General features: G+C 36.8%; 4 protein-coding genes across 9 annotated transcripts; 3 read left to right on the forward strand and 1 right to left on the reverse strand.

Annotated features, from left to right (window-relative positions):
- The first annotated feature begins 23,520 nt into the window (after nt 1-23,520).
- Nucleotides 23,521-33,191, forward strand: LOC149830397 (uncharacterized). Of its 4 annotated transcripts, none has more exons than XR_016433868.1 (9): nt 23,521-23,694; nt 24,572-25,149; nt 26,193-26,358; nt 26,433-26,483; nt 26,592-26,774; nt 26,927-27,044; nt 27,243-28,072; nt 28,181-28,274; nt 32,644-32,767. XR_016433868.1 is itself a non-coding variant. In XM_090016489.1 (9 exons), exons 2-9 carry the CDS (start codon nt 24,689-24,691, stop codon nt 33,007-33,009), a joined length of 2,106 nt encoding a protein of 701 aa, XP_089872615.1. In that variant the 5' UTR covers nt 23,521-23,694; nt 24,572-24,688; the 3' UTR covers nt 33,010-33,191. The 4 variants fall into 4 exon arrangements, 3 of the variants coding, with proteins under 3 accessions (XP_089872615.1, XP_089872614.1, XP_089872616.1); XM_090016489.1 differs by lacking the exon at nt 28,181-28,274 and having other exon boundaries at nt 27,243-27,698; nt 27,768-28,072; nt 32,644-33,191; XM_090016488.1 differs by lacking the exon at nt 28,181-28,274 and having other exon boundaries at nt 32,644-33,191.
- Nucleotides 33,192-36,053: 2,862 nt separating this feature from the next.
- Nucleotides 36,054-81,433, forward strand: LOC149830398 (protein EMSY-LIKE 3-like). 2 transcript variants are annotated; one of them, XM_090016491.1, is made up of 10 exons: nt 36,054-36,354; nt 74,238-74,443; nt 74,523-74,632; nt 74,960-75,212; nt 75,294-75,515; nt 75,600-75,668; nt 78,221-78,460; nt 78,531-78,599; nt 78,677-78,749; nt 80,893-81,433. In XM_090016491.1, exons 1-10 carry the CDS (start codon nt 36,327-36,329, stop codon nt 81,105-81,107), a joined length of 1,485 nt encoding a protein of 494 aa, XP_089872617.1. In that variant the 5' UTR covers nt 36,054-36,326; the 3' UTR covers nt 81,108-81,433. The 2 variants fall into 2 exon arrangements, with proteins under 2 accessions (XP_089872617.1, XP_089872618.1); XM_090016492.1 differs by having other exon boundaries at nt 74,960-75,182.
- A 1,160-nt stretch (nt 81,434-82,593) lies between these two features.
- Nucleotides 82,594-96,373, reverse strand: LOC149830399 (uncharacterized). 2 transcript variants are annotated; one of them, XM_090016493.1, is made up of 2 exons: nt 95,852-96,373; nt 82,594-83,078 (listed from the first exon to the last, which is right to left on the reverse strand). In XM_090016493.1, exons 1-2 carry the CDS (start codon nt 96,201-96,203, stop codon nt 82,756-82,758), a joined length of 675 nt encoding a protein of 224 aa, XP_089872619.1. In that variant the 5' UTR covers nt 96,204-96,373; the 3' UTR covers nt 82,594-82,755. The 2 variants fall into 2 exon arrangements, 1 of the variants encoding a protein (XP_089872619.1); XR_016433870.1 differs by lacking the exon at nt 82,594-83,078 and adding an exon at nt 83,115-83,534 and having other exon boundaries at nt 95,852-95,969.
- Nucleotides 96,374-121,706: 25,333 nt separating this feature from the next.
- On the forward strand, nt 121,707-140,243 carry LOC149830400 (zeaxanthin epoxidase, chloroplastic-like). Its single transcript, XM_090015452.1, has 11 exons — nt 121,707-122,176; nt 124,659-124,821; nt 124,973-125,047; nt 125,129-125,229; nt 125,421-125,536; nt 127,821-128,032; nt 128,156-128,247; nt 128,367-128,481; nt 128,711-128,814; nt 139,929-139,974; nt 140,129-140,243. The coding sequence occupies exons 1-11, from the start codon at nt 121,707-121,709 to the stop codon at nt 140,156-140,158; spliced, it is 1,524 nt and encodes a 507-aa protein (XP_089871578.1). The 3' UTR covers nt 140,159-140,243.
- The last annotated feature ends 3,936 nt before the right edge of the window (nt 140,244-144,179 follow it).

Genomic DNA, 144,179 nt, shown 5'->3' on the forward strand with positions numbered 1-144,179 from the left:
TCTGGCAAGCTTGTCTGCCTTATCAAGCTAATTATTTTTCAATTTGTTACAGTTTGCACTGTTTCTTGCCCTGTGGAATCTCGATTCGACTGACTAGATAGTGTGATTTGCTAAATATGCTTCTTTTTTGAATTTTGTGTTGGTACTTGTTTTCAAAATTATGTTTGGCATATAAGTTGGTCGCTGCAGCTGCTTTACATTTACTAAGATGAATATTCAATGCCTTTGTTGATTTTTTCTTTTTTCATTTCCTGGTATTTTATGACAGGATAATAAAAAAATATCCAGAAAACAGAGTCAAGAATTTCTTGGAAAGATGAGATAGTGAAGGCAATTGAAAATAAATTGAATCATTATAAAAAAAAAATTTATTTTTGTAGGTTTAAGGCCTATAACAATGACATTCATGTGTCACCGTTATCGACCTTAACCATATGTCATCATTGCAACCTATAACGATGACTTAATTATCACTGTTATAGCTTATAACGGTGACTTACTTCTTGCCGTTATATAATTCTCCCTGCTATAGGTTATAACGGTGACACAAAAATGTCGTTGTTATTGGGTGGGTCACCGCTATTGGTGTTTCCAGTTCCTGTGAGATTCTTTGCCAGTGTTAGGTCATACATTAACGGCGACATATAAACACCATCGTTATTACTAAACTAAGGCAAAAAATTGGCAATCATTTTTTGTCGCTGTTATAGACCTATAGTGGCGATAAATAGGGCAATAGTGGCGAGAAAAGTCTCTGCAATTGACCCTCATCCTTATAGCGATTATTTGAAAATTAATGTAATTTAAAAAAAATTAATAAGAAAGACATTTATAATATCAAGTGAATTTATTTTCACAGTTGGGAGAAGCACATTTTTTTATTTTCAGAACACAGGTTTCATATAAAGTTTTTGAAGCATGAACGAAGTGTGTAATTTTTGAGGTTTCAAGAAGCTTTTGGTAATTATGGGATTAGTACTTGAATCTCAAAGCTAAGAGATTGGATTGAGATGAGGTTCATATCAAATATGAAGCATCTCAAACACTAAATTTTAGATTTGCGATTCATTTTTCAAACTAAGTGTTGTGGGTGTCTTAAATTATGGACTAGCTCTAATGTACAAATGACAATCTAAAAAAATATTTTAGAGAATAACAATGAGAATTTTCAATAAGGTTTGTGGTGATAGCATGCCCAAAGGTTGGAGCCTATCACAAACCTTTCTAGGGCTTGTAATTTTTCCTTATGTACTGTGTAGGATTTTATTCCGTTTTTTTTCTTTCTTTTTCTATTGAGAAAGCTGAGATTAGGCAGACCCCTATGAGTTATATAACCATATATCATTTAATGTACATAACAATCGCCTTTTAAAGTTGGTGTATGAGAGATTGGGGTGTATTGGGAGATTATGATTTTCTGTCGATATGTATCGATTGATGAGTCTAGAGCTGGGGTTAATGCTAAGTTAGAATTATAGAGACAGACATTGGAAGCAAGAGGTTTTAAGTTGAGTAAGAGTAAGACAAAATATATGGAATGTCGGTTTAATACGCAACGAAGTAGTGATGGGAGTGTAGTGAAGCTTGATGAGCAAGAAATATCGGTGGATGACTGTTTCAAATATTTGGGATCTATCATTCAAAAGTATAGATAAATTGATGGAGATGTAAATCATAGGATAAAAGTTGGGTGGATGAAATGAAAAAGTGCAACTGGAGTGTTGTGCGATCGTAGAATGCCATTGTGGTTGAAGGAAAAGTTTGATAGGACGACTATTAGGCCTGCTTTACTATATGGTACGGAATGTTGGGCTGCCAAGTGACATCATATTCAAAAAATGAGTGTAGCTGAGATGCATATGCTTAGATGGATGTGTGGAAATACAATAAAAGATAAGATTCGGAACGAGGAGATACGTACGAAGGTAGGCGTTGCACCCATTGAAAATAAGATGAGAGAGAATCGTTTACGGTGGTTTGGACATATTCGGTGAAGGCCTAATGATGCTCCAGATAGAAGGATGGAGAAATGAGAAAATATATTAGTTAAAAGAGGTTGGGGTAGGCCTAAGAAGACTTGGATGGAGATGATAGGAAAGGATATGAATGCTTTGAACCTCACCGAGGACATGGCATTGGATAGGAATGATTGGAGGAGAAGGATTCATGTGAAAGACACAGAATGATTTTCTTTGTTGGTTCATATCGCCAACCTCAATTGTTTTGGGATGAAGGCATAGTTGTTGTTGTTGTTGTTGTATGTATCGGCCGATACACACCGATGGTGACAACACTGATGCAGACAATGAAAAGATTGTTCTTATAGACTCAGTACCAAAGCCAATGTTAAATCAATTTCAAGAGCAAATCATTTTTATAATGACTGATAAATTAAACAAGATTCATTCAAGCCAAATAGTTTTCAAGCCAATCTAACAAATGGCATTTTTAATAAATTGTAAAATATGTCAATTTGTAAAAATTGTAAAAAGTTGAAAAATAAAATAACTCGCGCTTTTAACAAAAATATCAAAGAAGTGTTCGGATTGACTTAAAAGGATACTCTTGATGCACCAAATTTGTTTCCATTCTATTGTTGTGTTTCATTTGCAGGAAATGATGAATGCTGGAAGTGGTTTAGATCGGAACTAAGTCACCATTGCCCTTTATCTGCAGCCAACTAAGATGGAGTAGATACAAACACATATTGAGCACAAGGTTGGTATACCTAAAACAAATAGTTGCATATACTCACTAGAATATGAGAACTAAAAATATGAGCATTTTCAATACTGTTTTGCAAATTAATCCAACCACGTGGATGTGCTTGGCATGGTGAATTTGCTGGGAATCAACCATTAGATTGTATATTTTTGATAAAAAAAGGTGATTTTTGAATGGTTAATGAATATTTATGAAGATCACAAGCCATTGATTTTAAAGATTTAAAAAAATCTCATTTATGCCTCAAAGTTTTTATAAAACCTATCATGTAGATCACATCCATATGGTTAGATTCAAGAGAAAAAAACAAAAAATGCATGAAAATTGCAGTTCACACTTTAGTTTTCATATTTTTAGTTCTCTATGCAACGAGTCACTAGAATATGAGAACTAGAAATATGGGCATTTCCAGCGCTAGGAATCAACCATGTGGATGTGCTTGGCATGGTGGATTTGCTAGGAATCAACCATTGGATTGTGTATTTTGGATAAAAAAATGTAATTTTTGAACGTTAAAATATTTATAAAGATTATGAGCCATTGATTTTAAAGCCTTAAAAAATCTCGTTTATGCATCAAAATCAGATGATTTAAGAGCGGTTTCTTATAAAACCAAGCATGCATATCACATCCGTACAGTTAGATTAAAAAAAAAAGAATAAAAAAACCATAAAAATCGTGGTTCACATATTAGTTCCTATATTTTCAGTTCTCATATTATAGTGATTCATATATATAATCACTAGAACATGAGAACCAAAAGAACCAAAATATGAGAACTGAAAATCTGAACATTTTCAACACTTTTTTTGTAAATCCAACCATGTGGATGTGTGATGAATTTGCTAAGAATGAACCATTGGATGGTGTATTTTCTATGAAAAAATATGATTTTTTAATGCTTGAATATTTACGAAGAATATGAGCCATTGATTTTAAAGCCTTAAAAAACCCATTTATGCATCAAGATGATTCAAAAACATGTTCTTATGAAATCAAGCATGTACATCACATCCATGCCATTAGATTCAAGAGAAAAGGATAAAAAGTTCATAAAATTTGTGGTTCACACATTAGTTCTCATATTTTCAGTTTTCATATTCTAGTGACTATATATATGTCTTTGTTCATTTATTAAGTTTCTCAAAAAAAAAAAAGTATTGAGAGGATTCTAGTAGAATCCTATCCAAGGAGATTTGCTAGCATTTTTATGATCCACGTCCATCAAGTACCAAGTACTAAGACCTATAACTGAGACTAGGAACCATCCAGAGGGATGAGGCAAATTTTTGGTTTAGAGAGAGAGTGAGAGTTTGTGTTCATGGGCCTACCTCTATGGGACTAGAAATGCATCATGCAGATCATTCATATTAAGGAAAGACTTGGATACGAGCGTGGATAAAGTATCAATACTTTGAAATGAGCAATTTTTTCATGCTGTTTTGAGCGAGTCTAACCTATAGATATGTACATGGTTCATTCAGCGCAAAATTTTAAATTATTGGAATTCATGTGTATGATGTTTTTGATGATTCAAAAACTAACATTTATAAAATACAATAATTCTTTTGCAATTTCAAAAAAAAATTTGTTAAAAATCACGACCTAAGAACTGATCACTAATAATTCAAGCATGTTAAACACATCTATAAGATAGGGAAGGCAGTGGACCCGGGGAAAATGGCACCCCGCCTCGCCCCGTTTAGACTGGGGATGGAGGACATGAAACATGGATGGAGGTTAAAATCAAAACTCGTGTTGAGATGTAGGCGGGGATAGACTTACGCTTTTTCCTGCCCCGCCTCGATCCCCAATTCATTAGGAATGGCAATGGACCGGGGATGGAGGACATAAAACTAAGATGAAGGCAGAGATGAAGGTTAAAATCAAAATCTGTGTGGGAAGGAAGGCAGGATTTTGAGATGGAGAGGGGTAGAGACCTTGTCCCCTGCCCCGGTCCACTGTCATCCCTACTATACTATAAGAACTGATCGAATTAAAAACCGGGCAAAGGGTTGCGTGCACGACCACAATAACCATGAGCCTCGGAAATGGTAAGAGCTGCTTTGACATAGACTGAACTTTTTTTTTAAGCTTTTCGTTTGGCGTGCCTTCACGTGAAAGGTGAAGGCCACTAATTTGGTTTGGCAGGTTTCCCTTTTTTTTAACACTACAAAGTTGAAGGCCTAGAACATAGGTGATGCCATCAATCAATGCTTCAAATCGGTGCAATGTATTGGGATATGTTTAGCTTTTCGGTGCTGCACTCACATTTGTTTAGTAGGTATGGATTGTGAAGTTGGTAGGCAACCAAATTTAGAATGATTTACTGTCTCAACTAATTTAGAACTAGCAACATCATGACCTTTTCACAAGGACTCAGCTCATCTGGTAGAGGCGACTTATGGATGTCACTAAGTTGACACGACGTTACAAGTTCGAAACTCATAGGTAGTGTTCATTGTTGTTAGATCGATGCTGAGTATACTCTCCTGTAGGCAAGGAGAGGTCAAAGGTTTTTATCAACTGGAGGCCAGACAATCGATGATAAATATGCTCAACTCATGGGCAGATGAGAGTATGCCGTGAAGAATCAGATTTTTTTTTTAATGAAAGGCAAGCTGGGGTTAGGTAGGAGCAGGGATCCGAAGCAAGGTTGTTAAATGCGATGAGGCTAAGCTGAGGCATTGAGCCTGCGCTTCGCCTCTGAGGCGTACGCCTCGGGCTGAGGCGTACGCCTCTCACAACTGGTATGGAAGTGAAGCGGTGGGAGGAGAGGCAGGGAGCGGCGGAGGAGCAATTGGCCGGCACGTGGCGGTGGATCCACCGGCACGTGGCGGTGGATCCACCGGCACTTGGGGTTAGCACAGCCGACGAATCGGGCGGAGGAGGAAGACTTGGGGATGAAGGAGGGGGTTCTGGAGGTTGATGAGGGGCGATTTGCGCATCACAGCACGCCTCAGTACCTTGAGCGTGCACCTCGCCTCTGAGGCGTATGCTTCAGGTACTAAGACATACGCCTCTCACAACACTGATCCGAAGAGCAGCTAGGTGCCATGGCTATTTGACACAGTCAGTCACATGACAGCATTTGGTGGTGGGGGGGGGCTGCACACTCCATAGCTGTGGGTCTCGTGCAATGCTGTCATGTGATTGGTTAATGTCACCTACCTATGGCACTTAATTGCTCCTTTGATCTCAACTCGGTTAGGTAGACCCTGCTAGTTATTATTCAACGTACCACTGGGTTTTGAACCTGCAACGTCCCAAGGAGACGTTCAAAGCATGAAAAAAAAACAAAGCCAACCACAAAGAAATAGAGAAGAAAAAGAAAAAGAAAAAGAGGACACCAAATAAATACGCGAAACTCAGTCTCAGGCCGACGTCGACAGGCGAAAGAGGAGTAAAAATCAGCTAGCAAAAGTAAGTGATACAACGCCCATACAAGAACTCTCAAAGCCCCAAAAATCCAATGTACAGGAAGCTCTTTTCCTATCTCAGGCAGAGGAGTTTCTCCATATAAGAGTAAGAAACCCTAAAAAAATTGTTGTATCAAGTCATGTATCGGGGCAGGTCAAGAATTCGAAACACCCATAACAAGAATCAAGTGAGATTGAAATACCAATTCCTTGTTAATTATATATACATTCTTTCTTGCATCTAAATAAGATCAAAGAATGGTTTAATTAGACAATTTGGCTGTGTCATGCATTCCCATAAGGACCTAGAGTTGAGTCAGATAGGGGTGTCAATGGGTAGGTTTGGGTTCAATGTTGTCAGTATCGGTATCAGCCCTGTATCATTGGGCCATCAATTCATCTTATCAGCAGATACCGATACTCAGCGGAATCGTTCTGTATCGATCCAAAAATAATAGAAATTTTATTACATGTCAATCATAATGTGACGTGTTAGAACCATTAAAATAATAAAAAAATATTTTTTGGTATTTTTTTACATTTTATTAAAAATTAGCCAAATCAGCCCTGCAGTGTATTGAAATTCTGCCAAATCAAGTGAAACCAGACCTAAACTTGATTTGAGATGATGGTACGGGGTTCAGACCCGGGTCTAATGGAACCCACCATAAGAAAAACCATACTTGGATCCTATAAAGATTATATGAACCCAGAGCCGTACCTGTGTTTTATGGTTCCTGAGGCATAGGGAAAAAATGGGCCCCCTATTAATAATAGGAGTTCGGGGCAGCGCCTCCGATTTTTTTTTTTAAAGAATCAAAATAACAATAAAATTTGCATTCACATTAAACAAATATAATATTTCAAATATTTATATTATATTAAATAAAAATGTATAAAATATTTATATAAACTACCTAAACAGTGGACCCCTAAAATGTTTTTGGGTCCAAGGGCCCTGAGGCCCAAGCCTCATTGGCCTCTTTACAGGTCCGGCTCTGTATGAACCAAACCCGGATCATATTCGGTAAAATAATACTTTTTATATTTTTACATTGAAAAATTATGGATCTTAGGCGGAACTCGGGTTGGGTCCGAGTCTGGTATAAAATTTCACAAACCATACACGACTCCGTGTATTAATCGGATCCTTCGAATCCGACTCAGATTCTAATGGAACCTTCTTATTTATCACCAAACCCTGACCCTATAGGGTTTGTTTCAGGTCGGGTTTAGGTCAAACCAGACCCATTAACATTCCTAAAGTCGCATATATCGCTAACCACCTCCAAAGAGTAGACTTTGTGACAACTAAGTTGCTTGAAAGTTTAACAATGAAGTACTGCTCACATTTGTAAATCCCAACGAGCCATCATAATTACTTTACCATGGTGAACAATAGAAATGCTACCCTAAAACTATACACCGAATAAATGAAAGTTAAAGAAATCATTAAAAATATGACATGCTTTCTGCAAAATTCCTGCTAGTCACCACATCCCAACTTCTCTTTTCAGGGAAACTGTTCACTAAATCATTGCACCATGATAAAGGAACAATACTACCTGACAACAAATATTTGCAAATCTTCCTCTATCAAGCAAAATCTACAAAGAATGACCCTACTTTCACGTCTCATTGTCATAAAATTGCTAAACTTGAAGATGAATTTCGCTAACTTCAAATATTTGGCAATCGAAAGCATCAAATTGATATGTTATCACCTTCAAGGAAGTTTCAAGCTTGTGATCCATATTGCAAAATTCACATATTTCTGCAAAAGACAAATGCAACAAAAGATCTGTTGGGGAAGAGTTGCAGGAGACCGGATCAAACAGGGCAGAACATTTTCTGTACAAACTTTTAACATAAAAATGACATCTGTTTCACAGGGACATGCCATTTGGGTAGAATGTTTTTGGAAGCATGACTGGACACGCTCAGACATGTTGACATGGACACTGACATGTATGGACGTTATTTCAATGTTTTTTATAATATTTTAATAAAAATACATTTTAGTGTAGTAAAGTCCGCATGGCCTTTTTTAGGAAAAGCTTGTGGAACTCTCATCGTATGTCAGGTAGTATCAGTTTCATCATATAATACGGTATGTTTGGTTGCATCTGATATGATTTTGAAATCACATGAAATTTAGAAAGTGAATCTCATTTGAACAGTACCCCAAAATTAGTTAAAGTTTTTTTTTTTTGCATAGATTTATATAGTGAATCTTTCTCATGAGATTTGAAATCTCATGAAATTTTGAAAGTAGTTCTCTTTTGAATAGTATCTTCACTTTTAAAAAACACAACCAAATAGACCCATAGAGTGACACTTGTTTTGGCTTTGGAATCCAATGCTACTTTGCCTACCAAACGCATTATCTTGGCATTTTACATCAACTTTGTAAGACACCATTGTACCTGATTTCATCGGCCCCCCTTCTCCTCCCTTAGGTGGAGTTGCATTGACCACCTTTTTTTTATCTTTTTCTTAATTAATGATGGTGCTCTTTAATCACAGGACCTTTTGTAATGCCTGTGAATTTTTAGAGATAATGATTTTTTTTTATAGCTTTCGAATATACGGTTGCGTTCGTACCAAAATTTTGAAGAGAATGGTCGTTGTTTCATCAAAATCCGAGTTAAAATGGGTTCGAAGCGTGCCCGACATGTTGCAGGGAACCTTTGATCAAGAAGATTTGACCCTCATTTCCTGAGAGTTGACCCCTGCTAGGTAATGAGACCCATGAGAGTTGACCCTCTAGAAAGGGAGAGTCAACCCTTCCTGACACTTTGTGTTAAGAAGCCTAGCCAGCCCACAAGGGTCGACCCCAGTGGCTCGAGGGTCAACCCCCTTATTCTGTGAGTGTGTATGTGTGCTCATTTGACACCTCACCCCCTCCTCAACCGTTTTGGACCAAACCTCAGGTGGTTTATGTTTTTATGATCACCCCTCCCATCAGCCCCCTACTTACTTCTGCCTCCTCCCTACTATACGCAAGCCCCCTTGCATTTACAATCCCTCCCTCACTGAGTTCTCTCTTACCCCCCACCCTCGGTTGCCTATAAAAGGAACACACCCCCTCCCTCTTTCAGTAGCACTCCCTTTGACTCTCACTGTTCCATGAAAAATAGTGGCCATTCGACCACTGATTCCCTCTTTCTTTTGCTATCTTTTAAATTAAAAATAGGCCGAAGGAGGGTCGCCCTCCTACTTTCTGTTTCTCTCAGTTTAGAGGTTGCTTGAGGTCTCGTTGCACAACCACGACATTTTGTTTGCCTTTTTCTTCATTTTGTTTATAGTTTTTAAGGTAGGAGTAATGCGAGAAACCCATACATGTTTCTAACATTATTTCATGCAAGGTTTTTTTGTAGTTTTATGTATATGGGTGTGTGTTACCGTGATTTGTTTGAAGATTTACACAGGCTTTGAGAATTATGTTTTTCTTATTTGATGAAAATATGATATATTGTGAAAGCATGCTCTGGAATTCTATTTTGAAACAAATTAGGAAGGGTTTACGCATGATTTCTGGATGTAGCATGCTTCTGAAGAGGATTGTTTAAAAAAAAAAATCCGCTGATGTATATATTCTTGCCAAGAACAATCAAATATGTTGTTTCAGAGTAACATGAACTAAGTTCTCGCAAAAGATCCATGTTAGAGCTTTCTTCCTGAATGTTTTTCTTCATGTGTACAGTGGCAAAGATTTTCAGAGATTGAGAACAAAGATTTTTTGTGTTTCGATCTACCAAAAGTAGTGAAATTGGATTCAGTTTGATGGAGAGTCGACTCCTGCAGTTCAGTAGTTGACCCTTCCTGTGATGGTTCACTCGGTTGGCTAGACCCATGTAAGGATGAGTCGACCATTTCTATCTGAAGAGTCGACTCTTGCTATTGAAGAGTCGACCCTTCCAGTGGGTTGGTTGACCCCTACAACACTGTATCGATCCCGACTGATTATGGATCAACTCCTACAGCACCTGAGTTGACGCTTGAGTAATCTAGGTCGACTCTTTTGCTTCTGAAAGGTTTCTTCATGGGATTCTAAGTTAAAAATATGATAAATCTTTATGAGGATGATCAAATTATATGAAATACACGAATGTAATCTTTGACCTCTTAGTGGGCTAGGTTGACTCTTTGCTTGTGAAAGATTCTTCTATAATTGATCATTGTAATTAAGATTGAGACCTGAGAGATCCAACACAGTTATCAAGTGTCATAGGTTGTGGAACGTTCTCTAGTTAGTGTAGTTTAGGATTATGTTTGGAGTGACCCTAAAATCAGAGGGTCGACTTCGTCTATTTATTATATTAAATGATCCTCCTTCTTTATGCTTTTGTTCTGGAATCAATCCTCCTATAGCTATGAGCTTTCGGCAATTTTGTTGTGCCACTGAATTCTAGTGAACCTGTGTTGGGTGGTTTTGTCTTAGACTATAATGATTTACACTCACGTTATGATTGTGTGAATTTGAAAGACTATCATAGTATGATCCTTAGAATTGAAGTTTTGTCCATGAGAGGTTTTTCAACCAAATCAACTTGAGGAAAGGTCAGAAGATCTGTGTATACCATGTTTTCGACATGTGATGAACTGCTATGTGCTCAGTGGTCCAAATGAGACCCAGTTTTCGTTAATATGCACAAGTAAGCGAACATGCATGTATGATATGATGAATCATCAAGTGTTGATTATGGTATGCATGTTATATTACTTGTTTGACATGTATGTTATAAAGCTTGCAACCGCTTGAGGTATTCATACCTACCAGACTGCGAGTCAAACAAATTATATTTTAACATGTTTAGGTGATGAATGATGCTAAATGCGAAGGGCGGAAGGGGCAGTGACCTGAACCAGTTTTTCTTTTTTGCTTTCCTAGAATTTTGTAATTCGTCTATACAAACTTTCAAGTTGTACTTTTTGTAAATGGATTGAGAATCTGGTGAAGGTTTTCAATCAAACACTTTGTTAAAAAATGAATGTTTTGGAATGATACGGTATTTTCATCAAGATAGTTGTTGGATCTTTTGAAATGTAACCCGCTCCAGGTTTTGAAACTGAGTCGAAATTGTTTTCGCTATCGATTTTAAATAAAGAAAGAAAAGTTTCAATTTTCACGTATTTTTCAAAGATTAGAAATCTCGGAGTGTTACACCTTTACCAATAGCTAATTACTCAGAATTTGCTTTGCAAGTCATGGATGCCATGACAATTATGTTCTCGCTAATATAATATATGCTAGCCTATCAACGAACATAGTTTTATATTCTCATAAATACACATTCTCGACTTGAGATCTAATTCACAAAAAGTTATATAAAAAGTGTACTTTGTGGGCTTGTTTGATGGCATGTCAAGGATTGAACGAAATGAATGAACAAAATGAACAGGAGACTGGTTCAGTTCGTTCTATAACAATTGTACCAAGTCCAACATTTATTTCGACTTTACAAGAAGTTGTGCTCCTTATGTCCAATGTTTGTTTTACGTTGTGTGCAGACAACATGAACACACATGAATAATGGGTCGAATAACTTCATTTTGGATCATACAACTCGATCTCCCCAACCATATAAGTACTCTAACATGTTTATTATAGATTTTAACCCCGAATATAGATCTTGAATTAGATCAATAACAAAAAATATATAATTTGAGTAATTTGAGAAAAAATAAGAATTGGCATTTTAATATAAATGATTTAATCAATATCATATCACATCTAATTATAAAAGTTTATCATAAAAATATCAAACCACAAAAGCAAATTAACTATGAAAATTAAATCAAGTTATCAAACCTTATTAAATCATAAAACCTTAAAATATAATAAAATAAATCATAAATAAACCAAAAGCCCTAAACTATAAGAAAAAACCTATAAAATTAAATAAAAAACCCTAATTCAAACCCTAACAAAAATAAATAAAAAAAATTCTCTAAGCAAATACAAGAAAAACCCTTATCAAATTAACTATAAGAAACCTTAAATAAAAAAATTTAATTAAAAATCTTAATCAATGAAAATCAAAGGAAAAATCCTAATCAAATTAACAATGAAAAGCCCTAATTTAAGAATTTTGATTCAAATCCCCAATCAATGAGAACCAAAGAAAAAACCTTAATCAAATTAACTACAAAAAGTCCTAATTTAAGAAATTTGATTCAAAGCTTTAATCAAATAAAATTAAAAAATCCCTAATCAATGAAAAAAAAATGAAAATAAAAAAAACAAAGAAAAGGAAGAAGAAACACGAATAAGAAGAAGGTCATCGGTGGCATGGTCGATCGTCGATCGCCGACCACTGGTGGCCACACTCGGCCTACACATGGGTGTGAGAGAGAGAGAGTGTGTAACACCCCAGAATTTCTAACTTATGAAATTTAGAAAAAAATTAAAATTTTTATAGTTAATCCTTTTTTAGAGTTAAAATGATAGTTCAGCGGAATAACATTTTGAAAAGACCATGTCAGCGATGCGCCTAAGTAGGTTACAGGAAAAAAAATTAGCAAATAAATTATGTCCCCAAATGTGTCAGATTTGAGCCCGCATTTCCATGAAATCATTCAAATCCATAAATATTCAAAGCAAGGATTTGGATAAAAATAGTTTTATACAAAAGTCCTTATACAAAATGTCAAAATGTGATCAAGAGCGAACACCACAGAGAATGGATCCTTGATATCATCATGTCATCGCCTTAAGTAGTTGTCTACTTGTCACGTGCATCCCATGAAATAAGTCAAACTCATGACAACCTGGTAGATATGATGATGTTATATAGTTGTATACAACTAATACAAGTATCAATCATGGTTCATACATATTGTATTACATGCAACTGAATGATCCACAAATTGGTGTAAGTAGGGTATCCTTTCTATTTTGAATAAGCAGTGTGTGCAACATGTTTTTTTCGATATTATCTACTTGTGAGTACTCACAGAAAAAAAATATAGAAACAACTGAGATCATTCAAGGGTTTATTATTTTGAGTAAATTTGTAACTCAAATGACTAGTTGTGTTCGATCCAATGGAGATGGTATAGCTATCGAGAGAGAATTCTTTCGAGACAGAAATAAACGAGGATACATTATAACTTCTACAAAAGTTTTGAGATTTACCACTTAGGCTAATTAGTAGCTCTATACCCTAACTCTGATGACCAGAGATGTCGAGCCATTGTCACTCGAGGAGCATAGTTGTTAACAACATTATAGATCAAAGCTTGTATCTCTTATCCTCTTCTTTGATAGAAATTGAGGATACATGAGTTTATCGAGACTTCTTTTATTAAGGCAACCATTCACCAAGCTCTGGTCTTTTAAACTGAATGGAGCAACTTTCCTGTGAAGGTGATCCTTGTATTTGCATGTAAATTTTTTATAATATTATGTATTACTGTATAAAAGGGTTTGTCATAAACCTCCACCCATTCATTGATGTGCAAGCTTATCTGATAGTACCATTGTGATTATAATCAGCCCAATTTCTTTTTTAAAGAAAATAAACCAGGATGATCTAGGAATTTATAATCTGAACCTCAAGTCAAAAAAATACAGATTATTCCCAAAAGTAGATTGGAATGACTTAACGTAAGTGCAACCAAAGTCTACATAGTCGAAGTCTTGCATTTGCCTCTTAAAGAAACAAACTCAGTTGTGTATATCTGAATCATATCAGTCTTATCCTTTAAATCCCATTTTTAAAGTTTGAACCCCGCAAGAACAATTTTAAAGAAAATCTAATATTTGAGGATGTCTGATGCATGCAGATGTAATATATTTGATGCATGTGATCCCAGGAGTCCTATTTTATTTGCGGGATAGGCAGCGCATATGGTTGTCAAATATCACACGCATAAAAACATAAAATACTTATTTTATTTTACAAAACATCGGAGGCATGAGGACTTAAACTCTCATATATTTACATTTTTTAAAATAAATCAAACCAGAAGTACGCAAAACTATAAACTTTAAATATATGCTCGCATAAATTAAAGTAAGTAGTACACAAAACTATATACACTAAATAAATGTGTGTGTAATTTAAATAAAGTATGAGTATCACAAAACTACATACTCCAAGTAAATCATGCATATACTTGTGTATATATTTACACATAAAATAAAGCATTGTTTGCCAAAAAATCATCGTAAATAAAGTAGAAATATGCAAAACTATGTACTTTAAATAAATGCATGCATAATTTAAACAAAGCATGTGTATCGCAAAACTATGTACTCTAAATAAATCATATGTATATATGTATATATATTTACACATATAACAAAGCAATGTCCGCCAAAAGGCCATCATAAATAAAGTGAAAGTACATAAAATTGTGTTATTTAAATATGCGCATGCAAATTTTAAATAAAGCTTGAGTATCGCAAAAGTGCGTACTCTAAATAAATAGTACTTATAATGTATATAGGTAATATATATATATATATATATATATATATATATATATATATATGACATAAACATAAATACATATATTAGTACACAACTACCAGCATCACATATATTTCCCCCTACATCATAGATAGTTCAAACTTTTGATGATCATGAACGTAGGTGCTAGCTTAAACGTGCCTCGGTATTCATTTTGGAGGTACAAAATCTTGTAAGTTATGCAGATTTAAAGAGCTCAAAACATTTTACCGAACTGTGAAAATAGCAATGGTTAAAACCTATTTTTGGCGGAAGAGATGACTATCACATCGCAGGGGTCAAACCCGAATCCCATTTGAGTTGACAAAACCGAGGCAAGCTTGTAGTGGCTAACCCAAGGCGGCTTGCTTTTGGAACAAACCAAGTTGGCTCGATTTGGAATTAACCGAGTTGGCTTGGTTGCTTGAACGAGCCTGCTCGGTTGAGTTATTCAAGCCTATCTTGGTTTGGTTAAGTTGTGCTAGGCTTGGCTTAAACCAAAAGCATGAGATGGGTGTTGCTCGGCCTTGTTTCAACCGAGTCGGGCTCGGTTGAGCTCGGGCCGAGCCTTACACTTATGGCTTCGATAGGAGCTTTTAACCGAGCCAGGCTTGGCTCGAGTGAACCAAGTCGAGGCTTGGTTTGGATCTAACTAAGCTAGGCTCGGTGTTAACCGAGCTCAACCGATAGTAGGGGCAGCCCTGACCAAGCCAGGCTTGGTTGGTTTTAACTGAGTCAGGCTTGGTTAGAATTACCCGAGGGGGACGACAGTGAAAGTGGCACCGTCGTGGCTTCTCCCTTTGGAGAAAAGCCCCTGCCCACCGCAGGTGGCATAGTAAGGGGGGCTCTAGCCCTGCTCGAGTCAGCCCAGACTCGTAGCAACCATGGCTGCTGCCACTGGGCATTGTAGAAAAGAACAAAAAGAGAGACTATGGAGGGTGGCAAAGGCATTTGAACTAAAGTGGCCTCCGGCAAACCCTCTTGGTCAAACCGTGGTAGCAACATCATTGTTGTTACTCCAGCTGGTCTGCACAAGAAACATAGGGTTGTTGTTGCTATTGCCTCCCAGGGGGGCTGAGGGAAGCAATGATATGAGATACTTCTATCGCTGTTACTCCGGCAAACCCTCTTGGCGGAAGAGATACTTCTATCGCTGGCTCCCAGGGAGTTTGAGGGAGGCGGCGAGAAGAAGAAGAAAAAGAAGAAGATGGAGGAGGAGGTTTCCTATCGAGGGTGGGGACTTCGTCAGGACACCAGAGTGAGTGAGGATGCAAGGGGGGTGGGGGGTGTAAACGTCTGAGAGAAGGAGGGTGAGGGAGAGAAAGTAAATTGAGTGAGAGAGAGAAATGGTGAGGGTAAACCCCCATCGTGAAGTCAGTTGAGGTTGGGTAAGAGAGCATGGCTTTTGGGTTGGATCAACCTAGATTCAGCCCTACACCCAATAAAAAAAAGGTGATTTATTTTGGATTGGGTTGGGTTCATTTGAATCCAACTCAACCCTTATTATATATATATATATAGAGAGAGAGAGAGAGAGAGAGAGAGTAATGAGTTTCTTAGCCCCCCTTTTTAGTTAGGTCTCGTTAGGCCTCTTCAAAAATCATAGTTTTAAGTATTTTTTCTCATGTCTAACACTCTAGATGTGACCTATAGGTTTTGTTTAGTGGGAACCAACTTTTGGATTACCAAAATCTGACCTATGTAGAGGTTTTTTCGGTGATCTAAAATCAATGGCTTTGAAGGTAACCATTTTTCTTGATTGATATATTTTTTCATCAAAAAACATGATCCAAGAGTCGATTCCCCCTAAATCGAGCATGATAAACATGTCTAATGGTTCAGATCTATCATAAAACAATTAAAACCAATGGGACAAAACAAGAAATGGGACCTAATATGTTGAGTTCTCATATATAGAGAGAAATTGGTAGGTGCGAAATTGATTTGAGCTAAATAGGTTTTTCTGCCCTTTTGATGTTTTTTTCGCAGTTTAAACCCAATAAATGTGTTGGGCATGGTCAATTTACGAGGAAACCACACCTGAATCATGTGTTTTTGATAAAAAAATGATATTTGGACCTTCAAAAATTTATAAAGATTTTAGACCATTGATGTTTTGAACCTTATAAAAACCCACCCATGTGTCGGAATCGAATACTTCAAGAGTTGATCCCTATAAAATCAAGTACATAGATCACATATGTATGGTCAGAATTTAAAAATAAAATGAAAAACCATGAAAAACTCATTTAGCACGTATCATTTTACACCTATATATATGTCTTTACAAATTTTGAGAATTGATCCATATCTTTGGATCCAATTTTAGACTCATAGTGTTTATCAATATGGATCTCATTTAGATCTAACTTATTTTGAGAGTGGATTCCTTCTAATGGATCCAGTCTAATGTCTTAAAGGTTTTGAGTGATTTAGATCTATTTAGATATCCGGCTCTAAATTATTCTAAACTTGAACCGGGTTCATTGAATGAATCTGAGTCCTTCTTATGATGTTTTACAAATTTGAATCGGTGTCATTTATGACTTGAATTGAGTTTCATGGGGGTAGATCCAAAGGCGTTTAAAAAAACTTTATAAGTTGAATAACTGTCGATGAATTTTCTCATAAAAATATCAAGAAAAATCTCTTATTATTTCTGAAAAATCCAAAAAAATTGCAGACTTTATATATATAGAAAGAGAAATGGGAGAATGAGAGCGGGATCGGGGGTACAACCACCTCCCCCCTGCATCCCCGTTGTCACTGTAACAAATGGCGGTGGGGTGAAAATCATGATCAAAATAGGATGCTAAGGACCCCTTCCTCTCATCAACCACAGCCAAGGTTGCGGTGTTTCATGGGCATAAACTTTTTCCCATAACCTACTCCATCCCTTCCCATAAATTTTAAAACTGAATTGCACTTGTTCAATTGGAAATATGGCCAACGAGCTTTTCTTGTTCAAGTCTCATGTGGGCCACCTTTTTTGTTTTCTTTGGAGTAGCATGTGAGCTAAATTATTATTTCAAAGAAAAAAAAAACCATGTGAGCAGAATTATTACACCATCATTATGATCAGCATCAAGCGAAATAGTTTCTCACCTGCACTTTTTGCGACCATGTGTCCCGAATCCCGATGTTCAAGTCCAAGTACAAATCATAGCCGTTTTTTATTCAAGGAAATAAACACAAATACTTTTAAAATTTGAAAAATGTCACCATATGATAGCTAGGTACTCATCCCAATATAATATCATTTGACTCTAGGTATTCATCATCTCTTGACAATCCCAATATAATATCGTTTGATTTTCAAATCTCACCAATTTCCTATATATCACTACAGTATATCGTTAATATTGCCATTTTTATAATTTTTATATTCTTAATACTATCCATAATGTTAAGATTTTTAATTCTTTTAAGTGATTTTTTTCTCAGATTTTTTAACTATAAATGCCTCAAGATTTTCTTGATATTCTATTTTTTTTTTTTGAGAAACCCAAAAGTTTTGATACAAGATTTGTGCTATGATTCAAGGGCATATATATTTGTAAAGACACAAATATTTCAATCTAGGGATGGCAGTGGTGGCCCTCACTTAAAATTCTGCCCTCCATTCCCCACCTCAATCTTCACACGGGTTTTAATTTTAACCTTCATCCCCACCTCCATTTAATGTCCTCCATCTCAGGGGCAAAGCGGGGCGGGGCTCCATTTTTTCGCGGTCCAGTGCCATCTCGAAAGCATGAGAGGAAGGTTTACTAGCGGGGAGCGGAGAGGGGGTGAAGAAAAGTGTAAGTCCATCCACACCTCCATCCCTGCACGGGTTTTGACTTTAAACCTCCATTCCCGTTTCATGTCCTCCATCCCCGGTCCAAACGGGGGAGGCCAGGTGGGACCCTGTTTTCCACTGATCCACTGCCATCCCTATTCAAATCTTATCTAACCAATATTGAATTTCTTAAGACATGATCTGTTGGTCTAAAGTTGTGGTCAAACTAGATAGCTGGATTGCGAGGTCACATCGTCATTGAGAGGTCTCAGATTCGAATCCCATATAGGTTATACCCACGTTTGACCATTTAGAAAAGGAAAACTTTCCCAATTTGATTAATATCCCAGTCATTAAGCGATTGGTGAATTAAAACCTATGTCACAAAGACACGACGTGATTTTGACTCGTAAGTTTATTTTTTTTTTGAGAAATAATATTAAAATATTCACCATATGTGTTCATGTCAATATATCCGAGTGCGTCCGCTTGTGTCACTAGGGATATACGGCGTGTCACTGTGACAGAATAAAATCTACATCAGAATGATGCTGGTATAAACCAATGTTGTCAGTATCGGTATCGGCCCTGAATCTTTGGGCTGCCGATTCATCTGTATTGGTCGATACTGATACTCAATTGAATCATTTTTTTTGTATCGACTCAAAAAATAAAAATAAAAAATTACGTGTCAATCATTACGTGACACGTGTTAAAATCATTAAAATAATTTAAAAAATAATATTGCAAATATTTTTTGATACCTTTTTAATTTATTAAAAATTAACGGAAAATTCTGCCTATTAAATGTGTATCAGCCGATACAGGCCGATAGGCACCGATACTGATAACATTGGCATCAACCACAGTTTTTTTTAACCTGCAACGTAGTACGGAGTTGTCAGTGTACGTCTTCCTGGGGTGTGTGGTGGGACGTTGCAGGTTCAAAACCCCAGTGGTACGATTGAACCAACAGCGTGTGATATAATAACCAACAGGCACCGAGCTGTCAGTGCACGTCTTCCTGTGGTGTGTGGTGGGACGTTGCAGGTTCAAAACCCCAGTGGTACTACTGAACCAACAGTTTTTCAAAAAAACAAAAATAATGCAATGGTAGGTTGTTGGTTTTTTAGGGCTCATAAAATCATGCCCTTGTGTTGTAATTGGACGATCCAAGAGCCGTCTCCTGCTAGTTTTCTCTCTCTCTTTCTAGTTTTTTTTGTTAGGTTTCTTTAGACTCTTTTAAAAATCGTAGTTTTAAGTTTTTTTTTCCTCACTTTTAAGATCATAAATGTGATCTATAGGTTTTGTTTATTGAGAACCGGCTTTTGGGTAGCGGAAATCTGACCTCTATAAAGGTTTTTCTGGTGATCCAAAAATCAATGGTCACGAAGGTATCAATTTTTCTCGGCTCATAAAAATACATTTTTTCATCAAAAAACATGATCCAAGAGTCGATTCTTACTAAATTGAGCATGACATCTAACAGATCAGATCTATCATAAAACACTTAAAACTATGAGGTCTAACAAGACCTAAACCAAAAAAGGGGGCCTAATATGTTCACTTCTTAGTCTTAAAATATTTACAAGTATATGGTTTTTTAGGGCTCATAAAATCATGCCCTTGTGTTGTAAATCACATCTGTAAGGTTAGTTTCATAAAAAAAAAAAGTCGTTTCAACATCATGGCGACCTCCCAATATATTAACGGTAGAGAAATGGGCTTTTCAGAAAATATACTTAAAAAATATAATTTATTTTTTTGTTATTTTTCATGAAATTAACCTTACAGATGTGATCTACATGTTTAGGTTAGTGGGAATCAGCTCTTAGACCATTCGAGTGTAGGCATGATTTTATGAGCCATGAAAAATTAATGGCCTACAATTCGCGATATTTCGACTCATGTGGAATCCATCTATGAGGTCCTATTGGGACAACACTACCTGCGCCTGAGTTTAAGCTTATCAAACAATATACAAAAGCAAAGTCAGGGCGTCCATGACAAAAGTTATTCTCTTGTAATATTCTTCAAAACTACGCGACAGTTAAAAAAACTTCCGATGCGGGCTCAGCTTGTATGGTAGGAGCAGCTAGTGCACGTCACCTTCTAGTGGGAAGTTGCAGGTTCAAAACCCAATGGTAGGGTATGCCTAACCCCAACTTGCCTTTAAAAAAACAAATGTTGCTTTGGGGAAAAGCACATTCCCTCACACAGCAACATGTTCCCTTCTTTTGGCAAAAACAAAAAGAAAGTGTTTAACAGATTGGTCACACTTTTTAAGCACAATAAACAAAATTAAAGGGAATCTCTCTCTCTCTTTTGTCACACTTTATATAGAAATGAGTCACTACAAAAGGAAGTCACACAAACGCCCACTCACGCAGGAAAGTGCTTTCTCAGGAGAAGAGCGGATCCTGTAAAACGCAGGGTGAGATTGGCAGTCTCACCCAGCGTTTACAACCACAAACCTCACCCCTCTGTGGGGTCCCACTTGTACTGAGCTACAGTATAAGTGGTGGGATTTGTGGTTGTAATCGCTAATCTCACCCGAGCGTTTTACACGATCCGCTCTCCCTCGGGAGGGAGAAGGTGCGACACGGGTTACATATGAAACTTCATGTTTTGGGTGAAAGGAGACACGCTCCAATGGCTCTTTCTCGCTTAGTTTATGTTTCAGCCGAAAGAACGCCTCTTTCATACGAAAGGCACCCTTTGTATGAAAGAGTGCACCATGAATGAAGCAAAAACAGAATAAGTGACTCTTTATTTCTTTATTTTTTTTCACTAAGTCATTTTTTTATTTGTATTACTAATTATTAATGATAGCCAATCTCCATGGGCTTTAGTTGCTCTATTTGTTTTAGTTTTAAAATTGTGCTACCAACCGTCCGGGGTGGACTGCGTGGCCAACGGGTGCGAGGGTGATGAGACGAAGGCACTGGATCAAATTTCACCAGCGCACAAGTGTGTCCATAGCTTTTAGAGGTGAGTCAGGAAGGCATGGTGCTTGTAGATTGTGTCCATACCATTTAAAGGTGAGTAAGCAAGGCAGGGTGCTTGTAGAGTCCCACCTAGGGTTTTTTTCGTTTCGGCAAGGGTTCCTCATCATTAGTGCTACCAAGGGACCAGCTTGCTTAAAGGTGCCAAAAAGGTTGGGAGTCATTTGGAACATGTGCTAAAAAAGATGGTTATATTAATTAAGATGAAAAAACGAACATTTAAAGCAAAAAAAAATCTCTTACACTTATATATGATATATACAATGCAGAAAATGATGGCTAATTTGATGTATTTTGTAAAAAACTTATATTTTTTTATATTCTTCTCATGTCCAAAAAAAAATTTTTCTTGATTTAAAATGACATTTTCACCTTTCGCATGTAGGGATGGCAGTGGACAGGGGGACAATGGGGCCCCACTCCGCCTCGCCCCGTTTGGATCGGAGATGAAGGACATGAAACAGGGGTGGAGGTTAAAATAAAAACCCGTGCAGGGATGGACTTTCTCCCATCAGGCCCTAATCCCCATTAGGCAAATAACTAAAGTACATTTAGGGATGACAATGGATCGAGAAGAAATAGGGCTCTGCCCTGCCTTGCCTTGTTTGGACTGGAGATGGAGGACATGAAATGGGGATGGAGGCCGAGATAGTGGTTAAAATCAAAACCGATGCAGGAATGGAAGGCAAAATTTCAAGCTGAGGTGTGGGTGGACACCTTGTCCCTCGCCTCCGCCCTGGTCCAGGGCAATTCCTATGCACATGTGAACTTCCTCTTATATACATGTGGACTTTCTCTGAAATATGTGATTGTTTTTGCGTAACAATCTTTATTCTAAGATTTGTATCTCTCCTATATGACATCAAAAACTTGTGTTTTTATAAAAGTTGTAAAGCTGAGACACATGTCTATAACTTTCATATTTTGAGTCAAAATCGAAAACTTATTTACAATTCTTGTTTTCTAGTTTTAAACTAAAAACAAAAACATGTTGCATTCTTGAAAAATCGAATAATCTATCTTTCAAATGATGTTTCAATCTAAAAAATGAAGGATTCTAAAAAAAAAAATTAACAAAAAAAATAGACAAAAATACTTTTTCAATGACATCTGATTTGCTCAAAAACATAGAAGTGGCATTGAGATACAACCCGATAACGTTTCTAAAACAAGAGAGGAACAAGAGTGGTTGTGCTTTTTTCGCCTGTTCTATGTTATTTTCTATCTACCTGCGTCAGAAATCCATTGTCCCCAAGATCACATTGATCTAATGAATGGTTGAGGAAAAATGTTATTTTAAAGATATATTATTTCTCCTAAACATGCCAACAATGAAAATAGGCGAGTATGCTGTCTTTCTTATTTTGTTCAAATTTGATAAGATGTTCGCAAATATTATTATGCAAACTTTGTGAAATCCACAATAAAAAAATGTACATACTTTATTTTAAGTGGGAGTAGGCAACACCTGACCAACAAAGCAACATTAATTTCGCCTGAACTTTATGAGTTTTGCAAATGTAAATGGTATAAAGGATATTTTAAAGTTGACTATTTACTATTTTGGATGTGAGAAGAATATTGAAATTTACAGTGCATTTCAAGAAACATGTTTGATAGGATGTTTACAAATATTATTATACTAACTTTTTAAAGTCCGCAATAAAAATATGCATACCTCATTTTAAGTGAAAGTATGCAGCACTCGAGGAATAGGGCAAAATTTTGTACAAGAATTTCCCACATGCAAAAGATAAAAAGGACTTATTTATGATTTTGGACACAAGAAGAATATCAAAATTACAGGGCTTTTCAACAAACATATAAAATTACGGTAATTAGATTGTACATACAAACGATTATAGATACCAACTATTTATATACACAAACCATTGTAGCAAATATATTCCCGCATTCACAAATCATCCCATAATTTTGCTATAACCGTAACCCGGTTTCGGGTCTACTAAATCCCTGTTCCAGTACTCTCGACCTGGATCCGGATCCCATTAATCGGATCCAATGCATTTGACTGATCGAGAAGTCGCGTGAATAGTAAACCCCGCGTAATTTTTTGCTCCTCCTCCCTCGCTCGCCTATAAATAGTCTCTCTCTCGTTTGCTGCTAATGAACCAGAGACGACGTTCTCTACACTCTGTCTCGCTCTTTCCGTCTCTCTCCCTATTCTTCGATCTCCTTCCAGGACTCTAAACCAAGCTAAGACGATCGCATCGAGGGCGGAAGCTCCGATCTATCTTCCTTGGACGATAATTCGGGCCTGGATTCGTCGATTCTTTAGGGTTTTCGTGGTAAAAACTCGCTATTTTTCTTTTCTTTCTTCTTTTTGGGATCAAGAATTCGAGATCTTGGATGGATTAATGGGGAAATTTGAGTCGTGGATCGATCGGTTGGTCTATTTTTTAGATCGTTGCTAAGATCTCGATGTATCTTTCTTTCTGTCCTTTCTTTTTTCAATTCTTGTTCGTGCGATTTCGTGTTGAATAAAGAGGAAGAGATCAGTAGGTTAGGTTAGGGTTTTGTCTCGTGAACGAGCGACACACTGATTTTGAATTTGATGCTTCATTTGCAAAGAGAAAGCTCAGATCTCGTGAAAAGGGTTCGAGATTCGATGGGCAAAATGATGATTATTCATTTAGCGGTGGATTCTTCATCCATAAATTTGTCTGTTTTTTTTTTTATATTTTTAGTTCTTTTTCTTGTTTGTAATTGTACCCCGCCTGAACTTGTAAGAGACAGTTAACATGTTTTGGAATTTCTTTTTCTGATGCATTTTGATTATCTTTGAGCCAATTTTAGCTTCTTGTTCTTTTACTCACAAGATTTCCCCTTAAATGGGAGGGTCGATGATTTATCTGATGCATGCATTGGTAGAGTGACACTATCTTAACTGAGATCTTGCCTAGGAAAAGAAAAGAAAAAAGATCTGTTATTACCACTTAGAATTTGAAGGGAGTAATAATAATTTTGTGACCCTAGGCAGTATCTAAAAGCAACGAGAGTGCTGCATTGTCAGTTATGTTCTCATCGGTTCCTGGGTTTTCATTTGATTGCAATAATCACTATTTGTTTGATCTGGCTCTGTGTGCTTTGATTTTTTTCTCCTTATTCTGCCATCTTTTATTTGTAGTAACTCTAAGCGACATTGCATGTGTCAAAAATGTGCAGATCTTGTGTGTAGAGAGAGGATTCAAAACTGTAGTCAATCTTTGAGAGTTCATTTGTGGTTTAAGTGTCGGTTGAAATAGGGTCCTTCCCGGCTGAGAAGGCCACTGTGTTCCGACTATGTGGAGATTCAAGCATTTCATGCCCAGAGAGCAGTCTGGTCTTGACGGCCGCACATTAGATATTGAGAATTTGAAGATACAGGTCCGAAATGCCATTGCTGAAGGTGGGTTCTCCTGCGTCTATCTTTCCCGTGATGTTCATTCTGGGAAGCAGTACGCCTTGAAACACATCATCTGCAATGATGCGGAGTCACTTGATCTTGTGAAGAAGGAGATCGATGTTATGAAGTTACTGAAGGGGCATCCAAATGTGGTCACTCTCTATGCTCAGACGATTATGGATTTTGGACGTACAAAGGAGGCATTTCTAGTGATGGAGTTATGCGAGAAGTCACTGGTTAGTGTATTGGAGAATAGAGGAGCTGGTTTCTTTGAGGAGAAGCAAATCCTTTTGATATTTAGGGATGTCTGTAATGCAGTTTTTGCTATGCATTGCCAGTCACCACCAATCGCCCATAGGTAAAATTTTCTTCCATGGTCTCAAATTAAAGGATCTTTCTGGGGCTGTTTGAGATCAGATAGAATACTAGCTTGACATGAGTTGTGATATTTATCTCTTCATTTGTCACTGTTATGACAGGACCATCTGTATAGATGCTTGTGTAGGAAATTTTGATTTCATAATAAGGGCATGTTTACAACCATTAAAGTACATCATTTCTTTAGCAAAGTTAGCGAGAATTTTTTTCCCCAGGAAGAGGAGTGGGAAAACTCCATGTGAAAAAATGTGGTTATTTTGCCATGAGAAAATTAATCACTTGTTCACAACCCCTATGAAAATTTTTTCACCTACAAAAAAAAATGAACTACTTTCTCAGCTACTCCCAGTGGGTGTGATGACTGTATATGTGCCCCAAATGTGGATCCTGAACTTGTGGAATTTCCTATGTATATCTGTAAGCCTGTGTCACAGATGTCTTTCTTGGGAATTTATCTGAAAGTATACCTACATTTTCAAAAAAAGGATAGAGAAAAGCATCAGCTAATTTCAATAAACAAAAGAAAAAGATACATTGCTGAAGGAAAAAGATGGGTGTTACCATTATTTTAAATTCTGGGACCATATCAGGACTCAAAGTTTGGTGGATCTTATTTGCAAATTTTCATTTTAGAGAGCTCAGTGAAAATAGCTTGAGGACATTTGTAACATAAAATTTCTCTACAAGGTGACGTGAATGATTGCATTTTGTATGCAAGACATTATTCAGTTTGGCTGGAAATTAAATGTAAAACTTAAAAAGATAAATTAAAAAGAAAGAAAGATGTTTCTTCTTTTCCTGGTTAGTAATCACTTCCAGCCCATATCAACCCTGACTGTATTGACCATTTTGATAACCAATGGTGTAATGGTCACTTGATGCAATTGGAACAGTTTGGAGCAAAATTTGTGTCCTCTGGAGAAAGGGATCAGAGATTTTAATCCTTATTCTACCACTGCAAATAAGTTGTTAGGCTGAAACGTAGTTGTTCTTTCTTTGAGTGTCCTTATTTCACTTACACAGGGACCTGAAAGCTGAGAATGTTTTACTGGGGTCTGATGGGGCATGGAAATTGTGCGATTTTGGTAGCACCTCAACCCAGCACAAGCGGTATGAAAGGCCTGAAGAGATGGGTATTGAAGAAGACAACATCAGGAAGCATACAACACCAGCGTATAGAGCTCCTGAGGTTAGATCAAGAACTTTGCACGTCTTGCATGAAAGCACTCAAATTGCTAAATTTTGTCTCTTGTTGCTTCTTAGATGTGGGATCTTTTCAGGAGAGAACTCATAAATGAGAAGGTTGATATCTGGGTGAGTTCATTTGCCTCTATCATTTATTTGGCTTTTCAGTTTTCCAATAATTGGGAAATGTGGAAAATTTACCAACTTGTGAACTTTTCTTTCTGTTGTGGATCTCAGGCTCTGGGATGCCTTTTGTACAGAATATGTTACTTTAAATCTGCTTTTGATGGAGAATCCAAGCTGCAAATTTTGAACGGGAACTATCGGATTCCAGAGCTACCCAGATACAGTTCTTTGGTGACGGATTTGATCAAGGACATGCTTCAAGCCACTCCGGATGCCAGACCAGACATCACGCAGGCAAGGGCTTTGCTTGATTGGACATTCATCTCGATGATAGTAGGTTAGTTTCTAGATTGTCGGTCTCTGTACTAGCCTTGGACGGTGAGGTCTGGGGCCAGAAACTTGTTCCATTGGCCTCTGAAATCTTTTGTTTGTGGTTCTTCTGATAGGTATGGTATGGTGTTAATGAGCAGCTACCAATAGATTTGCAGAAAATGACTCCTGATAAGCCAGTGTCTGCAATTTCAACCGATGCACATCAGAATATTGTTGATAGCAAAGATGAGGGTAACAATCCTAGTTTGCTATCTTTTTTTTTGTTGGTTCAGTGTTAGATGCTGTTCAACTTTTTTGTTCAAATTTATAATTGTGGTTTTATGTCTCCTTCTCTTGTCAAAGTGAATATCCAAAATCTAATTCACAAATCTCAATGTTTCTTCTTGGTTGGTTAGAAGATTCTAATCTGCTTTGGAATGACAATGATAGGTATTCCAGTTCCTCCGAAGCGAACAACTCCCAGCAGAACTCCCCCCCCACCACCATCATCTAAGGAACAAGTTCATAGCTCATCATCCATGCAAAGCAGTTCAAAGTCTACTGGAAGCAGTGGCCAGCTGGGTGCTTTCTGGTCCACTTTTCATGCTCAGGAGTCAAGTGCTTCTGATGAAAACGTTCCTAAGTTTGATGAAGAACCCTTTAAAAATAACACCATAAAAAGTAGCCAACAGAGTCCCCCAGAAAATAGACGCCATACTGTAGATAGTATTGCTATTAGCCCTCCAAAGGAACACCACCCAAGAGCAGGAAACCATCTTAGGAGGAGTGCCCCTGGTAATGTACATAAAAAATATGATGATGGGCCTTCAGAGGGATTTGAGATAAGATTTTTCTCGGAGAATGCTGATCATGGTTCTGATACCTCCGACAATTCCTCCTTTCCTGGTAATAAATCAGCAAAATCTGAAAGCATAGGAACTTTTCATAATGAGACATTTGGTTCTTTCTTTGCAGACTTTGATAGCAATAAGTCGAACCCAGAGGGTGACAGATTGAGCACCGAAAAACTGCAGGCAGAAGTGGTGAGGTTGACAGAAGAACTGAAACAGGTGCATGCAGAGAAGGCAGAAATAGCATCCAAATATGAGAAACTGGCAGCTATTTGTCGTTCTCAGAGACAGGAGATCCAGGAGCTAAAACAAGCTGTTGTATCTGGAAGTCACTCACAGAACAAGAACTTTTTAAAGGCTTCTGGAGGATCGCAGGTGCAAGCACAACAAAGCCATAAGTCTTCTGAAAGTTGGCAGTCCAACAGTCAGGTATTAATTGCCTCCTGATTTTTCATTTCAAGCTATATTTTCTGATCACAATCACGATAGTGTAACTTTTTTACTCTTTGCTAATACACACTGTTAATTTCTAACCAGATTTTCACAAAGTAACTTCTATCTTTTTTATCAACTGCTCAAGTGAATTCCTTTGGAGGGGCATCTGTGGATAGAGGACAAATGAACAGTGAACGTATGCCATCACTTTCTTTATATTGTATTTTAAGATATCCATTTGCCTGCAACATTCCCTTTGGCTATAAGGCCAGAGTTGGAAGCAAGACAACTTTTTATAGAAGAATTTTCACATGAAAATCATGCGAAGTACGACTGAGAAAATTTTCTCCACCTTTCTGCACCTTTTTAGGTGGAGAAATATTTTGTATGTATGAACGGAAAATTGTACAAAAATGTGAACATTTTTCATATGAAATCTATTCATTTCATTTGGAATAGCATAGCAAGATTTCAATTTTCAATTTTTGTTGTTTTTTCCCTGCCTTTTTATGAAACCTAAGAGTCAATGGGAACTCAAATTAGTAAAGAAATTTTTTATTTATCATGCATAAACTTGTTTTCTTCGCATTTGCTGGAGTCTATTCTGACCTCTAATGTGCAAACACGTATTGCCAAAAATTTTCAATGTAGTAGTAGGTTTCTAAGTATGTAAAAGTTCTTTTAACTTTTATGTTCAGGTGTCTCTATGTTCTGTTTGTACATGATTTTGGTATTTTGTTGGTGTTCTTTTGTATCTAACCATCTATAGTAGGATGTTGTAGTCACTTGTGTTTTGCTATAAATTTTCAGGTTCTGGAATGGTACGATTAGTTTGCTATCTTTTAATTTGTCTAGTGGTCGAAAGCCTTATTCTTGTGTTTCTCGGGTCATTCATGTATAATTGGCATCAGCAGGTGTGTAACACCTCGATCTAGGATCTCAGGAGTCCGAGTTCGGTTGGTATTACTTCCCAGAGGGAAGAGTGCAAAGTTTACACAGATAAAACGTGGATTAAAAAAAACTTTTTATTTCATTACCATCATCACATTTTTTCTTACAAAGTTCATCATTCATGACAAAAGAAATGCAAATACATTTTTATTCAATGACAAAGAAATGAAATATAACAAATGCTCTACTGAAGAAGGAAAAGCTGATCATGACCCGATTGGTCTAATGCCTGAAACCTACAATTGTAACTAACAAAAAAGGGGGGTTGAGTTTAGAACCCATTAAGAAATAATTATAAGTAAATAAACAATTAACTTACAACTGTAGTGGGCTCTAAGCCTCTAGTCTTAGTTTAATTCTCGATACATCACACATGTTTGTATATTTTAATTACCTCTCATTATCATTCTCAAACACTTTACCACAACAACTATCACTAAGTTGGCTATACCGGTCATAGTCATCTATGGACGTAGCAACCCCGTAGAACACCTCAATTCTACATGTTGGCCAAACAATGAACCATACACTCCCCGTGATCCTCGGACCACCAGACACTATAGTGAACTATCACGGGGACCCACCGGTAGCTAGCCGGATGATCAAGTTCTCAATCTCGGTATGGTTCATGCTACATCCTAACCATGATGGTTATCAACCGTCCATGGTCCTCTAGAGTCCCAACCCGGTCTGAGTGAAACCCTAAGTCATAACTAAGTCCAAACCATTGAACCATATTATCAAACTTGTCATACACTCGTTCTCTCACGAGTGATATTGTGAACTATTCACAACGAATCTCATTCTTAAACTCCATGATGACTTTAGGACTCACACATCCCTCACTAAGAACGCAAAGATGTAGGGTCTCTACATCATTAAATCACCGACGGTTCACTCTCCGTGGTGGCTGCACTTTGGTCGCGAACCAGGTAGCCCTTGCCACTGGTCGCCACTTTCGGGATTTAAGGGGTTATACATGCTAATCTCAACACATCTATTCATACAATATGAATAGACTTTATGAGACTCCAATCTAACAAAATCTCATCACAATGCATGATATTAATAAACATTCAACATGCAATCACAAATACAATCTCTTTCAGTCATGCAAGACACGTCATAACTAACATGGATATCACAATCACATGTATGCAAAATTAACTCATAGTGTCAGGCATGATAATTTTTTATGCATGTCATGTTATCACTCGAACCTATCATGCTACTCATATTAATACTCAGAATCACAATAACAGGTAAAGCAAAATGTTTATTCACTTTTAATATTACTTATAATATCTTTTACCTTAAAGGCGAATATGTGCTCTCCCCGAAATCGAGCCTCACGAAGCTCTAACAATATGGTCTGGTTATACAATATGTTTATATTAATGCACAAAACTTCACACGTTATTATTAAATTACCAAAATACCCTGATTCAGCCAATCGGATCCAGAACAGGTCTGGTTCAGTTCAGCTGGATCTGAACCAAGAACCTTGATCCAGTCAGACCGAACCTATTCAATCAGACCCGATTCGGTCTGAACCAATTCCCATAAACCGGTTTGGCCTGAACCCAGGTTGGTCTAAATAGGTTCAGTTCAGACCGGTTCGGTCTGAACCGACCCATATAACTCGGTTCGGCTAGACCCGGTTCAACCCGAACCGGTCCACCCAAACACACTTTTTTTTTTTTCTGTTTGTTTCGGTTCGGTCTAGGTGCAACCCGGACCAACTCGGTTTGGTCTGGGTCGCACCTAGGCCGAATCGGCCTATTTTTTTTTCAAACTCGGTCCCTTTTTTTTTTTAATTGGTTTAAGTCTGGGTGCGACCCAGACCGACCCGGTTCGGTCTGGGTCACACCCAGACCGACCCTTGGCCTGCTAAAAAAGAACCGAAAGGGGCAAAGCCCCTTTCGTTTACAAATAAGGGGCGACCACCGACCGACCCTCTCCTCTGTACCCAAAAGGGCACAGGTCGGCAGCCGGCGTCGACCGCCCCCGATGACAGAGAGATCGGCCATCGGCGTCGGCCGACTGGCCGATCCTCTCTCTCCTCTTTGTCTCGTTCTCGCACTCTCTGTTTTTTTTCCCTCTGAAAATCACCGGCAACCATGGCTGTTGGCCCTCACTCATCGGAAAAGAAAAGATGAAGAAGATGGAGGAGGGTTACCTTGCCGCCGCCGTTGTCGTTGCCTTCACCGGTAAGCCCTCTCTCACTCTCTCTGTCGCCCTCTTCCTGCTTGAATGCGGGGGAGGGCGCACCGTGAGGGCTACTTATAGCCCTCGCGGTGGGGTAAGGATAACCCTCACCCCCCCCCCCTCCCCCGCCGATCGTGGGGGGTGAGGTTTATCCTCTCCCCCCTCGTCGTAGATCGGGGAAAGGGGTTCCTCGATTTTTGGGGAACCGCCTTTCCCTCTCTTTTTTTTGAATGTTTATCCCCTCCGGCGACTTCGTCGGAGGGGGTTTACAAGGTGATTGTTGGTTGTGGAAATTATGGGAAATCAATTGAATCTTGGTTGATTTTGCTCTTAGATGGAAAAGAAAAATCCCATAATCTTCTTTGAAATCTGTACAGTATGCCCTGCTTTGATTTTGATTTATCTTATTTTGACATCTTTATGATATTTATTGGCGGGGCCTGGTTAGATTGCTCGGCATCGTCATTAGCTCTTGCTAGTTTTTCACGTTCTATGCTTTAAAAGCTTGACGTGTTTTGTTGCCATGACAATTTCTATATGCTGAGTTGTGGAATTTACTACAAAGGAGAAGTTTTGTGTTTTGAAGGTTGATGCCAATTATTATCCATACTTTATGTTTCTAAAAGTCTCAGAAATTTTGTTTCATGGTCCAGGTTCTGCTAGCAAGGGCTACTTTTATAATTTAAGAAAAAGTAAGCAGATATCATACTGATAATATTTTATCTAAAATTATTGTTTCCTTCCTCCCATCCTTCTAGGGTTTTGCATTGCAATCTTTAATCGCAGGTTGATATTTATACCATTTTTTTTCTCGAAACAGAGAATTTTTCTCATCCAGATATATTTCTTTCTTCAAATATTAATCCATTTCTCTAATTGCTATTCCCTGCATGTCAAACCCTGCGTCCTTCTCCAAGTTCTCTACATGTATCAAGTTCTGTAGTCCCTGTACTTGTCTCTTATAGGCACATTATATATATATATATATATATATATATCCTCGTTTTGTTCATTACCTTTGAACAGATCCTGATTAATGTGCTTATATTTCAAAAGCTTGTATGCGAATTTTGGACGAGTCTCTCTCTCTCTCTCTCTTGACTTCTTTGAAATCAACCTGCTTCTTCAGAAAGCCCTTCTGAATATTTTACACCAATAAATGACCGCAAGGCTCTAGTTTTTTTTTCTTTTTCCTACTTTTAAATTGATATCTTCGTTGCTGCAGTTAATGGGAAAGCCACATTTTGTATTTGTTGGACTGCCTTCAATCTGTGCTTTTGCACCAATTATCAGGTTTTAACCTGTAGTGATAGTAAAAAGGTTGAATGCAATGTAGAGGATTATGCTTCTTCTTTCCTTTAAAATGTTTTCAGCCACTCAATGTACATATTTTTGGCGTTTAACAGCCAAGGGATAAGATAGAAGGAGCTCTATGGGACCTTCAGCAAGCCATGATGGCAAACAGTTCGTTGACCACGGCCTCCCCTGAATCCACAGTTTGGCATGCCTTTTCTGACAATCAAGACAATCAGCCTGCACCAAAATTTAATCCCAAAATGTCGGTCCGCACAACAAGCAGAGGCGCAAACGGGAAAACTGTGAAGTCGGCAGATGCATGGGGCTTCAATGAGGATCATTTTATGGCAACCCCTGGATATTCACAGCCATCCAAGACTTCAACACAAGGAAATGCTCAGTGCTTCAGCAGTGCTGGGGCAGCAACAGAAAGTAGCAGCAGCAGCACTCAGCCTGCAGGTTGGGCTGGTTTCTAGATGCATGTTTATTGGTTGTCCCACTGGCCAAATGCAGCTACTCAAATGCTGCTAAATTTTCCAGCAATGATGGACCTGCAAGGAAGCATGCACTCTCAGTTTTTGATATACTTATATATGTTAATAAACAGATCATGGTATTCTTCACTTGGATGAATCTTCATGTGCTCTTGTGGATCCTATGGCTTTGAGTTGTTTGACCACGCAGTCTGCTTTTCCGAGTTTTCCAAGTACTAGTGTTGTAGAAATGGGAGAAAAGTTGGAAGGACGGGCTTCGTTGGAAATATTGATAAATAGGAGGAAAGATGGGCACCTTTTCTTCATGTGCTTTCAGTGGTGGGCCACTTTAGGCAGGATTTTCCATCGGCAAGGCTCAGTTTTTTTTTTTCTAAAATTTCACGAATGGATGTGATTGGTTTTATATATACAGACTTTATCATCCAAGGTTTAGAATTTTCTTAAATATTCAAGCATACAAAATCACATTTCTTGATGGGATTAAGATTATCTAATAGTCGATTCCAAGCAAATGGACCATGCAGGGTTAGATTTGCAAAAGCCTTATGAAAATCTCTATTCATGCTAGTTTACATGTTTTGCTGGTCTGACCCTATAAATGTGTTGGGCAAGGTCAAATTCATACTTAGGATCATGAGTTTTTTTATGAAAAAATGATATTTAGAGCTTTAAAAATTTACAAAGATTTTAGACAATTGATTTTTTGAACCTTATAAAAACCCATTCATGTGTTGAAATTGAACACTTCAAGAGTTGATCCTTATAAAATCAAGTACATAGATCATATTTGTACCATCAAAATTTAAAAATAAAACAAAAAAAACTTGAAAAACCCGTTAAGCATTGATTGCAAACACCTAATGTTCAAGTGCCTTGCTTGTGCAACGTGCTTGATGTGTTTTTTTGCAGTTTTGACCCCAAAAATGTGTTGGGCATGGTGGATTGATGAGGAATTCACACCCGAATCATGTGTTTTTTATGACAAAAATGATATTTGGAGCCTAAAAAATTTACAAAGATTTTGGATGGATGGTTTTTTGAACCTTCTAAAAACCGACACATGAATTAACACTTAAAGAGTTGATCCCTATAAAATCAAGTACATAGATCACATCTTTAAGATCATAATTTAAAAATAAAATGAAAAAACTTAAAAACCTATCAAGCACATATAGCAAGCACCTAATGTTCAAGCACATATGCTCTACTCATGTATAGTGTAGGTGCTTGTGATACGTGATTGATGGGGTTTTCTGCTCTTTCAGTTTTTTTTTGCAGTTTCAACTTCATAAATGTGTTGGGCATGGTCAATTTACAATTTATCTACACTTGGATTATATGTTTTTGATGAAAAAAATAATATTTAGCGCCTAAAAAATATACAAAGGTTTGGACAGTTGATTTTGCTAACCTTATAAAAACCCACCCATTTTCAAGAGCTAATTCTTATAAAATCAAGTACATAGATCACATGGATAGTCAAAATTTTAAAATAAAATAAAAAACCTAAAAAACCCATCAAGCACATATGTCAAGCACTTGATGTTCAAGCACTCTACTCACATATAGAATAGAGCATAGGTGCTTGCAATACGTGCTTGATGGGGTTTTTTTGCTCTTTCAATTTTTCGCAGTTCTAACCTCATAAATATGTTGGGCATGGTCAATTTACAGACCTGGATTATGCATTTTTGATGAAAAAAATGATATTTGGAGCCTCAAAATTTTATAAAGATTTTGGACCATTGATTTTTCAAACCTTATAATAACCCACCCATGTTTCCGAATTGAACACTAAAAGAGCTGATCCTTATAAAATCAAGTACATAGATCACATCTACATGGCCAGAATTTAAAAATAAAATGAAAAAACCATCAAGCATGTTGAGGTGTGATGGACGCTCAGCGTCATCCTACTTTTTGTAGAGCTTCTAATGATTGTGCAGCTACCACCTTATATATATATATATATATATGTTTTTCTATGGTCCTTAAAAAGATGTGTATGAAATGAACTCAATTCATATGAATTGATCTGATTCTAGTCAGACTTGGAACCCCATAAAGGTTGTCCCCATGGATGATTTGGTCGTTTTCAAATCATATCAGTGTGCTTTTGCAGTCATGTGTTGGCTTCTTGAGCCCTTAATACTACAGCACAATGCGCAGATATGGAATCTTACTAAGGCTGTCAATTGGATCTCTCCCAATTCCATATTTTTCAGGTATGATGAACAGGGTACAAAACCTGAATAAAAAACCTGTTAGTGTGGTATACAACTTTTACAAACAAATCTGATATAAAACTGTTTTCTTACTAGTTGAGGTTCAGAGAGAATATCGTGTTTAAAAAAAAGGTCAAGATTTGTACCACGTGATGTATTTTTTTTTTTTTTTTGATATTCAAGTTGGGGTTAGGCAGACCCCCACCAGTTATACAACTGTACCATTGGGTTTTGAACTTGGAACACCCCCAACACAAGGTGACATGAGAGAGAAATTAGGAAGCTATGTCACATAGACACACCAATTTGTCCTAGTGTCCCTGATGACACGAGACATGCCAGTTTGTTTTGTTTGTGTGTCCTCGATGACATGAGTGGACATGATGTTTCGTACATCGATGTACACAGATATTATTTTAGTATATTTTAATCACATTTAATACTTTTTAATTAATATACAAAAGGTACATATTTAAATATTAAAATACCAAAGGAAAACAAATTTGTTGACTAATAACTTAAAGAATTTCCTAACCTCATGTTCTAATTTTCAAAAAAAAATAAAAAATTCTTGGACTTGCGAGCCAAAGATGCGTTTCGTGTCGTCGCTATCTGCGTATCATTGTGACATCGTAGGAAGTACACTGCACAAGCCACGGGTGTGCGTTCAAGCGGGGAGAGGGCCCAAAAGAAGTCCGAACCGAAACCAAACAGATCGGCCCACGACCCGTTTAAATCAACAGACCACTCACACACCAAGCCTCTATAAACACGCCCTTCGAGTCCCTCCTTCGCGCCCGCTCTCTCCCTCTAACGTGAATTCGCTTCCATTCGACCGCCTGAATCGACCCCCCAAGACCCCTCCAGGATCCTTTCTTTCGCTTCTCTCCGCTTCCTCGCTCCCGATTTCTAGGTTTTTCTTTCGTTCGCCTTCTTTCCGCTGTGGAATTCCCGTGATTGTAAGGGGGAATGCGAGCCCCAGGTGCGCTTGATCCCCGAGAGGCTCGTCCCGAGGCGTCTGGAGCTGTTCCTAGGGTTTTTATGCGGCGGAGGAGCTAGGCGGAGGCGAGAACGATGGACTACGGCCCCTCGGATAGCAGCGGTGAGTGCCCCCCCTCGATTCGCATTCTTTCTTTCCCCCTTTATTTTGTTTCGCGGTTCCTGGTTGTTTTTGGGTGTTTTGGCCCTTGAGAACGGCGATTTCTCTTTGTTGTTTTGTTGATTTCTGTTTCTTTTATGGGTTTCGGTGGTGGATTGTTGGCGCTGTTAGTTTTCGGTTTGGTTGGGGAAAGCTAGGGTTTTTGGGGAAGATCTGCTTGTTATGTGATCACGGGAGGTTTTGGGGATGGATTGTAGCTTGTTTTGTTGCTTTCTTCGTTGTGAATGGGTTCGTGGATAGAATATGGAGGATAGTAATGCTTGTTGATTTTGAGCTGAGATTAGGGGCTCTTACACTGGTTTTGATCACTATTAGAGCCTGTGAGGGGTTTTCATGTGAAAAAATCGGGTTTTTGGGTGCTTATTAGTTAGGAGGCAAGTGGTGGAGGCTCGGTGTGTGTATTTCGTCGAGGAAATAAATGGTATCTTGTGCATCTTTCGGTTTATTTGCTCTGCTTGGTTGATGGAGACAACGTGATGACTGTTGTTCTTTAAAATTTCGTATGGTGGTAGTGTTAATTTACGTGCATTTACAGCAAATTTTTTGTCTGGTGGTTTTTATATGAATGCTAAATGGTGCTCGTGGTACTTCTAGTAATGGCGAATTCATGGTTATTAAAAGTATACTAGGAAGCCTGAAAAGCGTAGATGGAACTTGTTGTGGCGTGCTTTTTGTCATGTATGAGGTCAGTACAAACATCATTACCGCCGTAAAAAAAAACTGAAGTTCTGTAGGGAAACTACACATTTGTAGAAGATTATGAGAATTCTTTTCAAAACCAATTTGAATCGAAGAATGAGTTATAACAAAGCAGTATAACAATTAATTAATATATTAATGGCGGGTGGATGACATTACGTCATCCAAGCTGAGAACAAATTATGTGAACAAAATGAAAGCATATAATAATATACTGTAGGGGCCCTCTGCTAAGTCATCTCTCTGCTCCTGAATGCTTTGCAAGATAACTCTACAACTGTGAAGAAGAGCTGCCTTCAAAAGCCACATCCTTTTTGCTGTAGCCAATTCTGCAGCCATGTCCATACACGATCCTTTTGATTTGCATAGCTTGCACGGTAACAATATAAGGAACCCTTAAACATATCAAAATTGGAGCATGAACAAAAAGTGCCTATACCAAACTCACATTTTGCAAAGAAATGTTCATAAAAGCTCAATCTCATGCTTTCACTGGCTATGCCAGATAGTCCAAAGGTGTTTTTATCACCTTCTTTAGTGGGGGCCTTTTTTGCAAGCTAAAAATAAGAACACCTCTACTACTAGCATATAGCTGCAGTCCCCACAAGACCTAGTTGCTGGAAAAGGAACCATGCAACATTGGGTAAACAGAACACTTGTACTCACTGTCTGCCAGGAGGCATTTAGGAGAAGCATATCCATATGTCCAATTGCCCCCCCAGTATGGCTCACAAGGCTTCATTACCCATAGCTGCCTGTGAGATGTGCTTTTCACAATGTTCTATTATTTCAAAAGTGCAAGCTGCCCTACTTCCCAATGAGTCATGCCATAGAAAGTTAATTAGATGAATCTCTAATGACTCTAATCGAGCATCCACCTTCTTGGGAGGATGAAAAGCGACAAGTCAAAAGCATAAAACTTGATCGAAACCAATTTGATCAAGTTTGGCATATGTTATCTATCTATCTATCTATCCATCCATCTGTCCACACATATATCTATCTATGTATACACACACACATCCATGTATCTGTAAAAATTAAGTGTATACAAATACCCGACAAGGGTATTTCTGTCCTTTTTATTTAGAACAGTCCACTAGGGACTGAAATGTAATTTTTTATTTTTTATTTTCTGTTCACTTTTTACTTTTTCTGTTTTTTGTCTGTACATGTCAGAATTTTTTACTGTTGGGAGACAGTCCAACTAGACATTGGACTGCCTCCCAACGGTCATAAAAATGACTGTTGGAAGGCAGTCACGTTGGACTGCCTCCCATTCATTAGGTGAGGCTCTATAAATAGCGCCTCACCTCTCTCTCTTGTATGCAATGCTTTTCAAAAGCATTTTTGTGTTTATAAAACTCTCCTTTGGCTTTAAGCCTTGTGCTATTTTTTGTGAGGGTGATTTTTCGGTATCACCTTTGTGAGATTGTTATTGGTCCATTAGTGATCATTTTATATTCGTGCACTTGTGTAGCCTTTCATTGGCGTTGTAATAGTGCTATCTTGTTTGATTACATGGTATCAGAGCAAGGTCTTTGAAAAGGCTTCCTTAGTAATACTTTGTGTTGTTGTGCCCTTCACGCTTGTGCTAGCCGCTCTATTCAAATTTTTGCAATTCATTATGGGAGAAAGAGATGCCGCCTCGGTCATCACATACAAGCTAAACGAGAACAACTATTTAATGCGGGCGTCGACAATGAAGAATCACATCAAAGGCAAAAAGCTATGGGGCTTTATTAGTGGTTCCACGAGTGAACCCTAACTCAAGTTGACTAAAAGAGAAGGAGATCAAGTCAAAGTGTTGTCCAAAGAAGAAAAGGAAAAGGCTTTACAAGAATACCAAGACAAGTTGGAAGATTGGGAAGCGAGCAATGCTCAAATTCTCTCATGGTTTATGAATACCATGGAATTTAAGATTGCCACTAACATCATCAAGTTCAAGAAGGCATGTGATGCATGGATCTTCTTAAAGAACTCTTTCATTCAAAATGATATGGCTAGACTATATTACCTCCAAGACAAGGTACATAATGCTAAACAAGAAGACAAAAGTGTGAGAGATTTCTATGGGATTCTATCTCCCATTTGGGATGAATTAGCCATGTTAGAACCTAAATGGGAAGGTTCGGCCATTGAAATGAGAAAAGCTAAATTAGAAAGAGAATCTTTTCTCTTTCCTTTATGGCCTTCGACTGGAATTTGAACAAGTTAGGTCATCTTTACTTCATAGGACCTCAATTCCTTCTATAAGTGATGCTCTTGCGCAAATTTGCCAAGAGGAAACAAGACTTGGCATGCACAAGTCAAATGATGAGGTTCTTGCCATGGAAAGACCCCAAAACTTTGTAAAAATATATAAACCCCCTCATCTTGAACGAAAAAACAATGGAGAAGGACATCATGGAGGATACAAGAGCAAAAACATATGTCATCATTGTAAGAAACTGGGACACATAAGACCGGATTGCCCCAAATTCAAGAAGGTAGCCGTTCTAAGTGAAGAAACTCAAGATATCAAGAAAGAAGGAAATTTCAATGATTTGACAATTGCCCAAATAGCGGGGGCCATTTCAAATATCCTTAAGGCTACTCCTTCTACATCGGGTGCCGCCATCTCTTCATTTTTTTTCTCCAGGTAAGTCTAATTGGATTTTGGATTCAAGAGCATCTTTTCATATGACATATAATGAATCCCTACTATCCTATGTCACACGGACTCGGCTAAGGAGGCGCCGCACCCGAGTCGACACGCCTCGACACGGGTGCGGACTCGGGTGCGGCTTCGGACTCGGTCAACGAGTCCAAGTCGAGTCCGTCCACATTTTGGACTCGGTCAACTTTGACCGAGTCCAAAAATGTCCATTTCGACTTTTAAATTACATTTTGGATCTGGGTCGGGTCGGGTCCGGACCCGACCTAGATCCAAATTTCTTTTGCAGCCGAACCCTAAAAGGGGTTTATCGACAGGGGGAGGGGCTTACCCTCTCGATTTTGCTTCTCCCCTTCAGCCCCTGCAGCTTTCTCCTACACCCACGTCGGTGATCCAGACTCTGGCGACGGTACGCACAGGCAGCCACCGTCTCCCCCTCCGTCAACACTCAACAGGTATGTCGATCGACCCTCCCTCTGCTCGCAGCCTCCCTTGCACCCTTTGCTCGCAGAAGAGGTGCTCGACCCCTCTCTGTGCCTCCTATTCACAGAGGAGGGGCTCGCCCCCCGTCTCTGCACCCTCTGCTCGCAGAAGAGGGGCTCGACCCCTCCCTGTGCGTCCGATTCATAGAAGAGGGGCTCAACCCCTCCTCGTTTCCCTTTTATTGCAGCAGTAAGAAGTAGGAGTGGGGGAAGGAGGGGGCTCGGTTGACAGGCCGAGCCTTGCCACGCTGAACAACAGGGAAAACGAGGAGGGGCCGAGCCCCTCCTCGTTTCCCCTGCTGCCTTTGGCTTTTTGGCAAGGGCGAAGCCCCTGGCACAAATAAGGTTCGGCAGGGGCTTGCCCTGCCCCTCCTTTTTTGCGTTAGATAGGGGGTAGTTCCTATTACTATTATTTTGAAGTGTTTATTAACTGTATTTTATTTACTTATTTTCTTTTCAGTTTTCACTTTTCAGATATAATGGCGAGTTCTAGCGGTAGTGTCAATACATTTGGTTCAAGTTCTAACCCTGAATTAGAAGTTTCTCAACCACTTTGGAGGCTTGTGACAAAAGGGGTAAAAGCTAGTAGTGGTGGTGGTGGGAATGTGCAGTTTCATTGTAATCTATGTTAGACTGTTTTCACAAGTTCTTATACGCGTGTGAAAGCACATCTTTTGCATATTTGTGGTCAAGGAATTAGGGCATGTTCTGGGGTTGACAAAGACATGTTAAAGTAATTAAAAAAAGAACAAGAAGAAGCTGAAAAGAAGAAAATTGCAGAGATGAGAAGCGATTCAATTAATTTGTCTTTTCCTACTGCTAGTGATATACAAGAAGAGCTTTTAAAGAAAAGAAAGATGGAAAGCAATAAAACAATACAAGCATCATTCAAAAACATGGCAAGAGCAGAAATTGATAAAAAGATTGGTCGATTCTTTTACTCAAGCTCAATTCCTTTTAATGTAGCTAGAAGTCCATACTGGAAAGATATGATTACATCTTTGGCTAATTGCAATTTGAGTGGTTATGTGCCTTCTAGTTCAGAAAAACTAAGAACAATCATTCTTGCAGAGGAAAAAATAGAATTGAAGACTTGTTAGAGACTCAAAAATTTGCATGGAAACGACACGGAGTGTCGATTGTTTCTGATGGGTGGACTGATATACAAAGGCAACTACTGATAAACTTCATTGCTTACTCACTTAATGGGCCAATCTTTTTGAAGACTGTTGATGCATCTGGAGAGCATAAAGATGCTGAATATTTAAAGAGATTATTTATCGAAGTGATAAAAGAAGTGGGTGAAGAAAGTGTGGTGCAAATCATTACTGACAATGCTTCAATTTGCAGTCGTGCAGGAATGAATTTGGCAAGTGAAGATACATATTCACATATTTTTTGGACTCCTTGTGCAACACACAGTTTAAATTTGGCACTTAAGAGTATATACAATCCATCAAAAGATGCTGCACATGCACATGAAATGTGCTTATGGATTGAGAAAATAGAACATGATGTTCGAAATATTAGAAATTTTGTTGTAAACCATCATCATGCCCTTTCTATATTTAATAGGCATTCTGATCTCAAGTTACTGAAACTCGTTTTGCTTCTCTCATTGTTATGATAAAAAGAATTAAGCAACTCAAGAATGCATTGATGATGATGGTGGCTCATCAAGATTGGGATTTTTATCGTACTGAAGATGATGTCAAGGTTCAAGCTATCAAAAAATGCATCTGTGATTATTTTTGGTGGGATAAAATTACATATTTTGTTGAATTTACAGAGCCTATTTGGGAAATGTTGAGAGAAGTTGACAGAGATGTACCCATGCTTCATAGAATTTATGAAATGTGGGACAATATGATTGAAAAAGTTTAAAGTATCATTTTTAAACATGAGAAGAAAGATATTGCACTTGATGATTCAGAATTTTACAATCATGTACATTAAGTTTTAGTGAGAAGATGGGATAAAAGCAATACACCTTTGCATTGCATGACACACTCTCTCAATCCAAAATACTACGAAAAAAAAATGGTTGACAACAGGTGTTGGTCGTGTTTCTCCAAATGAAGATCCTGAGATATCAAAAAATAGAATGATATATTTGGGAAGACTTTTTAATGATCCTCACATGTTTAAGGTTATAAATAGTGTGTTTGGCAAGTAAGTTTTCTACTGGGAGATTTGATTCTTTAGCAGCACTTGTGGCAAGGGACGAGGAATATCCCCTTAATTGGTGGGCAACATATGGATCAGAGACACCAAATCTGCAACGTCTTACAATGAAGTTGTTATCCCAACCTGCTACATCATCTTGTTGTGAAAGAAATTGGAGTACATATGCTCAAATTCACAACATTAAAAGAAACAAACTCACTAGTAAAAGAGCAGAGAATTTGGTTTATGTTCACTCAAATCTACGATTAATTTCTCACCGCACCAAAGAAGAGTATAGGTACTTTATTTTTTTTGTATTCAAAGTTTGTATTTAAATATTTGCATTCAAAGTTTTAAGTTAGATACTAATATAGTCATTTTTTGATGCAGTTGTGGACCATCTAAGAATTGAGATGTAAATTCAGAAGATTTTGACTTGGAGGGAGAACATAATTTACATACTCTCAACATGGACTACCTCGATCCTGTTCTTCCCTCTAATTCAGACGATGAGGCAGATTTATGATAAGTTTTGTTGTTTATCACACTCACAAGCTTCTTTATGTGTTATATTTTGGTAAGTTTGTGTTGTTAAGAATTGCTTTTTTATTTTTGCTTTAAAATTTACAATCTTTATGTGTTAATTTATTGTTATATATATAATTATATATATATTTAAAAAAAAATATATATATATATATTTATAATATATATTTATTAATATATATATATATATATATATATATATATATATATATATATATATATATATATATATATATATATATATATATATATATATATATATATATATATATATATATATATATATATATATATATATAGCTGAGTCCCCGTGTCCAAATTTTTTGGAATTGCGCCGCACCCGCACCCGCACCCATGTGACATAGCTACTATCCGATTTCACCAATTGATACTTTTTATGTGTGTCAACCGTTGATGTCACTTCTTTAAAAGTCAAAAGCATCGAAAATCTTAACGACACTTAAATTTTTTTGTTCCAAACGTAAGGGTTATTCCAAAATTAGATTTAAATCTTTTTTCAGTTTCTCAAATTTTCGATGATGGGTGTAAAGTCTTCTCATCTAAGGCATGTTGGGTGCAAGATCTTCAGTCAGGGAAGCTGATTGGGCAAGGCCATAGAAGAGAAGATCTCTATTATATGGACTTTTTATGTTAACCCAAAAAATCTTTTTGTAATCATGTCAAAGACATGGATTTAGATCTTTGGCATAAAAGATTAGGACATCCAAGTATATCCAAATTATCTCATTTTTTATTTTTGAATTTTTTTTGTAAAGATAAAGATTTTGTATGTGAATATTGTATACTTGGTAAAATGAAAATGATACCTTTTGGATCAAGAACTTTCTCATCTAGTGAAATCTTTGAATTTGTGCACTTGGATGTATGGGGTTCCGCTCCTGTTATGTCAAAAGGGGGGTATTCATATTATGTTGCATTCATAAATGATTTCAGTAGACATACTTGAATTTTCTTCCTTAAACTTAAATCAGAAGTTTTTTTGTGTTTTAAAATTTTTCATAACCTTGTTGTAAACCAATTTAAAACAAATATTAAAGTCTTCTGCTCCGACTCAGGGGGAGAGTTTCTCTCAAATGAATTTCAATCATATCTAAAAACTCATGAAATTTTACACCAACGATCTTGTCCAAGGACTCCTAAAAAAATGGAATTTTTGAAAGAAAGCATCATCACGTTATTGAGACTACTAGAACTCTTCTTATCTCAAAGAATATTCCAAAACAATTTTGGGCCGAAGCTGCACTTACCGCAGTATACGTAATAAATAGAATGCCTTCTCAAGCCTTGGAAAACAACTCTTCAATTGAAAAACTTTTTAAAATCTCTTCTGACTTGAAAAGACTAAGAGTATTTGGATCTAAGTGTTTTGTACTTCATGAAAAATATAACAAACTCTCTCCCAAAGCCATAAAATGTGTCTTTCTTGGATATGCCGAGAATAAAAAAGGTTATCGATGTTATGATCAAACAAATGATAAACTTTATGTGTCCAGAAATGTCATTTTTCTTGAAAAAGAAAATGAATTGGATTTTGAAAAACCCAAGGAAGAATTAGAGTATGACTTTTTATTTGATTTACTACCTAAATCAAATAATGAAAATGTTAATGACATTGAAAATATCGAGTATATTAATGACTCTAGTGAAGATAGAGAACCATGCCAAAATCTCTTATAGTATTCTAGACGAAGTATTGGGGAGCATTCGTGTGCCTTAGAAAGATATAATCAATTAACAAATATCGAAGAAACTAGTGTTAGGAGATCTGAACAAATCCATAGGTCTCTAGATAGATTTGTATCATATGAATCTTTTACTCCAAATTATCTTCTAGATGTCCATGCATATCATGAACCATCTAACTACAATGAAGCTAAAAACATAGACGAGTGGGTAGAAGCCATGAAGATAGAGTTAGATGCTCTACATAAAGCCTATACCTGGACTATTCAATCTCTTCCAAAGGGTAAGAAGACTATAGGGTGTAGATGGGTCTTTGAAATCAAAACAAAAAGTGATGGGTCCCTAGAAAGGTATAAAGCACGATTAGTTGCAAAATGATACTCCCAAGAATATGGAATAGATTATGAGGAGACATTTGCTCCAATAGCTCGTATGACCACAATTAGGACTGTAGTTGCAGTAGCGTCCATTAAAAAATGACCTATTTATCAAATAAATGTTAAAAATGCATTCTTGAATGAAAATTTAACTGAAGTGTACATGGATCCTCCCCCCGGTTTGACTACTGAAAAGGACATGGTTCTTCGATTTCAAAAGGCTTTGTATGAGCTTAAACAAGCTCCTAAAACATGGTATGATCGGTTTAGTAATACCATATTGAAATTTGGTTTTAAATCCTGTTACACTGACATTGCTTTGTTTATAAGATCTACAAGTACCTCTCTTGTACGTTGATGACATGATCATTACTGGCAATGATCCAAAGGAAATTGAAGAAATTAAAGTTATGCTTAAAAAATCTTTTGATATGACTGATCTTGGTTTTTTGAGATATTTTCTAGGCATTGAAGTAGCTTACTTGCCAAGGGGATACATTTTATCTTAAATCAAGTTTGCAGCAGATATAGTTGCACGTTCGGGAATCACTGATACAAAGTGTGCGGATACACCTGAGATGATAAATGCAAAAATGAGAGCTAAAGATGGAGTACTATTAGATGATCCAACACCTTATAGACAACTTATCAGATCACTAATGTACCTTTTTATTTCTAGACCTGATATTGCACATGCTGTATACAATGCCAGCCAGTTTCAACATGCGCCCACATCAGTTCACATGAGTGCCATATTGAGAGTAGTTCGATACATCCAGAAAACTATTTCTAAAGGGCTATTCCTATCATATTTCTGATCTTTAAATCTTATTGCTTATACTGATTCTGACTGAGGAGGAGATCCCAATAATTGTCACTCAACAACTGGTTTTTGTATTTTTTAGGTGATTCTCATTTCTTGGCGATGCAAGAAACAACAAAAGGTGTCTTTATCCTTCATTGAAGCTGAGTATAGGGCAATGACTACAACAACCACTGAAGTTGTGTGGATGCGAGCATTACTCTCAGATATGAGAGTTGATATTTCAGAGCCTTCAAAATTATGCTGCTACAACAAAAGTGCCATATACATTGCCAGCAATCATACTTTCCATGAGCGAACAAAACACATTGAGATGGATTGTCACTATGTTCGCAAAGAATATTTGAAGGGGACTATTACATTGCCATATGTTCAATCTGAAATCAGATTGCAGACTTCTTCTCCAGAGCTCTTCCTTTGCCTAGATTTTTGTATCTTCTTAGCAAACTTTCGGTGATTTCACCGTAAGTTTGAGGGGGAGTGTAAAAATTAAGTGTATACAAATACCTGACAAGGGTATTTCTGTCTTTTTATTTAGAACAGTCCACTAGAGACTGAAATGTAATTTTTTATTTTTTGTTCACTTTTTACTTTTTCTGTTTTTTGCCTGTACATGTCAGAATTTTTGACTGTTGGGAGACAGTCCAACTAAACGTTAGACTGCCTCCCAACGGTCATAAAAATGACTGTTGGAAGGCAATCCAACGTCTGTTGGATTGCCTCCCATTCATTAGGCGAGGCTCTATAAATAGAGCCTCACCTCTCTCTCTTGTATGCAATGCTTTTCGAAAGCATTTTTGTGTTTATAAAACTCTCCTTTGGCTTTAAGCCTTGTGCTATTTTTTGTGAGTGATTTTTCGGTATCACCTTCGTGAGATTGTTATTGGTCCATTAGTGACCATTTTATATTTGTGCACTTGTGTAGCCTTTCATTGGCATTGTAATAGTGCTATCTTGTTTGATTACAATATCTACGTTTCCACAACAAGTGTACAAACACACATGTAGGGTTGCACAATGAGTTGAACTAGCTCGAGCTCGAGCTCAGGCTCAACTCGTTTAAGCCCAGCTCGGATTCGTCTGAGTAAGTAAACAAATCTAGCTTGAACAAAAGCTTAGGCTTATTAAAAATAAATGAGCCAAGCTTGATCAAGCACTAAAACTCAATTAAGCTCAGCTAATGTTGTTATATAATGATTAGGATTAGAATATGTAGAATTTTTGTTTGCTAAAGTACCACAAAAAGTACTTTTAGCGAGGTGGGTAGTTTGTTCGATGCTCTTGTGTGATACATTGGGATTGGATCCCAGTGTCTACACACTCTCTTTAAAGTGTTTTCTTTAAAGAAAACAACTCAGCTCGAGCTGAGCTGAGTTTGTACACAAGTGTTTAAGGTTGGCTTGAGTTCAAGCTGAGATTGAACATGGTGCTTTTCGAACGAGCCTAGCTTTTTGAGCTTAAGCTCGCTTGAGCCCGGCTCGTGTGCACCCTACACACATGCACACAATAAATTGAATTTATGGTGATCCTATTGGGAAATTTAATTGATTGTGACAATATTATTAATATATTCAATTTACTAGCAAAAGGGATTTTCTTATTTCCATGTTATGTTGCTACAAGGCCTATCATAGTTTTTTTGCTAAATGGTTTTATTGATTTTGATTGTCCCTTTCCGAACTTCTATAAAACTATATGTTTTTTAAATTTTCTTATTATTTTAAAAGCATGGTAGTGTTAAAATCATAAAATTTTTAATGACATCTGGTTGACAATCTCTTACTTCCACAACTTATGATATACCTTCCCAAGCTTTTGTCTAGGGCTGACAATGGGTTGGGTTTGTATGGGTACCTTATTCAACATGAACCCAAATACCAGGGTACGAGTGTATGAAATGCCGACTGAGATAACATTTGGGTCAACCCAAACCCAACTCGAGTAATATTATTGGAGTTGGTTTTGGGTTATGATTTTTATCAGATGGTTGACCTGACCCGACTTGAATTGAGTATTTTATATATGTACTTTTAGTTGAATGTAAGCTCTTTAAATTATATGGGTTTGGGTTTGGGATTTCATTTTCTTGACCCAACAAAATGGAACCCATACCCTAATCCGATGACTAGTTATTTCGGTGGGTTTGGGTACACCCTGTTGGGTTGGATACTTGACTCATTGACAAGTGTACTTCTATCCACACCAATGCACCCCCGGTCCTTATAAGAGCGACTTCGGCCCAAAAATTTTTAGGAACATTCTTTGAAATAAACAAGGTTATTGTAGTTTCAATAATATGTCAATGTTTTCTTTCGGCTAAGCCGTTTTGTTGTGGGGATATTGGGACAAATTTTTTGATGTTTTCATGATGGTTAAGGTAGTTCTTAAAATCATTAGATAAAGATTCTCCCTCGTAGTCTGATAAAAAAAATTTGATGTTTGATTTTTAACAAGTTTGTGAAATTTTTGAAAACAAATAAATACTTCGGATTTGAGTCTAAGAAAGTCTATCCAAGTGTGTTAACTATAATAATCAACAAATATAACATAATATGAAACTCATTCTTTAAATATTACTAGCGCTGGTCTCGATAATCCAAATGTACTAATTCAATTGATTCCTTAGAGGATACAATCTTTACAAAGCAAATCTTTTTTATTATAATTTTCAAGAAATGAAAACAAATATAATTTACATACTTCAATGTCCTAATCTCCTATGCCAATTTTATATCTTTTTTTTCAACATAGTTACAATAAGTTTGATTTGGTAAGTATAGGTTGTCCATAAAGTAAAAATCTCCCCTCTTCTATGGCCTTACCCAATCGGCTTCTCGGGCTGGAGATTCTGCATCAAGCAACCATTAGATGAAAATGTGATCCTACATCCATGGTCAGAGATTTGTGAAACCGATTGACGATTTAAATTCAAGTTTGACATTACTTTAACATTTGGAACATAAAAGTTTTGGTTATTTTTAGAAAAATCATTCAAAATACAAAAAAATTTGATGTGGATACATAGGAATCATTAGGATTATGATAACATTTGGATAGTATGGACTCATTTAGAGTTATATGGAATGATGCATTCGAATCAAGAATCCAATAAGACTTACTAGGATCAATGCATGTGGACACCACAACATTGGAGAGTGAAGATGATTGATTTTTGAAAAGTGGTTGTAGGGCTTCCTTTAGTTGGGAAAGAGACATTGATGCAATGCTTTTAGAGCCTTCATCAACACCACTTTTCTCAAATGAAGGTCTCACAAATCACTCTCCTTTCCTTTCCTCTTTTCTCCTCTTCAGGCAAAACAATTTGATGTGACTTGGTTCGTTGCAATAGTGACACATGATTGTCTTCCTGGCCTCATGATGATTGAAGGACATCCCAAAATGGGGAAGCTTATAAGTATGCATGTTAGATCCGGGCCTAGACATGAATAACACAAAATCTTCATCTTTGGTAGCATGCTTCTTTAGTCTATTTTCATCCATAGTCAATTCTTCAAGCATTTCTACAATAAAGGGAACACTACCTCTACTCGGGCCTAAGTCCATTAATGAATTGATAGAATCATAGAAGTGCTCCGACTTTACTTGCTTCGCGGAGCTCAATGTCCATAGGGCAATGCCACTTAGACTCAAGAAAGGCTAGTTCATCCCAAAGGTGGGATAGAGCATTATAGTATTCACATATGCTCCTCTCCTTGGGTCATAGTCCTTACTTTGTCTTGAAGATTGCACACATATGCAATAGCCTTTAGAGATTACATGTGTTGAAGGTACTTCCATGCATCGCTGGCATAGTCAAATTTTTCATGCTCGCACACTTATTGATGTCCACACTATTTATGAGCTATGACATGATTTTGGAATGGCCTATCTTCCATTCTCTCCACTTCTTTTCATAGTCAACGACTTTGTTCATATCATCTCCTTGTAGTGCCCCTTTTTTCCATTGTCATTTTTTGGTGAGGACAAGCTGTTGTTCCTTTTCGGTACCATCGACCAGTCCCCATAGCCCCTTGCCCCAAATGTCCATAGCCCCTTGCCCCAAATGTGATGCTTCATAATAGAAGCCTACCTTACGTAGTTGGTGTCATTGAGCTTCACGGAAATGACAGAGATAGACTCATGGTTGTCATCCATAATGATGAAGAATGAGAATAAGGAGATAATTGAATGGTGGATGACAACGTTCTTTGAACACCACAATCACATGATCCATGAGCTCACGTCCACACAAGCACTTTGATCACAAGTGTCACACGAATCAAGAGCTCAATGCTCTGATACCATGTAATGGAATAGGGAAAGGGACCCACACACCTCATAAGAGACACAAACACAAGCCACTATGGGCACAAGCACAAGAGCCACTAAGGGCCAAAGAGATAGCACACAGACTCTTAAAAAACATTTTATTAATAAACAAATGCACAAAGAATGCATACCTTTACAACTAAATACACAAGAGAGAGGAGATCTAGCCAAGAGAGAGGAGATTCTACCAATTAATTTCTTGAAACAAATAACGAAATATAAACATATGTAAACAAATATACAATGTACATGCACTGTAGACAGCTGAAGTTTTCTCTCCCCCAATTGTTTTCATGTTTGGATCATTGACATGAAGTCATTTTGAGAAGCACTAGATTTCCTGTGTATATGATCAAAGTGAACAAAAATATACATGCTGACATCTTAGATCAACCAAATCTTTTATGATTTTATCATGCTATTTTTATGTTAAAAGGTCCTCAACTCAGAGTTAGTTTAGGCAATGCTAAAATTTTGATTGTACATGATTGAAACCGTGCATGAGAAGGATGCAACAAAAAGATGATGGATGCTTGTCTCAGTTGCTAGTTGTTTAGTGGTGGGTGAGATTTTACACATACTATAACATTTTGTGTAATGGTACTTGAAATTGAAACTAAGCAATATTTTGTAAGATTAACTGGTTGATTTTCTCAATTTGTCCAACTTCATATGCAGTCTGTTAATAAGTATTTAGAATTATTTGGAGGTGATCACATTTAGTTCTTCCATTTCTTTTCTTTTTGTTTAGAAATTAAGCATACATTGATGGTAATTGGTATGTTAAAATTTTAAATCACGCCATTGGTGGTATCATGCTGTCAAATGTACAAAAGCAAGTGGTGTTTGGGAATTGCTGAAAACATGTGGGTTACTTTGATAAAAGTGCTTTTGCTTCTTCACATTTGACATGATATATTTAATGTGTCAGCCTAGAATGCAAGAATATGCTGAAGAGATCACTTCTATTTAACATATACCCCTGACAATGGAGCCAAATGAGCCCGTTAACTCAATAACCTTAAGACAATTGGCCAAGTCTCATTTTGTCAATGTTTCCTGCTCAACCCTAGCATTTGAGCCCTAGATTAAGCTCAAATGTAGTCCATTTTCAACTTTGACTTTTCTGCCAATGATTATGTTATCTTTTGTTGAGATTCCTGGTTTTGTCACATCATTCATCTGCTTATTTCGGCTTTATGTCTTCGAGTCAACTGCATCATCAGTAAATGCTTATGAACTTGACAATCATGAACTATGTCACACGGACTCTTCTAACAGGGCACCGCTTCGCACCCGCACCCAGGCGGGTGCAACACTTGGACACAGCTTCCTTTGTGTTAGGTGAAGTCAACCACACTGAAGTCCATTTCTATCCAAAAGTTGATTCAGTTAACCCTAATCAAGTCCATTTTTATCTATATTATATATATACATAAATGCACACAAATACAGGTAGTGTTAACTTAAAACTGTTAAAATATATATATATATATATTTATATATTTATATATTTATATCCTCCTGCACCCCTGCGCTCAAGTTTTTTTAAAGTGCCGCATTGCCGCATCCGTACCCGTATCTGCACCCGCATCCGCACCCGCACCCGCACCCGCACCTATGTGACATAGATCATGAAATAATGCCTGACATCTTTTGCCTAATAGTATATGCTGAACAGAAGTGGTTCTTAACAGGTTTTCGGGTTTATACCATTTGATTCCTAACAGGCTTTACGTATCTTATTGTGTACTATGGCAAAGTGCCAGTACTAATGTTTCAGCAGAGCAACATTATCTAAATCCATTAGTTTTCTCAAATGCATCACAACAAGAAAAGCACCTAAAACCTCATGTCGGACCAAACCCGATGCTAGACTTTTCTATGGTTGCCTTTTTTTTTTCAGAATAAATATTGCCTTTTTACTTGGTTTATAAAAGGAACATTGGCAGATCGAAGGAACATTGGCTGATCACTGATATTTTGAAAATGTCGTGATTGTATTGCAATATTTTCAGAAGCCATTATGATATTGAGAAAATGCGATACTTTTTAATGCCACTTATCTTGAAAAGTGTTTATCATGATATTAATGCGATGAAGGTAGATTTCCTAATATTCTTTATATTGCACATTTCTGTATATCTTTATCTATATTTCTTGAAATTTTATATATGCCGATATTTTCTAGAGATTTTCTTCATTAAAATCAGATTTTTAAAAATATAACCAGATTTTCCCTCATGATTTTCCAAGAAATTTTATATATGCCGATATTTTTCTAGAATTTTCTTGATTAAAACCAATATTGTATGTATTGTACGATATGATAAATATCATTACTATTTAGAATATCGATAAGAGAGTGCGTATCGTATGTATTGTACGATACATGCTCGTATCATACGATACATGGTCAACACTTTTAAAAAATCACCAAATCACAAATTTTCAGTTTTGGGTCTTAAAGACCTCTTGAGGGCGGACTCCCTCATTTGTGTAAAAGCCATTAGAAAGGTATCCACTGTAATGAAATGAGTGAAAGCTAAATACAAGCCAACTAAGGGCATACAAAGGCACAATACAATGTGTACAATCACAAGTCCACTAGGAACAACACATAAAGCCAATTAGGGCTTGCAACAAATAAAAATATATGATTTTATTGATAAAATGCTTCACAAGACACTTACCTTGAATGGGGACAGAATGTCCCTATTTATACACAAAAACACAAAGATCAAGGAGCCTTGGGAGCTTCTATAGAGTCGTTGGGAGCTCCCAACAATTATATTTATAGCCGTTGGGAGCTATCCCAATGACTATATGGTTATTTCCCTTAGAGCTCCTCAAGACTAACTAAATTACATATTTAAGAAAAATAAATATAAAACTAACTAATTAGTCCCTAATGAACCGACCTAGTTACATGTTGTGAAATGACCAAAATGCCCGTATTGGGCGTTGTATATATATATTCTTTATATTTGAGAATATATATATATATATAATTACATCATATACTTTTAACACCCCCTCTTCAAGGTGTATACTCCGATGTAAGATATGATAGTTTGATAACTCCTTTCAGATATTCATCTCGTACGTAATGATAGTTCATCTCAATATGCATGGTGTCCTCATGAAAGGTGTGATTGTTGACAATGTATATAACACTTTTGTTGTCGCAACACATCTTTTAAGGTCTGAAAATGTCTATTCCCATATCCCTAAGAAGATTCCTTACCCATACAAGTTTCATTGTTGTTGTAGCCATGACTCGATATTCAGCTTCAATAGAAGATACTGAGACCTTCTGCTGCTTCTTGCACCTTAACGAAATCAAGGAGTCTCTTAGAAAAATACAAAAACCAGTGGTTGAGAACCTATCATTGGGATTTCCTCTTTAATCAGCATCAACATAAGCAAGTAAATCTAAAGACGAGAATGAAGATAAAAAACCCTTTGTGTATAATATTCTTTATATATCTCACAATTCGTAACACAACACTCATGTATACAGTGGTTAGAGCATATTGAAGCTGGCTAGCAGAGTGAACAACATGAGTTGTGTCTGGTCTCGTGATAGTTAAATATGAGATTGATCCACCAATCAATTGTCTATATGGAGTATCTTCCAGAAGTGTTCCATCTTCAAGTCTTAGCTTTGCATTGACAATTTCAGGTGTCTTCACTTTCTTGTTATATGTAATCTTAGACTTAGCACAAACATCAGTAACAAGTTTCATCTGAGAGAGTATAGCCCCTGGGAGAGTAGGGGACTTCAATACCTAAAAAATATCTTAAAATTCCTAAATCAAACATATTAATTTTGTTTTCAATTTTTTTTAATTTCATTAGCTCCTTGTTCACCACTCTCTGTTATTATCATGTCATCCACATATAGTAGAAGAATAGCAATATTGATACCTGTACTTTTGACAAAAAGAGCAGTATTAATATAACATGAATGAAAACTCAAATGAATCATTATATTACTAAATCTATCATACCGTGCTTTAGGAGCTTATTTGAGACTATATAAAGCCTTTTTAAGCCTAAGAATTTAACCTTTAGCAATACTATTGGTGGAGGGTCCATATAAACTTCCTCGTTTAATTCTCCATTGATGATGCAACCTTCACGTGTTCTTGCTGATGGCGGTGAAGGCATGACCACCTTGACGCAGTCTTCATCCCTCACATATCCTTGATGGTGGTTGTGAAAGGCACGACCCACACGGTCGTGCACTGAACAGAATGGAATAACAATGCCCACCACGACGGTGAGGCTTGATTTTTATTTCAATCTCAATGTCAATGAACAATGTGTTGAATATAAATGAAAAAAGACAAACACTCTATAATAATAAGAAAATGAAAAAAACGACTGGGAAATGGAACAATGCTGAAAAGAAAAGGCTGCTATTATTCTTCCAAAAGTGCCTTCATGCAACCCTAGACGTGGATTTTAAAGATGACCACTGGATCCGGGTCTCTGGTCTGAATCCGGACCCGAGACAACTTCAATTTGGAACTGGATCGGTGGCGAGCCGGGCCTTCCCTCTTCTGGAGTAGGCACACATTACATCCCTGCATCGGGTCACCTCACCTGTGATCGGATCCTGCTGCTGGATCCAATCATCCATTCCTTGTGATGGGTCGGGTTCCCTGGCCGTGCCAGGGTCACGCGGTACAACCTGCTCTGCATCATTCTCCTCTGGTTGGGAAGAAGTCGGCTCTGACGACTTGTTGTTCCCACAATAAGCATATAGATGAGACACATTGAAAATCAGAGAAATGTTCCAATCTTCGGGCAATCTTCGGGCAATTCTAGGAGGTAGGCATTCAGACCCAATCGCCGGAGGACCTTGAATGAGCCATATTTCTTAGGGCTCAGTTTACTATAAGTACCCACTGGGAAACACTCAGGACGTAGGTAAACCCAAACTAACTGACCAACTTGAAACTGGATGTCGCGACGACCTTGGTCAACGAAAGCTTTGTACGCTTCGTAACTCTCAACGAGGTTGGCTCGGACTTGCCTATGTATATTACGCATGTATTCAATGGCATCAAAGGCGTCTGGGGCTGGGTCGGGGAGACTAAAGCTAGATCTACGACATGAGTGGGCGACCGACCATAAACCACTTGAAAAGGAGACTTGCCCGTGGACCTGTTGATGAAACTGTTATATGCAAACTCGGCTTGAGGCAAGACTAGGTCTCAGGTTTTGACATTTTCCCCTACTAGACTCCGTAACAAGTTCCCTAAGGTGCGGTTCACAACTTCGGTTTGGCCATCGGTTTGGGGGTGGTATGCACTACTGAACTGAAGCTTGGTCTTTAATAAGGCCCATAACGATTTTCAAAAATGACTCATAAAACACGTGTCACGATCGAAGGTGATCGCGTGGGGTAAACCATGGAAGCGGGCGACGTCCTTGAAGTAATAGGAAGCTACTAATGAGGCGTCAGTAGTTCGCTTACACGGGACAAAAACAGTCATTTTGGAGAATCGGTCAACAACGACTAAAATTGAATCAAAACAACGTGGGGTTCTGGGAAGACCCACGATAAAATCCATGGACACGTGCTCCCACAGTCGCTCAGGGATAGGTAACGATGTATACATACCGCTATTCTGATGATGACCCTTAGACACTTGACAACAAACTTGACAACATCTTTGCGCATTTTGGGCCAAAAGTATCATTCATCTAACAGAGCGAATGTCTTATCATGTCCAAAATGCCCAGCTAATCCTCTCTCATGTAATTCGGAAATCAACTGAAGCCTAAGAGAGAAATCAGGCACACATAACTTGTTCCCACGAAAGAGGTAACCATTATGAATACTAAAACGATGGTCGATGGTGCGATCTGAGGAGAGGCACCCTTCCCAGGCTTGCTGGAAATCAGGGTCCGTCGGGTATAACTCCTTGCACTGCTCGAACCCAATGACCTGCACTGACATAGTCATCAGAAGGCTGTTCTTCCTACTAAGAGCGTCAGCCACCTTGTTAAGGGTACCAGATTGATGGCGAATCGTGAAGGTGTACTCTTGCAAGAAGCTGACCCACTTGGCATGACGAACACTTAGCTTCTTTTGACTATTCAGGTACTTCAATGCCTCATGATTCGTGTACAAGACAAACTCCTTATAAATGAGATAATGTCTCCAATAACGAAGGGCTTGTACAACGGCATAAAACTTAACGTCATAAGTGGAATACTGACACTTGGCTTGAGTCAACTTCTCACTAAAGAAAGCAACAGTTCGACGGTTTTGACTCAAGACGGCGCCAATTCTCACTTTAGAGGCGTCACACTCAACCTCAAATACTGCACTGAAATCAGGAAGGGTTAAGATAGGGGCACTAGTCATTTTTTCTTTGATGATCGTAAAAGCTTTTCCTGCAGCAAACGTCCAATGGAAACTAGTACCCTTTAGGCATTCTGTGATAGGGGCCATGAGGGTACTGAAATTTTGCACACAACGACGGTAGAAAGTGGCTAACCCGTGGAAACTACGGATCTCTCCGATAGTCTTTGGGGTAGGCCAATCTACGGTCGCACGGACTTTCGCAGGATCTGCCTTAACTCCATCGAAAGACATAATAAAACCTAAGAACACGACACTGGACGTCATAAATTCATACTTTTTGGCATTGACGTACAACTATTCGTTCCTTAAGATCTCTAGGACCTGAAGCAGGTGACTCAAATGGTCAGACAAAGACGAGCTATAAATTAAGATATCATCAAAATACACAACGACAAAGTTTTCTATACAGGGACGCAATACTTGGGTCATCATATTCATGAAAGTACTTGGGGCATTAGATAACCCAAATGGCATGACTAACCATTCATACAACCCATCACGTGTCTTGAATGCCGTCTTCCACTCATCCCCCTCCCGGATACGAATATGGTGATACCCGCTTTTTAAATCTATTTTGGAGAAAATGGAGGCACCAGAAAACATATCAAACATATTGTCCAAGCGAGGGATGTGAAAACAATATTTGACCGTGATGCGATTGATCGCACGACTATCAACACACATGCGCATGGACCCATCTTTCTTAGGAGTGAGCAGGGCGGGTACTACGCAAGGGCTCACACTCTCACGAATAAAGCCCTTTTGCAGTAACTCCTGAACCTGCCTCAACAACTCAGCATGCTCAGATGGGTTCATGCGATATGCGGGGAGGTTAGGGAGACTCGATCCCAGCACAAAATCAATGGTGTGCTGGACCACCCTCATCGAAGGCAACCCATTAGGCAGGTTATCTGGCATAATGTCGCAAAACTCTTCGATAAGAGGGGCAACGTCCGCGGGAACAGACAAAGACGTACTCATCAACGACTTAGCCACCAGGGCATAACAATAACCATCTTCCTGACAATGGCTCAAGAAAGACCGGTATGAGAGGCCCGCGAGCCTGGGGACTAGCTCAGGCTTATCCACAGTGGGAAAACTGGTCTCCTTGATAGGTAGGACTATTTTATGACCCTTAGAAAGAAAAGAGTATGTGTTTTTGCGCTCATCATGAATTGTTTTGCGATCAAACTGCCAGGGACGACCCAAAAGAATGTGACACGCACTCATGGGGGCCTACATCACACCACACCTCGTCGTGGTAATGCTCCCTCATGGAGAACCGAACTAAACAACGTTGGGTGATGGGAACCTCGTTTCCTTTCTTGAACCACGCCATCTTGTATGGTTGAGACAATTTCTCGGTTTTCAGGTTCAAGGTAGATATAACACTCTCGGACACCATATTCTCACATGCACCAGTGTCGATAATAACATCACATGCATGACCCTCACAGTTGCACCAGGTTCTAAAAATGCTGTTCCACAACCATTTTGTAGGGGCCGACTCACGGGGTGCGGTCAAAACATGACGGATGGACAATAAATTTTCTATGTTGTCGTCGAACTCTACGACTTCCCTCTCATCCTCGTCCCCAACCAATTACTCACTCTCACTCTCAATCCCACTCTCGGATGCTGACTCCACAATACCCTCGACGAGATGAGTGTTCTTGCTCACAGTGGGACACTTAGACGCGACATGTCTTAACTCCTGACACCTAAAACAACGAATGGTTGACTCACTAGGTTTGGCTTTGGACTTGGTATTGTATGCGGGTCCGGACTGATCAAGTTTGCTAGGGTCTGCTCTTAGGGTGGGTTTTGAGTCCTCCTTCCTAGGAGAGCTTGCTCTCCTTGTTGGGAAACTCGACTTAGGCCGACTGGACTGTTCACTACGGGAGGTCCTAATTTCCTGCCTCCTTTTCAACTTTTTCATAACGTTCATGACGTAGCTGCTTGCCTGATCTAATGTCTCAACTGTGACACAACTGAAATCATCAGAGATAGCAGGACGAAGACCAGAAATGTACCTCGTGACCTGCTGGCGGCCGGTCTCCTCGATCTGCACTCATAGAGAAAGATGATGGAACTCAACAGTGTACTCCGCCACAGTTCGGGTTCCTTGACGCAGGGTCAGGTACTTCTTGTAGGCTCGAACTTTAACTGCATCAACCTCTGCATTTCCTCCCACGACTGTACGCGCTCTAGTCCCTGCCGCTCTCTCGACCTCTGCAGCTCAACCCACCATGTCTATGCTAGGCCTCTCAGCCGAGTGGACGCTAGAGAGACGCGACGATGCTCAGCGACAGTGTGGTAGTCGAAGAAAAACTGTACGACATAAGACCAGTCGAAGAATTGCTCCGCATCGAACCGTCTCGTGAACTCCGGAAGGTTCAGCTTCACCCCGTAGGTGGAGGAATGCTCTGGCGCTCTCTGCTGACGGGTTGCCACTATTCCTGCAGGATACTCGTTTCAGAATGCATCATCATCCATCATTGCTTCATCACCCTTTTCTCGGTACTGCTCACCACGATGCTGGTGGTGACGAACTCCAACGACATGTGGTCTGCGATCGGGTCGCGCCCGTTTCTATTGATGTTGCCTCGGTTTGACTGGCCCGTGGGCGGGAGCCATTGGTGGTTGGCGTTGTGGCACCGATATGAAAAGGGGTCCTGCTAGAGGTGGCCGACGTCGGGTCTCGGGTTCTAGGTGGGTAGGATCCAGATATTGGAAGGGTGGGTTATGGTTTGGGTCAGGGTAGGGGTAGTGAGTCGAGTATGGTACTGGGTTCTGGATCTGAGTTGGGTTACTGGATCGGGTCTGGTGCGGGTATTGGATTTGTTGGGTATAGTAATGGGATGATTCACCCGATTGGATATGGATCGGGTCTAGTCTTAGGGTACTCTTCGGACCCAGATTTGGATAGGCTGGATCAGGGATCAAGTTGTGGGGATAGAAGACTTGGTTTGAACTCGATCCATGATTCATATGGTTATGGGTCTGGTTTTGACCCAGTTTAAATTCAAACTGGAGCTCCGTTCGGGTCCGATATGGGTATGGGTCGGCGTTGGATCCACTTTGGGGTTCAAAAGTGATAGGTTGGATTTGGTTCGGGGCGGTCCGCGAACCGGATCCAACTGGGTAGGTTGGGTAAGGGGGTTCGAGGCCCGGACCCACTCCTTGGGACCCAACGGATGGTCCCCGAGAACCGGACCTAGGCCCTGTTGAGGGGAATCCTGTTCCAGACCCCCTCGGGTTCGGTCCAATCCAAAGGGGCCCACCTGCTCCCGCTCGCGGATATGTTGCCACGGGGCCTCCTTGCGCGGGATCAGGAGGGCAGAGAGGGTCCTTACCGGGTCGGGTTGACAAACCCAGGCTTGGGGTAGGACCCAGCGTGATGCTGGGGTCCTGCAGACTCGGCCCGGTCTGCGGCGCAGTCCCCGCGTATCGCTACCACGAGCCCAAGCCTGCGGCTGGACCCAGCGTGACGCTGGGGCCCTGCAGGCTTGGCCCAACCTGCGACGCAGCCCCCATGAGTCGAAACCACAGACCTAGTGTGACGCTGGGGTCCTGTAGGCCCGGTCCTGTTTGCGGCACAACCCCTGTGACTCGTGGCCAGGGCAGTAATGCACCCGCGACGTGGGATTGTCCTGCCATATTCTCCTGGTTCAGTTGGAGGGTACCAGCCGTGTGCGACGCCGCTGTTGTCGAACCTGGGTGGGTGGGGGGGGGGGAGTGTCGGTTACGAGATGACACAGTCGGGCTAAGGGGGCGTCAGCTGGACTACTTCCGTGAGTACGTCATTCACACCATCACCTGCTACGACATCCAACTCCGCTCCCATTCTTTGCATTGAGGTCGCGCGTTGCTCCACTGGCGACTCAAGGGCGATGACTCGTCCTTCGATTCCATTTAGATGTTTTGACATGCTGGCCACGTCCCGGCTGACAAACAACATGCTTTCTTGCATTTTTGTCATCATTTGCAGCATCAGATCTTCGTTACCTGTTTCTTCCCGTTCTTTTCCACTCGCTGGATCGCTCCTCGCCTCTTGAACCATGTCACTGACGAAGGAGAACACGCTGGGCTTTGATGCAACCTTCACGTGTTCTTGCTGATGGCGGTGAAGGCATGACCACCTTGACACAGTCTTCAGCCCTCACGTATCCTTGATGGTGGATTTGAAAGGCACGGCCCACACGGTCGTGCGCTGAACATAATGGAATAACAATGCCCATCACGACGGTGAGGCTTGATTTTTATTTCAATCTCAATGTCAATGAACAATGTGCTGCTGAATATAAATGAAAAAAGACAAACACTGAACAATAATAAGAAAATGAAAAAAACGACTGGGAAAGGGAACAATGCTGAAAAGAAAAGGCTGTTGTTATTCTTCCAAAAGTGCCTTCATGCAACCCTAGATAGGGCTTTTAAAGATGACCACTGGATCCGGGTCTCAGGTCCGGATTCGGACCCGAGACAACTTCAATTTGGAACCGGATCGGTGGCGAGCCGATTCTTCCCTCTTCTGGAGTAGGTGCACATTACGTCCCTGCATCGGGTCACCTCACCTGTGATTGGATCCTGCTGCTGGATCCGATCGTCGATTCCTTGTGGTGGGTCGGGCTCCCTGGCCGTACAACCTGCTCTGCATCAATTGAGAAAGTCATTAAGTTGATAGATAGACCATTTTTGTATGGAAGCAATGGCTATGAATGTTCTAACACTAGTCATCCTAGCTATATGTGCAAATGTTTCTTCATAGTCAATCTCGTATTCTTGGAAATAACATTTGGCTACTAACCTACTTTTATATTTCTCTAGACTTCCATCATTCTTGTTTCTAACCTTGAACATCCATCTACAACCTATGGTTTTCTTCCCTAGAGGTAAAATGGTTATTTCTCATGTCTTGGCTTTCATAAGGGCGTCTAATTCTATATTCCTAGCCTCAATCCAATAAGAGAGGTTTTTAGCTTCATTATAATTAGATGGTTCATGATAAGAATGTAATGCTATTAAGCATGCTCTATAGTTTGGGGACAAGGAGTCATGAGACACAAACCTATTGGGTGAAATAGAAATACGATCAGATCTTCTAAGACCGAATTCTTCTATATGGGAGTTATCATTAATCTCTAAATTACTATCTAAGATCACTTTTTGGGAGAAGAATACTTTTCCAATGCATCTTGAGGGTTGCTTTCCTCACGCCGGGTATATACACGTAAATCTTTAGTAGATTTTTCATCTACTATATCTATATCTTTGGTATGACTATCACAAGGTTCTATATTCTCATTGCTAGAATGATTATTATTAACATTTTCATTATTCAAGGACTTGTCACAATTATAATCAACATTTCTTTGAGAGAGATCAAATAAAAAAATAGTCTACTTCCTATTTTCTATTGGTTTTATCAAAACCATTCTCATTTTCTAGGAAAGTCACATCTTTAGAAACATAAAATTTGTTATTTTTTAAATCAAAACATCTATATCCTTTTGTTTTTTCCTATATCCAATGAAAACACATTCGATGGCTTTTGGAGATAATTTATCTCTTTTGTGTAGAAGCACAAAATATTTACAACAAAAAATCCGCAATCTTTTGAAGTCAGGTGTAATTTTAAATAATTTTTCACAATGAGAAATATTTTGTAAGGATGATAGTGACATTCAAATCAAATATATTGAAGTTAGGACAACTTCGCAAATGCCATTTTGTTTTAAATAATTTTGGAACTCATTTGATAAATATCTTTCACCCAAATCAGATCTAAGTATGAAAATGTTACTTTGAAATTGGTTTTTGACTATCATGTGAAATTCTTTAATGAAAGAAAATACATTCGATTTGACATTGAAAAAGTAAACCCATACATATACAGTAAAATCATCAATAAATGTAACATAATATGAAAAACCTTCCTTTGATATAACCGGAGAAGGACCTCAAACATCCGAATGTACTAACTCAATGAGTCTTTTAGAAATGAAGGTTCTATTTTGAAAAGGAATAGATTTCATTTTGCTAAGTATGCAATCTTTGCACGTATCTTTTTCATTACAAAATTTTTTCTTAAAAAGAAAACGGTACATCTTAGAATAGGTTGGATGTCAAAGTCTTTTATGCCAAGTTCCAATATCGTTATATTGGACATAGTTACACAATAATTTTGAAGGAAGAGATGAATCCATAAAATAAAGTTCTCCCCTCCTATGGCCTTGCCCAATTTGTTTCTCGGACTGTAGATCCTGCATAAGACAACCTTTAGATGAAAAAGATATTTCATATCTATGGTAAAAAATTTGAGATACAAAAAAGAGATTCAAATTTAGCTTAGGGACAAATCTAATTTGTGGAACAAAAAAAGTTTTGAGAATTTTTAGAATCTAGATTTCCAATACTTTTAATTTTTAAAGATGTTCCATCGGTAGTAGAAACACAAGGTAAATTTGAGTTAGTACAGATATCAGATAAGACATTCTCATGTGTGGTCATATGAAGCAAAGCTTTTGAGTCAAGAATCCATGAACACTCACCGGGATAAGAAGAAGACGCAATCGCGACACCCGATGTTGAGGATGAAGATTTGAGCATTTGTTGAAGTGCCATAGTTAGTTGGCAAAGAGTGCCTTTTAGTTCACCTCCACTTTTGCCTTTTTTCTCCTTCTTTGGTGTAGATTCTTCTATGGAAGCTACTTTGTTTCTAATCTTTGGACATAGTGGTCTAATATGACTTGACTCATTACAAAAATGGCAAATAAGCCTTTTTGATAATTCTTAATTGTTGTTCCAACAACCATTTTCCCTTTCAAATTGTAGAGGTTTATATGCTCTTCCATACATTGTTCTCGGGCCTAGATACAAAAAACATTTTTTTTCTTCTTTTAGCCGTGCCAATACGAGTTTTTTCTTGGCACACTTCGGCAACTGCATCTTGCAAACAAAGTGAAGATGTCCTATGAAGGAGATAAGACCTTGTTCAAACTCCTAGCGTAATCCATACAAAAATTGATAAAAATGCTCTTTTTTCATTTGTCCCCGCCTAAATTCTACGTCCTCGGTGGCCACTCATTTAGGATCTGATAATGTCATTTCATCCCAAAGAGGGGGTAATGCACTAAAAAAATCACGGGCATTCATGTCCCCTTGGTTTTAGTTTTCTCTTGTAAATAATATTGTCTTGCAAGATCTTTTTGAGTGTATATGCCTTTCATGAACAACAAACTTCATTTTCTTTTCTAAACTTAGCAATATTAGCACAAATTTTCATTTCAACTTTATTCATGAACAATTCAAGAATCTTAGCATGATTACTCTCTCAATCTTCAATAGCTTTAGACCGAGCATCTTTTTCAAGAGCCTTTTCTTGACCTCCTTCAAGTTTGGTGAGTTTGAGTTGAGGCTTGGTAATTGTTCCTATCATATATTTCCAAAACTTCTTTCCCTTGAAGTTGTTCTCTATCATTGAGGCCCACACGGCCACATCATGTAGTTGGTCCCATTGAGTTTGAATGAGAGATCGATTTTGTGATCATGCTCCATTTTGAATGAAAAAGAGAGAAAAGAGTGGAAGAATATGTCCGCTTGCAAGCACCATAGACACTAACACTTTTGAATGCTTCTTCACGAACACAAACACTTTATGATCACTCTCCACAGGATAAAAAACACTATGACTCTGATACCATATAATGAAATAAGCGGAAGATAAATACAAGCCAACAAAGTGCATAGCACAATATAATGTGCACAATCACATGTCCACTAGGGACAACACATAAAGCCAACTAGGGCTTGCAACACATAAAAATATAGGATTTCATTGATAAAATGATTCACAAAAAGCTTACCTTGAATAGGACAATGTGTTCCTATTTATACACAAAAGCACAAAGATCAAGGAGCCTTGAGAGCTCCCATAGAGTTGTTGGGAGCTCCCAACAGCTATATCCCAATGACTATGGTTATTTCCCATAGACCCCCTCAAGACTAACTAAATTACATATTTAAGAAAAATAAAAATAAAACTAACTAATTAGTCCCTAATGAACCGACCTAGTCACATGCAATGAAATGATCAAAATGCCCCTCTTGGGCATTATATATTCTTTATATTTGAGAATATATGTATATATATACACATTACATACTTTAACATCCACGCACCCTAGGTCTTGTGAAAGTGATTTGGGGGTCGATCCGTGCACAAGGGAGAAGGATTTTGCGATTTGCTAAAGTAAAGTGCATTTTCACCATTTTTCTACTCAAGAAAGTGGGTTAAGGTAAAAAAATATTTATTATGAGTAAAATTACAAAGCTAGCCTAAAAAAATTTACCTCGGAGAACGCTGCCCCGTACAACTTACCACAAATTTGGATTCGCAGAAATTAGAGATTTATACTAAGGTAGAAATCAAGCTCCACACTCCAACAAAGATGACATCAAATGATCCGTCCTGGCAATGAGGCACTCAAGTCATGAGTTAAAACCGATTGAAAATTGAGTGCAACTATTGCCATAATATTTTTGTTTATGTAATATGAAAGTATGAGTCTTGTGGCATGTTCTTAATTGCAAGATATTTAATATTTTGCATTGTTCTTGTGCATGCAATATTATCTATGATTCTATATTAGTTGATGTTTAATGATGTCTTATGCAGCTCATAGAGACATAAATGCTTCATATGTGATTTTATGGTTGTATTTTGTGCAATTCATCATAATTCATCATTGTTCCATATGATATGATTTTTTTAGAATTTTTGCTATTTTTTTATTTTTCTGGACTTTTGAAATTTTTTTATTACAAATTTATGATATTTTATGATACGATATGATACAGCCTTAATTTGGGCTTGACCGAAACAGGTAACGATACGATACTTACAACTTTGATTAAAACTAGATTTTTTTTACAAATATAATCAGATTATCCCTCATTCTTTAATTTTGGTTGGCAAAACAGGCCATTTTGTAAGTCAATCTTGAATAGACTTAGTTATTCACTTAATACAAGCTTTATTTGACTGGAAGAAAGAAAATAAGTTGGTATCAGATTATTTGGCTTAAGAATATTTATGATCAGTTGGAGATGATTGTGCATTCAGTCACTGAGTGTAACATAATATAGTGTGCTCTACGTGGATTAGGTGATGTATATAAGAACTTCTCTATAAGTCTCTAAGGCCAGAGTAGCCAACACTTGCAAAGCTTTGACTTCTTCTATTGCATCATGGGGCTCTTTTTTCAAGAGGTCAAAAGCAATTCTAGTGAAGTGTTGATTACAAATAACAACAATATGACATTCAGAGGAGGAAGGGGTTAATGCAGAGAAAGATTTCATGGTAGAAATCAAGGAATGTATAATGATGCTGGTCAGGGCACAATCTAAATCTGGGGTGTAATTTTAATAATGCTAGTCAATTTAATTCTGGGTATGTGAACAATAACACCTATGCCAATTTTAGTGGAACTTGAATAGTGTGTCAACTATGTGGTATAAGAGGGTGTGGTGCTATGTTTTACAAGGATCAATATGAACTAGATGAAACAGAACAGTAGTAGTCATTACCGCACCATATGATCCAACTTTGGCTGTGGATTGTGGTGCAGCGATGCAAAACATTTTTTGTTGCATAAAATGAGCTGCTGAAACTTATAAGGTCAATGCAAACACTTCATATGTCAATGCTTGTAATGCTTTTGGGTCGAAGCAAGATTCTGGGAGAAAAATTTGATGCGCAAGCTAGTTCTTATTTGAGAGGTTAGATTTATTGTCCTACTTAAAGTGGATTTGCCTGATTGCTTGTCATTTTGTGCTTCATGGGATACAGATTTTGAGAGGAAGGAAAATGCCATAATACATCTTTTTAAGGTTTATTTCATTAATAAAATGAAAGGTTTTGGCACCTCCAACCTATGTAGTCAAAAGCGTTAGGCGGTGCCTAGTAGGTGGAACCCTAAAAAGGAGACTAGGCGGACTAGGTGGTACCTTAATTAAAAAAAAATGCAAATGAACTGCTAAAATTAGTTACAAACATGTATGCAACATAAAATCAATCAACAATAATCAAATGCTAAAAAAAACATGTCGAACATTACAAAACCTGCTTAAATATTAAAAACAATTGAATAAGCAAAGCAAACAATTATAAAAAAATACCAAAAAATTAAAAAGTAATCTAAATTCTTAAAATAAAGTGCTAAAACTAATAACATACATGTATCCAAAATAAAAATAATCAACAACAAATGCACAAGGCATAAGATATTGCTATCGTCAAGCATAGTAAACATGTTATATTACAAAACCTGCTCAAATATTATTAAGACTAATAGCAAAGATGTATCCAACATAAAATTAATCAACAAATACACAATACCAAATACCACTATCGTGAAGCATAGCTGCATAGTAAACTTGTAAAATACCACTATCGAACATTACAAAGTTTGAGGAGGAATGTTAAGAGATGTTGCTTATGTACACACACACATATATGTGTGTGTCTTTTGTATTTAGTGTATATATATGTATTTATTTTTATTATTAGATTGTATTTAGGATTTTTTTTGTATTTTATTTATTTTACCGTGGGTATACTGATTATTTTGACCAGCTATGTAACGACCCCAACTAATCCTCATAAAAATAGTAGATTTTTTTTTAAATAATTGCGGAAACAAACCCAAGGATCTGGGGTCTCACAAATTTAATATATACCAAACCACGACAGACATAATGCATTGAATCAAAGAAGATTATTCAACTTTATTAATCAATAAATGAATATCATATAAGCTGAAATAATAAAATTATCTATCATAAGGAACCACTCTGTCAAGAACCCAGAACATGTCACGCAAGCTAGCAAGTCATCCCATTATTGAGCACCCGGACCAGTAAAACAGTTTTTGAAAACTGGTAAGAACCAAAGTCATTTGTACGAATTTCTCTAAAAATTCAAACAAAAATGAAATAGCATAAACTAAATTTATGCATAATTTTAGAAGAATATCACAACAACAATTTCCATGACCAACTTATCATTCAAGCATTTAAACAAGTATATGCAATAACAATTATCATACGAAATAAAATAAGTATGAATGCATGAACTAATGCAAAACAGTAAAGTTGCATGATTCAATTCCCTTGTATGAATAACTTATTAAGTTATTTAACAGAGTTGCTTTTGTATGCATGTCCCTATTAAATGCACATAATTTTAGTTTTCTCTTAAACCTACAGATACTCAAAACGGGCACAAGATTCCCGAAGTTCAAGTTAGGTTCTCAGTTGTAGCTTAATACACAATTTGTATTTTATTACTAGGTTCCAGACTTGTTTCTCGATCAATATTAGGAATCAACATAATCCATCGGAACATTAGAAATCAACATCTAATGCCGGGACATCAGAAAAATCAGCATTCACTGACGCCACTTTCTTGGTTTACCAATAACTACCGTTGTGTCTACAACACCACCCCCAGGCAAAATGACTTAATCTCCCTAAAACCGTGGTCAGGAGGTGAACCACCATACCAGGTTCAGGGGCACAATCACATACAGAGTTTTAGTATCCTCACGATTTTATCAAAATCGCCTTCTCACATTCTCACACTATGGAAGAGACATCAACGAAAATATTAATTACACAGTTCGGTTTCTTTTACCTTTTTAAACAATTTCAGGTTCTTTACACAATAATCATTTTGAAAATCAACATGCAAAACCAATTTCGGGTCCTTGCCCGCATAATTTAACAGTGCAATTAATTTTGGAAAACCAATAATTTTCATAAATAAATTTTGCAATGTATAAATTAAAATCAACATTGGAGCAACACATGCTCTTGCCCACACGACTCGCAGTGGTTCACATCTGACCACAAAAGCATCTCGAATTGATTTATGCATCTTTTTGCAAAATTCCAATGAACATTCAATACAGTTGTTTCAAAACATGTCTACAATGCACATAAAGCCAATTGCATACGCATGTGAACAAATGCTTGCAATACATATTAACATGATCCATTTCATGCATAACATCTAAACATGCACATGATCATATTTATGCAAACATCAAAATAACTTCAGAATTTCCATACGTATGATATTTGCAACATAGTAATTGAATGCATAAACATGCATGATCAAATCCAAAACATGTATATTACCCTGCAGTCTACATGAATGCAGGTTTGAACATAACAACACTGATTACACGTGCAATTAGTGTCAAATCCAATCAGATTGCATGTGCACAAATAGTGCACAAATCTGGTCTGATTGTACACTTGCAAAGAGTGGTAAGTCTGATTTTTATTCTACTGCATAACCATGCTTAACGACATGTTGTGGCTGCACTAATGTGAGCAGCAGCATGTTGCTGCTGCAAATTCGTGTACAACAGCATGCTGTTGACAACATACTATTGCCGCACAAATGCACAACAATGTGCTGCCCTGAACAACCACTAAACACATATTGACAACATACTATTGCTGCACAAATGCGCAACAATGTGCTGCCCTGAACCACCACTAAACACATATCTATATGCAGCCAAAAAACAGTCCACACTTTCAACAAAAAAATCAGATTTATCGATGGCCAATAGAACATGAATATACAATTCTGATAACAGTCAACGTAACCGCATATATTCAGATTTGATGGTGAACAACATAACAACATAGTTTCAGGTTTGAAAACAGTTACCAGGCTGTCCTGAAACTAGTCTTATCACAACAACAAATCATATCATAAAGTTCTGTTTTATTTTCAGCCTACATTACAGCTTGAAATTATATGTATAACAGTCCACAAGGTGACGTTATAATCAAGATTGATCTCAGCCCCCATAAGGGCTTGAAACCAAGTCTAATCACAACTCACAACTAGTTGCAAGGTCAGATTTGATGACAGTTCACAAATAACAGGTCATCAAACCTGAAAAACAGTTAACCACATCATATAATATGGTTTCCTAACAGTCGGCCAAATAGATTTTGATAAATCGGCAGACAATCAATAAAAATGGCATATATATAACTGATAACAGTCAACAAAAATGACTTTTAGACAATCGGCACTGTCAACAGGTACAAGTTCAAATTTGTCACAAGTTCGAATCTGATGAGCACTATAGCAGGACACAGATTTAATGACAGTCCTCAAAAATACTTGGTAAAATTTGATGACAATCATCAAATACAAAATAAGATATTTTAACAATTATCAGGGTAACATGCAGCCAGATTCAGTAACACCATAAACATATTACAGCAGGTCTCATCAGCCTGCACTCACAGCCAACAGTGCCGGCCTGATCAATCCCAAACATCACTTATGAGCAGATCGACAGGTCTGATCAGTCTGTCCATAATGCATACAGGGCAGATCTGATTATATTGCCATTAAAATTTAATCGGCAAGTCCTGTGCAGGTCCAAAACTGATTCCTAAACCACAATATTGATATTCTTTTGAATATGAAACCAAAAATCATCATATGCCCAAAATCAGCAGGGCCAATATATATATATATATATATATATATATATATATATTCAGCAAAGAAAAGTCTATATGTAGAAATTGACAGCATGTATTTGTAAATCCAGTAATAACTTGATGTTGAACACATGCTTATCATGAAAGATCGATGGCATGCTTATAACATGTCAAAAATTTATGAAATCGTGAATCAAGGGATCTTTGTATTCATGTTTTTGAAATCAGATTCTATTTTTTATCCAAAATTTTACATCAATCTGATTTTAAAGTCTTTCTTCCCGTACGAATCTAGAGAGAAACCCGTACCTTAGTTTAGATGTGTAGAAAGATCGGAAAAGAAAAAACAAGCGGACGATCAATGAGAAGGATCTCTTCCTCCTCTCCTTCCTCTTCTTTTTCTTCTCTTTTCTTCATTTCCTTTCTTTCTTTCCCTTCTCTCTTTTATCTCTCTCCCATGAGCTGGGCTCTTTCTCTTTCTAACTCCCCCTCTCTCTCTAGAATACTATTCTAGAGAGAGGGAGAGTCCAACCTCATTTTTATGTCTCTAGAATTTTTTTTCGTATCTTATCATCTTTTATCTTTATTTGTTTTAATTTTATTTAAGAGATCTCTCTAGAGGGTGACGTCTCCTCTAGAGGACTCTCTCATTTAGAGGATAGAGTTCTACCAAAGGTGGAATTCTATCTCTTCTAGAGGTTACCCTCTTTTATATACTTTTATCCTTTATTTTTTTTTATTTATTTTATCTACTTTAACTAACTCCTTATCTAGAGGGTGACGTCCCCTCTAGATCACTCTCTCTAATAGAGAGTAGAGTTCTACCAACTTCTCTGAATACTCCTTTTTATTATTAAATATGATATATATATATATATATATATATATGGAATGTTCCAGAGGGTGTCGCCCCCCTCTGGAAGTCTCCCTAGAGTAGAGTTCTACTCTAGGTAGGACTCTAGCAACCAAAATTAACTTTTAAATTGATTTTAAAGTTTTAAATTGGCCATATTTGGATTTCGGATCCGGATCCAAGATCAAATCTATATCCAAAATTCATATGGATCCAATTTGGACCAGATCCTAGTTAATGTGGGTCATGGGCTGGGTCCAGATCCATATCAACTTGGATCAAACGGATCAGATTTAGTCCTATCCAATTCAGAAAAAGGTAAAAATAGAGATGGGTCTTTTTTCAAAAAACACGATTTTCGGGTCAACCATAACCCAAATTCAGAAAAATAAAGTACCAACATTCTCAGAATTACGAGATGCATGTAACAGTATACTTACCTGGTTTTTGCCTGAATTTAACCTGAATTTTATTCAATTTTTGCTCGAATTTAAAGTTTAAAAACAAAAAATTTCACAAACTTTAATTGTGTCATTTTGGTCTTGTCAGTGGGCTCAGGGCCACTCCCAGACCCAGCTGACGTCACCCATATATAAGGATAATTTTTCACGATTTTTATGATATACATTAAATACTTAGCCAAAAATTTCAAAGTTATAAATCATGGAAAAAACACGATATTACAAGCTAGCCATTGGGAGCCCCCAACTGCTAATTGGTCTCTCTTCCCTCTCAATCATGTATATATATGGGACTTTTGGTCCCTATTCACATATGCATGTTTTATACATTTTATGATCAATAAAATATTTATTTTGTATTGTGCTTGTGCGCTATTGTGACTCTTAAGAGTACCACCTTTGTGGGTTGTGTTGTGATCTTGCCCTAGTAGGCATTGTTTTTGGTTCTTGGAGATATCATTACATCTAAGTCTTCTAAGATGAGCATAAAGTGTCAATTTTGATCTAAACACGGGGATTTGAGTTGATGTTTGCTAAAGCTGAGTGAATTCAAGTTAACATCATGTTGTTGTGGCAGGTTTAAAGGTATGCTCAGTTTGGGCCTGGTTAAGGCTTTCTGTAGTTCAGTGTTGTGTGCAAATTTGTTGTGGTTGGGGGTCAAGATGTTTTTGGATTGGACTTTTATGTGTTACCTTCAATGTGTCCCCTGGATTACGTTGAATCTAGGTGGGTTGAAATCAACCTATATCAGTTGGATCTAAGGTGCAAAGATACAATTGTACTTGAATACTGAATATGGCTTGTTGGGATTTATCAATATTTGACTTTTAGTTGGAGTTAGCCTAGGGGGCACTTGCATGTTGTGGAAATGACTCCATTTCCACATGCCCCATGCTGTTGTCACTAATGCTAACAAAGGAGTGTCCTTGATCAAAGCCACTCCAAAATCAACTGCCCCCTCTTTTAAGAATAGCTTCCCAATTTTTTGAAAGGACGGGGCGGGGGGTGGGGGGGGGGGCAGACTCATTTTTCTTAAAAGGTGACTCCATGCTAGTTTTACGTGAAGGTGAAGCATCCTGTGCTACGTAAGTACTGCCTAAAATTAGGGAGTCTTTTTAACATATTGAAACCTAGTTAACTCCCTACCTTTTATCATCATCATTATCATCGTCTTCGAGTCTTATCCATTTTATGTTGTGTCATCTAAATGAGGTAATGTTTCTCTATTTATTAACCTAGAGGCTAATAGTGATTCATATTTTCCCTCTAATAACTCTTTCACTACCCTTTTTTCTCAGTTTCTTAGATGTATATAACTTAATAATAGTGTTATGAGAAAACTCTATGTGGTATGCCTATCCGCCCCATCTGTAGACAACATAGTGCTTGGTGATCTTCAGACAAGTATTGCGTATGAAGTCATTTTGTTGGTCGTCACTCAGTAGCTGTTTTTCTGTGTGATGTGATATACTCTGGTGATTGTGGATCATGCCATATTATTTTTATCTATATAACTTGCAGTGGCACTTACATAGATTCAAACTTAGGTGGATCTTTGGTTGACAAACGTTCTGCTGATTTTTGTGTTGACTTAGTCCTCTATAGAGGTCAAATCCACTATAGGGGTTGACTATAGAGCTATGGCTCATAAAACTGTGGATATTGTATGGCTTTGCACACTTTTGAATGATATGGAAATTTAAAGTCTTTAACTGAATATGTAGTTAAAGCACTAGGCATCGGTGTCTAGGTGATGACTTTTCGTCACTTTGAAAAAAAAATCTTAGCAACTGTCACATGGGTGTGGGTGCGGGGGTGCAGCACTTTCAAAAAACTTGGGTGTGGGGGTGCGGCAAAATAAATAAATAAATAATATATATATATATAAAGTCCAAAAGTTGGACATAAATGACCCTGGGTGCGGTCAACGCACCCAGGGTCAGGTTGACCGAACCAGGTGCCGCACCCGCACGTGCACCCGTGTCGCGTCGTGTCGATGCGGGTGCGGCACCCAGTTGACCGAGTCCCTGTGACATAGCTTAGAAACTATGGAAACCAAAGTTAATGAATGATAATTTATAAATTATAATTTGCTAATACTGTATAAAAGATTAATTCTTTCTTGTTAATTGATTCCATAGCTCCCATCTAGTGCCTACCTTCACCTCGGTGCTGGGCCAGCAATTAAGCATGCTTTAACTAGTTCCATGATAGGACTAACCACATTGACATTGACTGTTATTTTGGGAGTAGGATTGCTTAGTTGACTTAAGAGCTGTTTCACTCTGTTATATTCTAGTGCAGAGAAGATTGCAGATTTATCTATCAAAGCGAGTTCTGTTTGTTGGTTTCACTTTCTTTACCAATTCTTGATGCTTTATGTTGATTCCTCCAGCACGAGGGGGAGTACAAATTTTATTTTTCCATATCATTTATGTAAAGTTATTAGCAAATTGTCAGAGGTTAGGATAAGTCCAGTTTTTTGTTCTTGTATGTATGGCCTGCTGTAATGTGGCAGTCATCTTGAATGCAAAACGCTTCGATTATGACCTCCTCTTCAGAGAGTTTGTTGTGGAGGAATCAGCATGTATTGGGTCTGATGAGTTTGTTGCTCTTGGAGAGAAATCCAGGCACATAAAAGATATGATTTTGTTGTGATATCTTTTCTTTGTTTTTTAATGCTTTCCTTTTCGCTGGCATCAATATATAAATTGAAACCAAGCTAGTACGAGAGTTTGGTTCTTTGTGTAAGGCACTCATCATGCTCGTTGGGCTTACCTGTTGCTTCTTGAAATGGATACAGGCACGGATGATGATCTTCCTCCTTCTCATCATAACAGATTAACAAGAGGAGCACGTGTTGCTGGAAATGGTAGAGCTACTGTTGCGGGTAATTTACCTTATAACAGATTGCAAAATGACATGGAGAGTGAGATCCACTGGCTGGAACAAGAAGCATACAGTTCAGTTTTAAGGGCTTTTAAGGCCCAGGCTGATGTCATCACTTGGGTATTTTTCTGAATTCATTCTTGGCATGTTACAAGTCCCCATTTTCTTTGCTAACATGTGAATTGATTATTTCTTTTAGGAAAAGGAAGAGTTAATGACAGGTCTGCGGAAAGAATTGAGAGTATCTGATGACGAACATAGAGAACTTCTTGGGCGGGTTAATGCAGATGATATGATCAGGAGAATAAGGTCTTTCTTTGTCATTGTGCTATTTTTATGAATAATAGTGCTGAAAACCTTTCAATTGGACTTGCCATTGGTGGTTGAACAATCTTTGACTCATTGGGTGTGCTTATCAAGTTCAGAAAGCCATGCAAGCATGCAGCATGGCTTCACCAGAACTGGTCTCTGTATTGGATCAACCTATTTTGAGGTTGAGCTAACCTGAGCCGTAGTGCTTTGGGTTTGTGTGTTCCCTCCATATTATTTGATCTGTGATTTGATATTTCATCAGCTTATTTTGTGTTGACCTTTTGTTACTACAACCACCATAACTGTTTGGGAAAATAACATTAGGGAGTGGAGGAAAGCAGGAGGGATCCAACATAGCATGCACAGTGCTTTACAACCTGCTCATGAACCTGCACCTAGTCCAACAGTGTCAGCTTCCAGGAAGAAACAGAAGACCTCTCATTCAGTGGCTTCTCTCTCTTTAGGAGCTCCATCACCTGCAGTGCACCCTAGAGCAGTTGCTGCACCCATGCAGCCATCCTCATCAGTGTCAAAACGTGGAGCTGCGGTAGGAGCCAGGGGCAAGAAGCCTAAATCTGTAAGTTAGAGTTTTGAACAGTAACACCAGTACATGATTGTTAAAGGTAACACCTTTGTTTTCCTTTCTTTTTCATAATAGGGTCATACAATGGTTGGTGTAAACTCAATGAAGTCGGCACTGTACCCTTCTAGTGGTCCATCTGGTCGGGGTCAAGCTGCAAACCGTGGTTCATCTGGTGCTCTTGTTGCTAATGAACCTGCCGAGGCTGCTTCAGTTGATCCTCTGATTGGCCGGAAAGTGATGACGAGGTGGCCTGAAGATAACAACTTTTATGAGGCTGTCATCACTGATTATAAGGAGGTTTGTTGTTGATTGATCCATACTGCAATAAGCCAATGCAATGTATCTGGTAGTCTGATATAGCTAACCTACCATCATTTTTAGGGTCGGCATGCTCTAGTTTATGATATAAATACAAAGAGGGAGACATGGGAGTGGGTCAATCTCAAAGAGGTAAGTCTCTTTTATTCTGCCTGCACATGGTAGGTTGGAGGCATTTATCTACTCATGTTAGCTGCCTTGTTCTATCACTTTCTCAAAAAGTGGTTCAAATATGTGCACTTTTTTTAGTCAAGAAACTATTGTATCGAGTGTTTGAAAAAACCTAAAAGATTCAACATGCTTGTAAAAATTTGAACAAGTTTCAACATCTGCTGAATCCAAAATTCGGGCGAATTTAGTTGGAGTGCTTGTTGACTGCACCTGACTAGTTATTGAATCCTGTTGGAATTTAAAAGAAAATCCCTTTGATGAAGTTGATCATAGTCAAGACTTAAAGGATTCAAAATGCTTGTACAAAATTGAACGATTTCAACATTGGTTTATTTGGATGAATTTGGGTGGAGTGCTTGTTGACTGCACCTGGCTAGTTATTGAATCCTGTTAGACTTAAAAAAAGACCCTTTGATGAAGTTGATCATAGTCTTGGCTGAATTCAGAAATGGACAATATTGCTCCAGTCAATGGACTAAATCTGAAATTTGACGTACATGTACTTAACTTTCTCTTTAAATATCACTTGCAATTCTTGTTGCATTATTATCACATTGATTTAATTAGTCGTGGGCTCTTTGTAAAGAAGAAAAAGCCAAACAATGAACAAATAAAATTCATGATGAATTTCAGCCACATAAGCTGTAAAAGAATTACTTTTTTTATGATGAGGAACCCTTGCCGAAGCGAGGAAGACCCCGGGTGGGGCCCCATGACCACCCTGCCTTACGTGGCCCACCTCTGAAAGCTACGGAAAGAAGCCAATTTGAATGAAGATGTAAAAGAATTACATCTTAATGTTCAAGTTGCTTGACCAAACAAAGACTGAGCTTCAAATGAATTAGAAAAAAAAATTCACATTCACGTAGCCTTGTCCCAAAAAAAATTAGTGCCGAGGCCCAAGTTTCCTAGTAAACAACAACAACAACAACAATTACGCCTTCATCCCAAAACAATTGGGGTCAGCGATATGAACCAAAAAAGAAATTCATTTTGGGTCTTCCACATGAATCCTTTTCCTCCAATCATTTCTATCCAATGCCATGTCCTCGGTGAGGTTCAAAGCATTCATATCCTTTCCTATCATCTCCATCCGTGTCTTCCTAGGCCTACTCGACCTCTTTTAACTAATATATTTTCCCATTTCTCCAACCTTCTAACTGGAGCATCATTAGGCCTTCGCCGAATATGTCCAAACCACCGTAAACGATTCTCTTGCATCTTATTTTCAATGGGTGCAACACCTACCTTCTTACGTATCTCCTCGTTCCGAATCTTATCTTTTATTGTATTTCCACACATCCATCTAAGCATCCGCATCTCAGCTACACTCATTTTTTGAATATGATGTCTCTTGGCAGCCCAACATTCCGTACCATATAGTAAAGCGGGTCTAATAGTCGTCCTATAAAACTTTCCCTTCAACCGCAATGGCATTCTACGATCGCACGACATTCCAGTTGCACTTTTCCATTTCATCCACCCAACCTTTATCCTATGATTTACATCTCCATCAATTTCTCCAATACTTTTGAATGATGGATCCCAAATATTTGAAATAATCATTCACCGGTATTTCTTGCTCACCAAGCTTCACTACACTCCCATCACTACTTCGTTGCTTACTAAACCGACATTCCATATATTCAGTCTTACTCTTACTCAACTTAAAACCTCTAGTTTCCAATGTCTGTCTCCATAATTCTAACTTAGCATTAACCCCATCTCTAGACTCATCAATCAAAACAATATCATCAACAAACAACATACACCACGGTACATTTTCTTGAATTGATCTCGTAAGCTCATCCATCACTATCGCAAATAGGAAAGGGCTTAAAGCAGATCCTTGATGTAACCCAACCGTTATCGGAAAATTGGTTGTCACCCCTCCACAAGTGCGGACATTGGTTACTACTCCATACATATCTTTAATTATACTAATGTACTTGAGAGAAACACCTTTCTTCATCATTGTCCACCAGAGAACGTCCCTAGGTACTCTATCATATGCCTTCTCTAAATCAATAAAAACCATATGCAAATCTTTGTTCCTCTCTCTATATCTTTCAATAAGTTGTCTAAGAAGATGTATAGCTTCCATAGTTGATCTTCCAGGCATAAAACCAAAGTTTCCTAGTAGTAAAAAAATTTTGAGCTTTGTGTGTGCACGTTCATTATTCCCCATACTTGTTATTTTGTGTTTGCTAACTGTTATGTACTTTTTTGAAAATTTGCTGCCAGCTGTAGAGGTGTTTGTAGCAATGCATGCATAACACTTTCTTCAGTGATTTGCTTTTATGGGGCCTACCATAGTCTGTAGGTGGAACAAACTCTTTGAATGGAAAGAACAAAACCATTAGAAGGAGCTTTATTCATGATGCTATAATAAGCTGTGCTGTATGCATTACACGTTCACACAAGCGTGCACACACACACTAATATAATGAATTCCCTTTCAAACATTAACTGTTTCTTCTGTTGCACATATTGATTGATTTGTGAAATGGCAGATATCCGCTGAGGACATTCTATGGGAAGACAAGGATCCCGGTATCTCTCGTCGAGGTCGTGGAGGACCAGGACGTGGAATTAAGAAATCCATGTCTCGTGGTGGCTCTGTTGTAGTAGGCAGAGGAAGGGGTGCTCCAAAGATCCAGTCTAGGCAAGAGTTTCCTCCATCTCAGAATGGCATTGGAAAAAAAGGCCCTGACAAAATAGAAATACTGCATACAGAATCTCTAATTAAGGAGGTATATCCCTGCACCTTTCCTCTATGTTTTGAGATTCAAATGTCAAATATTTTTCTCATGGATTGAATAGGTGGAAAGAATCTTCCATGGAAGCCATCCTGATCCTGCGGAGTTGGAGAAAGCCAAGAAATTGCTGAAAGTAAGAGCTGTCATTTTGACTGGACATTTTTGTGCTTGTTATTCCACAACATATAAATATTCCTCTTCTATTGGCAGGAGCATGAACAAACACTGCTTGATGCCATCTCAAACATTGCTATACTGGAAGATGCATCTGATGGTGAAAGTGGTATAAGCCTTGCTTTTTGTCCTTTGTACAAGCTATTTGTTTTCTTTCTAGTCCAACTGCTTGAGCAGTTGCTAGCTTTTTTTTTCAATGGATTTCTAGCTTTATATTTGTTCTTGTGCAATTAACAAGAAGGTGATTAATGTTTTTACATTGTAGTCTCTATTTGAATTTATAGATTTCTATTTTTGGAGATTATGTGCCACTCATGGAATTTTTCTGCGATGGGGCTTGCGCTTGTTTGAATGCCATAGTGGTTAACCTAAAATATTTAGCTCTCTCTCTCTCTCTCTCATATACAATATTGTTATCATCGCCATTGTCATTTTCTTCTCCCTCGCCACCATAATCATCATTGTTGTCATATCCTCTATAGCTTCAGCATCGTTATCTTCTTCAATATTATGATCACTAGGGATGGCAGTGGACCGGGGCGGGGGCTGGGGACAAGGTCTCCACCCCTGCCCCGTATCAAAATTTTGCCCTCCATCCCTGAACGGGTTTTGATTTTAACCTCCATCCTTGGTTCATTCCCCATTTCATGTCCTCCATCCCCATCCAAAGGGGGCGAGGCAGGGCGGTGCCCGTTTCCCTAGTCCTTCTGCCACTGCCACCTTCCACCGTTAGAGGAGAGAAATGAAAGCTCACACGGCTCGTTAGAGGAAGGAGAGATGAGAGATTCGAGAAAGGGTTTTATGTTATATATAAGGGTATAATAGTAATTTTCTTAACAGGGTCTACCCCCACACAGATTTTGATTTTAACCTCCATCCCCGGTCCATTCCCCATTTCATGTCCTCCATCCCCTGTCCAAACGGGGCAAGGAGCCCCCCCTAATTATCACTATCATCATCCTCTTTTTTTCTTTTGAGAGAGAAAATCACCATTTTCATCCTTGTGTCACTGTCGGCCCTCTCAAAAATACTATCATCATGACCATCAATACTATTATCCCAATTATGGATTATCGATCATCATAATCATCTTTTTCTTCTTTTGGTTTTTCAATTGCACCTCTTTGTCTCTCTACCCACTCATTTAGATGGAATTGTTTGGCACCATCTGGACGATTTTTTTGCAGGGTGACTGGAACAAGGTTGAGGCAGTGCCAACATACTCTCCATCGTCCTATCATTTACCACCTAACATGTTCGCTGAGATATGAGGGAGAGGTAGGAAGGAGGAAAAGTGGGAGAGGTGAAATAGGGGTTGACCCTATGGAAATCGTATACATATAACCCTCATATTTTTAAGGCCCTTAGTGCCTTGCAAGATTGCGATTCACTAAAAACTGCTCATGCTGTTGGATTTTTTTACTAAAAGGATTATGGTCCCTCGTAGTTTGCACAATAATGCCATTTTTTATATCATGATATTGGCAACTTGTCTTATGCAATTGCAACTGTACGAAGTTGTTATGCCGTGATCTTGATCCGTTTTGTTATCAGATGTGTTCTTTCTGGTTTTACCAAACTTAGTATGGTTATAGGTTCCCAGTTTCCAGTCTTGGAAAGCATTTTTAATTGATTATGAAACAAACTTATGATACCTTTTTAGAGTTGTAAAATGATTACATGACCAATATCTCTGGTTTGAATAACAAGGCCCAACCACTGTTTTCTGCCATGTGTTGGAGTGTCAGTTTCTCTTCCGTGAGGAAAAAACCCTGTTTCTGTTTGAACTGGAGCAAAATAGTGCAGGCTTGATATTTAGGTTCTATTTAGGGTACCTTTTTCGCTAGTCTCTTCGGGCACATGTATTATTGTTGATTTCTGTCTTTTATCTGAAACAAGGAAAGCAATATGATCAGCACTTGGTGCAAAGTTTGTCCTGCATAGTTAGAAATGGTAGTAGAAGCATGTGTCATGCTTGAAATTATCAGACACTGTTTATACTGGCAGATCTGTTCATCTTCTAGTATATTTGTGATTCATTGGTGAAGTTTGCAATACGTGATACTCATTTTCAGTAAAGGGTATAATTCGTCTGTTGTCACTGTAATTCCCTCCCCCCCACCCACCCCACCCCACCCCATCACAACTGGGGCCAGACTGTGGTGGGCTTGACTGTTCTGATTTTTTTTATTAAGCATTAATAAAAATTTAGAACAAGTAACAATGTGGTACTTTTCTGTTTTACTTTGCAGAAGAGGGAGAACATCCATTTTCACACGATCAGTCTATTGACCGGGGAAGAGGGTGGAGAAACCACCAATACAGTGCGAACCAGCACAATGCAGACTTTGAGGATGATACAGCTGGTGTGGGCAGGGGTGAAGGCTCGGATGGAGATAGAATGGTTGCAGAGGGTGGAGTTGCTTCTGATGACCAACAAGACGGTGATGATGATGATGACGACTGATTTTTTCAAGCTTTCAATATATGGTCGTTCTGTCTGATCAAAATGGAAACATCGGTTTAACATGCCGTGTTCCAAGTTTGTGTCTTCTGCTCGGAAACGACCACTCATCCCTTTGGCTGCAGCAGCGATGATATTTCTCAGGCAGGTGCTTGCACAGTTCAGATTTTCTCAGGGTGGAGCTGGCCAGTGTTGTAAAATTGCTGAGTTGAATAACCTGTGACCGTGTAAGCCGATGGTTTGTGAAAAACTATTGCACACTCCTGGGGTTGCAAGTTGTACTGGGAAGTATTTATCAAGAAATCAAATCTGATCTGGTATTTTTATTAGTTAAGGTTTTTAGAGTGAGGGGTAGGTGCTTAATGAAATATTCTTAATGGAGTTTTCAGTTTTTTTTTTTTGTTTTGTTTTTTAATTCTGACAGTACATATGTGATCTATGTACTTAATTTTATAGGGATCAACTCTTGAAGTGTTCGATTCTGACACATGGGTGGGTTTTTATAAGGTTCAAAAAATCAAGGGTCCAAAATCTTTGTAAAATTTTAAGGCTCCAAATATCATTTTTCATTGAAAACACATGATCAAGGTGTAATCGAGGTGTGGGTTTCTCATAAATGAACCATGCTCAACACATTTATGGGGCCAGAACTGCCAAAAAAACACGGGAAGAGCAGAAAAACTCATTAATCATGTATCATTAAGCACCTACCCAATCCTGGAGAAACTAATGGTGCTTTTCTAGTAAGCTAACAAAAATGTCGTGGAAAATTGCAGGCAATGTAATTTGCCTATTCCTGCCAAAAATATCTTGGGTTTCCTTTTGACTTGGGGTTTTTTTCATAGTTTTTTTTTTATGATAATCAAAGGGAAACCCCCTCCTCACCGAGTGCACATTGGCTGGATCTGTGAGGTGTCCCCCTGCCTACCGAGTAGCTTTGACTTTGCAGCAAAAAGGTCGCCCTTGAGATTCAAACTTGTGATGTCCCATCAACTTGACAGGTAGTTTTTTCCATACCTGTCTCTGCCTTATGGATATCCAAAAACATCGTTCAATTTTCAAAATAGTCCGTGCATTTTGGGTTTGACATGTTGGGTAAAAAAGGAGGGATGATATTGGAAAAATGGGATAAGGGAACAATGGATTTGGGTTTGCCGTATGAGGGATGATTATAAAAAAAAAATCTTCTCTCCGCTTAAAAACTTTAAATGGCACGAATTGATGCCTACAACAAATTAGATAATTGGGTAGATACACGGTCAAACTACCTTGGTGGTGGGTGTTTGAAAACTGGTAGCTGAGATGGGAGTTTATGCATTTGGGAGAGAAAGTGAGATCGTCTCCCCTTTTATATTTGCATTAAAAAGCAGATTTGGCAGCTACCACTTTTCCAAATGCATATCGAGATATCGAGTTAAACAGCTGATTGTGGACTTGGTTCAGTAACTGATTACTGGGTTATCAGCGTCTTGAAAGTGGATAATACACATACATAGTTTTGGTAATACCTGAAAAGTTGGTACAACCAAACATTAAGACAGGACGGCTCATGCCTTGCAACGTTATGAAGCTTGTTACAAGCTCCTGCTTTCCAGAAATAAACACAACCGAAATCTTCAACCTGACACAAGGAATCATATAATATCACTTTTTACAAGGTTGCAATGAACGTGTCGATCAAATCGACCATTTGAGAATCATATTCTGGCCCCTCCATCTGAAAGTGGGAGATTCCTTCAAGTAGATGTGTCTCCACTCTGCCAGCTGCAGTTTTGAGCTTGTTCTCTAATTGTTTTACACTTGTAAACCCATCTCTTGTTCCCATCACGAAGAGTTTTGACTTTGAGGATTGCAGAATGGCTTTGTGATGCCTTCCAAATAGAATGGAATCTGTAAGCCCAAATGGGTACCCTAAGCTCACATACCCCACAACTTGCTCTACCTGATCAACAGCAGAACCTGCTATGGCAGCACCTGAGCAAAGTAAAAAGCAACACGAGTATAAACAAGTGAACAACCTCACAACTAGACAAGAAGCGGCCATAATAAGATTCCGCAATAATTGTGGAAGATTTTGGCATGGGTGGCAAAAAAATACAGCATTCAACCATCCTTGCACTTTGAAATAATTCCAAGTCTTGGAATATGCATTGTGCATCTTCATCAAATTTGGCACAAGACTTTGACAATGGATGCCATGGGGGTATTGGGCTTGACTTTTGCAGCTGTAAGGGTTAGTTTTGGTAACTGAATATTAAGTCTCTTTCCAACAAGTAATAAATCCAAATGCTTCAAGAAGAATTTAATTGTAATTCATAAGATAAATCAACGAATTTAGCCAAAAGGCAACTGTAAACAAGGAAAATAATAATTGCAACTTGTTCGCATGGTTGAGTCCATCACAAGCTGGTGAAGCACTGATGATTGCACCTGGACAGAGTGTGTGTTTATTAATACACATAAATTATCCAAATTATCAAAGCTAACAGCTAGCACAGGCAGAAGTAGAAGAGCAAAGGAAAATTGTTGAAAGTGCAACCATGACAACCACAAAGTGTAAATACATAAAAAAGTCATCTTAAATCTGCATGACATTTTCTATTTATTGGCAACATTTAAGCCAGCAGCCATCGTCCGCCCAGATCCATGCTTGGTTAGATGTGTATAACTATCACATAATTTAGTTTTTCTCGTACATGATGCACACATAGGATGTTAATAGGGTAGTCACTACTGTGATACCTTCAGAAACGATATTCTAGCCAAAAGCATGGGAAGAGCAGGTCTTGAATGATTGGAAATGATTGAAGGATCTACAACTATAAAAGGTTTATATTTATTTACTAGAGGAAAGGAAGCCCCCCGAAGTCTCATAGACTTGGCTAATTTTTCCTCCCACTTTTCTTTTTCTTCAACATTCTCTTTCTACCTGTATGCAAACATTTTTTTTTTGATATTTACACGAAGAAACCGCTCCCAGGATCAGAGACCTAGTGGTGCTGGCTCTGCCTGCCGTACTTAAGTTGCTGTGGGCTTACCCCTTGCCCCCAGGGAGTCGCCAAGCTTTGGTTTGCGCAGGGAGTGACGCCCATGAGATTTGAACCTAGGCTGCCTGCCTAGCGGCTTAGGCCCCATCCCACTACGCCAAATACCCTTGGGGCCTACCTGTATGCAAACTTGTTATCTCTGCGATACTCAATCTACTGAAACCCCTTGTCTCTCAAGCCATCTGTTCAATGAGACTTTCATGTTCTTGGTAGAACCAAAAGGTATTTTGTTCAGTACGACAAACATAGCGAGATTTATGAAAAATCATGAAAATATCGCAAGAAATTACCTAAAAGCTTTAAACTTTAATTTCTCGTGATATTTTCAAAATATTGCAATTTTTTTGTAGAAACATAATTATCATGTTTTAAATGGAATATTTATGTTCTTATCATCCATTTATCGTAACAAAACCACGTGTTTTGTTTTTAAATATTTTCATTTGCATTTCTTTATAAAAAATAATTTTTATATTTTTAATTTATTTTTTATTGCCGATATTTTTTCAAAAAACATGAGTTCTTCAAAAAAATTCTGTTTCTATCAAGTTTTTGGCTGCCGATATTTTGCCATTTTTAACTTTTGCCACTATGATTTTGTCTAATCAAGCTTTGAGACTCTGATGTTGATTATAGCACAAATGGCAGCAATCATAGCTGACATGATTTAGGTAAGACACTTTTCTTTTGCCCTTGGTCAAAAGCCACATCATTAAATCATATTTTGCATAAAGGGAATAATGTATATAGGTGAAATATATATAAAGACAGACATAAAGAACATTGGAATAGAATGCTGGTATTAAAGATCAAGATGACATATTCATCAGAGCACTCAATTCATAGTATGGTTACTGTGAAAATGGGTATAGGTGGGAAGGTCACTAATTCTATCTTAATCTTGTAGTAGATGCACTTGATGTCAATGCTAATTGAATTCACCTGAATGTTTTACTCTTGATGCCTCATTGTTAACATTTAGGTATGTCTGGTAAGCACACTGGTTTATTAGACTTTATATCAAGAGAAAAAATTTGTTAAGCTTCCTTTTTGGCACATTCGCTGAAGGAAAGAGACGAGACAACATGTATGTCTTTGAAGAAGCTCCATGTCGTGATATTCGCCCTTCTCACCTGATTTCAAAGCCTTCATCAGAGTCATGTTCATCCTCTTCTGCTAGTGTTTTTAGTATCTCTGAATGTAATAAGCCATCCTTATGACATAGTAGGTTAGGACATTGTGGGAGTCATTTTATTGAGAAACTTGTTTCTAATAATCTCATTCCAAAAGAAAGTCTTAAAAGAGATGAGAGCAATCATAAATGTTCCAGTTGTCTTTTATGCAAGAGTCATGTATTGCCTTTCAATTCAATTAATAAGAGAGCTTCAAAACCTTTTGAGATCATTTGTTCTGATGTGTGGGGACCCGCCCCAATTGTCTCTGGGTCTGGAAGCAGATATTATTTAATCTTTGTTGATAGCTATTCTCGATACACCTAGATATATTTCATTAAAAATAAGTCAGAAGTCTTCTCTTTGTTTCAAAATTTCTTTTCCTTGGTCAAAAATCAATTTTCTGAGTCCATTCAGTTTTTCCAATGTGATGGAGGTGGGGAATTTTCATCCCATGATTTTATTTCTTTTCTTCGAGATAACGGAATAGGACGAAGAGTGTCCTGCCCTCACACTCCTCAACAAAATGAGATTGCTGAACGAAAACATAGACATATCGTTGAAAGTGCAATGAGTATGCTTCATGACAGCAATCTTCCCACCAACCTATGGACAAAAGCCTTTCATTCTGCCGTGCATGTGATAAATAGATTGTCGATGGTCGTTCTCAAAAATAAATCTCCTTATCACAGCCTCTTTGGAGCTCATCCTAGTTATCATGATCTGCGTGTTTTTGGATGTGTTTGTTATGTGCATGTTGATCGGTCCCTGAGAAACAAGTTTCAAGACAAGGCCCAAAAGTGTAGGTTTGTGGGATACGCAGATGACTACAAAGGATATAGGTGTTATGATCCCATCGACAAACGTATCAGAATCTCAAGAAATGTTGTCTTTGATGAACAAAATTTTGATGACAAAGCTGATGCAATGAATATACCAATTGAAGTTTACTATCCTTGGTTGAGTTCAGAACTTTTTGCTAGCTCCAGTGAAGCATGTTCACCAGATTGCGTGCAGCAAGAAGAAGAGATGTCTGAAAACACTGAGACGTCGGGGCCACAAAATTCAGAAAAAATACCTGGCAGATACAAAGGCATTGTTTATTTCAGACAGAGACCGATGACATCAAGCCATTCAGATCATACTTCAATCAGCAATTCGTCCCCTTCTCGCGCTCTTGAGATCAGAAAATCGAGCCGCATACGACATCCCATTGACAGGTGGGTTAGCTATGACAACTTCTCATTGGATCTTCAGCTGTTTTTAACTGCTCTCAATAAAGAAGATGAGCCCACTATGTACTATCAGGCAACCACTTTTACCAAGTGGGTAGAAGCCATGAATGATGAAATGCAAGCTTTGCATGAATGCGGAACTTGGGAAGTTGTTCCCAGAGCGCCTAACAAAAATGTTGTCAGATGTAAATGGGTCTACAAGATAAAGTACAAGCCAGATGGAACTATTGAGCGATACAAGGCAAGGCTCGTGGCAAAAGAATTCACTCAAGAAGCCGGGCAAGACTATGATGAGACTTTTAGTCCGGTTGTAAGAATGGGAACAATTCGGATTATTATCTCTCTGGCTGTTGAACATGGGTGGAAGTTAAGTCAGCTTGATGTAAAGAATGCCTTCTTGCATGGGGACTTGAAGGAGGAAGTGTATATGGAGCAACCCCTTGGATATCAAGAACAAAATTGTAAAACCCATGTGTGCAGGTTAAAGAGAGCTATCTATGGTCTGAAGCAAGTATCTCGCTCTTGGTTTGATAGTTTCTCACTAGAGATTCAGAAACATGGATTTTCACGTTCCATGCTGGACCACTCATTGTTCTTTTTCAGAAGCGAGACTGTGACCACTCTGTTATTAATTTATGTTGATGATATTGTTATCACAGAAAACTCTGCGTTCCACATCCAAGAAGTGAAAGACTTACTAGGTCAGAGGTTCAAAATGAAAGATCTTGAAACTCTACGCTATTTTCTTGGTATAGAAGTTGATAATCAAACTCATGGCTTGACACTCACTCAGCACAAGTACACCGTAGATGTTCTCCACAAGGCAGGCATGAAAGGCTGCAAACCTCTGGGAACTCCGAGTATCATGCATCACAAACTTAGTGTCCATGATGGAGATCTGTGTGATGATCCCACCAGGTATCGAAGCATAATAGGAATGTTACAGTATCTCACCTTCACTAGACCTGATATTGTTTATGCAGTCAATCAAGTATCTCAATTTATGCATGCGCCACGTACTGAACATATGAAAGTTGTTAAGAGGATCCTTAGATATCTGAAAGAGACTATTGGGGATGGATTGACATACTCACCACAACCATATGGCAAAGATGAGCATGGGCTTAATGTATATTGTGATGCAGACTGGGCTGGAGATCCTGATGAACGAAGATCTACATCAGGATATTGTGTCTTCATTGGAAGAAATTTAGTCTCTTGGAGCAGTAGAAAACAAAAAACCATCGCCAGATCAAGTACTGAGGCTGAGTATAGATCTATGGCTGCTGCTACTACCGAAGTCACATGGATCAGACATCTACTGACTGAAGTAGGAGAAAAGATCTCCCACACTACCTTGCTATGTGACAATCAAAGTGCTATTAACATGTCATTCAATCCAGTACATCACAGTCGTGCTAAGCACATTGAGATTGACCAACACTTTGTGAGACAGAAAGTTGAAGAAAAAGAGATTGAGCCTGAGTTCGTCAATATTGAAAAATAAGTTGCGGACCTGTTTACGAAAGGGTTAACAAAGGATCGTTTTTGGACACTCAAAGGCAAGTTGTGCATGGTCCATAACCATGATCAACTTGAGGGGGGGGGGGTGAAAAAGGTGTATAGTGTTTCGGGTCTGGATCCTATACCAGACGCGAGTCCATTCCATTTATATATAAGTGTATAATTTTAAGTGTTTTTTTTTATCTGGGTTCGGATATTTCTCTAGACCCGACCCGACCCACTGTGTACACTTAAGTGTATTTATACAAAGCATTAGGTCATGATTTCTCATATACAGAAATCGTGACAGCCGCAGTTGCCCCCTTTGGATTTCTCTTCTCGTCTCTCTCTCTCTGTTTTCTCTCTTAATGCAGGTACATATGAAATTCTATCACGATGAACATTCATACAAATCTGATCACAACAAATGTCAAGGCATGAAAATAAAGCCCGCATGCATATAAAACAGGCTAGACAACAAAAGGCTATCAAGGTATAAGACAAATAAATTCAACATATTCCAAAATCTCCCTTCATTTCTCTAACGGGATGGGTGAATAAAAAAGACAGAGGGTGAATAAAAGAGGGCAAAAGAACAAAGGAGAATTTAGGCATGTAGGAGAACAGAAATGAAATGACAACAAATGATAGATGGTATTTCTGGAGCTCCCATTGATGTGCGGTTATAGTTGGTCATCTTTTTTATCCATTGATAATTATGGTGTCTCACATGGGTAAGCTCCATGACCCTCTAGTGTTAAATGAATGACCAGAAGACTTTTTAAAGTTCACCACAATTAAAATCTCATGGTTAACATTAACTGTGGAGTTCCTAGGTTCTACTGGATCAGTCAAAATGCCAAGTGTTGTAACCTAACATTTCATGTAAAAATGTTATAAAACCTTGCTCACCTAGCTGATCCTAATTATAGGAAAAAAATATCCAAGATTCAAGGAGTCTATCTCATCCTTCAATCCCCCAGCTCCATGATCTTAGATAGGAGCCCTTGCATTTGAATTGCCCCACATATAGTGACTTTATTTACCCATAAATAAACTTCTATTTCCATTCTAGTCATTTCCGCAATCACCATCGCAGATCCTATGATACACTACACCCAACCTATCTCCCATAACTATCGCAAGTCCTTAGTCCTTAAAAAATTCCTCACACTGCTTATAAGCTTCTGCACTTATCCCATTATGCTATCCTTTTTTAGGGTTACCCATATCTTTAACCCTACATAAGGATGTCAATGAATCATTTATCCAGTATCCAACCAAATTCAATCCTGTTTAGTTGTATTAGGTAAGCCAAGACCATATCCGATTATAATCGGATGCGGATAGGGTTTGGTGTTTTTGCTACCCCCCTCATATAGTGACTTTATTTACCCATAAATAAACTTCTATTTCCATTCTAGTCATTTCGGCAATCACCATCGCAGATCTTATGGTCCACTACATCCAACCTATCTTCCATAACTATCGCAAGTCCTTAGTCCTTAAAACATCCCTCACACTGCTTATAAGCTTCTGCACCTATCCCATTCTGCTATCATTTTTTAGGGTTACCCATATCTTTAACCCTACATAGGGATGTCAATGAATCATTTATCCGGTATCTGACCGAATTCGATTCTGTTTAGTTGTATTTAGTAAGCCAAGACCATATCCGATTATAAACAGATGCGGATAGGGTTTTGAGTTTTTTTCTACCAAATCAGACAAATATCTGAATTTGACAGATATCAGAATCCGTTTACAAATAAAAAAGTGGGTCAGGTATGAGATTTTCACCATTCAAATCCAAATTCAAATTCGAATATGTTTACTTGACTCCAATTAGTCAAATATGGTATAGGCCACACCCAATCCGAATCTGAACCGTTTACTGTTAGAAAATAAAGGGTTCGATAATGAACCAATAAATGCACACTTAAGGTGCAAATACACAAACCCACTAAGGGGCATCCAAAAGCATATAAAATGCAAAACCCATAAACCCACAAAGGGGGTTAAGCCAAAAGGCTAAAAGAATATATCTTTATTAAGAGAAATAGGGTAAAACCCTTTTACAATGGAGCTAAAGCTCCCTTTGGAATATCAATACAAAGGAGAGGACCCCCTTTTATATAGGTTACATTGAGGGCCTTGGAGAGGCTCCAATGTAGTCGTTGGAGCCCCTCCAACGGTCACAAATGTGACCGTTGGAGGGGTCCAACGTCTACATTGGGCCCCCCAAGGTGGTACGAATATCAAAAAGAAAATAAGAAAGAAAGGAAAAAAAAAAGAAAAAAAAAGTACAATCATATTCCTAATGGAATATGCGTAAAATAGAAATGACAAAAATACCCTTTTAGGGTATTACAAGATATATATATATATATATTTATTTATTTATATATATAGATATGTATACATATATGTATACATATCTATATATATATATATATAAAATATATATATATACGAATATAAATATATATACAAGAAGAATTACGGTTACATTTTAACACCCCCCTCAAACTTTGCGTGGGGAAACAAAAAGTTTGAAGAAATAAAAGAGGAAGAATCTTAAGGCTTCAAGAGTCTTCAGTAGGGATGTCATTGAAATTTACAAATGTCTTCCTCCAATTGTCTTTAATGGTGAGCACCTTCCAAGATCTATCTAAGGTACTTCTTTCCATCTCATCTTCAAGATCCTGTAGAACAAACCAAAAAAGGTCCAAATAAAAGATATCTTTGCACTTTAATCAAGTGGAATATTTCAATCAAGATGAATCAACAACACCATATCATATGATTCATAAAAAAAAACAATGATGCAAAAAGATATTTTATGCATTTCAATAAACGCTTAATTATCTTATTTAAAGCGCAGGATCCATCAAGACAAGATAATTACTAATGCATACAAAATGTTTTTAGAAGACCAACTTTCAAAAGTCATATACTTAAAAATAAGTAAAAGTGAGAAAATTTTAAAATGTATGCAAAATTGTATAATAAAAATGCTTAATGCATTCATACGGTCCAATAATGGATAAACAAGAACCCCCAATGGAGAATATCGAAATAGTCCACAAAGGGACAACATAAAGAGCCTTCAAAGAAACAATACATAATATATATATATATATATATATATCTTAATTGAGTGAGGGGTTAAAAAGCCATTACGAGCATATGCATACGATATCATGTAATGAAATGAATCAACCCTAAAAGAGTCATTAATGATCATGCTCCAATCATACTTTAATCAAGTATATTACTTGAGCTTACAAGATGAGAAAAACAAGTGTTATTGAATAGAGCAATTCTCATGAAGGAGATGTGCAAATAGCAATTGTGCTATAAAATGAACATGAGTTAGAAAATCTTATATCAAAACCAAATTTTAAATTCTCATAGATATGGAATTTTATAAATCTCAACAATAGTTCATCCGCTACAAGCAATCACCTTATTAGACCTTCAAAACCCACAAATCAAGTGTATAAGCGACTAAACAAGAACATAAGTATAATGCCACTAAAGGGCCAAAGATACACACAAATGTGTATATAAACACCTCTTGTCTACATATAATAATACTTGAAATGAGTGTATCAACGACTAGAACAAGAGTACAAAAGCCAACCATGGGCTAAAATCGCACATAAAAATGTGAATAAACATCTTTTGTCTACATATAATGACACTCAAAATCAAGTATGTTCAGTTACCAGAACAAGAGTACAAAAGTCAACCATGGGCTAAAACACACACAAAAGTCTGACTAAACATCTATTGTCTACATAAAATGACACTTGAAATAAGTATATCAGCGACTAGAACAAGGACACAAAAGCCAACCATGGGCTAACATCACACTCAATTGTGTAAAACAACAAGCTTTGTCTACATATAATGACAATCAAAACAAGTGTGTTCAGCTACTAGATCAAGAGAACAAAGCCAACAATGGGTTAAAAACACACACGAAGGTATGAACAATATTTCTTTTCTACATAAGATGACACTTAGATAAGGGGCATAAAAGGAGAAAACACTTGAGGTAAGAAAGCTTGTAATGCAAATACAATTAAAGAACATCAATTTTTCAATATACCTTGAAGCACTATGGTTTCAAACCTTAGACATCCATCACAGGTATACATAATTAAAAGCATCCATAAGATCAACGACCAAAAAATAAATGAATGACACACTCATAATTAGAGATCACATAACAAGTCATTTAGAGTCAAACTACAAGTTGATAGTCTAAGATGACATAACACGAGGTGCACATAACTCACCTCAACAAACATCTCTGATATAACAATAACAAGGCCAAAAAGGATTGATGCATCATATAACAACTTGTGATGAACAACATAAGAGTGCCATAAAAGGCAAAGAATAATCTTTTAAAAAACAACATTCTTTCAAATACGCAATGCTATGTGAAAGAACCATTTTGGGATAATCAAGACTAAAACCAAGCTTTAATATTCTTTGATTGTAATGAGATATGCGAAAACATAAAAAATGCTATAAGCACTTACAATGTCCTACAATGGACAAATAAAAGAGTCAATAGCCAAGTCCACTAAAGGACAATACATACGCACGTCTTGAGAAAGGCACTAAAATATAAAAGCTTCTTTAAAGAGTATTCAAACAAGCACTAATACTTTCACAAAAGATGTGCACAAAGGCACTCAAACAATACTTGAACAAATACGCACAAAGGCGTAAAATAATGCAAACATGCACAAAGACATGTATCGAAAATCTATTGAAAGGAAGAGAAGAGCTTGAGACTCTCAAGCATTAATTATGCAATTATATGCTCAACAAGTGCAATTCAATGTAAGAAAATGAGAATATATTACAGCCAACGTAGGCATCTTTTAATAGAAGTGATATAATCAAGAGGTTTGAAAATCTCATGTGAAAAATACAAACAAACAAGTTTATAAACTTGCACCATTAGAAGAAAATCCAAACTAATGAAATATTTTATACCAAAAGATCTTATTATGCAATAAACACAATTTGAAATTTTAATACTTAACACAAAAACTTTTCAAGATTCTTTAAATAAACCAAAAACATTGAAGGACCTTTACAATCCTTCTTTTCACAAGGATCGCGGAATTCTCACAAATAGTTATCATTAACAAGAACCACTTAGGGTTCATACAAAAAATGAAAGACAAAGACTTAATTCAAATGTGAGAAATTTACATTCAAGAATTATCAAATTCATATATCAATTTTCGCAAAAAGTGCACTAAGACACACAAACAAGAGAGGACCTCAAAACAAATTAGGTTTCATATGAGAGTCAAGAGTATTAAGCAAAGACCAATAATACTCATTTAGCAAGAAAACATATATAATTTTAGAAGTTAACTTATAAGTCAATCATGAAACAACTATGCAAAAATCATCAATCTTACATAATTGAAGACAATTTTGAAAAACATAAATTACTATTATATGTGATGGGTAATCGATGAATGCGTAGAGAAGTATGTGAATTATCACAATCCTTCATATACTAAAATTTTCAATCTCAACCAAACTTTCTTTAAGAGCTTCCTACACATATAAAAGAATTTTATCACAACCATGTATGTTCATTCATGTAAAAATCTCTATATAAAAAAAACATTTGTGTATAAACACAATGCTAAAAACAAGAAGTGTGCACAAAGGCATAAGGAGAACTCTCACAAGTGCACAAAGGCACGGATACACATGCACAAAGACATGAAAAATATGAACTTCAAGCTTTTAATACTTGAATTCAATAATAATAGAAAACTCCTAAAGCCATACACGAGTTCAAGTAGGATTGACATCAAATTTAAAAAATATGATATATGACCCATTTTTGAGCAATCATATATCTAGAAAACAAACAAGTTTACCAATTTTAAAAGGAAATATTTTAAAACATGCGAACAAGTGAAATGTGATATGTGAAAAGTAAGGGTTCTCAAGTACCACAAACACTAAATGTGCAACATACATTTTGATTTTCATAATGATAAAGAAAATATATGCAAGAAAATAGTTTCATAATGCATAATACTTTAAGAAAAGGGATACATACCGAATAACTTCAAGAAAGAGAAGAAAAACAATGAATACTTCACCATTCTTTGAAGTTTCTTGAGCGACACGCCTTCCGATGCATCAAAAGACAACCTGATCATGACCTCGCTCTGATACCATGTTAGAAAATAAAGGGTTCGATAATGAACCCATAAATGCACACTTAAGGTGCAAATACACAAACCCACTAAGGGGCAACCAAAAGCACATAAAGTGCAAAACCCATAAACCCACAAAGGGGTAAAGCCAAATGGCTAAAAGAATATATCTTTATTATGAGAAATAGGGTAAAAGCCTTTTACAATGGAGCTAAAGCTCCCTTTGGAATATCAATACAAAGGAGAGGACCCCCTTTTATAAAGGTTACATTGAGGGCCTTGGAGGAGCTCCAATGTAGTCGTTGGAGCCCCTCCAACGGTCACAAATGTGACCGTTGGAGGGGTCCAACATCTATATTGCCCCCCCCCCCCAAGGTGGTACGAATATAAAAAAATATAAGAAAGAAAGGAAAAAAAATAAAAGAAAAAAAAATAAAAAAAGTACAATCATATTCCTAATGGAATATGCGTAAAATGGAAATGACAAAAATACCCTATTAGGGTATTACAATATATATATATATATATATATATATATATATATATATATATATATATATAAAAGAGGAATTACGGTTACATTTTAACATTTACATCACCAGCCCTAACCATTTGACCTTGCCCAATTGTTTACCCAATTCCATCCTTGGCCCTTTCTTTTTGTGAAGCAACTATCATTGTAATCATGGTAAAAATGTTGCCATTAATGAAACTGCAATTTTTTTCACCACATTTGACTTATGTTTCCATTTCATCATTGCTGTTTAGTACTATTCACCCACCTGGCCTCAGTCTTACAAAAGGTTACTCACAACTGCAATTGAAAAAGGTTCTTCCATTCAGCTGTGAAAAGCACTAAAGAGGATTCCTTGTTTGTGATGTTTTCCCTTCAATGCTTCAGGCTCAATAGTGCAGATTTAGATTGTCTTATTCCCTAGTTATACACATCTAGGATATAGTTGCCATGCCTAACCATTACCACATTCTTCTTTTTTGAAATGACAATTTACCTTAACTTGGTTTGTCCATTCATTTGTGTTTGTGTAGTGACTGTAGTCTAATATAAAACTTCATTTCACACAAATTATGTTCATGGCAAGAGACACACTGGAATCCCCTCTGTAGTCCTTTTATCCATGTTATCTATTTTAACCCTGTAGAAACGGGTTCTATTCTTGATGAACATTAGAAGTTCCTTTTGAGTTCCTCGACGTGATTCTATGTACAGAAACCATGAACTCATATGGCCTAAAATGACATATGAGCCAAAACTCAGTATCCTTGCATACGAACCATGCACGCAAGCATAGGAGTTCATCTAGGCAATTGTATGGCACACCCACATCCATATCATCAAGCTCAAAGGAAAAAATTAAAAGAACTCATAGATTCTATGTTAAAAAACATTGACACAACAGAGAAAGGAAAAGACCTGTAATTTCTTTGAATATCATTGAATCTATCCAATATAAAAACACAAATTATGAACAATAAAGAGGCTAATGCTATAAACTTAGCATGACAAATCAACTGAGAAGAAAGAAATGCAAGGTAGAGAAGAGCAAGAAAACGTACCAGCAGATGAACCCACAAGCAGGATCCTATCTGAACCAAGATTCTGAGCCACCCATCTGCAGACATCAACGGTATCATTGACTTCTGATGAACCAGTGAGGCTGGCCCTCCCTGTTGATCTGCATGCGCCCCTCATGTTAAAGGTGACGGCCTTGTAGCCCCTCAATGCTAACCCAAAAGCAATGCCCTTCATGAGGCCCTGCACACACCCCAACACTGTGTAGGGATGGACTAGGACGATGGCCAAGTTGGCCTTCTCGTCCCCACTGGACCTGTAGATTCTAGCCTGAAGCTTAAACCCCTCTCTTCTTTCCGCAATTGGGAACTCAGTACCAGGCCTGTTTGACATCATGGAATTCTGCAGAGCAACAAGAAGCCTAATTGGTGGAAATTTGGAAAAACTAGATTGATGGGATCTTGTTTTTCTGGTATAATTGGTGCAGAAAGTTGTGTGTTCCAATGGAAGTGTCGTTGGTCACCAAGGTTGGGTGAACAAACAGGTTGTGTTGTTCCATGGGAACTTTTTTTTCTTTACAGGAGAGAAATGTGAAAATCATGTCAACTTTGGTATTGACATGTTGTAACGTCGTTGTGTTCAAGTAATCAATATAAAAGATGGGTAACTTTGTTTTTTTTATATCTTCAAAGTGGCACCACATACCACTTTTTGTCAGTTTCCACTCGGAAAATGGTTTGCCCCCACTTCTTAACCCAATGTCACAAGTCTCGCTATTAGAGATTGCGAAAAAACAATGACCAAGACAAAGAAAAAAGAGACTCAAAGAAAATCGACTTTGTTGGTAACTGAAAGCTTGATCAACCAACAAATACAACAAAACAACAACAACAACTAAGTCTTCATCCCAAAACAATTGGGGTCGGCGATATGAACCAAAAAAGAAAATCATTTTGGGTCTTCCACATGAATCCTTCTCCTCCAATCATTTCTATTCAATGTCATGTCCTCGGTGAGGTTCAAAGCATTCATATCCTTTCCTATCACCTCCATCCATGTCTTCCTAGGCCTACCCCGACCTCTTTTAACTAATATATTTTCCTATTTCTCCATCCTTCTAACTGGAGCATCATTAGGCCTTCGCCAAATATGTCCAAACCACCGTAAACGATTCTCTCTCATCTTATTTTCAATGGGTGCAACACCTACCTTCTTACGTATCTCCTCGTTCCGAATCTTATCTTTATTGTATTTCCACACATCCATCTCAGCATACGCATCTCAGCTACGCTCATTTTTTGAATATGATGTCTCTTGGCAGCCCAACATTTCGTACCATATAGTAAAGCGGGCCTAATAGTCGTCCTATAAAACTTTCCCTTCAATCGCAATGGCATTCTACGATCGCACAATACTTCAGTTGCACTTTTCCATTTCATCCACCCAACCTTTATCCTATGATTTACATCTCCATCAATTTCTCCATACTTTTGAATGATAGATCCCAAATGTTTGAAACAATCATCCACCGGTATTTCTTGCTCACCAAGCTTCACTACACTCCCATCACTACTTCGTTGCTTACTAAACCGACATTCCATGTATTCTGTCTTACTCTTACTCAACTTACCTCTTGCTTCCAATGTCTGTCTCCATAATTCTAACTTAGCATTAACCCCAGCTCTAGACTCATCAATCAAAACAATATCATCAGCAAACAACATACACCACGGTACATTTTCTTGAATTGATCTCGTAAGTTCATCCATCACTATAGCAAATAGGAAAGGGCTTAAAGCAGATCCTTGATGTAACCCAACCGTTATAGGAAAATTTGTTGTCACCTCTCCACAAGTGCGGACATTGGTTACTACTCCTTCATACATATCCTTAATTATACTAATGTACTTGAGAGAAACACCTTTCTTCATCATTGTTCACCAGAGAACGTCCCTAGGTACTCTATCGTATGCCTTCTCCAAATCAATAAAAACCATATGCAAATCTTTGTTCCTCTCTCTATTTCTCTCAATAAGTTGTCTAAGAAGATGTATAGCTTCCATAGTTGATCTTCCACGCATAAAACCAAATTGATTCTCCGATATCATGACAATCTTCCTCAACCTAGACTCAATCACCCTCTCCCAAAGTTTCATAGTATGACTCATGAGTTTTATACCACGATAGTTTGTGCAATCTTGTATATCACCCTTATTCTTATATAGAGGCATCAAAGTACTCTTCCTCCACTCATTAGGCATCTTATTTGTCCACCAAATCTTGTTAAAAAGATTTGTCAATCATTCTAAACCTTTCTCTCCCAAGCATTTCCAAGCCTCGATAGGTATACCATCTGAGCCAACTACCCTACTTGATTTCATCTTCTTCAAAGCCTCTTCAATTTCTTTCTTTTGAATCTTGCGCATAAAGTCACAATTCATCTCATGAAAAGGAATGGATAAGTCTCCAAGATCTTGAGCATGACTTTCATTAAAGAGCTTATCAAAATAATCTTTTCATCTCTCCTTAATCTCCTCATCTTTGACTAAAACCCTTTGCGTTTTATCTTTGATACATCTAACCATAGCTAGATCCCTCGATTTCTTATCTCTTATCTTTGAAAGCCTATAAATATCCTTCTCGCCCTCGTTGGTATCCAACTTGTCATAAACCTCCTTATATATGTTATCCCTCACGCTCCGAACTACTTTTTTAGCTTCCTTCTTTGCTATCATATACTTCTTCAAATTCTCATTATCACGACTCTTACTTAGATTTCTATAACACTCTCTTTTAACCTTAATAGCTAATTTGACATCCTCATTCCACCACGATGTATCCTTACCTAGCGGTGCACCGCCTTTAGACTCACCCAATACCTCCTTAGCCACCTTTCTCATGCCACCCGCTATCTTATTCCACATTGATTCTGAATCCTCCTCAAGACACCAATCAACTTCCTTAACTACCTGCTCTATAAACATTCCTTGTTTAGCTCCTTTTAGTGCCCACCACTTAATTCTAGGATCTATCCTATGTCTATCCCTTTTGTGGCATTGTCTAATTCTAAGATCTAAAATTAAGACTCTATGTTGTGTAGCTACACTTTCTCCCGGTATAACCTTACAATCGATGCAACAACCCCTATCTCTTTTTCTAAGTAAGAAAAAATCTATCTGACTCGTATTAACCCCACTTTTAAATGTTACTAGGTGAGACTCTCTCTTCCTAAACCAAGTGTTTGCTAAGATCATATCATAGGACCAACCAAAATCTAAAATCCTTTCTCCACTTTCGTTTCTTTCTCCTATACCATAGCCTCCATGGGTACTCTCAAATCCATCCCTACTAATGCCTACATGCCCATTAAGGTCACCACCGATGAAAAACCTTTCTCCATAAGATATCCCTTGTACTACTCCATCTAAATCTTTCCAAAATTGACGCTTAATGGAATCATCTAAACCTACTTGAGGTACATAAACACTAATAATATTAATAATCTCCGAACCTAATACTAATTTAATAAGTAAAATCCTATCACCCTTCCTACGGACCTCAACTACATTATCTATAAACTCACGACTCATAACAATCCCTACTTCATTCCTATTCCTATATACCAAATCTAATATCCTCAAGGTTCTATCACTTTTGCTTTCTCACCTACCCATTTGGTCTCTTGTAAACATAAAATATCAATATTTGGAGATATCAATCAACAAATAATAAACTAAAAAAATCAGCAGATATCAATCCTCACTGTGCTTGCTCCATGACACCAACTAGTTTGCTGCCCTTAATTGAACTTCATGTTTGGAGAAGAAAGCTTACAGTAGCAAAGAAATTTATGTTTTAAGACAAATCCGGGGGAGGTTGGTGGGGGGGGGGGGGGGGGTGAAGAGAGGAGGAATGAAGAAAACAATTAAGCATCACTTGACTGCGATCCTCTAGATGATGTAACTGATGTCTGGTGTTGTCCATATCAATGACTCGTGAAAACCAGCAAGTTCGGCAAGTTACCTGTGTCAGCGTGTATGATGGTGATGGATCCTCGCACTAAACGTTCAGTTGGCAGAACAACGTTGATAGGGGCGACATGGGAATGGGGATTTGGGGGAAGAGCAAATCAGAAGATGCCACTTAGGGTTGTGGCAGCTCAGGCGGGGATCGAGAAAGGTTTTATCCAATGTTGTTAGTATCGGTACGGCCCTGAATCGTTGGGCCACCGATTCAGCTGTATCGGCCGATGCCGATATCGACCAGAAAATAAATAAAAAAAACATTATGTGTCAATCTGACACATGTTAAAAGTTAAAACCGTTAAAATAATAAATAGTAATAAAAATTTTAATTTTAATATTTTTTGCATTTATTTAAAAAATAACCGATTCAGGATGAAGCATATCGGTTTTTTGCCGATACGATGCGTATGCACCCATGCTGATAACATTGGTTTTATCGTTTATGGCACAAACGAGTAGGCACTCATAAGGGTTTTAAATGAACTAAATAGGTTTTTTGGCTTGTTTTGGCGAGTCAAACCTCATAAATGTATTTTGATAAAAAATGATATTTAGAGCATCCAAAATTATAATGAATTTGAACTGTGGTTTTTTTAACCTTATAAAAACCCACCCATTCCCTGCTCAAAGAGCTGGTCAGAGTTTTAAAACAAAATGAAAAATACCCAAAAAAATTATTTAGCATTTTCTATATATATATATATATATATATATAGTTAATTTAACATTAAATTAGTTATTTTTAATATTAGATGAATTTAACCTATTAAAATGATTATTTTTTTAAATAATGATATTTTTAAAATTCAAGGAGGTCAAAAAGTAACTTTGATAACTTGGGAAATGAAATTCAAAAGACTTATACTGCTCAAAAAAATAACTATGTATTTTTTAAAATATCATTCTTTCAAGGGTATTTTTAGTTATTTTAATAAAATCAAATCCACCTAATATTAAACACAATTTGTTTAATGTTAGATTAACTCATATATATATATATATATATATATATATATATATATATATATATAGAGAGAGAGAGAGAGAGAGAGAGAGAGAGAGAGAGCGGCCAATTTAAAGGATGGGCACTTACAAGGAAGAATATATATGCCTACCATGGTTTTATTCTGTCCGCTTACATGAAGAGCATCTCATATAAATTGTTAAGTGAAAAATAAAATATTATAGACACCTTTAAATCATGTCTGTATACAAGGGTCTTGGTAAAGACTGCAAAGGAAATCAATAAGTTCCTTAGGGAGATTAACCTTTGGTTGTTGGCATCCCTCTTTGATTGCGTGGTTAACTGTTTCCAAACCTATGCAACATGGCGGATTGGGACCTTCACATTCGTATGGGTGGGTTTGTCAAAAGTGAGATCTTGTTTTAGCTTAAAAGACATGAAACCCATCCTCATGTCACAGGTTTTTGAGCACTTATATCGGAATGAGACATTAAGATACTTTTTATCTTCATATATACTTTAGTTCTCACCGAATTACTCAAATAATTTGTTCTTTCAATTGAACCAAGAACTCAGCCGACTCGAGTCACTTGGTTGGGTTTTTATTATGAGTATTTTTTTACTAGGTTTTAATCTCATGCTCTTATATGTATTTTTAATGATTTTTTGTTAAAAACCTTTCGTAAGTAAATCTGCTAAATTTTGATAAAATTTTATATATTTTATTAAAATTACTTATTATTTAAGTAAATTATTCACAGTATTGTGCTTTAGACAAATATGTTTAGATTTTTCAATGTATGTATTCCTTTCTGTTTTATATAAAGTAACTTGGTTATCACATTGAATTACTATAAAAGACAAGGGTTTGCTACCCAACGAAATCCCAATCAAGAGATTCCTCAACCATTCAGCTTTTATATTAACAGATGTTAGTGTTATCAAAATGATGTGCTGCTAAGAACAAAGATAAAAAACAATGAACTAGGTACTTCAGAGCAAAACCCGGCAATATAGGCACCCCCTGCTAGTAGAACCCATGATAAGGTCATTCCTCCTCTTAATATGCTACAGATCTTCCTTTGTCATAGTCAAATTTCTCAAGTTCTCAACAAAGTGAGATTGAGAAATAACTATTTCATCAGCTGAACGAGTCAGGTTTAAGCCTAAGATCATATTTGTAATTTTCATATCCTTCATATCAAATTTACTACTAAGAAACGACTTTGTCTCATTCACAATTCCCATATTGAAACCAAACAATAGAATATCACTTACATACAAACATAAAATGATACATGCATCACTTTTAACTTTGCAATAAACACATTTATCAGATTCATTGATAACAAAGCCAAATGATAAAATAACTTTATCAAACTTCTCATGCCATTGTTTAGGGGCTTGTTTTAGTCCGTATAATAACTTAACAATTCTACAAACTTTATTTTTATTATCAGGAGCCACAAAACCCTCAGGTTGATCCATATAGATCTCTTCTTCAAGATCGTTATACAAAAAGGCAGTCTTCACGTCTATTTGATGGATCGAGAGATAAAAAATGGAGGTCAGTGCAATAAACACCTTAATTGTGGTTATCCGAGTAACCAGAGAATAGGTGTCAAAATAATATATTTATTTCTTTTGTTTGAATCCCTTGGCAACCAGTCTAGCCTTGTACTTATCAATGAATTAATCTGGTTTTAATTTCTTCTTAAAGAACCATTTGCACCCAATAGTGAAGCTACCACGAGGGAGGTCAACCAGTTTTCAAGTGTCATTTGAGACAATGGAGTTCATTTCACTCTTTATGGCTTCTTTCCAATGCCTTGCTTCAAGTGAAGCCATTGCATCTCGAAAAGTAGAGGGATCATCCTCGATCAGGTAAGTGATATAATCACTTTCCAAATCCTTGGTAATCTGTAGTCTCTTTCTTCTTCTTGGTTCAACCACTTCTTCAGACTTAATTGGTCTAGAGTGGGAATAAGATAACTCAACCCCCACATATGTCATCATTTTCACATGTTTGGGAATGGAACCAGAAGTTGAAGATATATCTAAAGAAGAAACATTCTGAGGTACACCAACTTTCATGGGAAATATATCCTCAAAGAATATAGCTTCTCGAAGCTCTACAATAGAGTTTACATCTATGCCAGATATCTCAGACTTAATTACTAAGAACTTATAGGCATAGTTGTTCTCTACGTAACCCCAAAATACAATATCTACAGTTTTAGCACCGAGTTTCTTTCTGTTGTGCTCTGAGACAGGTACCTTTGCAAGACACCCCCACACTTTGAAGTATTTTAAGCTAGATTTTCTATTTCTCCAAAGTTTAAATTAGTGAGTATTCTTATGCTTCTGGAAAACTCTATTCAGAATATGACAAGCCATATTCAGAGCATCCTCCCACATATAGGTAGGTAATCTAGAACTCCCAAGTAGAGTATTTATCTTGTCAGTTAGGGTTCTATTCTTTCTTTCTGCAATCCCATTAGATTAAAGAGAATATAGAGCGATAAACTCATGAACTATGGCAACAGATTTGCAATATTCATCAAGTTTGTTAGACGTATATTCTCTCCCTTTATCAGACCTCAATCTTTTAAGTTTTCTACCAATTTATGTTTCTGCTTCATTCTTAAAAATAAGAAACTTATTAAAAGCTTCATCTTTTGATTTTAGCAGATACACATAACAGTATTTAGTGACATTATCTATAAAAGTGATAAAGTACTTTTTATGATTTCTAGTTAACACTCTATTAAATTCACAGATATCTGTGTGCACCAAGTCCAATATTTCAAACTCTCTAACAATCGTATGGAATGGTTTCCTACATTATTTTGCTTGCACACAAATTTCACACTTTTTATTTTTATGTATAGAATGTTCAGGAATCATTTTGAAGTTCATCATGCGTTTTACAGAATCAAAATTTACATGACCCAATCTATTATGCCACAAATCAAATGATTTTATATTGTAAGCAACATTAGACAATGAATCAAAAGAAATATCATTCTCCAATTTATTACTGCAAACATGTTCAACACGAAGTTTAAACAAACCATCATCTAAATACCCCTTGCCAATAAATGTTTCAGAATGTAAAATAACAACTTTATTACATTTAAAATTAAATTCAGAACCCTCTCTAACTATACTTGAATTATTTAAAATATTCTTTCTAACTACAGCCACATGGTACACTCTGTCTAGAGATAGAACTCGTCCTAAAGAAAACTTCAGGTCCATGCGTCCAATCCCCAACACCTTTCCAGCCGTGTAGTTGCCCCATAGTCACGGATCTGCCTGCAGCAGCCTTGTAGGAGACAAAGATGGACTTATCAGCATAAACGTGCATATTTACCCTAATGTCAACCAAACACTCAGTTGACTCATAAACATGATAGATTTGAGGGTTAACAGAAACATACCCAGCACTGGTCTCAACGACCTCAATCACCAGATTTTCTCTAAAACTCGATGCAATCGACATGCTTAGAATCTTCTCTAAGACTGTTTAGAATAAAAAACATGGTCATGTTGTAAACCGAATTTTCATTTAACATGATATGCAAATAAAACATTTGATTCAAATCATAACAGGGTTCAAGCATGTCATATATGATTTTAAACCAAAATCCAAACAAGATCAAAAGATCAAACATATGCATTGAACAAAATAAAAACAACAAAGACAACATGTTATTATTCTGCAAAAGGCTAAGGCGTATAAAAATACTCTCCTTAGAGAAGATTCGCCCCCGCATACGGTGCAAAAAGGTTTGGCATCCTTCCCCCAGGATATAGTAGCTGCGATGATCTGAATCAGTGCACTTCGATGGTAGATTGTCCTTCGAAAACAACCTCAGCGAACGACTGATGCAGAACTTCCCTTTCAGGGGAACACCCACAAGAAAAATGAGAGAGAAAACAAAAATGCGAGTCACTTGCGTCTTCGTCTCAGTAACCCCAGCCCTTTAACCACGTTTTATAACCCCTGAACAGTTACAAAGCGTGGAAGAGACCCGTTACAAATTACGAAGTAACGTGACCCGATAACAGAATGATCCGTTATCCATTTTTCTTATCCCATTATTTAATCTAAATAAAAATAATAATGCGGGATAAAAAGAACATTGAACTTCGAATGGATATAGCCCTAAAAGGCCAATTACCCGTACCCATACCTGACACGGCGCGACAGGTGGGCGTGTGTGTGTGGTAGCCATTCCATTCCCTTGTTCTTTGAAACAAATGTTAGAATCTCCATGTAGGTTATAAAGCCCACAACCTTTTTGAGATTCTTCAATATGGGACTATTCTATATCATCAAAGTCCAAAAGCACTCTATAAAGAAGTGATCCTCAATTATTTTCTTTATTTGAATTACCTACTCATCTCTTCCTACATCCAACAATATAGAGGGTGTTGAGTGGTGAACTCATCTGGGTCGAGGTTCAGTTTATGATTTTGGGCTGAAGTCTTTGATTGACTCTCTCAACAGGGCTATCTCTTAGTGGGGTCTTGGGCGCCAGCTAGTGTATGTGTCAAGAGTCTGCTGTGTGTGTGTGACACAAGGGGTGTGTGTGTATGTAGTGTCTTGTGACATGTATGGATGTGTGTGTTTCATTTGCTACACATTGAAAGTGTTGTGGCAATGGGGTTCTTCAGCCTTCTGCTGGGCGTCAACTCATCATTTGCTCGGCTGGTAATTTCCTCTGCTGAAGGTATTTGTTTGAGGCTGTTGCTGCACCCATCCTTCTTCTATGGGGTTCACTGATCGTGGTTGAAGACCAATGCAGTGGAGCTCGCTTTCTGCAGCTTTGCTTCTATCTTCTTATTATGTTTCTTTTGGCCGACTTCGCTGCGTTCTCTCTCCGGTTTTGCTTCGCTTGTATCATGATTACAACAACAAACAACAACAACTACGCCTTCATCCCAAAACAATTGGGGTCAGCGATATGAACCAAAAAAAGAAATTCATTTTGGGTCTTCCACATGAATCCTTTTCCTCCAATCATTTCTATCCAATGCCATGTCCTCGGTGAGGTTCAAAGCATTCATATCCTTTCCTATCATCTCCATCCAAGTCTTCCTAGGCCTACCCCGACCTCTTTTAACTAATATATTTTCCCATTTCTCCAACCTTCTAACTGGAGCATCATTAGGCCTTCGCCGAATATGTCCAAACCACCGTAAACGATTCTCTCGCATCTTATTTTCAATGGGTGCAACACCTACCTTCTTACGTATCTCCTCGTTCCGAATCTTATCTTTTATTGTATTTCCACACATCCATCTAAGCATCCGCATCTCAGAGTGAGTTCCTTCTCCCTTTTTGCAAGGAATGTGTTTCTGAATCCAATTGTCTGCAGATATCTAACCTCTACTATAGTTGGATACATGGGTTTATGCTCACTGGTATTTGGTATTTATATCCGAACTCATCTTTCCTTTTATCTTTTTTCCACCGCTAACAGGTGATATCTCATCGCTTGTTGCTGTGGTGTTATTTCTTATATACGATATGTATGAATAAAATCTTATTTTTTTTAAAAATATTGTTTATATATTATATTATTAAAAATAATCAATTGTATATATCAAAGGTTTGAGATTACATCTTTCCATGCCCTACTTTTTAAGAAAATTTCATGTTCACATCTTGGATCCGTATCGTTTATGGTGTTCAAACCAGAGTTGCCAGTCGAGAAAGCGAGAATGGGAAGCGAGGCACTTTCAAAATTTTAGAAAGCGGAAAGTTTGGGATGACTCAGAAGCAAATCAAGAATCGTCTCAAAAACGACCTAGGAAGCGAGGGAAAAGTGAAAAAATAAAAAATATAAAAAAAGAAAAGAAAAAGTGCGCTTTTCAAAAAAAAATTTGTGCTTCCCTGCATGTTTTGGAAGCACGATGTTTCGTGCTTTCGAAATGCGCTTCGAAAAAGCGCACTTCTCCAATACCTCTGGCATTTTCGATAACTCTGGTTCAAATCTGCATCTTCTGAGTTGTTACCTGGTGGGTGTGTTTGTTGGTTTGATTAGTTTCCTGGGTTCAAATCCTGCCACATATGGTTTTTAAAAAATAACTTTTGACACAAAACTTTAATTTTTTTTTATAATTGTGTTCAGCTCGAGCCGAGCGAGCTCAACTCGAGCCAAGCCCCCAGCCTAAGCTTGATTCAAACCCAGTCCGTGTGCATCCCTACCCACCAGTTATAAAACAGTACCATTGTGTTTTGAACTTGCAAGGTGACGTGCACTAGTTGCTCTTACCAGACAAGGAGAGCCCCGGTTGGTGACCTGTACCAACTTTATAGGGTCAAGGTTTAGTAATAAAGAAGAAGACTCGATTAGACTACGAATCCAAGCAAAAGGGTCCAATTTGTACATGAAGCTGAGTACGGTTTCTGAAATTTCATACTCGACCTGAATTTGACCTGAGTTCCGATTAAGATCTATAATTTCTATGTAAAAAAGTTAAGAAATTATTATTTTATCAGTTTTAGACCACGTCTAGTTCATTTAATCCTTATAGAACCCGTGTATGGTTTCTAGCGTGATTGGATTTGAGTCCAAATCTGGTACCAACACCTCAAAGTCAAATCCAAGTTTGAACCTACTTGGTCCAAACCAAAGACCTTTGGATCAAACTCATTGACCAAGCAAACAAACTTTATAAGGTAATGTCTTTGCATCACATGTGAACATAACCCAAGGCCTCCACATACCTGGCTAGGTGAGTCAGCTTAAGACATTCAATTCGTCAAAGTCCTATACCTCAAGTGCATGTCTCTTATTGCAAGGCCGAACCAACAAGCTCTAATCAAGGGGAGCTCCAAGGGGTTTGGCGCAGTGGAAGAGACCTTGGCCACTAGACGGGCCCCTTGCATTCATGAGGGCAAGGGATTAGTCCTTGTTCAGCCAAAGTCGGGCGACTCCTTAGGGGCAACCCGCGATACGGGCTTAAACTGTTGAGAAAGCGACCGACTTAGCCAGCACAACTAGGTCTATGATCCCGGGGGTGGTTTTTTCGTCCATGAAAAATAAAGCTCAAATCAAGGAGTTTGACTTAGTGAGATGAGGCCTGGGCTGCTTGATGAACAATTCAGGTTTAAATCTCATTGACGTCAACCTCCTACGCAAGCCCAATCAAGGTGACTCTCGAAACGGCGAAGGGGTAAGGCATGGTTTTACCTGCCGGAGAAGTGACTATAGGTTGACAGGCTTAGCCCAGCACGGCCAGGTCTCTTACTGCGACGGTAGCTTCTTCTACTTAAAAAAAAAAAGAAAAAAGAAAAGAAAAAACTCGAACCCAAACCGACTTTTCCTTGGAATGAGCTTAAAGAAAGGCAGACATGGGGAGTTGGAGAATCCCACCGAATCCGCATGTGGGTGGCACCGACCATGTTTGTGGGCAGCCGAAAGTTTGCTCCAGTAACCAACAGTTTGCTTTCGTATTTTAGGAGGACTCGGTTTGACCGCCCTCACATGAACTACATCCCTTGAGTGACGTATTTAATTGAGTCACCCCAACGCTCCCATGTGATGCCATGAGCCCCAACCCCACCCAAGCTTGAAAAGGCCAACGATCAATTTCTAGTTGATGGGTGACCCACATAATTTGACCTAACGTGTAACAAAGAACAATCTAAGGTGCCCCTGATTTGAGCTTCGGTGAGGTGAACCCACCGACGTTCGTGTGTGTGTATATATATATATATATATATATATATATATATATATATATATATATATATATATATATATATATATATGTGTGTGTGTGTGTGTGCACGCGCACACAAAAATCAATTTTTCTACATCATAATTGGATGATCTAAAAGTCTGTTTCTATAAAACTATATATCTAGATCACATCCATAAATTTTAGAAAAAAAACTATGAAAATCTCTGTTCATACCAATTTAGATATTTTATTTACCTTATATATATATATATATATATATATAGAGAGAGAGAGAGAGAGAGACTAGAATATGAGAATTCATGTGTGAACCACAAATTTTATGATTTTTTTTTATTTTTTTCTTTTGAATTGATCTATACATATAGAGAGAAAGAAAGAGAGAGACTAGAATATGGGAACCAGTGTGACAAATATAGCGAGATTTACGAAAATCTTGCGATAATCTCCCGAGAAATTGCCTGAAAGTTTAAAATGGCAATTTCTTGTGAATTTTTTAAAATATCGCAAGATTTATGAAAAAACATAATACCATGATTTAAATGCGATATTTACGTTTTAAACGGCTATTTATCACAAAAAATCCTATATTTTTATTTTTAAATAATTTTTATTAATATTTTCTTATAAAATAAATTCTATATTTTTTAATTAATTTTTTATTGCCAAGATTTTGCCAAAAAAATGCGAGATTTATGGAATATTTTCAATTTCTCACAAGTTTTTGAAAAACAAGAAATTGATGATAAAAATTTTTGTCACTATGATGGGAACTAGAAATATGAGCATTTTCAACACTTTTTTTTTGCAGATCCAACCATGTGGATATAATTGGCATGGTGGATTTGCTAGGAATCAACCATTCACTACAAGGATGAGGGCCAATAGCGGCGACTCTTTAACGACGAGATAAAAACTTGCCACTATTGATCAAGCAATAACGATGAGAATTTTGTCCTCGCTAATTGATAGATAATAGTGGCGACTTAAATATCACATTGTTATTACTGTACTATGGCCATGAATCTCATAGTTATTGTTTCATCAATGATGATGAGCTAGACGGGGCCTTGCCCTTATACACATCTCGCTATTATAAATACATCTATAGTGATGACATCTGTATATCTCTTTTAAAAACATATGTATAATGATGAGATTTCCTGTCGTTAAATATTATCGTTAAAACACCTTACCCACAATATTTAATGACCACATAATCTCGCTGTTATAGATCAATAGCAACGAGATATGGATCACACCGTTATAGAGTTTTACTAGATAACAACAATTATGTTGGCATTATAGAGTTGTATTTAAAAAGAGCCTAATGGGTCCTTTCTCTCTATCTTTGCGATCTCGTTGGACTGCCAACCTCCTCCATGCTTGGGTGACACTGCTACCAACCACCTCCCAATCCTCCTCCCTGCTCGGGTAACATCGCCGACAAGTTCTTCCCCTCTGTATTTCTCCGGTTAATGTTCTCTCTCTCTCTCAATTTTGTAGGGTTTCATTGTCTCTCTTGCTTGCACCCTTGGGCCGAGAACGCGGAGGTCCTCCAAGGAAGGGAAGGGAATTGTAAGTGGTGTTGAAAACCCCATTAAAAAACATGGGGGTTGATGTAGTTGTGGACAATTCGGAGGAAGAAAGGCCCTGTTTGAAAATACATCGGAAGGTGCCAGAGTGGAAATATGAAATCCTCAATGCCCAAAACTGTTTGGGATGGAGGGAAAAGCAGAAAAAATAGGAACTGGTGTGGGATTTTCCAGCTCTAGTTCCTTAAATCAACTACCACCATCAGGAGGTGGTAGTCCACAACTTCCATGTTGATTCCTCTTCCTACGGTTGCATTCAATATTTCAGTTTATCTTCCGACGTTTCCTCCACTTGCCATGTTAATTCCCAGCTACACTCCTAATTCCATGCAATGACCCCAGCTTGACATCCCTTTTTTTTCATTCATTTTCATAAGCCCTTCTCTTGCTCACCCCTCTTACAGAAACCTTAGCTCCAAAGGTTTGCTTCTGCAACCAGTTTCCCCTTCTACTTTTGCAGTTGATTAAAGGCTTGACATACCAAAAACTAGTTTGATCTTCATTTATTTTCCTTTTGGATTATCATGTCTTTATTTATTTTTTTAATAGAATTAGGGTTACTTTTTCCTTCCACGTTGACTGACCAAAGGGTTGCTAAGCTAAAATCTTGAGACATGTTTGTAATTGGTCCCAAAGGCAACACCGTCATCTTCTATGTTTAAACCATCTTGTTGAATAGGGGTTAGTGTTGCAACATAGCCATAATAAAACTAATAATAAAAAAGAAAGAAAGGGAGATCTCTTAAAAAAAAGATGTTATGTTTTACAATATTTTTTTGTCATCTTTTGTTGTACTTAATTATCTAATTGTTGACGGCTAAAATGTTCAATAAAACAAGATTGTTACCGTTATACCGAAGTAATTCATTACCCCCATATCATCGATGAAGATCCCATGTCATTACACCAAGATGATTCAGAGAATGATTGATAAATATTCTGATGCATAATTTTTTGAAATATAAAGGTTGTAACATAATCCAAATATCATCACCACAACCAAACTGAATTTTGTGCATCAGAAGCAAATCAAGAAATGAAAGACTTCAATAACTATCAAACCTGTTACATTTTTATACCTCCAGAGGTATCATACGAGGGCAAGTTTCTTATTCTCTAAGTTTATTTTTTTTATATAATATAATGTTAAATATGTTTGATCTAATAGATTCTTAATTTGCTTCTTGCAGACTGAAATAGATCGACAGGAGCCGACAACGAGTGTATTCTATAAACTAGTGGATTATCTTCGTACCTCCAAAAGTATCATACGAGGGCAAGTTTTTTCTTTCTTAAGTTTATTTTTTATATAGTATAATGCTAAATATGTTTGATCTAATAGATTTTTAATTTATTATTTTCAGGTTAATTTATGTAAATATTAAAAGTGTATATGTTTGTTAGAGGCTTGAACATGATGTAGGGAGTGTAAGGGGTTTGTATTTGAAATGTGTTTGTTGCAAGCTTTGGGAGAATGTAGTGGGTTTGTATTTTTGAAGTGTATGTATATTTTTTGAAGTGTATTTGAAGTTTTCGTTGAATGTATGTTTGAAGTGAATGTTTGAGGATGAAGTGTGTTTGTTGCAGTATTGAAGACAATGTAGGGGGGGTTGTATTTAAAGTGTGCTTGTTGCAGACTTGGAGAAGATATAGGGAGGTTTGTATTTTTGAAGTGTATGTATGTTTTTTAAAGTATATTTAAAGTTTTTATTGAATGCATGTTTGAAGTGAATATTTGAGGATATAGTGATTTGTATTTGAAGTGTATTTAAAGTTTTTGTTGAATGTATGTTTGAAGTGAATGATTGATGATGTATGTTTGAAGTTGAATGTTTGAGGATGTATGTTTGAAATGTGTATAAAGGTTTTTTTCAATGTATGTTCAGTTGCAAGCTTTTAATATATTTTTTTTAAAACTAATTTTGTGCTTTAAATTTGCAGGTTTATAGCCTATAATGACAACATTCCTATCTCACCGTTATAGGCAAAATCCTTGTCTCACCGTTATAGCCAACCTATAATGGCAAGTAATTCTCCCTGTTATTGCCTACAACAGTGAGTTAATGTCGACCATTATAGGATATAACAAGGAGAAGAAATGTTATAACCTATAGGTAGCTTATAACATTGAGCCAGAGATCTCGTCGTTATAGGATATATCATCGTTAAAACAACCTCACCGTTATAAACTACCTCACCACTATTAGTGTTCCCAATTATGATGAGATTCATTGTTGGCTTTGGTTTATCCTTTAGCGACCTATAATTGTCGTTGTTATTGATCAACAAAGGCCATTTTTTGTCTGTGGCATATCAATGAGAAATATCACCATTATAGACCAAATAACATTGAGAAATAGAGTAATAGTGGTGAGAACTGCTATTGACCCTCATTCTTGTAGTGATTGGATAATGTATTTCCAATGAAGAAATACGACTTTTGAATGCTTGAATATTTATGAAGATTATGAGACATTAATTTTAAGACCTTAAAAAATCTCATTTATGCATCAAAATTGGATGATTCAAGAGCAAGTTCTTATAAAACCAAGCATGTAGATCACATGTACAATTAGACTTAAGAGAAAAGAACAAAAAATTCATAAAAATCATGGTTCACACATTAGTTTTCATATTTCTAGTTCTCATAGAATATGAGAACTGAAATATGAGAACTAGAATGTGAGAACTAGAAATATGGGCATTTCCAATACTCTTTTTGCAAATTTAACCATGTGAACGTGCTTGACATGGTGAATTTGCTAGGAATCAATCATTGGATTGTATATTTTTGATGAAAAATGTGATTTTTGAATGCTTAAATATTTATGAAGATTATTAGTCATTGATTTTAAAGCCTTAGAAAAATCTCATTTATGCATCAAAATTGGATGATTCAAGAGTCAGTTCTTATAAAATCAAACAGGTAGATTACATCTGTACGGTTAGATTCAAGAGAAGAGAACAAAAAATCCATAAAAATTATGATTCACACATTAGTTTTCATATTCTAGTGACTCTCTCTCTATATATAATAATGTGTAACTTTTTCTCTCCCAAACATCCCAAACCATTTAAAAAAATATATTTACATATGTTTTTTTACATAATCTAAATGCATAGATGTGATCTATGTGCTTTATTTAGTAGAAAATATGTATTCGCTTAAACAATTTTCATGTTTAGATGCCTGTTTAGCTGAACAAAAAAAATCAACGGTTTTTATTACACCAAAAACTTGGTTAACTAAAAATCAAGAATTCTTATTAAATTGATTTGATCCAAAGAATAGTTCTTAGTGAATAAGAAATAATAAACACATTTACAAGTTTGGATTAAGCATTAAACACATGTTAAGTACATTTTTTAAAAGGGTCTCGGACTGTCTACGAGATAAATGGTATAGAACTTACACATTACTATATATATTGGTAACAAACTAAAGAGTAGAAATCACTCTTCAAAATTTTCATTTTTTTTGTTGATCATGTTACATATGTTATCTACCTAGTGGTTTGTTTAGTAGGAAACTTATTTTAAATCATGTGATTATGACAAGTAATTAGGTTTTAAAGGGGTCCAAAAATCAATGGCCCATAATGTGTCAAATTTTCATAACTCAAAAGATCACATTTTCACATAAAAAAAGCAGGATCCAATGCCTGATCTTTAGCAAACAAACCATGCTTAAGACATCTATGTGGTTAGATTAAGTCAATACAATTTGCACCTATGATTTTCTAGCTCATTAGTTCCTTACCTCCAATAATAGCAAATATTTTCTCATTATATATATAGAGAGAAGGTGGTAGCCTACCACCTTTTTTGCTAGATCTGAATGCACCATGCACGATCTAACAGTTGTATGCTAATTACTCATAAAAGGACCTTGAACAATGGGTAGAAACAGCCACTAAAGGGTTTGACCCTTTAATTCATGTGCGATGGACAATACACGTGCATTCATTGACATCTAGCTAGATGAGTGGTGGATATATATATATATATATATATATATATATAGAGAGAGAGAGAGAGAGAGAGTAATGCGCTGGTGTTGCCCCTTTTCTCTTTCTTCCCCCGTTAGGCCTCTTCAAAAATCATATTTTTTTGCAATTTTTCTCACATCTAACACCATAAATGTGATCTATAGGTTTCTTTTTAGTGGGAACCGACATTTGGATCACCGGAATCTGACATATATAGAGGGTTTTTTGGTGAACCAAAATCAATAACTATGAAGGCATCAAATTTTCCCGGCTTATAAATTCACAATTTTTATCCAAAAAACATGATCCAAAGGTTTATTCCCACTAAATCAAGCATGATAAACACATCTAACAGTTCGGATTTATCATAAAACACTTCAAACTATGGGGCGTAATGGGGCAGAACGAGAAAAGTGGGCCTAATATGTTCACTTTTTTCGTTCTGCCTCGTTCCACCCTATAAGTTTTTAGTGTTTTATGATAGATCTGAACCGTTAGATGTATTTAGCATGATCGATTTAGTGGGAATCAACTCTTGGATCTTCGATGAAAAGATATGTTTTTTTAGCCAGAAAAAACTGGTACCTTTATAGCCATTGATTTTGGATCACCGAAAAACTTGTATACAAGTCAGATTCCAGCGATCCAAAAGCCGGATCTCACTAAACAAAACCTATAGATCACATCTATGGTGTTAGATGTGTGAAAAATACTTAAAAATATGATTTTTGAAGGGGCACAACGAGGCCTAATGAAAAAGGGGGCCTAAGGAACACATTACTCTCTCTCTCTCTCTCTCTCTCTCTCTCTCTATATATATATATATATATCGAGAGAGATGCTAATGACAACCTATCATGAGCAAATGTGGGGTTTCTGTGTCGTTTTTCCAAAATCTAACCATGCAGATGCATTCAACAATGTCGATTTGCTATAAAATGACACATGAATCATGTTTTTCAATAAAAAAAAACATGACTTTTTAAGCCTTGAATATTTATGATATTTATAAAATTTTACAACATCAATTTTGAAACATTATAAAAACTACCTCAGCATCATAATCAAATGATGCAAGAGTTTGTTCTTATAAATCAAACACGTAGAACATACCTATATGGTCAGACTCGAGAAAAGCATGAAAAAGAACACTTCAAAAGGCCCGTAGGTAGTAGGGGTGTCAATGGGCCAGGTTTTGTTTGGAGCCAGGTGTAACCAAACTTGGACCAGATTTTCAGGTATGGTATCGGGTCTACTATAAGAGAAACCATACTCGGACCGATAAGAACTACACGAACCAGACCCGGGCCATACTCGATAAAATAATATTTTTTTTATAATTTTTACATTGAAAAATTGTGGGTCTTAATCGAAACTTGGCTCAGACCCAGATCTGGTATAAAATTTCACAAACTATATCGAGTCCATGTATTAATCGAACCTTCAGGCCTCAACCTGGGTCTTAATCAAGTTTTCTTATTTGTTACCATACCCAGACCCTATAGGGTTTGGTCCGAGTTGGATCCATGTAAACCAGGCCCGTTGACACCCCTAGTAGGCCGCGGTAGGCAAAGATCAATGTAAGCTTCTACTTTCTACAATATATATATATATATGGGTAAATATTGGCTACTAATGAAGGTAAGAAATTAATGAGTAAAATTCTTTCTTTTCTTCAAAAATTTCCCAATTTTTGTAGATTAAATATTACATATGTGATTTACATGGTTTGTTTAGTGGGAAACTTGTTTTGAATCATGTTATTATGACAAGTAATTAAGTTTTTAAAGGGGTCAAACAATCAATGGTCCATAATATGCCAAAATTTTATAACTCAAAAGATGACATTTTATATAAGAAAAACACTAAGGCTTGATCCTTAGCAAACAAACCATGTTGAATACATCTATATGGTTAGATTGAATCGATACGACTTGCACTTATGATTTCTAGCTCATTAGTTGCATACCTTTATTTGTAGCACACACACACACACACACACACACATATATATATATATATATATATATATATATATATATATATATATATATATATATATATATATATATATATATATATATATATATATATTAGGCATATTGATGGATGCCCAATCATCGAACGTGGGGTCAAACATGCCCATTGCGTTTGATTCCCCTTTTTTATATGTTTTGACCTTTAGCAACGGTTGGTCTCGACCGTCGCTAAAGGTTTGGGCAGAAATTGATGAATTAGTAGCGGTTGCAACAATGAAAAAAGTTAAAGTCGCTAATCCATGTGAGATCAATGATGGAAAACCATCCACTAATAGTGGACACTTTGCGTATCCACTGTTACACTCATCTTTCTCTCTCTCTTTATATATAGTTAATCTGACATTAAATTAGTTGTGTTCAATATTAAATAGATTCAACCTTATGAAAATGATTAAAATATTCTTAAAATGGTACTTTTAGAAATGCATGGCTATTTTTTTGGCCATTATAGGTCTTTTGAACTTGAAGGAAATTGAGAAGTCAAACACCTTTTCTAAAAAACCAACTTTATATATCCATCAATTTTACTTTTTTAACCATATATTTTAAAAAATATCACTTTTAATGGTATTTTAGTTAATTTAATAGAGCTAAATTAATCTAATATTAAACACAACTAGTTTAATATTAGATTAACTCATATATATATATATGGATTAATATTTGGTGGTATTGAAGACATCAAATTATATAGAATTGTTGAGCTAAAAATCATAAGTTCAAGGCCTTTAAAAAACCTGCTTATGCATTGTAATCATATGATCTAAAACTCATTTTCTACTAAACAAAACTTGTAGATCACATCCATAGGATTTAATTTACAAAAGAAATCTAAAACATGATTTTCAGCTCAATAGTCCCATATAATTTGGTGCCTTCAATAACACTAAATATTAACCCTCTTCTCTCTCTCTCTCTCTCTCTCTCTCTCTCTCTATATATATATATATATATATATATATATATATATATATATATATATATATATATATATATATATATATATATATATATATATATATGAGTTAATCTACCATTAAACTGGATAGGTTTAACAATAAATGGATTCAAACTTATGAACATGACTAAAATACAAAAAAAATGACATTTGAAAAATGCAAAATTACTTTTGAGGTAAAAAAAGGCAACTTTGAGAGCTTCATAAGTTTAAAAGACCTATAATGCTCAAGAAAGTAACCTTGCATTTTAAAAAATATTATTATTTTAAGAGTGTTTTAGTCATTTTTTATAAAGTTGAATCCATCTAAATGTTAAAACTAACTAATTTAATGGTAGATTAACTATATATATATATATATATATATATATATATATATATATATATAATGTGTGTGTACAGTAGAGTAGGTGGTGTTGCTTATATTGGACTTTTGAAGAGTTTGTCTCTGTTTTCCTTAAATCTAAGTGTACATGTGTTTCAAATGCTTCATTTTATAAGAATTAACTCTTAGATCATCCGAGACATGCAGGCAGGTTTTTATAAGGTTTACAAATCGATGGTGTAAGATTTTTATAAATATTCAAGGGCATGCTCTTATAAAAAATATAATCCAAGTGTTGTTTCCTGTCAAATCGACCATGCTGAACACCTCTCTATGGTTAGATTTGCAAAAAAAAACTTGAAAAACACTCGTTATCTTGGAGTAGGCCATAAAAGTGAGGCAATTGCCACTTTGTATCATGCATGCGTTCCAAACCCCATAGTTGAAACTGATAAGAAGGGGTTGTTTTAACCCAATCTGAACATATAGATGCATTTAACATGGTCAAAACAATGGGGATTATTGATCCCTGGGTCATATTTCTCGAAGCAAAAATGCCATTTTGAAGTTTGAAATATCAGATCATTGTAAGCCATTGAATTCCCAACCTTTGAAAAATTATTCACGACCTTCGAAAAAACATGATTCAAAGACCAGTTTCTATTAAACCAGATCACATCTAAAGTGAGATGTATATATATATAAAAAAAGAGTTTTTCACTGCAGTTTTTTTAACCCACAAAAGTAGCAAACATTTCACATATATATATATATATATATATATATATATATATATATATATATATATATATATATATATATATATATATATATATATATATATATATATATATATATATATAAGAGTGAGTGGTAGGTGCTTGATCCATAGTCCTTGATATTGTTGAGCATCATGCCTGTGATGGACGCTCAGCATTTTTTTGTGCAAAACATGCTAAAAATGGGCAAAAACGACATTTAGCTGTGCTCCAAACTGAAGCTAAAAAAAAAAAAAATTACCGGGTGCATACAAGATGAGCCTTAGTGGCGGTTTTAAGCACCGCTAAAAGTCTCAGCGAAAATAAAACTTGTAGCGTCACTAAAGGTTTTTTTGTGTGTTCTTGAATCTTTTTTACTGTTTTTTGCATGCTGACCATGGACGGTCAATGCGATCCAGTTTCATCAAGGACGTAATGGATCAAGCACCTACGTATTTCTCTCTCTCTCTATATATATATATAGAGAGAGAGAGAGAGTGGAGTCGATACATAATAATAGACTAGTTTTGTTGCACCAAAATCTATGTTTAAATTATCTATTTCCAGCTTTAGAATGTCTTACTCGTACTTTTTGATTTAGAGGCTTAATGGCTCAACTTCCATGGTAGTTGGACTAAGATGTCAAAAAGTTAAGCCGGCCTTAAAAGTGGTTGGGCTCTCCTCATGCTTTTATGGGAAAAGAGATTGATAAGGTGTGCCAAGTCCTCCAAAATGGTGACCCACAAAGTTTTATTGGTCGGCATCAACAAAATCCTTTCTTGAATGCGCCACTCAAACTTTTTATTGAGATTTACACCACCCCAAGGATTAGAGACCTCTGAAAATGAAAATCTTCACAATGGAAACCCTCTGAAACCTCTCCAATGAAAAAATTTTGGTATTTTTTTTCAAATTCTGACCGTACAGATGCATTCACCATGATTGATTTAATATAATTCGACACTTGGATCTTGAATTTTGGATAAAAAATAGTATTTTGAGCCTAAAATTGAATGACATTGATTTTGAAACTTATAAAAACCTATCCAAACATCAGAATCAAATGCTCAAAGAACTGATTCCTGTAAAAACAAGCATATGGATCACATTTGTACTATCAAAATTTTGAAAAAAATATCAAAACTCCAATAAAACTTCTATTGGAAAAGTTTGAAAGGATTTTTCATTGGGGAGGTTTTTCATTATATATAAAAAATATTTGCTACCAATGAAGGTAAGGAACTAATGAGCTAAGAATCATAGGTGTAAGTTTCATTGAATCAATCTAACTGCATAGATGTGTTCAACATCGTTTGCTCAGGATCAAACCTTGGATCGTGCTTTTTTTTATGTAAAAATATGATCTTTTGAGGTATAAAGTTTTAACATATTGTGGGCCGTTGATTTTTGGATTCCTTTAAAAACCTAATTACTTTTCATAATCACATAATTCAAAAGAAGTTTCCTACTAAACAAACCATATAGATCACATCTGGAACATTTGATCTACAAAAACTTAGAAAATTTTGAAAAGTGATTTCTACTTATTAGTTCCTAATCTTGGTTAGTAACCAATATATATATATATATATATATTGGTAATGATAGGGTGCTCTAAGTACCTACTTCCACTTAGTAGACGCTTTAGATTGTCAAAAATTTCAAATTATTTTAGTTGATCAGACCCTATAGATATGATCTATAAGCATTATTCAGTGGCAAACAAGTTTTGGATCATGTGATTATAGCATATATGTATGTTTTTTAACGCCTTTAAAAATTAATGGCTCACAATGTATCAAAATTTTATGACTTAAAAAATCTTACTTTTATGTCAAAAAATATGATTCAAATTCCTATCAAATAAACTATGTTGAGTATATCAATAAGGTTTAATTGACAAAATACAACCTCCAACCATGATTTCTAGTATGCCGGAGTAGGTACTCTCGGAGCACACACTCTCTCTCTCTCTCTCTATATATATATATATATATATATATAGCCAACCTGTCCACTCAAATTGTGCTCCACTTAAAAACCATAATTGGTGACAATTAATACATCAAATATCGTATTTCTTTATAGGTAATGATGTAAAACATGGCAAATCACATCCCACATGGAACCTGATGCAATCTTTTTTGTTTTAGGCGATCTCAAATTTTCTTTAGTGCTTCCCACTTTTTGTGTTGGACACGGCTTTCAATCCAATAAACAACTTGAAAAAATCCAGCATCATCCAGATAGGTGGCAGCTTCAATAACCCCAAGTAGGGGTGTCAATGGTTGGACCTCCAGTGGGTTCGGACCTGAATCTGACTTAAAGTTGCTGGTACTAGGTCAGACCTGGGTTCCACCTGTCCTACCATAGGAAAAGCCATAATCAGGTCCTATAACAATTCAATAAAACACACAACTGATAATTTAAAAATTTGCAGTTTTTAATCAAAGCTTGATCGGACCCAAGTTTCTTATGAAATTTTGTATTCGGCTCCGTATGCTAATTGGGCAACATGAGTCTGGCCTGAATTCATAATTGAACCACCTTAACCTGAAAGTAGATCCAGTGTTTATGTGTTCTGTGACTTCTGTCCAATTAAGGGGAGCCTCCCTTAACATTATGACATGCTCAAAAGAATCAAGTTGCTTATTGAATGAGATGAGCCTACTTCTCAAACATAGCCTAATAGATTTCCTCATATGAGTACACCTGCCCAGATCATTGGAGTGATCGTAGGCTTGGGGAGAAGGCATTGACCCTTTTGTCTCAAGTTGGATTCTCATTGAGGACAGTTTTTTTTTTCAAAGATATCTAAGGTGTCGTGTCCTGTCTTATGCTATATATATATAGCATAGGACAGGACACGACACCTTAAAGGGGTGAAGTGTATCGATTTTCTGTTGATACTGACAACATTGCCTTGGACCTGATCCTCCTCATCTAAAATAGGACGGGCTGGTTTGGTCTTGGGTTGATGGGTCCAGTCTTCCAGATAGGCACATGGGACCTGAATTCATTTATTTAAGTATGTGTAATATTTTTGTCTTTGTGACAGATGCCTGAACAGTCCAATACCGATGAAACCCCTCCCATAATCCAAAGCCCTTTTCTTCTCCTTTTTTTTTATCATCGCAAACTCACTCATTATAAGAAGGGTGCACATGCATGATATGGTTCCTCTTTCTGTAGTATAATAATTGACTCACAGAATCTAGAACTAAATTGTTGTGGGGCCTGTTTGGCAGATCCCGCATAAGACACGCATGTACAATGTGGGAAGACTAGGAAAAGTGGGTAATAAGTTGCTTTGATGGCCCCGTCTCACATGTGCACCATTCCCGGTTAACTAAATAGAATTCAAACCTCACAAGAGAGTTACAGTATAAAAGAAAAAGCATGAGTGGTACTCTGCCCAGTGATTCATACTGTGCAGGAGATCTTTGTCCACATACTCTGTTTTATGATATTCATGGATTGCCTGAAAACTGTTTCTTTCAATCCCCAACACCATTATTCTCAAAAAAATGGTGTTTTTTTGGAGGGAAAATGGAGTAGGATTGAGAAAGATTGACAGCAAGATTGGTAGAAGCTTTGCGAAAATAAAGAACAAATTTGTGGGTGGTGGTGTTAAACCTGGTGATGGAAATTTGGTGGGGATGAGGCCGATGAGGAGTGAGTTCAGACGTGAGATTGGTGGGGTAGGAGATGGACTGGAACGGAGGAAGAAGCTGAGGATTTTGATAGCGGGTGGGGGGATTGCTGGTTTGGTCCTTGCATTGGCTGCCAAGAACAAAGGGTTTGATGTGAAGGTGTTTGAGAGGGATATGAGTGCTGTGAGGGGAGAGGGGAGGCACAGGGGACCGATTCAGCTCCAGAGCAACGCTTTGGCTGCGTTGGACGCCATTGATGATGAGGTGACAGAGAGAATTATGGAGGCCAGCTGCGTTACTGGCAATCGGATCAATGGTCTCGTCGACGGCGTATCCGGTTGCTGGTAATTCTCTTCTCAGAGTTTTCTAGGATTCTGCTGCTGCTTGAGTTTTTTCTGGGACTAGCTGAATGTGTCCTGATTTTGTTTATTTGGATATGTTGGGGATTGATGATATAAATTTATCCTGCTCTTTAAGAGTAAAAGTATGTCATTGATTGCTTATGTCATTGATCATGCAGGAAGCTGGCAATTGATTCATTGGTCTAGTCTATGGCTTTTGATGTTGGTGTTTATATTTGTTTTCTTTCTCTTTTTTTACCTTTGCTATCATCATTGATTTTACTTGGTAGCAATTTGGTATCTGTTTTGATGATTGATGGTCGTGCTTGATTTGTATAATGGTGAAGTTTAACATGCTTAACGCATTAAATCTGTTTGTGTTTATTGTATTAAGCTCTTTTAGGCTAAAACGAAGTAGGGCTCAACTGGGAGGAATTTCAGGAATATCAAATCATGTTGTAAATGTGATTTATTGTTTATTTCATCTTTCTTAGTGTATTTGTGCTGCCTAATGTAGATCATTACTGATGGTGTTGGAGGTAAACATGGTTTTACTTAACAATCTTATCTTTGGAAGAACTGCATTGGAGTTTAGTTCATGCATAACTTTTTAATGTTGCTTATTATTATTCATGGTTAGTTTTTCTTGATCCACATGGCAGTCGATGACACACAGCCATTTTTGGGTTTTTCCAAAGTTAGGTAGTGCCACATCCAACCTATCCTGGTATTTCCATCATTTTGAGGTGGCCAAAGGAATTACTAAATAGTTACATGTTTCACTTGCTTGGTGCTTGAAATCTGCATCACAGTTATACACTTGGTTTTTCTTATAACTAAATAGACATAACCTCAATCTTTTTATGTAGTCGTCATGGGTACAGATGCATTCTTCTATTGAATATGATCCTCAAACAGTACAACAACAACAACAACTACGCCTTCATCCCAAAACAATTGGGGTCGGCGATATGAACCAAAAAAGAAAATCATTCTGGGTCTTCCACATGAATCCTTCTCCTCCAATCATTTCTATCCAATGCCATGTCCTCGGTGAGGTTCAAAGCATTCATATCCTTTCTTATCATCTCCATCCGTGTCTTCCTAGGCCTACCCCGACCTCTTTTAACTAATATATTTTCCCATTTCTCCATTCTTCTAACCGGAGCATCATTAGGCCTTCGCCGAATATGTCCAAACCACCGTAAACGATTCTCTCTCATCTTATTTTCAATGGGTGCAACGCTTACCTTCTTACGTATTTCCTCATTCCGAATCTTATCTTTTATTGCATTTCCACACATCCATCTCAGCATACGCATCTCAGCTACACTCATTTTTTTAATATGATGTCTCTTGGCAGCCCAACATTCTGTACCATATAGTAAAGCGGGCCTAATAGTCGTCCTATAAAACTTTCCCTTCAACCGCAATGGCATTCTACGATCGCACAACACTCCAGTTGCACTTTTCCATTTCATCCACCCAACCTTCACATCTAAAATGGATTATGTAAGCCCTCATACCTAAACCAGTCAGGGATTCATATTTGTACCATCACGATAGAGTAAATCCTTTTACATAAACTAATTTGGAATTTGTATTTGCATTGTACCTGAAAGAGATGAAGCATTACTGTTGTTAACAGTTCATGATAATCTTGGGACAAATGAATAACTATTACATTCTAAGTCACAAAGAGATCGTCAAACACAAGGGTTAATTATTTAGCTTCTGTGTCAAACATACTGTATTCAATAAGCCTAATGGTTTCAGTCGCACTGGAAATAGCTGTCTAGTTGTCTTGGTTGGAATAGACCTCAAGTTTGTTTTCGCTCTTAAGCTCTCCAAAGAACTCATTCTCAGAACTTGAACATATGTTTTATACAGTTTCAATAGATGCTCTTTTAATGTATCTATTATAGAACTCAAGTGAAGTAACTGGTTGTTATTCAAGCATGAGGGTAAGTTGTTGAAATTCTTTATCTGAATCACTGAATCTCAGTGGGTTCAGTGATTCCAATGGCAGTGGAAATGTTCTGTGCCTTTGTTCAATTTAGTTATCTTCGGTGCAATATATCTCAAGGGTATTTGTTTTTTCCTTTTCTGTTAAGCTATGTCATTAAACGTCGCTTTCAAGACTTGGATTTCATTTCCAAGGGCTGATGCCTCTATCAGATCATGATTGTTATGGAACTCAAACCAAGCAATTGATATTAATCTGTGGTCTATTTTCCTGTATTTGGTTGTTCACTGGAATTTACATTTCAGCTTTTACAATGTGGAAATAAAATTGAGTAAATGTAGATTATGCTTGATTTGTTTGTGCATATTTGATCCATTGGGGAGATACTTTCTGAATATCATGGACAATGATTTATACTTTTGGTTCATTTACATGAGACAAATGTAAATAGAAGGTGTGCTACATTTCTTGCCTTCTGCTTTATGCATCACTTGTTTCCTTCTTTTTGTTAAATCATAGGTATGTCAAGTATGACCTTTTTACACCAGCTGCACAAAGAGGGCTGCCAGTAACACGTGTAATAAGTCGGATAGCTTTGCAAGACATTTTAGTGAATGCTGTTGGATCTAAACAAATATATAACAATTGTAATGTTGTGGATTTCAAAGATGATGCTACTAAGGTCAGTCCTCATGTTCTTTTTCTTTTGGGTATATTGAGCTTCTGACTGTTACAGTCAAAATGATAATGGTTCATTATTTTGTATGGAAAAATTTCCTGAAAAATAGCATATTGTATTGAATTTCAATGGTCCAATGTTTGACATGAATCAGGTTACTGTTATTCTTGATGATGGGAGAGAGTTTGAAGGTGATGTATTGGTTGGTGCAGATGGAATACGATCAAAGGTAACAGTGAATCTCAATTATTCATTGTCATGAAAAAATTGATACCAAAATGTCTGTTAATGTCAATCTTTATTGACTCAGGTACGTGAAAAAATATTTGGCTGGCAAGAGGCAACTTACTCGAACTATACATGCTATAGTGGAATAGCTGATTTTATGCCACCTGATATCAACAGTGTTGGGTAACTTAAGTTTCTCTTTTAGGAACCCATTATGCTAAGGTTTTCATTTGTATCAGTTATTGGACATGTTACACTTATGGACATAGCATAAACAACTTTTGTAAATTGTTACATATTGTATGACATTTTGTTTTGGACATATTGCATGATTATTAAACATAACAAGTTGTATTTGCCATTGGACTGTGAAGGTACCGAGTGTTTCTAGGTCACAAGAAATACTTTGTCTCTTCTGATGTTGGGCATGGAAAGATGCAATGGTATGCATTCCATCATGAGCCAGCTGGGAATACAGACCCTCCAACAGGCATGTTTGTTTACCTGCTCATTGTGTTCTATGAAAAGAACTGATATGATTTTAAGTTTGATGCTAATTTTAACCAGGCATTACTATTCACATTCTTGATGATACATGTACCAAGAGATTGTTTATTGCATTATCCTTTCATGAGTGATGTTATGTATATATGGTGTTGTTACTCTAGACAGGATGTTGGTCTTTATTCATTGGTGAATTACAACTCAAACACCAGTTCATCAGCGTTAATAATTTTTAGCATAGTATGGCATATAAAATAGTTATCGTCATCAAAATATAAAGAAAAAATATAGACAACATATATAAGTACACATGGTGGCACCAAGAAGTACCAGAGTTAACATAAGTACAAAGGCAATTTGAAGCACCATGTCACATAGCTTCTAGCATATAGCCATAGTACTTCTATCATGTATACAACAAATTCAAACTGCATGGGTGTTTAATTTGCAAGAGGTCATGATTAGAACAACCTTTCCACCATACACAGCCGACTTTACTTCTCATTGAGTTTCTTTTGAAATAGTTAAAGATATGGCAAAATGTTACTTATGTCGGAAGCAAGAGGAGCATCCATCAGTTGACTGCTATACTCATGGCATGTGCTATTGCCAGTCCATGCTTGTCTCCTGATCAATTGCTTTCCGTCTTCTTGCATATACAAAACTATCAGTCTCATCATGTTCCTCCTGAAGTTCAGGATTTTGTTCTATAAAAGAATCATATGCATCATAGTGGCTTTTCAGGATTTAGTGCAATAGGGTTAGGAGATTAACCTGACCCCTGATGACCTCCAAGAACATGTTACTTTTGTAACACTATTATGCAAACTATGGTTCACAATTCTTGGTTTAGAGAATCTTCAGTAAAAGCAAACACAGATTTACCTAAGTGCACATCTCATGTCTTACAGAGGAGTAAGGCAACTGTTTGGGTTGGGATCAGGTTACCTATTGATCTAACCATTTATCTAATGATCTAACCACTTTCCAAGAAATACCAGACTGTTTCCAAGTTCATGCTATTAAATACTTCAACTATTCAACTTTTAGACTTGATTTTCTCTTTCAACACTAAAATGCGATCACTATGAAATTTAGGCAATTATCTTTTCATCCCTCTATAAAGTGGTGTGAACACTTGAATTTCTTCTTGACCCCAAAGTTCTCAATGATGTTAATCCTTGAAACCAAGTTCTAGGTGGTTAATTAACATGTAGCCTGCTCCTTTTTTATAATTGCACACCTTGCTATTCTCTCCTTTATACAAAAAGGTATGTAGAAAGTGCACTTGTACAATCCATGTATATAAACTATAAAAGAAGGTTTCTATGTAATTGATCCAATGGCTATGATCGTACACCTTATCTATAAATATCACCTATATTTTGAAAATATTATGATATTAATAGAAAATAGCTTCAACTGATATTAATGGCAAAATATCACAATATTTTCAAAATATTGGTTATGATATAAATATAGAAATATTATCATGGTAATGTTGCAAGAATATCATGACATTTTTTAAGCATTTCTTATTTTATATATTTTAAGCATATGCTTTGTTTATTTTATTTTTAAATATTTTCGTACTGTTTCTTTATATTTTCTTCAAAAATATTGCTAAAACCTATTAGTTCTTACCCTTCTAAAATTTTCTTTACATCTTTAAAATTTCAATGCATCTGAGATTTTTCAATATTTTTCTGAGAAAAACCGCTTGTTGAAATTTTTTTGCCAAGGATGAGATTTGTGCCTGTGCTGTACAATTTAATCTAATAGGAAACATAAAGGGTTATGTTTTCCACTTGAGCAAACATAACTTGGTAATCAATGCCATAAGCTTGAAATTTTTTCTCAGCAAACTTATACATTGAACATTACACTTATTCTAGTTTACAAGATCACACTGAAGTGCTTCAAATCATTGTTTTATATTTTTGTATAGATTCAGTGTCAGTTTCATTTTTGTTATCATTGCTTTGAAATTTAGAAAATTCAATAGCAATAACACAACTTTTTGTTTCTACCAATGTTCAAAAGGTATATCACAGAAACATGCTTATAACTTCACCTGTAACAAAGTTTTGTGAACCTTGTCGACCAAACAAATGAGATGACTGTTAAATGTTAATGGCCACAAGAGAAGAAATACAAGAACTCTTTATCTGTTTTGATTAATTTTATTTAGGCCTTGGAATTGCTAATCAATTTCATGTATTCAATCATTTGCAATTTTAACAGAGTTTGTACATCACCATATGTTGTAGGCAAGAAGAAGCGGCTTCTGGAATTATTTGGGAATTGGTGTGATGAAGTAGTTGACTTACTATTGGCAACATTAGAATCTGTGATTTTACGAAGGGACATTTACGATAGCGATATGATTTATGAATGGAGCCAAGGTTGTGTAACACTAGTGGGCGATGCTGCTCATGCCATGCAGCCAAATCTGGGTCAAGGTGGCTGTATGGCAATTGAGGTATGTCCTTACAGATGACATATGTGAGGCCATGACATGCCTCGATTTATATTTCTTAGAAGTTCTTCAATTATATCATACAATAGCAACCAGATATTCCAGTGTCTTTAACTTTTGATGCAGGATAGTTATCAACTTGTGCTTGAGCTAGAAAAAGCCTCCGAGTTTGGACACAAGAGTAGATCTTATAATGAAATAGCTTCTGCACTTGTGAGGTGATATGAACATGGAAGTGATGATTCTAGTTGAACCTTGAAATGTTGCTATCCTTCTCATGAATTTTAACCGTAATTGATGCTTAACCTGCTGATTTTCTGATTGATATCATGAACAGATATGAGAGAAAAAGAATACCTCGAGTTAGTGCGATGCATGCAATGTCTCGAATGGCAGCTAAAATGGTCACTGACTACCAGCCTTACTTAGTCAGAGGACTAAAGCCTATGCCTGTATGAACTCTACTCTTGCAAAATTATTCTACTATGATGACCACCCTGGATTAGTAGTTGTCCCTAACTATTAATTGTTGTTGTTTTGTTGTTAATGTTGTTGGTGTTGTTATTGTTGTTATTGACTTTTTGTTGTGGTTGTTTTCATCATTGTTATTGTTTACATCATCTATGCTTTCATCATTGAAACTAGTAGTCTTGATTGATGTCTTTATTGCTCCTGTTGCAGTTCATGTCAAAGCCTTGGATGATGCAACCTCTCATCTCAGTAGTACAGTTTTTCATTTCTTATGGGATGAAAATACTGACATATTGGATTTTAATTGGGAATAGGTAAGCATCCTTGAAGGTATATAATCTAGTTCAGGTTTGTTGACAATATTCAAATTATCTTGCTTTCTACTTTAGAGAAATGATTTTCAATCATTTGTCAGAGATAAAATGCAAAAAATTATAGTAACCATTTAAAATGCCTATGGAAAGGAGCTTCAGCATTAGTCAACATTAGTCTTGAAAATGCTGTGATCAGATTCTAGAAAAATAAGTTCATTTTTTTATTTATAAAAGTTGAGAATGTTGAATTGATTTTTGAGACTGTCAAACACTAAAGTGAACATAGATGTACAAAGTTTCTGGATAGGAGGAATGGTGATTACAAAATATTAAAGAACTAGAGTGATTCAAATCTATATCACAAGGACATGCCACTTAAGGGGAAAATCAAGTGTCGATACGACACACAACATGGATTCGGACATGGGATACATTATGATTTGTGTAGGACAAGGTCAACATTGTATCTGACACGCCTGACATGGTGCCCGACATGTTTGACACACTTGATACGGTGCCCTACAAAGTCAAAATATGCCTATAAATATAGTTTTTAAATTATATATATATATATATTATATGTAATTATTATAAGTGCATATAACATATGTACGGCCATATCCCCGAATTCTAATTTTTGAAAATTGTTGTATCGTATCAAGTGTATCCACATCATGTCCCGTACCTGCATATGTATATGTATCGATGTGACGTAGATTCAAATTTACTTTGTATGCTGTCCACATGCATAACAAGTTTAAAGCAGAATAAAAATCAATTTAACATAGCAATGCCCACTAATGTATCAATTTAATGAAGAGATTTTTGCATAACAGACTACATATATTAAAAAATTTAGTGACTTTCTTTTTATAAAAAAAAAGTGTTTTGATTACTAAAAGTCATGATGATGATGTAGTAAATCCCTTTTGTAAGGTATGCAAAATTCATAGTTGCCCTCCAGTGTGATTGGAAAAGGCATGATGATGATGATGATGATGATGATTGAATATAAATTGAGTTGAGAGGCAGAAACAATGGGATTAAATGTGTACATTTTGTATTGAACAAAGTATTAGAAAATAGAACCAAACTGGAACTTGGCATAAGAAACAAGTTTAGGCAGAGCCTGAATTGACAAGCCTCACACAAACAGAATCTTCCTATGCAAACCTACCATGTCATGATCAAGTGTCATGTGGCAGATTACATTGAAGAACTTCCTACAAATGGGATATGGAGACTGCTGCTTAAACATCATGGCCTAGTTTGATCTCTGGACGGATTGATCATCATGGGAAATCTTAGCATGTTCTCCTTTGGAGAGACACCCCACCCAATCAGGTGGATCCTAAGTCTCATGGAGTTGTCTCAAGATGCCTGATGTACAGGAACAAGGATACACTAAAAGTAATTTTGTTAAAAAATAAAATATTAAAATTTTGAACAAATTTCATATGCTAGAAAATAGCTAAGATTCAACATCATGTCATAAATTCATTTTGCTCTTTGTGTTTTGCTTATTATCTTTGAATACGTCTATCACAATGATGTCAGTATCGGTTTCTACTCCGAGACTATTTTGTCACTAACTAAAGTATATGCCTTGATGTGCCACTTATGAGCAAGTGAACACTTGGAGAATATGACCTCTTATGAATCAATACACAAAAACACAAGAATGATCCACTAAGGGCTGAGAACACTCATAAAAATAATGGATATTATTGGGGAATAATCCCTTTGAGAGAGTTACAAATGAGAGATGGGGTAGACCCCTTTTTATATACACAAGAGGCTCCTAGAGAGCCGTTGGGACCTATCCAACGGCTAGAATTCTAGCCGTTGGGTAGAGTCCCAACGACTCTATCAACATTCCCAAAAAGCCCATGAAGCTGGGAATAATTACAATAAAAAAGAATAAAAATAGAAAAATACTTTTTTTTGTTTGTACATGTGAAAAGACCGAAATACCCCTAAACTTTGAATATACATAAATGTACAAAATTGTATATATATATATATATGTTTACATTTAACACTCCGCAAACTTACGGTGGGATCACCGAAAGTTTGTCCAACAGGAAATGAAACCTTGGAGAAGGCAATGCTTTTGTGAAGAAGTCTGCAAGTTGATATTCTGAAGTTACATACGACAATGAAATAGTCTTCTTTAAAAATTCTTCACAAACATAGTGACACTCCATCTCAATATGTTTAGTCCGCTCATAAAAGGCGTGATTTTCAGCAATGTAAATGACACTCTTGTTATCTGATGGCTCTGTCACAAATACTCCCATATCTTTGAGAAGATGCCTCAAGCATACAATTTCAATTGTAGTAGTTGTCATAGCTCGATATTCAGCTTCTGTGAAGGAGAGAGATACTTTTTGTTGTTTCTTACATTTCCATGAAACTAGAGAATTATAAAAATACAGAAACCAGTAGTTGAACATCTGTCATTTGAGTCTCCCCCCTAATGAAAATCAGAGTAAGCAATTAAATTAAGAGGAGAAGATGAAGATAAAAATAATCCTTTAGAAACAGAAATTTTCAAATATCTAATAATACGCATTACAACACTCATGTGTACAGTGGTAGGAGAGTGCTAAAATTGACTGGCCATATGAACTACATGTACTATGTCGGGTCTAGTAATGATCACATACGTCAATGCTCTAATTATTTGTCGATAGAGTAGGACAATCTAGAGGTTCTCCATCATCAATCTTCATCTTTGCATTTATCACCTATAGAGTATCTACTATTTTGTCATCAGTAATTCCAGACCTGTCAATAATTTTAGCTGCAAATTTGGATTGAGACAGTAGATACCCTCGAGGAGAATATGCAACCTCAATCCCTAGATAACCAAGGTCAGGCATTTTGAAACATTGCTTGAGAATAAATTTAACTTGATCTACTCCCTGTTTATCTACTCTAGTTATGATTGTATCATCAACATAAAGTAATAAAATAACAATACTTGCAGCAGAATTCTTAACAAACAAAGCAGTGTCAGTATAACAGGAAGTATATCTAAGCTTAAAGATAACAGAACTAAAGCGATCATACCAAGTTTTTGGAGCTTGTTTAAGACCATACAAAACCTTTTTAAGGCGCAATTTTTTTTTCTTAGGAACATTATATCTAGGAGGAGGTGGATTCATATATACTTCTTCTTTTAAATTACCATTTAAAAATGCATTTTTAACATCAATTTGATAAATTGGCCATTTCCTAACAGAGGTAATGGCTATGAGAATTCCAACAGTAGTCACACATGCTACAAAAGCAAATGTTTTATCGTAGTCAATACCATATTCTTAAGCATATCCTTTAGCGACTAACCTAGCTTTATATCTTTCTAAAGATCCACCTACATCTTATTGATTTCTTGTTAGTTGGTATATCAGACAATTCTCAAGTTTGAGAATTTTCTAAGGCTCTAATTTCTTCACTCATTGCATTTTGCCATTTTGGATAATTCTTTGCTTGATTATATGTGTAAGTTTCAAAGTATGAATAAATTTTTGCTAAACAAGCTCTATAGTGAGGTTCAAAAGATTCATATGGCACAAATCTATCTGAAACTCTATGTGGTCTCTCTGAGTGCCTAATTCTTGTGTTTTCTTGTTCTTCTATGGTTGAATATTTTTCAAAAGCACTTAGTTGTTCATTATCTTGTCTTCTTTGATATTGAATGACATTTGCATGATTGTGGGGCTCAGTAGCTTGAGATTTGTTGGAAGTTATCTCATTAATGTCCTTATTTAGTGGGGATATTTCTAAAAACTTGTATTCACTTTCATCTTTGGATGAGACAATGTCAAAACCATTTTCTTGTTCTAAAAATGTGACATTCCTAGAAATATAAAGTTTGTTATTTTTAGTATCATAACACCTAAATCCTTTTTGGCTTTCTCCATATCCTAAGAATATACATAGAATTGCTTTAGGACATAATTTATCAGTCTTATGGGTGAGAAGAAAGCATCTACACCGAAAGTCCCTTAGTCTAGGATAATCAGGAGAGACATTATAAATTTTTTCATATGGTGAAAGATTTTAAATTTTTGAATAAGGTAGCCTATTTATAAGATATACGGAAGTGAGAGTTGCTTCAACCCAAAAATATTTGGGAGCACCTTTAGATATGAGAAGAGTTCTAGTGGTCTCTATTATGTGTCGATGCTTTTTTTCGGCCAAACCATTTTGTTGTGGTATATTAGCACTTGACCTTTAATGAAGTATTTCATTTTCTCTTGATATTGTTGAAAGTCATTAGACATGTATTCATCCCCTGAGTCAGAGTGAAAAATAGATATATTGGACTTTAAAAGATTGTTATTAACTTATGAAATTTTTTTAAATTCTTAAATACTTTATGTTTATGTTTGATAAAATATATTCGAATATAGTGAGTAATCATCTACAAAAATAACATAATAAGTGTATCCTCCCTTTGAGGCAACAGGAGCAAGACCTCAAACATCAGAATGAATTAATTCAAGCAGTTTAGTAGCAGAGAAAGACCTCTCTTGATATGGAATTGATTTCATTTTTGCAAGAATACAATCGGTACAAGAGATTTGTTCATTACAAAAGATCCTCAGATGAGAAATATTGGATAATTTATACATACTAAGATGTCCTAGCCTTTGATGCCACAAAACTTTATCCAATTTTTAAACATTAAGGCAAAAAGTCTTGACAAACTTTTTCAACTGGTCCATATAGTACAAGTCTCATTCTCTATGCCCTTCCCCAATCTGTCTCTTAGATTGGAGATCCTGTATTAAGCATTGGTTAGAAGTGAATGAGACTCTACATCCATGATCAACGATTTGAGACATAGAAAGTAAATTTAAATTTAGTTTTGGAACAAATCTTATTTGAGGAATACTAAAACTAGGACATTTTTCAAGATTTTCAATTTCATTAATATCAAGAGGGGTTCCGTCAGCAGTGCAAACATTTCTTTTACTAGTAAAACTTCTGCAATTGGAAAGTATAGATTTATCATATGTCATATGAAATGATGCACCCGAGTCTAAAATCCAAGAAGTCATACCTAGAGGAGAAGAGGAGGAGACGATGGCATCGGTCACAGATTATCCTTTAAGTAGAGGTTGCAATGTCTCCACGAGTTGAGAAAGAGACATGTTCAAAATTTATTTACTTAAAGAATCTTGGTCAACTTGTGAACTACCAACCGAAGCAACCTTATTTTCATTTTTGTTTTTGAATTCCAGACAAAGTGGTTTAATATGTCCCAGTTCCTCTGTGACAAATATCGCAAGATTTATAAAAATCTCGCCGATATAACGCGAGAAATTGCCTGAGATTTTTAAACCGTGATAAATATCGTGTTATTTATATTTTTGAAAGATATTTATCCTGAAAATCCTTGATATATTTTTTTAAATGTGTTTTATTTATATTTTCTTATAAAAATTATTTTTTATTTTTTTTATTTATTTTTTATTCTCGAGATTTTGCAGAAAAAAATGCGAGATTTATGAAAAAATTCAAAATCTTCTGAGTTTTTTGCCTGCTGAGATTTTATCGTTTTTAACTTTTGTCACTATGCCCGGTTCCCCACAATTATGGCAAAAAATACCTTTTCTTTTCCTTCCATTTCCTTCATACACACGATTATTCCCATAGTTATTGTTCTTATAGAAGTGTGGGGGTTTGTATGTATAAGTGTTGGCACCTGGTTTTGAAATGGCCAACACGTTGTCCTTAGCTTCTTTTGCTTCATTATGAGACCTTAATCTAGTATCTTCCATGCAAACTTGAGCTAAGACTTCTTGAATAAGAGGAAGCTCATCTTGTCTTCTATGTATAATGTTGCTTCTCATTTGTTCAAATTCGGGTCGCAACCCTTTCATAAATTGAAAGAATTGCTTATTGTTTATTTGCTTCTTTCTAGTTTGAGCATCATTGGGAGTTTCCCAAACGGGCTCTAACTTAGCCATTTGATCCCATAACTTCTTTAAATAGTCAAAGTACTTTCTAATACTTTTGTCACCTTATTTACAATTGTGTATCTTATCTTGAAGCTCCCATCGAAATGCAATGTCACATTGAGTATAAGTTTGTTTAATGAAGAGTCATGCTACATTGGCTCTTTCAAACTCCAAAATAGTTTCACATATATCTTCGTTCATCACAACAACAACAACGTCTTCATCCCAAACAATTGGGGTCGGCGATATGAACCAAAAAGAAAATCATTCTAGGTCCTCCACATGAATCCTTCTCCTCCAATCATTTCTATCCAATGTCATGTCCTCGGTGAGGTTCAAAGCATTCATATCCTTTCTTATCATCTCCATCCAAGTCTTCTTAGGCCTACCCCGACCTCTTTTAGCTAATATATTTTCTCATTTCTCCATCCTTCTAACCGGAGCATCATTAGGCCTTCGCCGAATATGCCCAAACCATCGTAAACAATTCTCACTCATCTTATTTTCAATGGATGCAATGCTTACCTTCTTACGTATTTCCTCGTTCCGAATCTTATCTTTTAGTGTATTTTCACACATCCATCGAAGCATACGCATCTCAGTTACACTCATTTTTTGAAAATGCTGTCTCTTGGCAGCCCAACATTCCGTACCATATAGTAAAGCGGGTCTAATTGTCGTCCTATAAAACTTCCTCTTCAACCGCAATGACATTCTACGATTGCACAACACTCCAGTTGCACTTTTCCATTTCATCCACCCAACCTTAATCCTATGATTTACATCTCCATCAATTTCTCCATTCTTTTGAATGATAGATCCCAAATATTTGAAACAGTCATCCATCGGTATTTCTTGCTCACCAAGCTTCACTACACTCTCATTACTACTTCGTTGCTTACTAAACTGACATTCCATATATTCTGTCTTACTCTTACTCAACGTAAAACCTCTTGCTTCCAAAGTCTTTCTCTATAATTCTAACTTAGCATTAACCTCAGCTCTAGACTCATCAATCAAAACAATATCATCAGCAAACAACATACACTACGACACATTCTCTTGAATTGATCTTGTAAGTTCATCTATCACTATAGCAAAAAGGAAAGGGCTTAATGCAGATCCTTGATGTAACCCAACCGTTATAGGAAAATTGTTTGTCACCCCTCCACAAGTGCGGACATTGGTTACTACTCCTTCGTACATATCTTTAATTATACTAATGTATTTGAGAAAAATACCTTTCTTCATCATTGTCCACTAGAGAACATCCCTAGGTACTCTATCGTATGCCTTCTCTAAATCAATAAAAACCATATGCAAATCTTTGTTCGCCTCTCTATATCTCTCAATAAGTTGTCTAAGAAGATGTATAACTTCTATAGTTGATCTTTCAGGCATAAAACCAAATTGATTCTCCGATATCATGGCAACCTTCTTCAACCTATACTCAATCACCCTCTCCCAAAGTTTCATAGTATGACTCATGAGTTTTATACCACGATAGTTTGTGCAATCTTGTATATCACCCTTATTCTTATAGAGAGGCACCAAAGTACTCTTCCTCCACTCATTAGGCATCTTATTTGTCCGCCAAATCTTGTTAAAAAGATTTGCCAACCATACTAAACCTTTCTCACCCAAGCATTTCCAAGCCTCAATAGGTATACCATCTGGGCCAACTGCCTTTCTGGATTTCATATTCTTCAAAGCCTCTGTAATTTCTTTCTTTTGAATCTTGCGCACGAAGTCACGATTCATCTCATGAAAAGGAATGGAGAAGTCTCTAAGATCCTGGGCATGACTTCCATTAAATATATATCCTCTTTAATGGTTTCATCCTTTTCTTTAATGGATTTTGTGAGAGTGAGTTGTGGTTCTATTGCAGAACCATCAACATACTTCCACAATCCTTTACAAATAAGGATTCTTTTGATGGCGGTAGCTCATAAATTATAGTTTTTTCCATCAAATTTTATTGGAACTACCGTCACCACTTTTTTTTCGGTCATAAAACCAAAGAATACAAAGAAAGAGAGAAGGAGGAAGATAAATAAATACTTCGAGCAAACTTTCAACTCTTTTTGAAGCACCAATGTCTCTATGCATTTATAAGAAGACCAATCTTTAAGAAGGTTGGTAGGCACGCTTCCCGAGGTAAGGCCCAATCTTCACGCTACCTCAAAATATGCTTGAAAAATAGTTTAACACAAATGAGTCAGTAGACTTTGATACCATGTCACGAACTGAAGTATATGCCTTAATGCACCACTTATGAGCAAGAGAACACTTAGAATATGACCTCTTATGGGTCAATACACGAAAATACAATAATGAGCCACTAAGGGCTGAGAACAATCATAAAAATAATGGATATTATTTGGGAATAATTCTTTAGAGAGAGTTACAAATGAGAGAGGGGGTAGACCCCTTTTTATATACACAAGAGGCTCCTAGAGAGCTGTTGGGACCTACCCAACAACTAGAATTCTAGCCGTTGGGTGGAGTCCCAACGACTCTATCAACATTCCCAAAAAGCCCATGAGGCTGAGAATAATTACAATAAAAAAAATAAAAATAAAAACAGAAAAATACTTGTTTCTGTTTGTACATGTGGAAAGATCGAAATACCCCTGAACTTCGAATACCGAAATGTATAAAATTGTATATATATATATATATATATATATATATATATATATACACACACACACACATATGTTATATATATATGTTTACACTTAACATATTTAGTATAGATGGTTAACCTCTCGTGCTTAGTTTTTCACATTTTCTTGACTTGTCAGATTACCAACATCAAGTCACCTTGGATATGAACCTTTTTAGCACCCAATTCAATCAATCATTTCAATCCTTGGGTCAGGGCCTCATATTCTACTATATTGTTGGTATATATAAATCCAATTTGAAGGCACAAGGGATTTTATCATCTTCAAGAATGATAATAACAAATCCAATCCCTCTCTCTCACAAGTCTTTACCCCCTGTCTCATCTCTCTTTCTAGGGCTAGTCCCTCTCACGTTTAGGTATGTTGATCTCTAATTGGTCTGACTCATTTCAGTGGACCAAGGCTACAGCCAAGGCCCACCTCCATCCGGCAGTTCAAACCCTAGTCCCTGGCGGTCTCGCCTTGTCTAAGTTGATCCCATGAAGCCCTGGCCTGTCCCCAGCTGAACCAGCCCTGTAGCATACCTTAACCACATCTGCCAAGCCTCACTAAGTCGTTTCAGACCTTTCCCTTAACCCAAACCGAGTTTAGAAGCCCCCGAACCCAATTTAGCAAGCCTGAATTTTGACCTACCTTGAAAAGTAGTCAAACTTCGTAAAATCTCACAGCCCAAACCGTGAAGTATCTGAGTCTGAAAATTGGACCCAATATATTTTAAGGTGTCTAGTGTCTACCCTCGGAATCCTAGGATTTATCGAGCTCTCTACAAAGAAAACTCGATTTTACAAGTCAGGCCTGTCTGTCCCAAAACCCAGTCCGTTCCTATCCTGTCTATTCCGCTACTTTTACAAGTCATATCTCCTTGTTCCCGTGTCTCCTGCCCCTCAAATTTTACCCGAACCTAGTCCAAGGTGTCCGAAACCATCCCTTTAAATTTGAGATTTTTCTGTGGTGCCATTTGGGGGGCACTGATTTTTCTACCGAACCCTGTCAGAAACCTGCACCCTGTTTACCCGAGTTTCACTGTTGGCCTAGACCTTGACCTAACCCAGCCTACCGCTGCCCAAAAAATCCTAACCCGAGCCCAGGAACACATCAGAACATGTGATAGCTTGTAGAGATTTCAGCACTATTTTATTTAATAAATTTCAGTAGAAAATCTTTCTGTCAAACGTTCATATTTGCATGCTTTAGAAAAAAATTAACACTTTCAACATATAAATCTTTGTGATTTTCTGTGTTAGTTTTTTCAGAAAATTGATTGTTTATGCTACTCATGTGAAGTGCATTGTTTAGCTCGTGCCTATTTTTTCTGACAAAAGTTTTTCTCACTCTCCCCCACAAATTAATTAATTTCTAACTTATGAAGCTACAATGGGATGAGAATTAAGTTTTTGATTTAGAAGTAGATATCATTCCTTGTTAAAGAGTTTAAAGGTGATTCCGTTCCATCAGAGTTTTGATTTGATAATATTTGCATACCATGGGAAATGAGGGAAAGACATTCTTTGCCTGTATACCAGAATTTCCTTTACTCATTTTTTTTTTGAAATAGTTAGTATTTTCAAACACACACATAATGATAAATATGTATATTATATAAAGTAGGGTAATTTCCTAATACAGGCCCACCCTTTATTGGAAACTCCATGTCAGTTACCATCTTTTCTAAAATTGCTGATACAATCCTAGGTTTCTCTGACAATGGTAAAAAAAGGACACCTTAAGTCAACCTCTCTTGGACCCAATGGTGAAGAACATTTTAAAGTGTTCTAAAATTTCTATTTTACCCTTATTCACTGAAAACACATTATTGCCCTTCTAAAACAAATGGAAATGCTTGACCACCCTCTCACTTGTTCTGATCCTACATTAATCAACACTCAAGTGTTATGAACTTACAAATATCCAAAATGGATCAGAGTTTCAACTCAGGTATGAAATTGATTTTATATTTTGCTTTTACATAACATATGTGTGAATTTGGAGTCAGATCTATGATAAGTATTTTTAATTAAAATATATGAAAAAATGTAACCAAAATTAACTAGTTGAGGATAAAGTAGAAGGCCATTTTTGGTACTTTAAAATATATATAAATTTTTATATAACAATTTCAGTTAACTAGTTGAGGATCAACAAGAAGATGCATGCTGGTCATTTGTTTTATAAACCTTTGGGATTGTAACACTAGTGCATTGAGACTGTCATATTTGGACTGAAATTCTCAATTCAACTTATTTAGCTAGCTTCACTTACAGAAATGAAGGGAATCAATTGGGTTGGCTGTTTGTTTACAGGAATGGCAAGAGAAGTTCAAAATCATTCCACGATCGATGTTAAGTTTCTTGATTTTATTGAAGAACTATGATCAGTCAGTGTTAGGTTTTAAAGGAAACAAAGATGAACAAATCTTAAACTTTCCGCTTTTTGTTTGTGCATATTTCAGTTCTGAGCTTGAAGATCATGTGCTGAAATGTAGACTCTCAGACAATGTAAGTTCTTTTCCCAGTTCCATATAGATGATATGGTCTTCATTTGAGAAAAATAATTAGGTTCCTTTTAATTGAGATTTGACATTGTAATTTCAGATCTGTATATTCTAGAAGTTAAATATTAATGCATTTTTTGAATTCACGTGGTGCACAGAGAAGATCAGCCTGCAAGATGACTGTGTGAGCAGGAGCAAAGATGAATGTGCGAGTTGTATAATAATCTAAATAAATTTTTTTTTGCAGAGCTACCTTGACATTGTTATTTACTTGTATATTATTTAATTGTAATTACAGTCTCCAATACTATTCCAATGAAGCATTTATTTGCCAGTTGCCTTCTTTAGTCTTCTACAATCCAATCTCTTAGAGGTTACAGCAAGATGGAGACTGCATTTTATATCTGCTCCTTTTGTGATCCTGCAGTCATAACCAAATTTATATTTTGGCAGTGAAATTGCCACTAGTGTAAAAGAAAATAAAAAAGTCAAAATTGTGGTAATTTTAGATGTCCTAATTCACCATCTCTTACAGAGCCACAACATTCATGCTAGGCAAGCTCCTGGGGTATTTGAGTCATTATCTTCAAAAGCTGCATTAATATGCCTCCAGGCCATTCTCTTGTTTATTCCTTGTATACAGTATATAGCATGGCATTCTATGTTATCGTTCATGGTACTGCTCTCCCTCCTGGTATTTGAACTTCCCTCTCCAGATACAATGTAGCACTCCTGTGCATGTGTCTTTTTTACATTCCCAACATTAAATTCATCAACCAACCTGTATTTTCAGTTCCTAGAATACCTTGTAAAACGATAGTCATGAAGTTGACACCTGACACTTCTAATGCAACATATGTGGAGCATGAGTATGAAGTTTTACAATTTACTCAAAGCATATCATCCTAATTTGCTGAATTAATTGGGGCTTAAGCAAGTGTCAAGTACTCCAAATTTCAGCAGTTGAAAATAACAAAAGATAACTGTTCATACACTTTTGGTAATGGGGCATAGATAATTAGTGAGAACTTAGTTCATGTGGTGTTTGTGTATGTTGGCATCACCTGCATTAGGGATAGGAAATAATCTAAATGAACTGAGTAGCTCATCTATGCTTAACGCTTGTTCAGGCTCGTGTTCATTTTCGTCACAAGCTCAGAGGCCCGATAGCTCAGCAAAGCCTAGGCTGGCTCATTTTATAAAAGTTAGAATTTATTTTTAATCCTACATAAAATAAGAAACAAAGAGCAGATGAACACCAACCATCGTTTACAGGGTCCATACTTCTGCCAACTGTACAACACATTGATATTTGACTCACTTGAGCTCATGCACCAGGGTGAGCTAGAGCTGTAGGCTCTTTTTTGGCTCACTAAGCCCCTTTCTCAATTCAAAACAAGCTGATCTCAATTCGTCCCAAACAGAATCCAGTGCCTCTTTGTCATGCTGACACCATTTGTGCAATGGATTAGACTCTCAGTTTTTGGCCAATTCAACACTGGATGACATTGAAAAATGCAGGGTAGATCAGGTCATACTGAATGTAACTGATTCATTGGTTATAATCGGTTCCCATCACACGTCACTCGATCGAGATGTGCATGGGGCCCACTCTCACAGTTCCCAAGTGAGATGCGCAGAGGGGATTCATTGTGTGACCTGATCTGCTGTCTTTCTACGACACTCAAGTATTCAAGAACAATTTCCATAATACACATTTACCCTAGACTAGAGTGAACACAAATGCGTCTACGCTCTAATATTTTCAAGTGGCTGTGATGTCAAAAGACCAGAAGAGCTGATTCTGTCTCAGAAGTCGCAGAACACATCTGCTGCCAATATTCATTTTTGTCATTGTCAAAAAATATTAGACAGGATTTTATGCATCACAATCGGACAAGAATCGATCCTTTTAAAACCAAACATGTACATCACATCCATATGGTCAGATTTAAGAAAAAAGGACCCATAAAAATCTAGGTTTGCACTCTAGTTGTCATATTTCCAGTTGTCATATATATATAGCTCATTTCTTCAAAAAATTTCAATATTTTGCAGATCAAATGTTATAGATGTGAAAGACGGTTTGTTTAGTAGGAAATGTGTTTTGACTGACGTGATTATGATAAGTAAGCAGGTTTATAAAGGAATTCAAAAATCAACTGCCCACAATGTGCCAAAACTTCATAACTAAAAAAGTTGTACTTTTGCCAGAAAACACAATCCAAGGCTTGATCCTTAGCAAACAAACCATGCTGAACACATCTATGTGGTCAGATCTAGTTGATACAGCTTACACCTATTATTTCTAGTTCAATAGTTCCTTACCTTCATTAGTACCAAATATTTTTTCATATATATATATATATATATATATATATATATATATATATATGTGTGTGTGTGTGTGTGTGTGTGTGCATTCCCACAAGAGCTCCACGCACATGGCTAGATAGGTTAGATTGAGGTGTTGCAAGTTGAAGAATTCAGAGTGTTTGATACTCAAGGTGTGCATCCCTTGCTTCAAGGCCAAGGTGCAGCAGGATCCCTAGCAGGTGGGGGTGGAGGGCAGGCTGCCGAATGAACATTTTTTAAATGACTTGCTTATCAAGCTTGACAGATACGATCTACATAATCAATTTTGCAAAAATGTGATTCGCGTTGTGTAATTGGGATGTGCAACCAATTGTCTACGTAGAAAACCAAGTGTAATGCACCAAAATTTTGCTGCCAAACGGATCATGTTTTTACACCAACATCAAGTGTAATAGTGTGTTTACTGGAAAATGAAAGCTCGCACCTGTGATTTTCTACTGGACTGTATGGTGCTAATGATAGGAGTATATTGAGTATCTCTGCTAGCAGATATTATTTAGACAGTAAAACTGTCGTTACCATACTTTGTTTACAAAGAAACATGTTTTGGATCCAATTTTTTTGTAACACTTTAGCCACTGAGTTTTAGATTCTTCTAGAAACTTGTCTAAAACATTGAAATCACTTACATCCAATACATGACAATTGCACAAACAACCAGATTCTGAAAACATGCAAAGCAGGTATTAAGTAAATCTATGCGACAGTACGGTGCTATCCACAGTCCCAAACTTTAGCTCATGTGCATATTCTTCAATCCAAACCTCACACAAGCAAGCCGAGTCTCACTTTTTGGTTCATGGAGATACAAGGACCCCCCTCCCCGCATAATGACTCAATAATGCCAACCAAGTTTCATCTTTTAATGCCCAGAAAAGTGGTATAGCAAGAAATAGAAGGGAAAATGCCTTCATTATACAAGTCCAACTGTTGAATTGACCAAACGACCTTTGATCCATAGGGATACATTTAATGATAATAAAGTTAAATGGGAAAATATTTGCTACTAATAAAGGTAAGAAACTAATGAGCTAGAAATCATAGGTGCAAATTGTATCGACTCAATCTAACTACATAGATGTCTTCAACATGGTTTGTTTGCTAAGGATCAACCCTTGGATCGTGCTTTTCTGATGTAAAAATGTGATTTATTGAGTTATGAAATTTTGGCACATTGTGGGCCATTGATTTTTGGACTTTTAAAAACCTAATTACTTGTCATAATCACATGATTCAAAACAAGTTTCTACTTAACAAACCACGTAATCACATCGGGAACATTGGATCTACAAAAAAATGGAAGTTTTGAAGAAAAGAATGATTTCTACTCATCAGTTCCTTAACTTTATTCGTAGCCAATATTTACAGTTAAATTTATTATATCCACATTTATAACCCAAGGAACTTATTCAATTATTTTAGACGTCTTATAGTTTACAACAACAACAACAATATTATATCGCATGATTTTCTTTTTTGGTTCATATCGCCGACACCAATTGTTTTGGGATAAAGGCCTAGTTGTAGTTGTAGTTGTAGTTGCAGTTGTAGAATCTGACACTGCCATCATAAGTTTTCCAAGTAGATCTTGAATTGTGCTGGCACAAAAAATTATGGCTGTTTGAAATTAGCCTCCACTTTTATCCTTATAACATAATGCTCCACCAAAGCAATATCAACTTCTACATCACAAATTGGGAAAAATGAAAGAAACACACTAAAAGCCTTATTTGTGAATTTCTTGATTGGTTCATTAGACTCTCTCTCTCTCTCTCTCTCTCTCTCTCTATATATATATATATATATATATATATATATATATATATATATATA

Source organism: Nuphar pumila, chromosome 8, assembly GCF_984573655.1.
Source record: "Nuphar pumila chromosome 8, dmNupPumi1.hap1.1, whole genome shotgun sequence".
NCBI lineage: Eukaryota > Viridiplantae > Streptophyta > Magnoliopsida > Nymphaeales > Nymphaeaceae > Nuphar > Nuphar pumila.

What these genes read in the sequence shown, in the direction of transcription:
- LOC149830397 (XM_090016488.1), top strand. Translation starts at nt 24,689, where the DNA reads ATGTGGAGATTCAAGCATTTCATGCCCAGAGAGCAGTCTGGTCTTGAC. An exon ending in CAGCGTATAGAGCTCCTGAG is followed by an intron (nt 26,359 to 26,432) that starts GTTAGATCAAGA and finishes GTTGCTTCTTAG; the next exon opens with ATGTGGGATCTTTTCAGGAG. An exon ending in ATGAGAAGGTTGATATCTGG is followed by an intron (nt 26,484 to 26,591) that starts GTGAGTTCATTT and finishes TGTGGATCTCAG; the next exon opens with GCTCTGGGATGCCTTTTGTA.
- LOC149830398 (XM_090016491.1), top strand. Translation starts at nt 36,327, where the DNA reads ATGGACTACGGCCCCTCGGATAGCAGCG. An exon ending in TCATCACTGATTATAAGGAG is followed by an intron (nt 75,516 to 75,599) that starts GTTTGTTGTTGA and finishes CATCATTTTTAG; the next exon opens with GGTCGGCATGCTCTAGTTTA. An exon ending in CAGAATCTCTAATTAAGGAG is followed by an intron (nt 78,461 to 78,530) that starts GTATATCCCTGC and finishes TGGATTGAATAG; the next exon opens with GTGGAAAGAATCTTCCATGG.
- LOC149830399 (XM_090016493.1), bottom strand. Translation starts at nt 96,203, where the DNA reads ATGATGTCAAACAGGCCTGGTACTGAGTTCCCAATTGCGGAAAGAAGA. An exon ending in GCTTGTGGGTTCATCTGCTG is followed by an intron (nt 83,079 to 95,851) that starts GTACGTTTTCTT and finishes TACTTTGCTCAG; the next exon opens with GTGCTGCCATAGCAGGTTCT.
- LOC149830400 (XM_090015452.1), top strand. Translation starts at nt 121,707, where the DNA reads ATGGTGTTTTTTTGGAGGGAAAATGGAGTAGGATTGAGAAAGATTGAC. An exon ending in GTGGCTGTATGGCAATTGAG is followed by an intron (nt 128,033 to 128,155) that starts GTATGTCCTTAC and finishes CTTTTGATGCAG; the next exon opens with GATAGTTATCAACTTGTGCT. An exon ending in TGGATTTTAATTGGGAATAG is followed by an intron (nt 128,815 to 139,928) that starts GTAAGCATCCTT and finishes TGCATATTTCAG; the next exon opens with TTCTGAGCTTGAAGATCATG.